Source organism: Eleutherodactylus coqui, chromosome 5 (genome assembly GCF_035609145.1).
Source record: "Eleutherodactylus coqui strain aEleCoq1 chromosome 5, aEleCoq1.hap1, whole genome shotgun sequence".
Taxonomy (NCBI): Eukaryota; Metazoa; Chordata; class Amphibia; order Anura; family Eleutherodactylidae; genus Eleutherodactylus; species Eleutherodactylus coqui.
In genome coordinates, this window is record NC_089841.1 from 111146444 (window position 1) to 111290622 (window position 144179).

Consider the following 144179-nt stretch of genomic DNA (forward strand, 5'->3'; position numbering starts at 1 on the left):
AAAATAAAAATAGTTGGTATTACTATTAGTAGTTCAGCAGGGGTGCGTCGCTCAGGAGCCCTGTCAATCAGCTGATGGGAAGCTGCTAGGGATGGCTGAAACTGTCAAAATACTATTCATAGTGCTGTAGTGCAGTTTGATATTGCAGTTCTCTTCCACTGAAGTGAATGGGACCAGCTAAAATACCAAACTGGGCCACTGTGAGGTGTGGAGGAGGAGGAAAAGAGGCTCACACAGGGTGGAGGCATGTTGAACAAAGCAATGAGCCTGACTACTCCATCCATGTCATCATGGGGAAACAGAACAAAAACGGAGAACCAGGATGAGATCTCATCGCCACTCAATTGGAGAGGAAAAAGCGGAATTACCTGTGGCAAAACATTTTTGCAGTCACGGACACGGTATAGAGCAGATGAGAGTTATTATACTTCAAGTCACACCGTCGCAGACGAATTTGGGAGTATAAGTTTATTGCCATGTTTGACACCCTCAAGAATGGAATGAACCTCAGCCAGGGTTTCTTGCATAAGTGGGGAATATGAAAGGTCTGAAGGAGGTCAAGACAGATGTCCTCTTCCCAACCATTTTTTGTTTTTCTCATAAGAATTCAGAAATTGACTGTAAGAATGTTCCCTTCCAATAGGTGGTGCTGTTGAGGTAGTATTTCTATCTTCTTATGTGTGCATTAGTGATAAGAGGCATCATAAAACTGTTGCATTCCTCAGCTTAGTGAACTGATTTAGTGTTTATCTCTCTGCTCAGACTGTCTTGTGTTTTTTTAAGTCTCAAATTTCTGTGTGTGGACATTTATTTAGATCCAGAGCAATGTATTCCCCTCCCCTCTGCATCTGTATGTTATAATTATGTGCCATCCAAACTAGTTTCATTCAATAGCCTGACGAAGGGGGCGAGACATCCCCGAAAGCTTGCTGTAACATCATGTATTTTTGTTAACCATTACAAGGTATCATATCTACAAGATTATTCGGTTTCTCTCACTGAGAACAATCACACTTTATCCATGTCATCTGCACCTCAATTACATCTCCAGAATCTGCTGTTTTGTTACTGTGAATACATCACAAATGCTTATTGTTGCCTTGATTCATTCCCATCTTGATTAAGGCAGCTCACTACTAATCAGTCTTCACTTCAATAAACGCTCTACTCTCCAATAGAGATAAGCAAACCAAACCTGTAGAGCCCGATTCAGGTCAAATTTTGCTAAAAATTCAGTTGGCAAGTTCCTGAAACACAGGCAGTTAGTTTCTGTCAAAGCGAAACGAAGTACATAAAAGACCCTTAAACAAATACTGAACACTTTCTAAGAGCACTGAAACATTGGTGGTGGTAGTTCTTCAATGGATAAAGGAGAAGGAGAAGCAGGAGGAAGAAGGAAAAGGAGCTTGCTGGATCAGTAGCTGGCACTGTTGCTTGCAGTTCTGGAGTTTTAGGTTCAAATCTCACTAATGGCAACATCTGTATGAAGTTTGTATCTTTTTTGTGTTTCTATTTGTTGTTTTTCTTGTTCCCAGAGATGGAAGAAGAATGAACAAGCATGCTTGCTCAGTTGTTGCCTTGCAGCACTAGAGTTCTAGATTCATATCTGAGCAAGGGCAATATTTGCATGGAGTTTTTCAAAAAACATGCAGTTGTTGTTCTTGATGAAATGTGAATCTAGGACCCCAGCACTGAAAGATATTAGTGCAAACCACTGAGCCACATCCATTAAAGGATCATTATCACCATTCAGTACTAGTTTTAAGGATTTTTTTGAACTTCCGCTTTGGTTCAAACTAATTCGGACAGAACCAAACCTTTTGACGAAATTCGCTGAACCAAACTTTTCAAAAGTTCTTTCATTTCTACTCTGTAATCATTGTAACTCATTGTTTTGTTCAACATACCTCCACCCTGTGTGAGCCTCTTTTCCTCCTCCTCCACAACCCTCTCCTCTCCATAGACTTCTATGACCAGCATGAGTCATCATTACCCTTCTCCATTTATTGTTCTCTGTCTTGTTATCTCTGTTACTAGAGAAGGGCATCACTTGACAAAACACAGTGGTCGGCAAATTAGAAGAAAGGAAGACCCCTAGTAACTTTAGGCCTAATGCACATGGCGTATTTGCACTGCGGAATCTGGAGCTCCGGATACTGCAGCAAATACAGCCCGTAGGACATGCATTGAAAAATGCATTTCCATGCCCACAAGTGGAAATCAACTGCGATATTCCGCTTGCGGAGTGGAAATCGCAGCATGTCCTACTTCAGTGTGAGCCTTGAATGGCTGCATCAGCGCAGAGTGAAGGTGCCAGACAGGTAAGCCGGAGGTCACTGCAGGGGCACAGGGTTGCATCCCACTGCTAGGATCCCGCAGTCGTAATCCGACCTGGCCATCTGCATTCGGCCTTAGGCCTTAGTCAGACGGGCGTTTTTAGCCGCGATTTGCGCATGCGCATGCGCCCGGCGATTTTAAAAAACCATTGCTTTGCAATGGTATCGGACACATGAGCGCTTTTTATGCGCTCGTCCGATAAATTATAGAACAGAAATCGCAGATCGCACCTATCTGCGATCTGCGATTCCTGTTCTCTTCTCTATATGCGCTCAATGGGGCCGGCGGCAGCAGCGCCGGCCCCATTGAGAACATATAGAAGACAAATCATTCTTCTCTGCCACAGCTGTAACAGCTGTGACAGAGAGGAACGATGTTTGCCCATTGAATTCAATGGAGCCGGCAATACAGCCGCTCCATTGAAAGCAATGGGCTGCCGGCGTGCGCGGGGTGAGTTGTCGGGAAGGGCTTAAATATATAAGCCCTTCCCTGCAATTCATCCTAAAATGTGTTAAAATAAAAAAAAATTGTATACTCACGTTTCCGCTGCAGCCGGAGTCCAGCCGCGGCCGCTGTCAGTTCTCCTGAACTGCTTCTCGGCACTATTCAGCCGGCGGGGCTTTAAAATCCCCGCCTGCTGAATGATCTGAATTCATGAATGGGTGAGTGACTGCTGCCTCTCAGCGCTGAGCCAATCAGGGGCAGGTCTGACTCACATCCATTCATGAATGGGTGTGAGTGAGACATGGCTCTGATTGGCTCAGCGCTGAGCCAATCAGGGGGCAGGTCTGACTCACACCCCCTTCACACCCACTGCAGGACGGTCGTGCGGAGCTCCGGCTGCCGGGAGAAGGTGAGTATATATATATTTTTTATTTTTACATATTTTAGGATGAATTGCAGGGAAGGGCTTATATATTTAAGCCCTTCCCGACAATTCATCCCGGGCTCGCCCGCAGCGCATTGCTTTAAATGGAGCCGGCTCTATTGCCATCTCCATTGAATGCAATGCGCTGGACAGTTCCGGCCCGTTTCTAATGAAACGCGGCTAGGAGCAGATTTTCGGGCGATTTGCGGGCGACTTGCGCGCACCGGTCACGCGATTTGCGGATGCGCATCCGTCATTCGATCAACAAATCGCGTGAAAAAACGCCCGTGTGACTAAGGCCTCTGAGGGAATTTTTAGCATAAAAATTTCATTTTAGATAAAGTGCTTTTCACTTTTGCTAGTTATCACTTTGGCTATCATATAAGCATAAGCTTATTTGAAAAGGCTCAGACCATTTAAATCACCCCAAAGATGCTAGTTTGCAACAAAGATTCTGATTTTAGGCAAGTGAATTTTTTGAGGCATATAGTGATCTTTTGACAGTCTAACATTTAAACGTGAAATCCCAGTCAGAGCTCAAATGTATATTTCCCTGTTGATCAGATGCAACCTAGAAGAAAGGGGGCAGATTTACTAAGGCAAATGCACCAGAATTTTGACTTCTAATGTGCCAAAAAACTAAGGCAAATGTTGTACACCGCATTTACTTTCTGTTTTAGAATGTTTTCACACACAATCTGTTTTTGTGGCAGATTTAATGGCAGTTTTTGATGCATTTTTTGAGAAAAAGATACAAGTGAAACCAACAGGAAAGTGAAGTATAAGTCCTTTCTTTATATATCCCATATCCTTTGAATCCACTTCTGGCTTTGGCTAAAAAACTACCTCAAAAATTGCCTCAAAAGTGTCTAAAAACTGGGTGAGGCTCTGTCAAGTTGCAAAATGCATCAGATTCATTAATGGTGTGCGCCAGTTCTTTGGCACAAAATAGTGGTGTCACAGGGCGCTGGCCGTGTCAGAGGATTGGTTCCCCACACAGGTACTTGCTCAGTTTCATTTCAATGCTGGATGTCGGTCAGGATACTTCTCTGCCAGATAGGGGACTGATTTATCAGCAGGGAGAGGATATCAGCAGTAGTGTTTATATATTTATTTTGACTCCTCCTCATAGAGGACGCCGGTTATACTCTCAGTCTTGTGTTACTTCTGTTTCAGTCAGTGGTTCTGGATCCAGGCTTGTGTCTAAGTTCAGATAAGTCTGTCTGGTGATTTGTTTTATCTGGGGCATTGTAGCATCTTTTTCCTGTACTTTTGTGGTATAGTTTATTGCATAAAATCAAGCTTTTGCCATAGTCCCTGCCACCATCTAGGAAAAGTCAAGATCACCTGAGGTTTCAGACATAAGGCCACCCTCATCAGGGTGATTTTTCCCCCTTTAGGCATCATCCTCTTGCATTAGGTTAGGGTTAGATTCCCCCTGGTCCCCCATTTTTATGTTTCCCTATAAAATATTTTGTATTGTCCACATTGGTACTTACAGTTATTTGTCCACTGGGGGTCAGAAACACTATCTTTTTGCCTTAGGGAGAGCAACTATAAACTAGGTGAGGAGACTCAAATGGCCATGCACACTCCTCTGGGTAATATGCAAATAAGGGAGATGGAATAAATCCTCCACAGTGCCACCTATTGAAAGGCAGCATTCCTTCAAGCCAAAGTCAGACTTTTTATATAAGCCTTAACACTGATGAAGGGCAAAAACCCTGAAACAGCTGTATGTACATGGAGTCTGGCTTTGCTTGTAATTCCCGGTCATTGTAACAAGGCTTGTATAAAAAGTCTGACTTTGGCTTGAAGGAATGCTGCCTTTCACTAGGTGGCACTGTGGGGGATTTATTCCATCTCCCTTATTTGTCCATTGGGAACACATTAATTGCATCCGGATCGGATGTAGGGATATCTTTGCTATGTCCAGCTCAGGTATAACAAGTGGTTTAAAATAAACCACCAAGAGGTAACGTAAAGAAGTGAAAATAATCTAACTTTCACCAAGATGCACCAACTCTATCAACTCTAACAGTATGTGTCTCAGTGATAAATTTAGCACGCCCTTAGCCTAATTCCTTTTAGTTTTAGGCTAATGTTATTTAAGGAATTATTAATTCATACGCCCCAAAGTGTCTAGAAGAAATTTTGGTGTCTCTCACATGCCAGAATACGCTTTTTTAAAGTTTTTATCTAATAGTAAGGAAAAAATCCAGTGGCAAGTGATTTCATAATTTGCATTTTAAAGACAGCTAGAGGTTACAATTACACACCATGGTAATTACATAACATGGAGATCCAGTTCCATCAAAGCTGAGGGATGTGGAAATGAAAGCATTATAAATTTAACTTGCTAGGAAAAATCCTTCAGATCATCAATTCCGCCATTAACTACTTCCGTGCTGAAACACTTATTCTTTTAGAACACATCACTTGAGTTTTTGTGTTTTTGTCATTGTATTTCCTTTATTAATTCTGAGTGGGTATGTACTACATTCTACTTTCTGTAATGTCTAAGTGCTGAATACAAGTACATAGGAGACACTGCATATATCCATCTATATTTGGATGTGTTAGGCCTTAGTCAGACGGGCATTTTTTGCCGCGATTTGCGCATGCGCATGCGTCCGGCGATTTTATAAAACCATTGCTTTGCAATGGTATTGGACACATGAGCGCTTTTTATGCGCTCGTCCGATAAATTATAGAACAGAAATCGCAGATCGCACCTATCTGCGATCTGCGATTCCTGTTCTCTTCTCTATATGCGCTCAATGGGGCCGGCGGCAGCAGCGCCGACCCCATTGAGAACATATAGAAGACAAATCATTCTTCTCTGCCACAGCGGTAACAGCTGTGGCAGAGAAGAACGATGTTTGCCCATTGAATTCAATGGAGCCGGCAATACAGCCGCCTCCATTGAAAGCAATGGGCTGCCGGCGAGCGCAGGATGAATTGTCGGGAAGGGCTTAAATATATAAGCCCTTCCCTGCAATTCATCCAGAAAAGTGTTAAAATAAAAAATATATACATACTCACCTGCTCCCGGCAGCCGGAGTTCCGTGCGGCCGTACTGCAGTGGGTGTGAAGGGGGTGTGAGTCAGACCTGTCCCCTGATTGGCTCAGCGCTGAGCCAATCAGGGGGCAGGTCTGACTCACACCCCCTTCACACCCACTGCAGGCCGGCCGCACGGAACTCCGGCTGCCGGGAGCAGGTGAGTATGTATATATTCTTTATTTTAACACTTTTCTGGATGCATTGCAGGGAAGGCCTTATATATTTAAGCCCTTCCCGACAATTCATCCCACACTCGCCCGCAGCGCATTGCTTTCGATGGAGCGGGCTGTATTGCCGCTCCATTGAATGCAATGCGCTGTACAGCTCCGGCCCGTTTCTAATGAAACGCGGCTAGGAGCAGTTTTTCGGGCAATTTTCGGGCACCGGTCACGCGATTTGCGGATGCGCATCCGTCATGCGATCCGCAAATCGCGCAAAAAAACGTCCATCTGACTAAGGCCTTAAAAGTTGGTTCCCTTGAGCTGATGTCAGGAAATACGATTAAGGCCAGTTTCAGATGAGCATATTATCATAGTCCACAATACGGATCCATCATTTAGATGCATTACAGATGATAATACAAGCGTAAGTAGAGATGAGCGAATGTGCTCATTTACGACAATTAGTCAATCGAGCATCGCTTTTTTAGAATAACTGCCTACTCGGGCGAAAAGTTTCGGGGGGCGCCGGAGGGTGGGGGGTGGCAGGGAGGAGCAGGGGGTAGCAGGGGGGAACACAGGGGAGCTCTCTCTCTTTCTCCCCCACTCCCCACCACAACCCCCGCTCACCCCCGGCGCCCCCCCCCCTCTCCGAATCTTTTCGACCGATTAGGCAGTTACTCAAAAAAAGCGATGCTCGATCGAGTAATTGCTTCAGTATTTGATCTGTATTTGCCTCCGTATTTACTGTCATTGGTTTTATCTTCAACAGGGCCAATACTGAACCACATTTGCCTAATAGAAAATAAAACCAATACGAAGGCAAAAACAGAAAAATAAGTCATGCTGCGTGTTTAAAAAACGGTCATGTGAATAGATACATATATTTACATTAACTCCTTATGACGGTCCGCAAAACAGACCAAATATGGAGTTAAAATACACTTGTCTAATGCTATATTAGAAAGTTATAGCCAAAGTAACATATAATATCTTTTTACCAAGTCCCTTCTAATGGAAAGGGAAAACAAAAGAAAAATTTCCAAAAGATTTCTAAAAAAAAATATCTGGAATTAGCACTTCAATACAATATAAAATGATACACACCCTGCTTTCATTCTTTTAATGCTACTTGATGACCAAGATTTCTTTGATCAATTAACTTCATCTTGCTGTCAAATACAAGCAATTAAGATTTATATCAAATTTTCACCGAGTCTAACCCCCTGTGCACATTTCTATAATTATAACAGCTGAAGTGCTATTCAGCATTCTTCACTCATGTCTGGATATCAGCCGAGAAAATGTGTTGCACTCATAATAATTGCTACTCCTGCTGCTTCTCCATTGAGACCTATTTATACTTTATTAAATATGAATTTGAGTCTAATTTATTTGCAAAAGGTTATTAGTCTATGAAGATGATATAAAATCGTTTGTGTACCTGAGTAAGTAATCTAATATCCAAGAAGTTTCCTCTATGCACATGCATGTTTATGGACATATGCGGTATTAGTTTAACATATAGTAAGTGTAGATGACAAGGCGTAAGTGATTGAGCATACAGCTATGGCTGCATTCACAGCGGTATAATGATAAAGTATTTCTAAAAGTTCCTATAACTGTTGGACAAACTATCGTTCATCTGCCAGCTGTTTCCACCCATTTCCCCATACATAGGAGGGGTGGCTTGGCCGAACGTTAACGTTTTTAGGAAGTTAAACAACAGTCAAACAGCTCTGGTGCTGGATTATCTCCTGAGGAACAAAAGGGTCATGCATTGAATTTCAACATTCCAGATCCTTCTTTTCTCCCAACATCATCTATAGAAACAGAGATAGGAAGGGTAGGTCAAGCCAAAGAAACCCAGCGCTCCAGGTGGTAAAACAATATTATTAACTATAAATAGTTAAAAATGTAAAAAGTTTTTTAAATCTTCTCCAAGACCTCATTTAGGTCATGGGGGATTAAGGGTTTTAGATGGAAGATATAAAACATTTCTTTCGCTTTGAGTCGTGCAAACTAGCCTTGGGGGATTTTCTCAATTGGAGTGATCTTCATTCCAGACGAGTCTGAATTATGATGTGAAAGAAAGTGTTTAAAAACACTATTTCAGATGTCCATGTTTGTAATTTAAATCTATGTTGATTTGCTCTGATGCGCAAACTATTGGTTGTTCGACCAATGTATTTCAAGTCACATGGGCATTTAATGAAATATATTATTTTTTTAGATCCACAATTTAAAAATTATTTTATACTTAAAGGGGTGTTTTCAAATCCTGAGTTAATTGTCTCAGTTTATGGCAGGTGTTTTCGCAACACTTGCACCCACTCTTTCTACATCTATAGGCACCTTGAATAGAAGGTCCCAACTTGTTAGTAGCGGTAAGAATGCCCCTCCTTCGTGGACATGAGGGGGCCAGGATGCTTTTCAGAGTCTTATTTCTTCTAAATATAATATTCAGATTGTTTGGGAGTAGTTCTGACGAGATGGGATCACCTTTAAATATATTCCAATGATCTTTAATAATACTCTTGAAGTCATTTTGTCTCGAGTTATAATGAGTTACAAAATCTAGTTTGGGATTTTTTTGAGTTTTCATTTTTTTCTTCTTCGTCATTGCGTATGCGTCTCCCTTCTAGTTCTGCTCTTTTATACGACGACTGGATGAGATTTTCAGGATACCTTTTTGCTCTAAATCTATTGATTAGGATATCAGATTGTTCTTTGAAGACTTGTGTTAAAGAGCAATTAAGCCTAATTCATTTGAATTGACCAAAGGGCACATTCATTTTCCACTTCTTCACGTGGCAACTATAGAAATCGAGGAAGCTATTAGAATCCACTGGTTTAAAATGCGTTTTCGTTTGGATAGTATGATCCTTTATGTACAATTGTAGATGTCATCTATTAAGCGTTTATAAAATTTTATATGTGGGTAATTCAGCTGTACTTCAAATGCCCCCATATATAGGTTGGCATAACAGGGGGGAAATAGAAAGAAAGTTGAGTAACCCTATACATATTATCAGCAAGTTCAGACAACTAAACTCTAATGTCTATGGGGACCTTAAGTGTATCAACAGTGATTCCAGAACAATATCAAACAGGGATTGTGAACTCTATTAGAAGAACACATTTGCTGTTTACTCATACAAGTCGCAGACTTCAAGTTTGGATTTCAGAAAGGAAGATTTAATGGACTTAGAAAGAGGGTAGGAAGGATTCAATGGATGACTGTTCTTAAGGACAGAAATGTCCAAGAAGGTTGGGAAATGTTGCAAAATGAGATTTGCAAAGCACCATCGTTAAAAATCCCTAAAAGAAAGACGAATGGGAAGCATTTAAAAAGACCAGGATGGATGAACACAGAACTTGCAGACATGTTAAAAAGGAAGAAAAATATGTTCATCAAATGTGGGACATATCTAAAGAAGAGTATAATGCAGTCTACAGAAACTGTAGGGCAAGTGTCAGAATAGCTAAAGCTGATAATCAATTGTAAGGCTTGCAAGAGAGGCTGAAAGTAATATGTCAAAAGAAAATTTTAAATTCCTATTTTGTATCTATTTGCTCTCAGAAAGTAAATGCAACATCAACTGATCTTTCCTGTGCTATTGGCAAAAGAAGATAATGCAGGCTATCTATAAGCAGTAAGATGGGAAGGGAACACTTAGCTAGCTTAAATGAATTTAAAGGGGTTGTCCTGCGGCAAAATTGTAAATTTTTTCTCTGCCCAGTCCCCCTCCTAAAGCAAACATGATAATCTACCCGTGGAAAGCGATTTTAAAAAGAGTTTCTACTCACCGTTAGATCGTTTCATGAAGTTATAAAAATTCTTCTTCCAAGATGGCAGCCGTCATTTCCCAAGGTGCACCGCTGGTCTTCTCCCATGGTGCACTGCGGGTCTTCTCCCATGGTGCACCGTGGATGTTCTTCTCCAGTCTGAGCTCCACTGCCGATTACAGCCACCTCATTGGCTGATTGGCACCATGTCACGGGGGCGGAGCTACGCAGTGATGCTGAGAAGGGGGAGGAGCCAGGATGCAGCTCATGAGCAAGGACCTTCCAGAAGGGGATTCCTGTCTGCGCAAGTGCAACTGTTTCGGCGACCAGAGAAGCAGTTTGCTCGTCGCCATGGAGACGGGGACGCCAGCACCAGGAGGGGGTAAGTGTATAACTTCTGTATGGACAATATTTAATGCACGATGTATATTACAAAGTGCATTAATATGGCCATACAGAAGTGCATAACCCCACTTGCTTTCACGGGACAACCCCTTTAAGCCTCCAGGTCCAGATGAATTACATCCTAGGATACTGAAGGAAGCAGCGGAGGTAATTGCTGAACCACTCGCTGTAATCTTTGAAAATTCATGGAGAACAGGAGAAGTCCCAGAAGATTGGAGAAGGACAAATGTTTTTCCTTATCTTCAAAAAAGGGAAGAAGGTGGATCCAGAAAACTACAGGCCTGTCTACGGTCTAATACTGATATTGAAAGATGAAACAGAGCTCTTCCAACATGTTTCACCACCTAAGTGGCATCTTCATGGGAATATAGGAGCTATGCTTAGGTTGTAAAACATGTTGGAGGAGCTCTATTTCATTTTTTAATATCAGGCATTGCTATCCCATGCTATTAACTCTTTGGGGCATTGCTATTACTCAGAATATAGCTAGACAGTAATGCAGCTTCCCTCCTTGTTAAATGCTGGTGGATGGTGTGGCAGGTTTTGACGATTAGATCATTTAGTCAGATGCTATAGACAGCGTTCTGGAGGCTTCCCTGTACCTCCAGCTAGGAGAATTTATTTGTTGTTGTTGGTCTCTATAGGGATCATGCGCCCTGTTTATTACTTTTTGACCATCTGATCATCCTCTCCAGTACTGACCTGCTGAATAATAAATGCAAATATAACTGTATCCATAGACTGACAGCTATATTAATATGGGATAACATTGAGAATGTGAATAGCAATAAACCACAATATAATATATATATATATATATATATATATATATATATGTGTATATATATATATATATATATATATATATATATATATATATATATATGTCTGCAGCATATACTTTTAAATATTTTCGTTTCCATGTGCAATCTTTGTATAATTCAATAAAAGTTATATTCTAAAGCGATCCAATTCCTGGTCATTGCTTATGCAAGAGCGTTTTTGATTTTGAGTATAATAGGACAGGATTGGATTCTGAGCCTATTTTTCCTTTTTTTTTTTTTGTCTTTTTGAGTTACCAAGATGGTGAGCGGTCTTCAAACCTATGAAGAACAGTTAAAGAATCTAGGAATTTTTGCTTGCCAGAAAGAAAGGTAAGAGGAGGTAGCTTAATAGCTGTCTACAAATATCTGTATCACGGCTTATCGGTCATGACAACATCGTGGCATGGTGGCCTCAGCACAAGTAAAGACGTTGCCTTTTTAAGCAGGTCAAGGGATAATGCACAATGTGCAGAGTCTGCTGTTGCTGTCTATCTTTACTGCATGGATGCATGCTGGATTAGTCATGCCTGGGAGTAGGGTGGAGGTGTGGTTTTCTATTCACTGCCAGTTTTCAGGTACAGAGTGGGTATATATTCTCACCCCTCCTGGTGATCAGTGCTGCTTATTTCATTCCATGATAGAGTCCTTGGATCTTGGAGCTCTTCTGTGTTGGGTGTATTGCGACTTGCAGATAAGTTGCTGCGGGTTAATTTTCAGTTGTTTTCCTGTTCATTTCTGTTTTTGCTTTGCTGTTCAGTTCATCTCTGCAGGGGCCTCTACAGGGACAGTCAGGGCCAAGGATGAAATCTGTAGGGCCGTCTCTATTGAGACGAATACTCCACTTCTAGGCAGGGACCATTCACCTTCTCTGCTAGGAAACGGCCAGGCTTCCTTCTCCCTGGAGTGGTGTTACCGTTCAACATAGCGTGGTGTGCGGCTATTTCTAACAGTGTGTACGTGCTCTATCGCCATGCTGAGTGTTATACGCTGGTGACGCACGGGTTTTACATCTGGGCTACGTATTTCAGTTGTGGTACACATTGTTCCGCAGTGCATAAATCTATCTACTACTGTAGTTGTTAACATCACCCTGCATCCGTGCTGAGCATGGTGCTTGTGAGCCGCATGAACGTGACAATCTGAAGGGCTGTCAGTGCAGAGGGATCAGCCCTATTCTCATTTGCAAAAGGAAAGTCTAGAAGCAATGGGAGGAAACAGAAAGGGAGGAGACAGAGATTAGATATTAGAAAAAACAATGACAGTGAGAGTAATGAATGAGTGAAACAGGTTGTCATGGGAGGTGGTGAGTTCTCCTTCAATGGAAGTGTTCAAACAGAGGCTGGATAGTCTAGAGTGATTTAGTGAATCCTGCACTGAGCAGGGGGTTGGACCTGATGACCCTACAGGTCGCTTCCAACTCTACCATTCTATGGTAATTGGTTCCAAAACCACAAAAATATCAACTAACCAAAAGTAATACAAAATGAAGATGAAAGAAAATTAAGCAGATAACCAATGCAGATAAAGCGAGTCCTTAGATACAGTATAAGGGTACTGCTACATGGGCAAATAGTCACCCGAATAATCACTCAAATAAGCGATTATGGGTGACTGTTAGTGAGAAGCCACTCAAAAGTTGCTAGTTCTGTTTCAGCTTGCAGAAACAGCATGACTAGTGAGCGACTTCTCGTTCAGTATATACAGGCAGTTATTCATCTATAAATGACTGCCTGTTTGCAGTGAAGGCAGGCAGGAGACCGGAGGAGATCTCTAGTTTTCTCTGTCCCCATTCACTAAATGAGGCCCGACAGTCATCCCATCTCAAAGAACCCTAACAGTAGCAGGAGCTGCTGGAGTATATAAACCACTTTCTATGTAGAGGAAGGAGCTTTTCAGGGTCCAGTACAATACACACAATGTACCAGAAAAATAAAATGGAACAAACTCAACCTGCACATGTAGATAACAACATAGAACATATAGTACTGCATGGTACTGTAGAAAGGTGCTGCAAGACAACCAATCAGTGCATGCGCTTCAGCAATGCAGGGGTTTTACCAGTCAAATATCTACGCTGATTGGTTGAAATTTCTTGAAAAGTGCACATGCCACAGGACCGGACTGTCTGTAATATTGTATAGTGAATCTGATTTTAAGTTACATTGGCCTCGACAAGATAATTGTTTGTTGAAAACATTGTATTCTTATCCTTAGGCCATTGTATTTTGAGGAATCGCTGTACCTCTATGGAAAGCCTTGTTATGGCCATATTATGGCAAAATAGAGCTTTAATATGGCCATGTCCTTAATCCCTTAAGCCCCATTTACACGCAAAGATTATCAGACAAAATTCACTCAAATGATGTCTTTTGAGTGATAATCGGTGCGTGTAAATGCTACCATAGTTTCATCCAGCCATCATGCACTAATGTATATTGCTATCTCAGCCTTGATTGGCAGAGACCAAAGCATCCCTTTAACCCTACATCCAAACACTGTACATATTTGACCGCCAGGTCTTCAAACTAATTTGGCATCCATTCATATATTGAGTATAGATGATAGTTGATTTATTGCTCCACAATTCAAGGATCGTGTGATCACTGCCTCCTAAAGTCCCAGTCACCCTTACTTCCTCAATCATTCCCTCCCTGTTGGTAAAAACACCTCCTTCCCTTTTATTAAGTCTGTTTCTTATAAATAAGTTGTATCCTTCAAGCCATGTATCCCAAACATGTGTATCATATCACCAAATCTTTGTGATGCCTATGATATCATTTCTCTTCCTGTGTTAGGAGCTCTAATTCTCCTTGTTTGCTTCCCATGCTCTATGAATCTGTATAGAAACATTTTAGTTTGTGATCGGTGTCTCTTACTTACGGTATTTACTTTCCATCAGATTTTTTTCTTTCCACTTCTAAGGCCTTGGTCAGATGAGCATTTTTTCCACTTATGAATAGGCGCGCAAAAAGATCACTTCTAAAGGAACTAATGGGTTCCTATGGAAGTGTTCACATGAACGATTTTTAGACGTGCAAAATACTCGCACTTGCCAAAGATAGGACATGCAAGTGAAACTCGCATCAAAGGTCCGTGGTGCGCACAAAGATAGAACCTGTCCTATCTTTGGAGAGTGCTTTCCATAGACTCCTATGGGAGATGGAAAACACGCACCACGCGCCTCCAATTGTGTAAACGGGCTACTTTAAATAGCTGGAATTCACCCATTCACGCAATCTTTTCTACATGCGTGGCACGGTCTTTTTGCCACCTATCCATGCCCGGAAAAAAACGCTCATCTGACTGAGGCCTAATAACAAGGTTCTCAATTGTATCCATTAGCTGTATATTTTTGCCTGGCCTTTCACCTCCCTTCTCATATTGTTCTAGTTTAAAGCTTTCCTAATGAGTGTAGCAAGGCGCCTGCCAAATATGTGCTTTCCTTTTTTACCCGTTTTCCATAGTTATGGTTCCAACATACAATATTTTCAACATCCAATGGCCATCCCTGAACTTGTATGCTGATTGTGCACTGTACATAAGACCCCTACTATATCTTCGTATACATCAGATTTCATACAGAAGCATGTAGAGGCTTTTCCCTGTCGGAATTAGTATGAATTTGTGATTTTAAAAGACATGGCTTTTTCATTGGATCATTTTATTAGAGGTCTTCTCACCTGGAAGCATTGCCATATAGGGTCTATAATATATTTCATATAAGGTTGATTGCTGAATATCAGTGAGTGCTTGAGATAGGGAATTAATTTGTAAGTCTAGTATGTTGTTTTTAACAAAAGTGAAGACTTGAATGTGTGGAAGAGTGAAAAGATATACATTCCCTTTGTCTAGATTTTAGATTTATGTAAAGCAATTGCTCTAAATAATTAAACTGCTGATTTCCATGACCTTATTGATATCTAGTGATGTAGGGCAGGTTTCCAGCTATGTCTTACTGTAAAAACATAAGTCAGGTCTACTGAGCTTCTGACACACATAAGTAAAGATAACACTGATGTGTCTGAACTGACAGATTCTTGTGGTATGCTGTGAGCTTGAAAAATGTTTGTTCTAGTGATTTTGTTCCCATGAGTTCCCGTGAGAGCGCCCTATGAAAGCCCTCTACCACTACAAACGCTGCCTCACAATGCCATTCTTTTATGCTGACAGTCTTATGTGTCTAGAAGGAGTTAAAGCTGAAGAGCACTACTCATACAATGTAATTTCTATGTGCGTTTCTGCCACATATCAAGCAATGAACTGTAGGCATAATTAATAGGTAGCAAAAGCTAAATGAATATTTTTCAATTTGAAATTATACAGCCATGGAAAAATATTTAGTAAGATTGAAAAAAAAAATAACTCCATTTAGTTCAACCTATAATCTTGCAGTCCTGATCTAGGGGAAAGCGATACAATCCCTATGATGCAGTTGTCAGTTTTCTTCAACATGCGCACGAATGATATTTCCATCCAATTTCCAATGGAAGTAACTCTCACCCATTTGAATGGGTTTATGCACATGGGCGTTTTTTTACTCAGACATGTCCTGTTTAGAGTTGAGCGAACGTACTCTTCCAAGCTTGATGCTCGTTCGAGTATTAGCATACTCGATGGTGCTCGCTACTCGAGCAAGCATCACGCCGTGCGACCCCGCCCCAGTTTTGGCCCATCCCCGCTGCTGACGTGTCAGATTTGACCCCTCCCTGCTGCGACGCTGCGCACGTCAACGGTAGTTTGGGGCTGGCTTGGCGGAGGGGAGAGAGAGAAAGAGAGAGAGAGAGAAAAAAAAAAGCTCGGCAACCGGCGGGCCCTATACAAAAATGTTCGAGCCTCCCATTGAAGTCAGTGGGGCTCTTTACTCGAATAGAGCTCTCAAATTTTACAAAAAGCTCGACTCAAATAACGCGGACCCGAGCATTTGGGTGCTCGCTCATCTCTAGTCCTGTCCTTGTCCGATTTCCGGATGAGAATAGCACACCAATGTACTGTGTTTAGCACAATGGACAGCACATGGATGGGATGTCCAATTGCTATCCAATGCGAGCTGCACCTGAAAATCTCGGGCACAACTTTTTAATTGCCCGTGTGCATGGACCCAAAAGAAAAAAAATTGTCCCCAATGTCCGCATGCCTTCTCTTATATGTGAATTAAACCTTTGCTCATTTCGCTATTTTAGGCAATCACATCTCACTTTGTGGTGTCAAAAAAGATTCAAGTCTTATGAATACCACTTCACAGAGGCAGTAAGGTCCCCAGTTACTTAATCAAGCTTACTTTTAGGACCCAAAAATATAAATTCATAAAAATTAACTTTTAATAAATATTGCTTAAAAACCTTATGGACACACAAACAAAAAAAAAAAAAATCCACTATCCGGTAGGGAATGTGAAATTGTATCATACAGTAACACTTCAAGGTCAGTATCGATCCTGGACGTTTTCTTTATTATGTAAGCAAGTGGGGTTAAGCACTTCTGTATGGCCATATTAATGCACTTTGTAATATACATCGTGCATTAAATCAGGAGGCTGGAATCGGCACACGTGACGGGGCGGAGCTACGCGATGGCGCGTGGAAGGGGGCAGAGCCAGAACGCTGCTGCTGCCAGGCAGACCCGAAGGCAGAAGACCCTTCTGCGCAAGAGCGTCTAATCGGGCGATTAGACGCTGAAGTTAGACGGAGCCATGGAGACGGGGACGCCAGCGCAGGGAAGGTAAGTGAATAACTTCTGTATGGCTCATATTTAATGCACGATGTATATTACAAAGTGCATTAATATGGCCATACAGAAGTGCTTAACCCCACTTGCTTTCGCGAGACAACCCCTTTAAGGAGTAGTTACATTCTGGGCTCATTCACACTGGCGTATGCAGTTTTGGTCCGTGAAATACGCAGCATTTTCAAGGACTGAAACTGTGCATAATCACTGCGTATTTGGACCTTCTTGCGGTAGATTTCTTCTGCCTTGTAAATAGGCAGTGAATATGAATGTATCATGCATATTCACTGTAGATTTATGTAATCCCACTGACTTTAGTAGTCTATTTCAGTCTGCAATACGGATCAAAACAGGACATGCTACAATTTTTTTCACATGGAGAAAGTTCTGAAGAAACAGATATATGCTATAGTTAATACCATTCGTGGATGTTCACTTCACATTAGCCACAAAGTCTAGGACATTAGCAAGTTGTAGAGGTGAGCAAATCTGTAAAAAACTGTCGTGCCATCAATTTACCAATGGGACACTTTCTATTACGGAGCTGTGTTTCTTGCGTATAAAACAATAGCGGCTGAGATATACATCTTCTTTCAGCCTTCATTGTCATATATGTTGCAAATACTGCTCAGCAATAGCTAAATGCTCAATTTTTATTCATTTGCTAATTTCAAGTGACAACAATATATTACATTGTGGCTGAATGTTACCAAATAAGTGGGATAGATGTGCCTGGAAGTTTACCGGTGTGTTTTCTGTTTCACGTCTCCCAAATTTAATTACTAGACATTGTAAAACTTGTAGAGCTACTAGCCTGTCATGATGTTGCACTGTTGACATGAGAATTAAGAAAGTCTAACAAGGCTAAAATGTTTCAATATAAACAGGGTTAGATGCCAATTAATTTTGTTGATTGGGCTGAGGAGATGTTTTGCAGAAAAGGGATTTGTATAGCAAGTGAATTTGAAGCAAGCCCAGGGATTAGAAGCACCTAGTGTTATCAATATGCAAATTGAGTCCCATTTGCTTTCCAATGAGAAGTTTAAGACGCCAAGAGAATATTACATTAAATTTGACACTTTATTAACAAAATGCATGAATTATTTCAATTTAAAATCCGAATAAATGATAGTTAGGCTTTAAAACCAGCTGCACCTCTTCTTCCCCATGTCCCTGCTCACGGCAGATCCTGGTTAATTACTAAGGAAAACCGTTGCTCATCCAAGATGGACCAGTTAAAACATTAGCATGAAAGATCATTGGGAAAAACCTGGGGAGTTGTTAGTTTCCTGACCTCAATTTAGCCATGATTAATTTGTAAATATGCCCAGAGGTCTAAAGACATAGGTGGTCTAAGGGACAATATTTTTTTCACTAAGTTGTACTAATTTACAGACCACCCTACACCTAAAATACTCCGGTGAATTTCCACGTTGTACAACATGAATATTTGTCTATCTGAGACCCGGTGCTTACCCTTGTAGCTATAGGTCTGGGGAATGCTTTGTCCCAGCAGGAGTAGATGCGATATCAGGTTTTTTCCTCTAGCCTGAATGGAGACTAGGGATCCTTTTAGATGAGACTATTCTCGTTTGAACAAGCAGATGACGTCTTCGGTAGGTCGTTTGCTCTCGTCCAGCCTGTATAGATAAGAGACATATCGTTGGTTCATTCAAACGAGTATCATTCAATATACTTCTGCCTTTCACTTTAAGCGAATCTGAAAGACTGAAATAGTGCTGTTTAAACTGAATGATAAGTGAACAAGCCAACAATGGTTTGACTGCCTGCCTAAAATGAACAATGAGCGAAAAGCAAACAACTCTCATTCATTGTTCAGTCATTGGCTCACCTTCAGATTTAACGGTATTGTTCACTTTCGCTTGTCGAATAATGATTCCATCTAAAAAGCACCTTAAATGAAAATGGACTACTAACTGAAGAGGTTTGCAGGCTTTTTTTTATTGCTGACCTATCGTTAGGATTACCTTTGATCCAATAGCTGGCACCCCAACTCATATTGATGACCTATCCTTAGCATAAATCATCAACTGAAAAAAGTTGGAAAACTCCTTTAGGTGTTATCACCCGGCACACATATGTTCTTCATTGTAACCGTGTGTTTGCCTTCATCCCAGTTAACCAAAGCGACTGATCAATATGAACTTTGGATATTAATTTCTATCACCTGCTATTGTAAATACATTAAAAAAAAAACGCAAAACATCCTATGGAAAGCTAGTAAAGCATTGTAATATCTGCCATAAATACAGAATTTCAATGCACAATTACAGTTACATAGGTTGAAAAACGAAAAGGTGCATAAACGTCAACAACCTTTTCTGATCCATCATACATCATTATTTGCTAGATTACATGTAACCCTCAATGCCATTAGTTATTGGCTATAAATCCAGCCTTTTTTAAGTCAGTACATTCCATAGTTTAACTACTCTAACTATACAGAACTCTTACCTATATAGAGGTCTACGTTAGAGGCGTAACTTGAAACTTCTGGACCCCAATTCAAAACCTGTAACAGGGCCCCCAACTATAATGCTTAATTCGTAGCACTGGGCTCCCTATATGGAGAAGAGAGGCCTTATGGGCCCCCTAAGGCTTCTGGGCCTGGGTGCAACTGCATCCCCTATAGTTACGCCAGTGGTCAAAGTTGTATATCGTCTGTAAGGAATGTCTTCTAGTCCTTTGTAAATTCCCTGAAAAAATAAATCCTGTGCCAGTTCTTTGTATTGTCCACACATCATTCTATACATATAAATAAGACCAGCTCTAAGGCATCTTTTGTCAAGCTGAATAAGCACAATTTTTCTAGCCTCTCGTTATAAGGGAGACCTCTCATGCTATTTAATAATCTAGTCACCTGCCATTGAACCCTCTCCAGATCTCCTATATCATGTTTAGAATGTGGAGTCCAAAACTGAATTCCAGCTCTACAAGTGGTCTTGCAAGGAATTTATAAAGGGGTAATATTACATTAAACCCTATTGCTGAGGTGGCAGGTCTCATACACATGACTGCATTATGGAACTTTCTAGTATGGCTCTGTAATAAAGGGCCTCTAATCCACAATACTATACCTATGTGGGCATATTGTATATGGAGTTTGTGAAAATAAAATTTATGATATGCCGTTGTGGATGTATGCTGTATTATAGGGGTATATCTATGGAAGAACTATTCAACACATGGAGTACCTGTGGGTGCATAATAAACTCTAACCTTTGAGACCCCCATCAATCCCAAGAATGGGAGTCCCATGTCCCCCTCTTCTCCGCATTGCTGGTTTACCACACCCACCTGCATAGTAACTGAATAGCCAAGTGCAAGTGCTCAGCTATCTTTGCCACCTCAGTGAAGATGATAGGAACAGAAAAATATGACATAGAGGTTGAATGCTGCATTTCCGAATCCCCTGTGTTACTTTTTACAACACATGCAACCATGTCATAAAGAATGGACAGGGTTTCAGAGATGTTTTGTATTGTTTTATGACTACAGCAGAGTCATCAGCTGCATGTACTTAGGGTTGGAGGAGACTAGTGCATCGATATGAATAAAACTGTCATAATATCTTTTTAGATCGCTATCCCAAATGAAGGATTATAATTTGCTTAATAAAATCACATATACTATATGCACCTATACTATACAGGAATACACATGTGAATGTATCTAGGGATGTGTAATGTGAAATGCATGGTTCCAATCAAAATCTGTAGCAGAAAGCAATTCATCATGCTGCCCGTGAAGCCTAACAACTTTATTAAGTCAATATTATGGAATGTCAAAAGTGTATTATGGTGCTATTTGATATGTTGAACCTGTTTTGTTAGAGGGGTTCTGAATGAATATTTAATCTCTCCTTACAGGTTCTCTTTAATTTCATATAATAGCAGTCATATTTCTCCAGTATTCTGCCTATTAACATTGCAGTCACAGTTTAAATGTTACTTGACCTCCAATATGAAATAATTTTACCATTAACAATTGCTAATTTAAATTGTAGCCTGCCATTATAGGGCTGTGATTGGGTTTTATTGAACATTTTAATGTTTAATTAATAGAATTAATAATTTGTCAGCTTTTTTTCTTGATTTTTAAATGTAGACCAAAAGTTTTCAAAAGTAGTTCAAAGTTTTGGGTTTTTTGTGTCCCTATGCAGACTGAATTGGGAGCTCAAATATTTTTGACATGCGAGTTGATGATTTAGTTCCTGGTCAGATATGCTAGTCACACAAATGAATGTGATCAATTGGTTGATAATTTGGGCTTCTGGTTTTCTGTAGGATTTTCAAAATCTCCCCTTTATTTTCATCTCTGCCTCTTCTTTGTCTCATATTAAAGCTGGCCTATCTTGGATTAGTTGGAAAATGGCCATTATTATTTTCACTGTTGGTAGATCCTCCAAATGCCTTGGTCTGTATAATATCTCTTGTGCTTCAAATCGAATAAAATGTGATTGCTATCAGTGGGAGAAACAAAGTAATCTTGTAGATATGATACCTTTCCATGGCTAACAAAAATACATGATGTTATAGCGTGCTTTTGAACCTACTCAGGGTTCTTCCTCGGGCTTAAATGGATTGGATCTGAAGAGGTATCTACAGCCAGGCCATCACATACAACCAAATCTGCTCTAACCCAACAGACAGAAACATTTACACAATCTCAAAAATACATTTTTAAATCAGGGCTACCATCCCACCTCAATTGATGACCAAATCACCAGCACCACCAGGATGCCCAGAAATCAACTATTCCAATACACAGAGAAGGAAGAAAACGGTTGTGTACCTCTAGTAGCGAGCTACAATTCACAGCTAGAGGTACTAAGGAAAACTGCAAAGAAACTCCATCATACCCTACACAGGGATGACCATCTGAAAACTATATTCCCGGACCCTTCGCTTCTGTGTTACAGGCAATCTCCAAATTTGAGGAACTTTATAAACAGGAGTGCATTGCCCTCTGACACACAAAAAGGAACTATTCCTGTAATTTAAGGACCTGCAAGACCTGCTCACATGTACTGATCACGGACAGGATACAAATCCCGAACACACAGCAGGACTATAAGATCCCGGGGACATTCACATGTTCCACATCTGATGTTGTGTACCTGATCATGTGCAGTAAATGTTTTGTTGGGAGCGTTATGTTGGAGAAACAGGACAAAAACCTAGAGAAAGGATGAAGTCTCACTGACACACATTTAAAAAAAGAAAGACAGAATTGCCTGTGGCTGAGCATTTTTCTAGCCACAGACACACATAGAACATATGGAAGTTACGATATTAAAAGGCTATTTCAAATCTTCACATCATAGAAGAATTTGGAAGTACAAGTTTATAACTACCCTTGATACTCTCAAGAATGAAATGAACCTTGGAGGGGGCTTCTGGCATCAGTGGAGAATAGGAGAAATTTGGAGCAGAGCTAGCACGCTGGCCTGTTGACCCCCTAACACCATATATATATATATATATATATATATATATATATATATATATATATATATATATATATATATATATATATATATATATATATGCCTCTTCGGAACTATTTCATTATTCCTGAGGAAGAACCCTGAGTAGGTTTGAAAGCGCACTATCATGTATTTTTGTTAGCCATTTAAAGGGATCATATCTACAAGATTATTTAGTTTCTTATACTGAGAACAATTACAGTTTGCTCTACTGGCTAACACAGTACTAACCTTTTTTTGTTTTAAATGGAATATTGATAGTAAAAGATAGATTCCTTGTATGACTTGCGGAATTTTACCACGGATTTCCGCTGCGGAAAACAAATCGCAGCATGTTCTATTTCCTGCAGATTTACGCCGTGGGAGGTCTCTATTAACATAGCATTAATAGAGACTGCGGAAAAATGTGCATTTTCCTTGCGATTGCCAGCGGCCGCGTTTTGTTTACAACCACGGAACTCCCGCGGCGGAACTCCCGCGGCGGAACTCCCGCGGCGGAACTCCCGCGGCGGAACTCCCGCGGCGGAAATCCGCGACGGCCGTGGGCGTGAGCCCTTAAAAAGACAGACAAACTGGAACATGTTCAAAGGAGATGGTGAGCGGTCTGCAAACCATGTGGTAGGAGGAAAGGTTAAAGGATCTGGAAATATTTATCTTGCCAAAGAGAAGGCCGAGAGGAGATTTAATAGCCATCTACAAATATCTAAAGGGCTTTCACAGTGCAGAGGGATCAGCCCTATTCTCATTTGCACAAGGAAAGACTAGAAGCAATGGGGTGAAACTGAAAGGGAGGAGACACTGATTAGATATTAGAAAAAAACTTTCTGACAGTGAGGGTTATCAATGAGTGGAACAGGTTACCACAGGAGGTGGTGATTTCTCCTTCAATGGAAGTGTTCAAACAAAGATTGGACAGATATCTGTCTGGGATGATTTAGTGAGTCCTGCATTGAGCAAGAGGATGGACCCAATGACCCTGGAGGCCCCTTTCAACTCTGTAATTCTATGATTCTAAGACATTTACTGAATATTCACTGAAAGCCAAAATATTGTTAACCCAATTTTGTGCAACACCATGCTTTATACATCGACTCTCAGTCCAACCAAACTGGCAGCAACAAAATAGTCACAGGCCTCCTCTATGTATTTTATAAAAAAATTGGCAACTTTTTTTCTCAATAGTCCTGATAAAAACATGTGGGGCTCTAACGATAGTGTTGCGTATTTTCATTGATACTGGCAGCTGCTGGGATTCCATATCCTGCTTCCTTCTGACATGTCGCCTGGAAGCTCATTAGCTACACACACTTAGCATACAACAAACATACAATGTGCAGGAGCTTTGCACATCCCTGACAGAATTTCAGCACACAAGACATACACGGCAGCCATTACTAAAATGTACACTTCATGCCACTTAATTCTGGTTAATCAGGCAGCCCATACTTCACGGAACCAAGCATTGGAACTCATCGATATTACACAGAAGCCCAGTCAGTTGTATTGCTATCTGCACTTTATGACAATATGACTCACTATTGGACCTTAATTTAATCATATACCAGTTGCCTTGCTGTGCCATGACAAGCAAAATAACCATATAACAGTATATCATCCAAATAAATACATATGCAAGAAATTTATTTCACATAACTCACTTTAACCCCTAAGCGGGGTATTCCAGACATTTACTATTGCTGACCTATCCTCAGAATAAGTCATGAAGAGTTGATTGTTGCGGGTCTGCCACTCAGGATCCCTGCCAATCAGCTGATCATCCAGCCTGCTGTTAGTGCAGTGGGGCTGGTTATCCGGTAATGAAATAAAAAGCTTCAGTCTCAATAATATTAAATACAGATGAACATATTCACAACCTCATTAAGACCTGGGATTAAGGCCGCCTGCAGACGGGCGAATTTGCATTGCGCAATCTATAGTGGGCATCCGCCTCCAGATTCCGCAGCAAATACTGCATATAACATGCTATTGAAAATTGCTTTTTTCTCAACAAGAGAAGAAATCAATTGCAATCTTGCGCTTGTGGAGTAAAAATCGCAGCATCTTGTATTTTTGCGCAGAAGGCTTTCATTAAAGACAATGAAAGCCGTCCGGTGCATGGCCCTTCCACAATGACATTGCGAGAGGGTCATGGATTCTGCGTCATCACTAGGCGATAACACTGAAAAAGCAGAGGTCTTTAAAAAAAATCTGGACTGCTCATTTCCAACAGCTCGCTGTGCGGACCATCCGCAGTACAGAGAAGATTTCAGAAAGGCAAGTATGCATGGATGTTGGCTGGGCACAGGGTCGCATTCCGCATGCGGAGTCCAACCCGCCCCTGTGCAGCCGGCGTAAAGATGGAGTCAATATATGGAGAAATGGAGATCAATATATCTCATAGCTCAATGCAGGATTAGGAGAGGAAATAAATGCAAAGAATTCCTCCCTCTCCGCCGCCAGCAGAAAACACCTCAACTAGGTATATTTTTATAGCACACACACAGGTCAAATATGGTTAAATAACGATGTTTCTAGAGTATCTATTATACATGTCTACTGCTTGCAATAACTGGGCTCCAGCCAAGAATACAACTCTGAAGACCACATTCTCCGAGAAAACACACTAAGGCCACATGTAGACAAGCGTATTGTAACTCTGTATTCGGTCCATGTTTTGCGGACCATATTACAGAGCTAATATAAATTCATGTATTTCTTCACATTGTCGTATTTTTCAGTCATTTTTAAAAAATGCAGCATGACCAATTTTTTTACGTTTCTACCTTCATATTGGTTTCCTTTTCAATTGGGCAATTACGGATCAATATTTGTCCAGTAGAAAATATGACCAATGTAAATATGGATGAAAATACAGATCAGATACTGATGAACTACTGATGACAGTGGGAGTCTGGGGGGGGGGGGGCAAATCCCGTTGATCTACTATTAATTGGCTCAATAGTCTACAACTGGACAACCACTTTAACAGTTATTGTTAATAGAGATGAGCGAGCGTACTCGGAAAAGCACTACTCGCTCGAGTAATTTGCTTTATCCGAGTATCGCTGTGCTCGTCCCTGAAGATTCGGGTGCCGGCACGGAGCGGGGAGCTGCAGGGGAGAGCGGGGAGGAACGGAGGGGACATCTTTCTCTCCCTCTCTCCCGCCCGCTCTCCCCTGCTCCCCGCTGCGACTCACCTGTCAGCCGCAGCGGCACCCGAATCTTTAGGGACGAGCACAGCGATACTCGGATAAAGCAAATTACTCGAGCGAGTAGTGCTTTTCCAAGTACGCTCGCTCATCTCTAATTGTTAACTCTTTGATCACTATATAATCTAGTCTTAATAAGCAAGCATAGACATCCTATATAGAGCATCATATAAAATCCATAAGGATGCTTCCAATTTGGAATCCAGCTTTCATTTAGTTTATTGTAATATTAACTTTTGTTTCTGATGTCAAAAAAAGTCTGTTAAACTAAAAAAAAAAAGAAGCAGTGGCTGCATTAAGCAGAACACCATCAACAACCTTCTCCATGCCAGAAGCATTCGTACTAAAGCTTTGAACTTCTGTCATTATTATTTTATGCGCAGCGCCTCTTTGTGCTGTGAATATGATGGGAGAGGGACAGAATAAACTCCGAGGATTTTATTATCAAAGCTAATGTCCTGCTTTACTGATTACTGCAGAGCTGTATTTCATAAATGAAAGCGCTGAGTAAATTACCAACTCATGTTAATACATAGTGCAAGAAGGGATTTCTAAATCCTCCTTAATGAGAAGAACATATTCAATTGTGTGTCTTGAGCCCATCAATTCCAGGTCTGCTTAAGAAAGGCAGCCAGCCTATTATGTCCAGTAGCACTTGCTAATTTAACAGTGGGATCATTAGGAGGATAAATAAAACAAGGACTGTCTTCCCTCAGCAATGAAAATAGTTTTGTTCAACTGGAAGATTAGTATCGCCAATCAGTTTTTTTGACATTGCGTTTTGTATCTGAGAACACAGCAGCATTTGCATAGATGAACTCAGGCTTGCAGTCCGGCACATATCTGATGAGTTTTACACTAGTTGGTACAGCAATTATTGAGATAGATTGAGGGTGCGATGTTATGAGACACATTCTGTTTATGGAATAGGAAAGTTTAGGGAGATGTCCTCTTTAGACTATTGCTTTTTATTAGGGCTCCTTCACGCAGGCATATTTGCACATACAAAATTTGCGTAATACTCAGAAAAAAGAAACCATTGATTTCACATTTCCTTTTGTTTTGCGTCTGCAAGAATAGAACATGCTCTATTTTCTTGCGTAAAGGTCCTCATAGAAGTCTACTGGAAGTGCGCAAATGTACGCTCAATGCACATGCAAATGAGCAATAGTAAAAGGTAAAGTCCCCTGGTGCATGCACTGAGTCATTAATGACTCCTTGGGTGACGTCACATTGTGACGTTTTCTTGGCAGACTGTTTTTGCTGGGTGGTTTGCCATTGCCTTCCTCAGTCATCTTTTATCCCTCAGCAAGCTGGGTACTCATTTTACCGACCTCGGAAGGATGGAAGGCTGAGTCAACCATAAGCTGGCTACCTGAACCAGCGGGGACTAGCCTTGCAACCTTTATGTCGTGAGCAAGAGCTTAGGACTGCATTTCTGCTGCCTTAACCCTTTCCAATCCAATTTGTATCCTGGTTTTTCTAGGGGGCTTACTCTTTTTCTGCCGTTATACAATGGCGCTATATGCTGGCTAAAGCCAGTACTGCATGAGGTGACACATTGGATAGGCGCCGACAGCAGAGAGGCTGGCAATATACAGTAAGAGAACCCCGACAGACGTCTTCCAACATCAGAGCTGTACAGCCTTAAATCATAATGTCTTCAGACGTCAGACAGGGGATTGGAAAGGGTTAACACCCTGCGCCACATGGGGCAAATGGGCAATACATGCTTAATTCAGCTAGAAAAACACATCTGGACCTCATTAGGCTAAATAGCCATTTAAATCGTGATGTGTTCACCCGCCATGTGAAAATTAACATGCCCTGCATGCACAAAAAATATATAAAAATGCGCCGATATGCGGACAAATCAACTTCGCTCATAGGGCAAATACGCTGGACTGATGTGAAGAAACCCTTAGAAGGATATCCTGATGAATAGCTGATCACAGGTTATTCTGCTACTAAGACCTCTGTTAATTCTGTGGGAACCAGGAAACAAATGTTTCAATTGTAGCGCCACAATAGAGTTGCATAATACATGTGCGAAAAAAGAAAGCAGGTTGAGTGGCCAAGTAGAAATCAATGGGCTTTTAGCACCGCGTATTACGCTTGTGAAAAATATGTGTGTAATACGCAGGTGATATACACCAGTGTGAGTGAGTACTTCAGTCCTTCCAGATTTGCACAAAAAACACGCTGCAGAATACGTGTGACCGGGCAAAATTTCATATGTGCAGCACATGAAACTTTGCCGATTCACTTCTCCAAGCGCAGCTGCTCCACAAAGAGAGAAGAAGCCCTGCAGGGCTTTGGGATTTCCCCAGAGCAGGGAGAGATGGAGCGGGGCTGTGGGGAAACCCCCATAGCAGAAGAGAGAGGGTTTTCCCCATAGTGCAGAGAAAAGGGGTGGGGCTAGCCCTGCTCCCTCCTCCCACGCTCAAGCCCTGTAACCACACTCAGAAGCACCCTTAAAATGTCCTGCTGTAAATAGCGGGTATCCATAGAAGTCAATGGTAACTCCTGCTGGCGCGCCCACAGCTAGTCCATGTCCTATCTTTTTTAGGTGCACGCTGTTTTGCGTTGCAAATTCCTCGCATATGTACACTTCTCTAGGAACCCATTGGTTCTTTTAGAAGCGTTCATTTGCCACGGAGCTAAAAGACGCTTGTCTTACGGCTCCCTAAGTCTTCCTTTACACAGGTTTTTTTTGTAGCAGTCTGGCTCTAAAATGTTAGGGAAGCCCGGGGTATTAATACTTTGTGTGATAGACTGAGATGTGGCAGAACAGCCCTCGCCATCTAATAGTATGGGCATAACTAATACGTTGTAAGTAGAGATGAGCGAACGTGTTCTTCCGAGCTTGATATTCGTGCGAATATTAGGGTGTTCGGGATGTTCGTTATTCGTAACGAACACCATGCGGTGTTCGTGTTACTTTCACTTCCTTCCCTGAGACGTTAGCGCGCTTTTCTGGCCAATTGAAAGACAGGGAAGGCATTACAACTTCCCCCTGTGTTGTTCCAGCCCTATACCACCCCCCTGCTGTGAGTGGCTGGGGTGATCAGGTGTCCGCCGAATATAAAAGTCGGCCCCTCCCGCGGCTCGCCTCAGATGCCGTGTGAGTTAGATGAGGGACAGTGCTGTTTGTACCGGAGCTGCTGTAGGGAAAGAATTGGTAGTTAGTGTAGGCTTCAAGACCCCCCAAAGGTCCTTATTAGGGCCACTGATAGCTGTGTGTTGGCTGCTGTTAGCAGTGGCAATTTTTTTTTCCTCAAAATCGGCTCTGCAGAGCGTTGCACCCGGCATTAGGGACAGAAGTGCTGCATAGGCAGGGAGAGTGTTAGGAGTGAGTGTAGCCTTCAAGAACCTCAACGGTCCTTTCTAGGGCCATATTTATCCGTGTGCAGTACTGTCCAGGCTGCTGTTAGCTGTGCTGCATTTTTTTTTGCTTCTCAAAATCGCCTCTGCAGAGCATTCCACCCTCCATTGATACTGCAGGGAAAGAATTGTATAGGCAGGGCCACAACACAGTTATTATTCATTGAATATACGCAGTGCTGCCTTTTGCTTGTAAAACAAGTGAAAATAATTCTATTTGTCCTGCCTCTGTCCGTCCTAAGGGCGGTGGACACGTGTCGGCTGCGTGTGCAACCTGTAAAAATCAGACGCACCCAGCTACGTTTTACTCCTGGCTTCGCCATTTGCTTTCCTTAATTGGGAAAAAAAATACCTGCTCTGCCACAGTTAATAACTCTGCTACCCTCACGTTCTGTGACACATTAGCAGGAAAACAGCACAGTTATTAAACTTCTCATGTTCATAGAATATACGCAGTGCTGCCTTTTGGTGCAAAAAAACGGAAAATAATTCTATTTGTCCTGCCTCTGTCCGTCCTAAGGGCGGTGGACACGTGTCGGCTGCGTGTGCAACCTGTAAAAATCAGACGCACCCAGCTACGTTTTACTCCTGGCTTCGCCATTTGCTTTCCTTAATTGGGAAAAAAAATACCTGCTCTGCCACAGTTAATAACTCTGCTACCCTCACGTTCTGTGACACATTAGCAGGAAAACAGCACAGTTATTAAACTTCTCATGTTCATAGAATATACGCAGTGCTGCCTTTTGGTGCAAAAAAACGGAAAATAATTCTATTTGTCCTGCCTCTGTCCGTCCTAAGGGCGGTGAACACGTGTCGGCTGCGTGTGCAACCTGTAAAAATCAGACGCACCCAGCTACGTTTTACTCCTGGCTTCGCCATTTGCTTTCCTTAATTGGGAAAAAAAAATACCTGCTCTGCCACAGTTAATAACTCTGCTACCCTCACGTTCTGTGACACATTAGCAGGAAAACAGCACAGTTATTAAACTTCTCATGTTCATAGAATATACGCAGTGCTGCCTTTTGGTGCAAAAAAACGGAAAATAATTCTATTTGTCCTGCCTCTGTCCGTCCTAAGGGCGGTGGACACGTGTCGGCTGCGTGTGCAACCTGTAAAAATCAGACGCACCCAGCTACGCTTTACTCCTGGCTTCGCCATTTGCTTTCCTTAATTGGGAAAAAAAATACCTGCTCTGCCACAGTTAATAACTCTGCTACCCTCACGTTCTGTGACACATTAGCAGGAAAACAGCACAGTTATTAAACTTAGATTATTCATTCACTAGAGGCAGTGGGGCCTTTCGTTTTCAAAAAAGGGAAAAAATTATATTTGGCCTGCAGTCTTGTGCCAATTTATTAGCTGCCTGTGAAATCAAATCACTGGTAATACAGCATGCTGAGGGGTAGGGGTAGGCCTAGAGGACGTGGACGCGGCCGAGGACGCGGAGGGCCAAGTCAGGGTGTGGGCACAGGCCAAGCTCCTGATCCAGGTGTGTCGCAGCCGACTGCTGCGCGATTAGGAGAGAGGCACGTTTCTGGTGTCCCCACATTCATCGCCCAATTAATGGGTCCACGCGGGAGACGGTTATTAGAAAATGAGCAGTGTGAGCAGGTCCTGTCCTGGATGGCAGAAAGTGCTTCGAGCAACCTATCGTCAACACGCAGTTCTGCGCCGTCCACTGCTGCCAATCCGAATCCTCTGTCTGCTGCTCCTCCTTCCTCCCAGCCTCCTCACTCCACTACAATAACACCTGCTCAGGAGCGGGAAGACTCCCAGGAACTGTTCTCGGGCCCCTGCTTAGATTGGGCAGCAGTGGTTCCTCTCCCACCAGATGAGTTTATCGTCACTGATGCCCAACCATTCGAAAGTTCCCGGGGTCCGGGGGAAGAGGCTGGGGACTTCCGCCAACTGTCTCAACAACTTTCTGTGGGTGAGGAGGACGATGACGATCAGACACAGTTGTCTTGCAGTGAGGTAGTAGTAAGGGCAGTAAGTCCGAGGGAGCAGCGCACAGAGGATTCGGAGAAAGAGCAGCAGGACGATGAGGTGACTGACCCCACCTGGTGTGCAACGCTTACTCAGGAGGACAGGTCTTCAGAGGGGGAGTCAAGGGCATCAGCAAAGCAGGTTGCAAGAGGCAGTGCGGTGGCCAGGGGTAGAGGCAGGGCCAGACCGAATAATCCACCAAGTGTTTCCCAAAGCGCCCCCTCGCGCCATGCCACCCTGCAGAGGCCGAGGTGCTCTAAGGTCTGGCAGTTTTTCACAGAGACGCCTGACGACCGACGAACAGTGGTGTGCAACCTTTGTCGCGCAAAGCTCAGCCGGGGAGCCAACACCAACAGCCTCACCACCACCACCATGCGCAGACATATGATGGCCAAGCACCCCGCAAGGTGGGACGAAGGCCGTTCAGCGCCTCCGGTTTGCACCCCTGCCTCTCCCCCTGTGCCCCAACCTGCCACTGAGATGCAACACCCCTCTCAGGACACAGGCACTACCGTCTCCTGGCCTGCACCCACACCCTCACCTCCGCTGTCCTCGGCCCCATCCAGCAGTGTAGTTCAGCGCACTGTCCAGCCGTCGCTTGCGCAACTGTTGGAGCGCAAGCGCAAGTACGCCGCCACGCACCCGCACGCTCAAACGTTAACCGTCCGCATAGCAAAATTCATCAGCCTTCAGATGCTGCCGTATAGGGTTGTGGAAACGGAGTCCTTCAAAAGTATCATGGAGGCGGCGGCCCCGCGCTACTCAGTTCCCAGTCGCCACTACTTTTCCCAATGTGCCGTCCCAGCCCTGCACGACCACGTCTCCCGCAACATTGTACGCGCCCTCACCAACGCGGTTACTGCCACGGTCCACTTAACTACGGACACGTGGACAAGCACAGGCGGGCAGGCCACTACATCTCCCTGACGGCACATTGGGTGAATTTAGTGGAGGCTGGGACAGAGTCAGAGCCTGGGACCGCTCATGTCCTACCCACCCCCAGAATTGCGGGCCCCAGCTCGGTGGTGGTATCTGCGGAGGTGTATGCTTCCTCCACTAAAGCACCCTCCTCCTCCTCCTCCTCTGTCTCGCAATCAAGATGTGTTAGCAGCAGCATGTCGCCAGCAGTCGGTGTCGCGCGGTGTGGCAGCACAGCGGTGGGCAAGCGTCAGCAGGCCGTGCTGAAACTACTCAGCTTAGGCGATAAGAGGCACACGGCCCACGAACTGCTGCAGGGTCTGACACAGCAGACCGACCGCTGGCTTGCGCCGCTGAGCCTCCAACCGGGCATGGTCGTGTGTGACAACGGCCGTAACCTGGTGGCGGCTCTGCAGCTCGGCAGCCTCACGCACGTGCCATGCCTGGCCCACGTCTTTAATTTGGTGGTTCAGCGCTTTCTGAAAAGCTACCCACGCTTGTCAGACCTGCTCGTAAAGGCGCGCCGGCTCTGCGCACATTTTAGCAAGTCCCACACGGACGCTGCCACCCTGCGCACCCTGCAACATCACTTTAAGCTGCCAGTGCACCGACTGCTGTGCGACGTGCCCACACGGTGGAACTCTACGCTCCACATGTTGGCCAGGCTCTATGAACAACGTAGAGCTATAGTCGAATACCAACTCCAACATGGGCGGCGCAGTGGGAGTCAGCCTCCTCAATTCCTTTCAGAAGAGTGGGCCTGGTTGGCAGACATCTGCCATGTCCTTGGTAATTTTGAGGAGTCTACCCAGGTGGTGAGCGGCGATGCTACAATCATTAGCGTCACCATTCCTCAGCTATGCATCTTGAGAAATTCCCTGCAAACCATAAAGGCAGCTGCTTTGCGCTCGGAAACGGGGGCGGGGGAAGACAGTATGCCGCTGGATAGTCAGGGCACCCTCCTGTCTATTTCTCAGCGCGTACAGGAGGAGGAGGAGGAGCATGAGGAGGATGAGGAGGAGGGGGAAGAGACAGCTTGGCCCACTGCTGAGGGTACAGATTCCCAGCCGACAGCGCTAGTGGCAGAAGGCGCAGTACCGAGGGCAAGGTAGCAGGGGATGTGCGTAGATCGAGCAGCATGTACATCCCAGGCAGTGCAACAGTCTTTAAGGGCCTGGCCAGCTTTATGGCTCCCCACCAAGACTGTGTCACCGCTCCCCAGTCACGGCTGAGTCGGCGGGAGCACTGTAAAAGGATGGTGAGGGAGTACGTAGCGGATCGCACGACCATCCTTGGTGACGCCTCTGCCCCCTACAACTACTGGGTGTCGAAGCTGGACACGTGGCCTGAACTAGCGCTGTATGCCCTGGAGGTGCTTGCTTGTCCTGCGGCTAGCGTCTTGTCGGAGAGGGTGTTTAGTGCGGCTGGGGGAATCATCACAGATAAGCGTAGCCGCTTGTCAACCGACAGTGCCGACAGGCTAACACTCATCAAGATGAACAAAGGCTGGATTTCCCCAGACTTCTGTTCTCCACCAGCGGACAGCAGCGATACGTAAGCAATACGTAGGCTGCACCCGCGGATGGAAGCTACGTTCTCTCTCACCATCCAAAACGGGGACATTTCTGCTTCATCAATCTGTGTCTAATATTCCTCCTCCTCCTCCTGCTCCTCCTCCTGAAACCTCACGTAATCACGCTGAACGGGCAATTTTTCTTAGGGCCACAAGGCTCACTCAAATAATTTTTCTGAACAATTTTTATAAGTTTCAATGCGCTTAAAAGCGTTGGAACTTTAACTTGAACCAATTTTTCGTTACACTGGGCTGCCTCCAGGCCTAGTTACCACTTAAGCCACATTAACCAAAGCGATTAATGGGTTTCACCTGCCCTCTTGGCTGGCCATGGCCAATTTTTGGGATGTACATTAGTACTGTTGATACAGCAATTTTTGTGGGCCCTCGCCTACAGTGTAATCAAATTAATTTTTAGCCCACCTGCATTACAGCTGACGTTACCTCAGCTGTGTTGGGCAATGCAATGGGATATTTTTATGTACCGCCGGTGGGTTCCAGGGAGCCACCCATGCTGTAGGTGCACACGGAGTTTTTACTACATCTGTAGACTTATAAAGAACCCCAGTCAGACTGGGGCATGCAGTGTGGGCCGAAGCCCACCTGCATTAAGCACGACATTACTACCTCAGCTGTGTTGGGCAATGCAATGGGATATTTCTATGTACCGCCGGTGGCTTCCTGGCACCCACCCATGCTGTGGGTCGACAGGGACTTCACAATAGGGAGTTGTACCTGCCTGTGTCTATGAATTAAAAAGCCCGGTCTGACTGGGGCATGCAGACACCTTGACAGAATGAATAGTGTGTGGCACATAGGTTCCCCATTGCTATGCCCACGTGTGCAGCTCCTGATGGCGGTGGCACAGGATTCTATTTCTCATTGCTTCTGTACAGCATTGTGGGCTATCGCTCCGCCACTTTTAAAGAGGGTCGCTGCCTAGCCGTGCCAACCTCTGCAGTGTGTGCCTGCGGTCCCTCGTCATGGCAGACGCAATTCTAAATAGACATGAGCGTGGTGTGGCATGAGGGCAGCTGAAGGCTGCCCAGGGACACTTTGGTGTGCGCTGTGGGGGGAGGGGGGGCGGTTGGGCAGCATGTAACCCAGGAGAAGTGTCAGTGGAGTGTCATGCAGGCAGTGATTGTGCTTTGTTGGAGGTAGTGTGGTGCTTAGCAAAGGTATGCCATGCTAATGAGGGCTTTTCAGAAGTAAAAGTTGTTGGGAGGGGGGGGGGGCCCACTCTTGCCGGTATTGTGGCTTAATAGTGGGACCTGTGAACTTGAGATGCAGCCCAACATGTAGCCCCTCGCCTGCCCTATCCGTTGCTGTGTCGTTCCCATCACTTTCTTGAATTGCCCAGATTTTCACACATGAAAACCTTAGCGAGCATCGGCGAAATACAAAAATGCTCTGGTCGCCCATTGACTTCAATGGGGTTCGTTGTTCGAAACGAACCCTCGAACACCGCGGGAAGTTCGTTCCGAATAACGAACACCCGAACATTTTGGTGTTCGCTCATCTCTAGTTGTAAGCATGATTGGTGCACTACATGTAACTATGTGTCTGGCACATTATCAAACCCTTGTCAATGGTGCAATATAATATCAAGCAGGAACCTCTGTCATGAATATGGAAGACATATGAGTGGTTGTTCATCAGTATTTTGCATCGATTATAGCCTTTTCTGCTGGAAGTGTTTGTACCTGCCCATGTACCTTTGTATCAGTATGTATGGCCCTTTTCTGTGCTTTTTGAGTAGATTTGATACCATGTTCTGTGATTTGACATTTAGTGCCAGGATTTATTTCCCATTCTACACTGAGAAAGAAGCAAAAATGGAATGCGAACATTGCAATGTTGCCAGATGTTACATCTATATGCATCAGTAAAATGTGGGACTTCACTTTAATGCAGCTTATACCTTTTCTAATTACACCTCTTCCTGATGCAGCTGTACAGCAAATGCCAGGTGTCTGGAGCAGCTCTGGAGATGAGCCCACTAAATACATGACAGGAGTCAGCCATCTTTAACAGCTGACTCCGCTTGTAACAACTCTGGTTGGTTATAGTATTGCATTATACTGCATAAGTGAACAAACTATTGCAAATTCAAGTCCCCTATACTAAAGAGAAATGTAAAAATAAGTTTAATTAACTATTAGAAAAAAATAAAAAGGTGTAAAAGTTAAAAAAAACACTCTTTTCACAGTCATCACCTCAAAAAAATTCAAAAATAAAAAGTTGGCATTACTGCCTATGTAAAAGTCCAGTTTAGTAAAATATCGCTACCACTATCAGAAAAAGCAATACACAATTCCAAAATTGTGATTTTTTTTTTGGTTACCCCGACTTTATCAAAAAGTCCTATGTACTCCAAAATGGTATAAATAAAAATACAGGTCACCTCGAAGAAAATCAAGCCCTCACGCAACCCTATTGATGGAAAAATAAAAAAGTTATGGAGGTCAAAAGATGGTGACAGAAAACATTTCTTATAAATAAATTTTATTTTTACTATGCTATGACTGTTTAAAAGCAACCCCTCCCCCTCCAGAAAAATGGTAAAAAAAAAATCGCATTTTTTTTCCATTTCTCCGCACTTAGAAATTGTTAAAAGTTTTCCAATACTCACACTGCCAAAAACAAGCCCTAATGTAGCTAGGTCGTGGGAAAAATAAAAAAAAGTTATGATTTTTTGAAAGTATGGAGGAAGAAACGAAAACTCAAAAACAAAAAAAAGGGTTGCAGCAGGGATAGAGTTAATGACATCAGTTGTGTTTGATTACTGATGTGTTGTGTTCACATAACAATGATATGGATCTCTACAACTTATACGAACCTGCCAGCTCATTTTGGTTGGAATAGTGTTGGTTTTGTGATGATTTTCTCATTACTGACAATGTGCCATGAGTTCTGTATTGCATTCTATTCATATTAGGAACATAATTTATCACACTACCTGGGAAATGACAGCTGTATGTTTACAGAATGTCAATATTTCCATTGGCAATAGTCTGCCTCTAAATCACGCTGTCAAGAGCTTATAAAAACACTATTTGATGTAATGAATCTGTTCTGTTGGGGTCCTGAACTTCAGGGAAGTCTGTCACTACAGCTGTTTTTGTATAGGTTGAAACACATTGAAATAATATGAAGATTCTAAAGCTCAACTTAGAATACTTTTGTTGAAAATTACCGTACTTTTTACTTTATAAGACGCACCGGATGATAAGACGCACTCAGGTTTTAGAGGAGGCAGATAGAAAAAAATATTTTCAACTCCCCCAGACCAGGCAATTAGGGGGGTATTACAGGAGGAATAAAGAGCAGTAGTACCGCCTCAGAATAAAGTATATACCACTTGTCAACCTGCCATTCAGGATCCAAGGGCAGCTGAGAGTAAATGTAATGGTGATCTTATTGAATCTGCTGTGATACCTTTAAATTTGTCATAATCTGTGCGCAATGGTATGTCCCATTGCTTCATATAAATTGAATTGACTATTTGTACTATATGTATTTTCCTCATCACCTCCCCCAAATAGTTTTCTCCCTGTCTCATCTTAGTGTTTCTGGACACAGTTTGTTTTTGTAAGAGGGCAATAAAGCGCCCCCCCCCCCCATCTTGTTCATTAGCCATCTAAAGGTGGGGTCAGCTGGTTGACTAGTGAAATGTAACAAGCCACTCCCAGCTGAAGTCCTGTAGCCAGAACTTTAAAGTCAGTTCTATCCTCATGCCTCACCAGAGGCTGCCTCACCTGATGTCTCCAGCACTAAGTGTCTTATGCTGTCGAATGATGCAGTTATACAGCGCAGTTCGACAGAGCAGGAGACAGGTAACATGCACAACTGTCCAAAGCCTGGAGGAAAATACTCTCCTCTTTGCACTAATCTCTTACTCTCCTAATACTAATACTAATACTCTCCTCTTTGCACGGAATATGTTGGTGCTATACAAATAAAGTTTATTATTATATTATTATTAATCTCCTTCACTATCCTTTTTTCAAACATAAACACTTTCTTCCAACGCCCAGCCCCAACACCCTCCATCCACATCAGCCCCTCCCTCCTCTCCTCACCTATGTATGGCTTCCATGCACTGTTCAACTTCCTAAGACGCCTTCAACCCCCCAATACTGCAAAGAAACACCTCAGACACCCACACAAATCCCCTAGCCATGTGCTCACCCTTGCTACCCTGCTACTCCTAGCTGCAGGAGACATCTCCCCCAACCCAGGCCCACCCCGTACTGTTCTCTGCCAAAATGCCCCCCCTGCCCCATTCAAATGCGCCCTATGGAGCTCCCAATCTGCGTGTAACAAACTCCCAACTATCCATGACCTTTTCACCAGTAAACACTTGAACTTGCTCTCCCTCATGGAAACCTGGATACAGCAGTCCGATTCTACCTCCCCCGCTGCATTGTCCTATGATGGCCTGCAGTTCTCCCACACCCCCAGATCGGATGACAGACGCGGCGGAGGAGTAGGCATCATCCTCTCCCCAAACTGTACTTTCCAGGTCATTCCCTCAGCTCCCTCGCTTACCTTCCACTCCTTCGAAGTCCACACCCTGCGACTCTTCCGCCCACTGCCTCTGCGTGTCGCAGTTATTTACCGCCCCCTAGGTCCTACGCGCCTGTTCCTAGACCACTTTGCTGCCTGGCTCCCTCACTTCCTATCCTGTGAAATCCCAACCCTCATCCTTGGTGATTTCAACATCCCTACTAACGACTCTAGCTCCTCATCTGCCTCCCGGCTTTTAACACTTACCTCCTCCCTTGGCTTATCGCTAATCTCTGACTCCTCCACTCATAGAGATGGTAACACTCTCGATTTAGTTTTCCTCCGTCTCTGCTCTGCTTCTCACTTTACTAACTCCCCACTTCCACTCTCAGATCACAACCTTCTCTCTTTCTCAATCAGACACCCTAACATCTCTCCTGACCCTCCTATCTATCGCACCTCTAGGAACCTCCAGTCTGTCCGCACTAAACAGTTTGCTGAAACTATTCAGTCCTCCCTATCTCCTATCTCTCGCCTCCCCTGCCCTAACCTGGCAGCCGAATAATACCACACCACCCTCAGCCGTGCCCTGGATGAAGTGGCACCACCCGTGACGCGAGCCGTCAAACGCAGACCACGGCAACCCTGGCTCACGTCCCAAACGCGCTTCATCCGACGGTGCTCTAGGTGCGCCGAGCGGCTGTGGAGAAAGTCAAAGCTGCCGGTAGACTTCCTCCACTTCAAATTCATGCTTAAAACGTATAACCTAGCCCTTCACCATGCCAAACAAGTTTATTTCACCTCCCTTGTCTCCTCACTATCCCACAACCCCAAACAACTCTTTGAGACCTTTCACTCCCTCCTCAGCCCCAAGGAACAGGCCCTTGTGACAGATCTGACTGCTGGAGAACTAGCTGCCTATTTCAAAGAAAAAATCGACCACATTCGAGAAGAAATCTCTGAAAGCTGCATGGTTAGCCCTGATCCCAGTTTCATCAGCACTGCACCCAGCACCTACTCACTATCTACGCTAGAACCAACGACAGAGGAAGAAGTCTCAAGGCTCCTTTCCGCTGCCCGCCCCACCACCTGCGCTAGCGACCCTCTCCCCTCTCACCTCCTTCGCTCCCTTTCCCCAGCTCTCATTACTCACCTCACTACAATCTGTAACCTCTCCCTAACCTCTGGCACTTTTCCCTCCTCATTCAAACACTCCATTATATCCCCTCTGCTTAAAAAACCAACCCTGGACCCGACTAATGCTGCCAACTACCGACCCGTCTCAAACCTCCCCTTTATCTCCAAATTACTGGAACGCCTGGTCTACTCCTGTCTTACTCGCTTTCTCTCTGACAACTCACTCCTCGACCCCCTCCAGTCTGGTTTCCGCTCTCTACACTCGACCGAAACTGCCCTTAAAAAGTAACAAATGACCTGATGACTGCAAAGTCGAGAGGTGATTACTCCCTACTAATCCTCCTTGACCTGTCTGCTGCATTTGACACTGTCGACCATAATCTCCTTCTCACTATGCTCCACTCTATTGGTCTAAAGGATACTGCTCTCTCCTGGTTCTCTTCCTACCTCTCTGACCGCTCTTTCAGTGTTTCCTTTGCTGGTTCTATCTCTGCTCCACTTCCTCTCGCTGTCGGGGTACCCCAGGGCTCGGTCCTTGGTCCCCTTCTTTTCTCTATCTATACTGCCCCAATTGGACAAACTATCCACAAATTTGGCCTCCAATACCATCTCTATGCTGATGACACCCAACTATACACCTCCTCTCGTGAGATCTCTGGACCATTCCTCCAAAATATCACCGACTGTCTGTCCGCTGTCTCTAACACTATGTCCTCCCTTTTTCTCAAACTAAACCTCTCTAAAACTGACCTCTTTGTCTTTCCACCTTCTAACCGATCTCACCTCAATATCTTCATTCCAGTGTCTGGCACCATCATAACCCCCAGACGGCATGCCCGATGCCTTGGGGTCACACTGGACTCTGACCTCTCCTTTGCCCCCCATATCCAATCTCTGGCCCAAACATGCCACATGCACCTCAGAAATATTGCTAAAATACGTCCGTTCCTAACCACGGACACGCTAAAGACGCTCGTGGTTGCCCTCATCCACTCCCGGCTTGACTACTGCAACTCGCTACTCATTGGCCTCCCCCGCACTAGACTCGCTCCACTCCAATCCATACTAAATGCAGCAGCTAGACTCATTTTTCTATCCAGTCGTTATTCAGACGCCCCTGCACTATGCCAGTCGCTGCATTGGCTGCCCATCCACTGCAGAACTAAATTTAAACTCCTCTACCTCACTCACAAAGCTCTGCATGGCGCTGCACCACCATACATCGCCTCCCTACTGTCAGTAAACCAGCCAGCCCGCTCGCTCCGATCGGCTAACACCCTCAGACTAAACACCCCTGTAATACGAACCTCTCATGCTCGCCTACAGTACTTCACCAGAGCAGCACCCATCCTCTGGAATGCTCTACCCCAAGGCATCCGGACAATTCCCGATGCACGAAATTTCAGACGTGCCTTAAAACGCACCTCTTCATGGAAGCATACCAAATCTCCTGACCTAGTCCCCTGCCCCTCCCTATGGTGCCCCACCCTGTTTGCCTTCTGATAAATGATCTGTATATATAAAATTTCCTATTGCCTGTGTTCCCCAACCCCTGCACCTCCTGTACCACCCCCAACCCGTTTGTGTCTAACCCATTGTATTGGCATTTATCCATGCCTGAAAGCGCTGCGGAATAAGTTGGCGCTATACAAATAAAGATTATTATTATATTATTATTATTACTTGTCACCCAGCTTTCCAGGAGCCCCGCAAGCCATGCCTGACTAGTTATAGCAATGTATGTGCTATACATGCTTGCATTATGCAGCTGGCATTCAGGATCCTGGAAGAGCTGAGTGACAATGTAATGATCATTCCATTAGTTATTACCCAGCTTTCCAGGAGCACTGCATGGCATATTCATTATGGTGAGGTATGGGGGTATACATTTGTGCACAACTCCCCCCTCCCTTCACCTCACCCAAGATGTGAGAGCCCGCTATACCTACAGGCGGAGGTGGGGGGTGGGAGCAGCAGTTCCCTCTCACTAATCAGCTGTACGGGCACTGGGCACTGCTATGGAGTGGACCTGCATTTATTATCAGTGTCAGCTCCATAGCACGAGCCGCTGGACAGTAGAACAGCTCCCTACTGCTCCCCCAGCCCTGAGCTATCAGCTGTTGTGCGGCCTCTCTGCTCTCCTGCTTATGTGAATAGCCAGCAGCTCTGTGAGAAGGATTTACGATCCTTTTCAGCTGCCGGTCAGGTCAAATTTCAGCACATTTGCTGTATAGGACGCACTAACTCCCCCCCCCCCCACACACACACACACTTTGGAGGGAAAAAAGGGCGTCTTATAGAGCGAAAAATAAAGCATGTTTTGGAAATACTTTTGTTTTGGGGGCTTATGTTGATGTTACCGTACATTACTCTTCATTGCGCTGGTCTGGGAACTGACCAAGAAATCAACTAAATGGAGATACCGTGAAACCTCTTTGAGACAACCACCCCAAAATGCATCAACGAAGATGCCCATTATGTGTAATACAGGGTGTTGTCAAAAAGACTCATCCAGCACTACATCTCAATGCTGGTGTCCTATATTGAAATAACAATAGCATAATTGAATAGGAAGCCATGGATGTGCTACATGTTGGTATGGCACATGGGCCCAGGAACATAGAGTTTAATTTTGTGTTGTGGCCCTTGTAAGAGCTAGTAAAACGCAACTGCAAAGTTGAGGAGTAGCATGTGAGACGCAGAAATCAGCTTTCCATATCTCTCTAAATCCTGTGACTGCAGTAAGAAGATTGTAGTCAAAGTGGCCTCCTTCTGCTACGATACTGGCATGGAGTCGCCATTGGACCTTTGTTCATTTTAGGGACTCTCCATGTGGAGGTTTACCTGAATCTCCTGAAGACGACAGTGGATGACTTCAGGACTTTCACAGCAGAAGGAGGGGTGTAATGAGAATGATATCCGCTCAATACCTGATGTTATATGAAATCTGCAGGGGACCCAGATACCCCCGTGCAGTCCCTTGATGCCTTCATGTAAGGTGCAGGATTTATATGGTATACAGTAATATTGAAATTACAGTTCTTAGGCTGCTCTCACACATGAGCTTTTTACCCCTCTTACAGCAGAGTTCAAGGCTCCCATTGATTTCAATAGGACCTCGCAGACATGCGTTTGATCACAGCGCTGAATGGCGCTTTCCAGCGCTGCGATTTTCGAGAGCTCTCCACTCTATTTTTTGGCATTTAGTGCACCTCATCACCCATCACAATGATGGGGTGCACTAAAACACTCTCACGGCCGCAGGTTCGAAGACGAAAGTAAAATCGCGGCGCTTTGCTGCATCCATCTCAATTCACCACCCAGCCCACGCCCTCTGCTCTGCTAACGAAATCAGACTAAGTGCCCCTCTAATTCGAACCTCTCATTCCCGCCTCTAAGACTTCTCCAGAGCAGCACCGGTCCTCTGGAACGTGCTACCAAAAGCTATCCAGGCAATCACTGACACACTAAACTTCAGGTTTGCTCTAAAAATGCACCTCTTCAGTGAGGCATACCACATCCCCTAAACCAAAACGCTCTGTACTCTGCTTGATAACATGCTCCATCATACCAACTGCAATCCCTGCTAGCCGTAATCAACCAGCAATTGCAGTCATACCGATTCTGGCCTGACCATTGTCTGTGTGTATAGCATCCTTTACTCTCCACCTCACCATACCGTGCACATCTCCACCCCTTTGCCTTCTGTATCACCCCATTACTTGTAGTATGTAAGCTCATTGGAGCAGGACTCTCACCCCTACTGTTTCCATCAATTGATTACTTCATGTAACCGCGGTCTTGTTTTATTTCCTTGTCTTGTAAGCACTGTGGAATATATTGTCGCTATATAAATAACAATTATATGTGAGAGTGGCCTTACTGTCTCATGCAGGACACACTGCAGAGCCTTTCCATACAACCTCTAAAGTCTCTAAAATATTTATGTCAAGTCTTTTAGGTACACCACCATCTTCTAGAGTAAAGAATCCACATTAAGTTCTGCAGCATATTCAGGGTTCCAGGTGCAAAGATTGTTTGAGAACCACTGACCTGAATGCCATTTCCTCATCCAGTAGGTTCATCTACTCATCTGCAGTGGTATTGAAAAAAAAGGATCCTGGATAATACAAGCTAACAAAGTATTTTAAAACTTACTAAAGAAAAGCAAAATAGCACAATTATAGCATTTTAATCCCTTACGGACCAGGCTGTTTTGTACCTAAAGGAGCGGACACTTTTTACAAAATTTTACCTATGTGGTGGTTTAAATGCCCTATTGTTTTTCGTTCAGCAAATTACTTTTGCTGCTTTTTTTCCATGACATATAGGGCTATTTTTTATATTTCTTTTCACTTCTTTTTTTGTCCGTTTTTAAGTTTTATTGAGGGGGGAAAAAGCTAAATATGATTTTTTAACATTTAGGCCTTAGTCACATGGGCGTTTTTTCCAGCGATTTGCGGATCGCATGACGGATGCGCATCCGCAAATCGCGTGACCGGGGCCGAAAAATCGCCCGAAAAAACTGCTCCTAGCCGCGTTTCAATAGAAACGGGCCGGAGCAGTTCAGCTCTGTCCGGCTCCATTGAAAGCAATGGGCTGCGGGCGATCTCATGATGAATTTTCGGGAAGGGCTTAAAAATATAAGCCCTTCCCTGAAATTCATCTAGAAATGTGTAAAAACAAAAAAATATATATATACTCACCTGGTCCCGGCAGACGGAGTTCAGCCGCGGCCGGCCGGCAGTTCTCCTCAACTGCTCTGAGTAGTATTCAGCAGCCAGGGATTTAAAATCCCCGCCTGCTGAATGAGCTGCCTCTGATTGGTCACAGCCTCACCAACCAGAGGCAGCTCTCACTTACCCATTCATGAATTCATGAATGGGTGAGTGAGTGCTGCCTCTGATTGGCTCAGCGCAGGGACCAATCAGGGCAGCTCTCAGCTGTCATTCAGCTGGGCAAACATCAATCTTCTCTGCCACAGCTGTTACAGCTGTGGCAGAGGAGAATGATTTGTCTACTATATGTTCTCAATGGGGTCGGTGCTGCTGCCGCCGGCCTCATTGAGCGCATATAGAGAAGAGAACAGGAATCGCAGATGCAGATAGGTGCGATCTGCGATTTCTGTTCTATAATTTATCGGACGAGCACATAAAAAGCGCTCATGTGTCCGATACCATTGCAAAGCAATGGTTCTATAAAATCGCCGGACGCATGTGCATGCGCAAATCGCGCGAAAAAACGCCCGTCTGACTGAGGCCTTATAGTTAAAACAAAAAAAAATTAGTATATGTATGGTAAAATAAAGTATGGGAATCGGTCCCTTATTTTGTTTTGAACGTTTTTATATATAATTTTGTAAAGGCTGTAGGCCTAAAAAGATGGCCTAAAAAGACTCCATGATGTCTCTTTTGCTTGTCTGTTATAATATATAGCTACACATATATATTTGTATGCTTTTCAACTTTCACCTAGAAATATACTAGATTTCACCTTGACTAATCCAGCTGGAGATACTAATTGGACCACCACAAAGTTTCCTGTACTGTGTTCTTATCTTAAGATATTTCTTGCCAAAACTTACTAACGAGCTTTACAGGATGTATCTCAAGACTAACATCTTCAACGAGACGGACAATTGATAAGCAACTGATGTATTAAGAAACCGCTATTTATTGTATTTTTAATTGTATTTAGCATAAAGCCACTCGCTTTGTAAAATCTTTTAAAAAATGCATAATAAGCAAGAATGCATTACACATAGCATCATGGTCTGTGTGTGCCTGCATCCTCCTGACCGGTCAGTTACTGCTATAATTTGGAGCCCGACAGCATATCAGGAAACTGTTGAATCTCCCTAACAATATGTATAGTTTTGGATTACAATAGACAAAATAGACACCAGACTCCTTATTCACTTGCAAAGATTTTACAGTATTCACGTCAAAATTCAGACAAATTCGAAGGTGTAATCACTCATGTGCTCAATAAAATGTCCATGATTCCATGAAAGTTGTAGAAGAGGCATAGAGCATGCCACTTGCAACAATGGTAGCAACGTTTCGGGCTTATGCATAATGTGCACCTAAATAAATATATCATATGATCACATGGCACCATATCATCTGTTAAAAACATAGGGAACATCATATCAAAAGTGGAAACCTCATCTCTCCTATAATTACTGCTCATAAAAGATTTTAGAAAACTATGCAAGGCTCTGGCTGTGTTTCAAAGAAAAACATTAAAGCTACACACCTCATTTAACCCTTTAGAGTATAAAGTTTCTACGGTATGAATCCAGAAAACTTCTTTTAGAAGGAGTCATTCCTCTTCAATTCACCATCTAATCCATCAACTTCTGCCAATACATCCACTTTAAATCAAAAACTTAATGACGCTCTTCCCAAAACTGTCTAGCTACACTAGCTTCGTAAATCTTTTTTTGCTGGTGTTCCTTATCCTATATTTGTTGTCCCATCATTTTTTTGCCATATAATTTAATTGTAAATCAGTGTTCAGACACAACCTTACAGCACGGGAGGTTTGTTCAACATTCACTTTGCCACATGGAAAGGCACTAAGATAATTTGAGAATCACTGACCCGGATGCCATTTCTGCATCCAGTAACCCCAGTGAGGGGGAACAAGACCAGCAGCTAATCAGAGAGAGATTGAGATAGAATAGAGATAGCTGTGTAGTATTGAGTGGGTGTGGTTACGCTACACAACCTCTGAAGAAAGAGGAGTGAGCAGGGGTTGCTGAGCTTATGTGTATTCATGAGAGAGACTAGCTGATCAGTTCTGGGAACACCCCCAAGCTAGAAACAGGCATGTAGGAGAGCTTGCAAACCAAGTATGAGGCTTTCTAAATGCATGCAAAAGAAAAATGGAAGAAACAGATAAGTGCATCATTTTTTTAACGCAGGCACTTAATAAGACATGTGTATTGATTTTTCAAGAGCAAGGGTTTCCATAGCTTTTAAGGTGGTCAAATAACTCCAACCAATTAATAAACTAGTGAATGTGACTGTGATTGTGGCATAGGATTAAAGGTCCAAGCTCCACTTGCCCAGAATATCAAGGCTATTTGCCCCTGTTTCAGTAACCATGGCTTACATTACCCTCGTCACGTCCGTGCCACTCACAAGCACCACGCTCAGCACGGACGCAAGGTGATGATTACCACTATAGTAGCTGAAAGACTATTGCACTGAAGAACAGTGCGCACTACAACTGAAGTATGTATCCCAGCTGTAAGGCCCATGCGACACCAGAGGACAACACTCTGCACGGTGACAGGGAATGTACACATGGTAGAAAATAACCGCACACCACAATATGCGGGATGGTAGCACCACTCCAGGAGAGAGGAGGCCTCGCCCTAAACTAGCAGGGAGATGACGGGTCCCTGCCTAAAGCAGGGTCATCGCCTCGATAAAGGCGGCCCCACGGTCTTCTTTCTGGGCCCTAATAGTGCCTATAGGAACCCCTGGAGAGATCAACCGACACCACAAAGTAAACAATAATAATGGAAACCAAAATACAACTGATAATGAGCAAATAGCACTTATCTGAACATGTGGCAATTCACCCAGCCTAGAGGAACACCAGACACCAGCCTTTCCTCTAGAAAACTGAATAAGTAGCACTTAACACCAGAAGGGGTGAGAATATATAGCCCCTCTGCACCTGAAAACTGGCAGAGTGAATAGGAAACCACACCTCCACCCTACTCCCAGACATGGCTAATGCAGCATGCATCCATGCAGCAAAGGCAGACACTGCACATTGTGCATTAACCCTTGACTTGCTTAACAAGGCAAAAGGTCTTTGCCTGTGTTGAAACCACCATGCCACGACATTGTCGCAACCGACATACACACACACAAACACATCCACACACACACACATGTCCACTAGTACAATAGCCCCTGTGGCAGTCAGGGCTCATAATATTGCTGCAACTTCAAGGTACTACTTCCCCACAGTGGCAATATATGTGAAGCCATAGTCTGACATACAGTACCTTACATGGTACTGTAGTCAGCAATTAGATATCAGCACTGTGTGTGTGTGTGTGTGTGTGTGTGTGACTGTTCCTGTCTGAAGTCAGGAACAAGAACACAGGAGAATTCCCCCCCCCCCCCATCATTGCTTAATATAAACCCAATGGCCATTGCTGAATGGTGGCTTAAAATACTGTCATTATTACATTTATTTTTCATTGCTCAAATACTGGTCTGCCATAGATGTGAGCTTCAGTCCTTGATTCCTCACTGTATGAGGAAAATGAAGTTGGTTATCACTTTTTAGCTCCCATCACTCCTGCAATGCAATTTAAATAAATGACTAAATAAAAAACTAAATATCTAAATAAATACATTAATTATTCTAATTCATTCATTCATTCATTTGTGGTTCAGAGCATTTAGAATTTAGCAGGCTTTGTGATTAGACTCTGCAAGCCTATTGTGTTCTAATTATTATTTTGTTTCATTTCTGCCTCTATGACATCAGCTGTATTCTGGGGTTTTGATGATGATATTAAAGATTGTCCCATGGGGAGCTTTAGACTACTTCTGTCATTGACAAGAAGAATAGGGCTCAGATGGATCTTAGCAAACAAAGTGTATTATGTAAACCTTAGCTAACAAATCATGCATTGATAGCATGAATCTGGCCGCATCAGCGGACAACGAAAAGTCAAATATAGCCAGAAGGAAACACAGGTAATGACTTTCAGTCAATCCTTGGAAATTAAGACCATATGATTAAAAGATGTGGAAGAATAATGACCTTTGGGGATCAGTGAAGAGGCATATAAATATGTATAGAAGTAGATGAACATAGCAATGCTAGCAAATGCATGACATCTGAAGATAATGAGGTATAAAATACAAAACAGAGAAACACCTTTCTTTTTAAAGAGGAATAAAATTAAAAACCAAGGACAATCCTCCTCATGCCATCGTATTTTCCACTTATCTTGATCTGTTATAGCAGCAAAATGACAACATCTAAGAGTTACCATCACAATGTCAACTAGCTTATCACAGTCTTTCATGGCATTCAAAGCAATCCTCCAGTTGTGGGACAAAATTAAATCCTGGGACCGGAGAGGCAGAGGGTTATTTTACCTGCAGTTGTTGTTCTCTGCGGTCCCTCTGATCTACCAGTTTTGTGTCGTGTTTTCAGCCATACAAGATGGCCGATGCAATCTTCAGACTACCTAATCTCGATAGGGCATTGCTAGCGTTAGACTACCAATGCGCTATACCTGCTCTCTGAGTGGCCAGAGAGCTCCGTATGTGAGCAGCAGTGGCCAATCAGACAGCAGTGCATAGTAGGTAGTTAGAAACTTGCTGCAGCTATCTAGGACAGCCAAAATCGGGGTCCGAAACCAGTGGAACAGAGGAGTGGCAGAGAAGAAGAACTGCAGGTGATATGCCTCCTCTCCCTCTTGCCTAAGAACAGAAACTGTAAAGGTCATTTTAACCCTTTCGTATCCAATTAGTATCCTGGTTTTCCTAGGGGGCTTACTCTTTTTCTGCTGTAATACAACAGCGCTATATGCTGGCTAAAGCCAGTACTGCATGAGGTGACACGTTGGATAGGCTCCGACAGCAGAGAGGCTGGCAATATACAGTAAGAGAACCCCGACAGATGTCTTCCACAATCAGTGCTGTACAGCCTTAAATCATAATGTCTTTAGATGTCAGACAGTGGATTGGAAAGGGTTAATTTTGTCCTCTCACCTTCCTAGTCCCTCTCAGTATTTCCTATTGCTGTTGTGATGTTTCACAGCAGTCCTGACATTCTTTTATAAACCAAGCAGATGAATACTGCTAATGTCCCTTCCAAAATAAGCTGCTACCATTCATTGTGGAGTCAATTTTAAAATAATTTTGGTAAAAATACTCTTCCTGATGCATTTATGCATTTTCAAATGTGAGATAAAAAAAAAAAATCTTTATTTTTTTTATAGCGCCAACTTATTCTGCAGCGCTTTCCAAAAATATGTTGCTGACAGAACCTTGAAATCCAGCATGCCCGATTCTTCTTTCTTCCAACATCTGCTGTCGGAGGGGACTCAGATGAACAAGTTGATTTCAGCTGGATCAATCAAAAAGCTTATGTCTATGGGCACCCCTTGACTCTCTCCCCAGGAGCTGGCATAGCTCTGCACCCTAAATTACACCAGTTTCTTACATAAATGATCCCAGTTCGTATAAGTGCCCTGATGAATGGAGGTCAGAAAATCTAAGGTGCTACGATCTGTGGTGCAACAGCTACAAAGGGGTGATGAGTTGCAAGAGAGGGGGTCGGCGCTGTGTCAATAACTGCAAGAGGATGATCATCTGAATTTCGCAAAAGACTTATGGCCGAGGAATATTCCCGGTTTTGGATTGGCGAAGCCGGGCAAAGCCAGTACCACCTCATTAAAAGCTGATTGGTGAACACAACAATAAGACACTTAACAGTTAGTCAGCAGCCCTGCTGCAAGTTGGTGGGGAGGGCATAACAAGCCACCTGAAACTGTGAACTTATCAAGGAAGCGCGTCGAAGCCGAGGATAGACCTTAGGTAAATTGATGTGAACCACATTGCGGTCTTGTAAGTAGAGACGCAGCCCCTACGGGGTGAAATAGGTCTAGGCTACAGGTAATATAAACATGCCTATCAGGTGACTTTTTGCTGCCTGGTTCAAGAAGATGTGTAAAGGCGATAATGTTTTACAAAACTATGGCATTTTTAATGTAATGTGTAAGTACAAGTGCCCTCCTTTGGATGGGGAATTAGCCAATCATTGCTTTTGTTCAATAAAGCTGTTTTTTTTTGAAAAAAATGTCTGCCTCTACCTCCATCCATTATTGCCATGCCATAAGACACTACCCATGTGCTTCAGAATACACAGAGAGCACATAGTCCAAAAATACGGCTGAGTGCCTTTGGCCTAACAATGATATCTAGCTGTAAGGGTCTGGTGTGGGTTCAGAGCCTTTCTGTTGTAACCCGAACGGTCAGATAGCGTAGTCAGAGGAAAGCCAGAGGTTGGTAATGGGTAATATCTGTTGCTGTACAAAGGAGCAGGCTCATAGCGTAGTCAGAGGAAAACCAGGGGTTGGTAACGGGTAAATATCAATTTGCAGTATGGAGGAGCAGGCAGGAAGTGAAGCTTGACCATTCACTGGGAGCACAAGAGTTCCCAGGTTCGAGTCCTGACACTAGCAGTCTTAGAGTCTGTCATATTGCCATTGTGGAGCAAGGATATACTTTTCACTGTTACGTAAATGTGTATAAAACCTTCATCTTGTTGCTTGGGATGAATTTAAAATGAAGAGTAAATGTAAGAATACATAACAGGATCGACTTCTATTGGTGAAGATGTTATGATGTAATTGTATTTTTTAACAGACTGCGCTGCTGCAAGGAAACATTTCCATTTTGATATCACAGATTTTTGCGCATTTGAATAAGAACAAAGGAAGGCACAAATGACAGCGGAGGTGTATAATAGCACTGCTATAAGGTGGGAGAAATGGAAAATAACGTATAATTACTGTGTTGTAATGATAGTTATAAGAAATTGTGAAGTTATTTTGTACTGAAACAGACGTCATTTTTTGTTATATACTGTAAGAAAATATTTTTATTTTATAAGGGCTCATTCACACAAGCATATATATACGCCATGTATGTATACATGCTTTTTTGCGTGCGTAATTCCTGTGAATAGAACCCATTGATTTCAATGGGTTCATTCATATTTGCATTTTTTTGCGGGTTATTTCAGTTACGTAAAAAGAATCACAAAATGTCCTATCTTTGTGTTTATTTACACACTGAAATATGAGCAGTTGGAGAACCTTTTAATAGGCCAAGGCTGATTGTTCTCAGTAGGAGAAACCAAGTAGTCTTGTAGATATGATACCTTTTAATGGCTATCAAAAATATATGATGTTATTCGGACCCCTCATGATCCTTTCGGACCTCTCATGATCCTTCCTCAGGCATAATGAAACAGATCTCGATGGGGCATACATAAATATAACTGTGCACACATGAAAAGGCACAGACATAGCAAGACTAATTTGCACTTAAAACAATACCTGACAAGATGAGCATAGAAGTAAATACTTAATTAGTCCCCTAGTAAGGAATGTGACAGTTTTATCATCTTTACATTGGTGCTAGGAGATGACAGGCCTGTGTGTTATCTCTCCTTCAGACCTGCAAATAAAGAAAATGAAACAATACCTTTGCAGCGCCAACTATTGGATGGCAGTGTTCCTTCAAATCAATGTACAATTTCTTACCAAGCCTGTAAAATCATGATTGGGAATAGCAACTCTTCTGAGTTCTCTCCTTGGGGAGAGACAAAGTCATCCCCCAACCCACTCACCCCCCAGGTGTCTCCACAACCCCTTCCCGGGTGTTCTCCTTAAGGACACCCCTCTTTGTATGGAATAGCGCAGAAGACTGCATTATGTCATATACATTGCACTGAGCAGGGGGTTGGACCCGATGACCATGGAGGTCCCTTCCAACTCTAACATTCTATGACACAAAAATGTATATAAAAATGTATACTGATATATAGTTGCCTGAATGGGGTGAATGGGGCCAATGGATATCTTTAACACATGAACTCAGAGCTTTTAAGCTGACCATACTATAGATACAGTAAGTGTTAGTGTAGCCAACCAGCCTTGCATTGGAAACTGCATGTGTGATAGGGATAGAAGGATATTGAGAATAGTGTTTGAACTGAGGGAAGAAGTGACAAGGGGTATTTAACCCCTACCTTGGACACTAAAGTTAGTCTTTAATCTAGTTTTAAAATTCACAATTCTAACAAATATATTGAACAAACCCTGTTGATATATGATAAACATTCTCATGTGTTTTTTTCCCATGGCTAATGCCTTATGCTGGCCATACGGCCAAACCAGCTGATTTCGGCAGAATCTGTAAATGATCTAATGTGTATGGGAATCTGCCGACTTTCTCCCTAAGGCGGATGTCACAGGAAAGCATGATCGAGTATGTTGGATTTCCCCATGTCCAAAGTTTCATCTAGTTGAAGATAAGCCGCTGCCAGAAGGGTTTGGAAGTTGTTTGTTACATGCTCCCTATTGAGAAATAACATCCATGCTCAGCCTATCATACGTGTTTTAGCTGTAGTTTGGAGAAATACAGTAACTATTGTCCTAGGAATATATTCATCCTTCTTACTACCTTAGGCATAAGTCTTGTTGCCCTAAGAATGAACCAAGGAGCTACAATATAATGATTATGTGTGGTGCAGTATGATCTATTTATTTTTACTCAGGAATGACAAAGGCTAAAGTCTAATAAGCAAGAACTGAATTCACAAATCCTTTGCATCCTTCATTTAAATGGAACTAGTCATTAGTTACATTTTTTCCACATCTACATTTTATGCCTCATAAACTATACACAGGTGCAAGAACAAGTAAGTGAACCTTTTGAAATGTCTTAGATTTCTGCATAGAAGGCTAAAGACTTGGGTGTACATAAATTTATAGTTAGACAAGTGACCTACAAATGGAGAAAATTCAGGACTGTTGTTAGGAGTGGATGTCCTGTTAAGAGCTCGTCAAGAGCACAGTGGGCAAACCTGAAAGTGGTGAGAAATAAGACAAGGGAAATAGCAAAAGTCCTACAACAGACTCTAAAACAGCAAAAACCTCTGTTCATGTGTCCACTACTAGGAAAACACTAAACAAGAATGGTGTTCATGAAAGGACACCAAAAAGGGAGCTGCTGCTGTCCAAATAACATTATAGCCAGGGGCGTAACTATAGGGGGATGCAGAGGATGCGGTCGCACCCTGACACAAGAGCCTTGGGGGACCCATAAGGCCTCTCTTCTCCATAGAGAGAGACCAGTACTATGAATAAAGCATTATAGTTGGGGTCCTGTTACAGATTTTGCATTGGGGCCAGAAGCTTTAACTTATACCTCTGATTCCAGCCCTGTTTCAAGTTTGCTCAAGATCACCAGGATGTTCTATAATGCTTCAGGGGAAATGTCCTATGGACAGATCAGACAAAAGTGGAACTTTTTAGCACAAATGCACAAAGTAATGGCTGGAAGAAAAGAACACTGCACATTAACACTAACACCAAAACCTCATCACAACTGTGAAGCATGGTAGAGGGAGCCTCGTGGTTTGGGGCTGCTCTGCTGCCTCAGGGCCTGGGTGCTTTGCAATCATTGAGGGAACAATGAATTCTAAGGTAAGTCAAAATATTTTACAGAATGTATAGGCAGAAGTCCTCAAACTCAAGCCAAAGAGATGATGGGTGATGCAACAAAGACTAGAAGCAATGGGATGAAACTGAAAGGGAGGAGACACAGATTAGAGATTACAAAAAACTTTCTGACAGTGAGGCTGGACACCCACTGGCAATATTTTCTTTCTTGCGCTGCCAGAGCAAGTGAAAACACTCGCGTCGCAGCGCAAGAAAGACGCCGGAATGAGACCGGGATATCGCCAGTCTTTGCAATGGGGCCAACGGCAGCAGCGCTAGCCCATTGAAAAGATATGGAGAATACCGCAGATTTCTGTCTCAGCTGTCACAGGGAACGGGGAAGGGCTTAAAATATAAGTGGTAAAAAAAGTAAAAAGAAAGGTACTCACCTATCCGCTGCTCACACACATCCTCCGGCTGGCTCCCTAACACTGCTATCCAGCACTTTCAGCAGGCGGGGATTTAAAAATCTCTGCCTCCTGAAAGGGCTGTGCTGATTGGCTGAGCGCTCAGCCAATTACAGATAGTGCTTAGCTATTCATTCATGAATAGCACTGTCTTAGCTATTCATGAATGAATAGCTAAACATTATCTGTAATTGGCTGAGCGCTCAGCCAATAGCTAAGCACTGAAAGTGCTGGATAGCAGTGTCGGGGAGCCAGCTGGAGGACGCGTGTGAGCGGCGGATAGGTGAATACTTTTTTTTTTTTACTTTTTTTACCACTTATTGATGATTTTCAGGGAAGGGCTTATATTTCAAGCCCTTCCCCGAAAATCATACTGCAGGGTTTGCCAAAAACCACTGCTTTCAATGTGACTGCTGGGATGAAGGAATCCTCTGCCACAGCTGTGACAGCTGTGACAGCTGTGGCAGAAGTCTGCGGTATTCTCCATATCTTTTCAATGGGGCTAGTGCTGCTGGCCCCATTGAAAAGACTGGCGATATCCCGGCATCATCCTGGTTTGTTTTTCGCACTACAAGGCAAGATTTTTCACTTGCTCTCGCAGCGCAGTGGGGGAAAAAACGCCAGTGGGTGTCCGCCCTGAGGGTGATGAATGAGTGGAACAGGTTACCATGGGAGGTAGTGAGTTTTCCTTCAATGGAAGTCTTTAAACAAAGGCTGGACAAATATCTGTCTGGGATGATTTAGTGAATCCTGCATTAAGCGGGGGTTGGACCCAATGACTCTAGAGGTCCCTTCCAACTCTCCCATTTTATGATTTTATTAAATCAACTAAAGAATGGTTGAAAAAGAAGATTTGAGATTTGAAATGGCCAAATCAGAGTTCTGACCTTAACCATATGGAGATGTTGTTGCATCAAGTAAAGAGGATTGTGCATGCAAGACATCCCAGAAATACTGTTGAACTTAACCACATTTGCAGGGAGAAATGCTCAAAATTGCTTGTGCAACTCTAACAACCCCAATTTCCAAAAAGTTGGGATGCTGTGTAAAATATAAACAAATGTGAAGAAAAAAAGACGGCAATGATTTGGAAATCTCACATAGCCATATTTTTTTCACAATAGAACATAGAACACGTATCAAAAGGTGAAAGTCAGACATTTTTCCATTTCATTTTTTTAAAAAATTACATCATTTAGAAATTTATGGCAGCAACACATCTCAAAAAAGTTGGAACTGAAGTAGTATTTGCAGCTACTGGAAACATTTGGTGGAGGCGATTACTGCTAAAGTAGAATCCACAGGTTATTAAATCCAAGGGTTCACTTACTTTTTCTCCCTGCACTGTGTATATTTAGTCAATGTGCTCAATAGAAGACATGTATAGTGCAACTGTTTGTGTGTTACTGTTATTAGCTTAGTTAGATTGTGTTTGTCTATAATTGTGCTTTATATAACAAACAGACTACATTTTTATTTGTAATCAATGCAGAAATCCAGGCAGTTCCAAAGGATTCACTTAATTTTTTCACCTATCTTACATCATGTGTAAAAGCACACTGAGCATTATCTAACTGTAGTGCATTTACATGATATAGCCTTTTTTCTATGACTCTCATATATTATATATGTAGTAATGAGCTTTATTGTGACCGGCTTGAATAATAAGTGACAGTTCAGGGCTGAATGTTCTTGCATGGTTTGTATGTGTAATCTGCTTGCAAAACAATAGTTGGGAATGTATTCTGTTTTGAAGCATGGTCCATCCTTTGTCTGTCTGGAAATGATACAGAGGGGTGAGTGTTACAGACATCCCTGGCTTCTGTCTGTATCTTTTTTTGTGCCACCCATGCCAAAATGCCACACCAGACAGTCTTTACTTCATGCTGCTAAGTGTGTCACAGTTTGCAGTGACAAGAACCTTCATTTTCTTCTTCCAGCTGAGAAATAAAACACACACACACAAAGAAGGAGAGACCAAGGCAGGCAAAGCAATGCAAACACTTCCAAGTCCCAGATGAAGGCAGCAGCAACCCGACTTGTCTCTTCTGTGCCTCAGCACCCCACAACAGCTGGGCATCACACATAAAGTCCTCTTCTGTCACCTGCCTGGTAAGTGATCTGAATGCTCCTACTTTATTCTCTGCTCGTTTGTCCAGATGTAGATTATTATGGTGTCTTAGGTGGTGGGAACAGATACATGTGTTTATTCTTCTTTACTTCATACACTTGCCATTGCACATAAATACATAGAAACTGTACAAGTGTCAGTCATGCTGTACAGGGTTTCACTGGGTATGAAAAATGACCTAAAATCTATTACTTCAGCTTGGCACATGGACTTACCAGGTAGCCTGTGTTCAAATATTGAACACACAAATATCCCAAGTACATATAGCCTGTGTCATTATATGAACTGTGAACTGGGCTAGGCTTGCAATGTTGAAGTTTTTGGAGTTGCATCCTACAGCAAGGTACAGACTAATTCATATATAGGAGATACAACTGTGTGTACATATTGCAACGGACTTATAAATATCTCTTGTGTATTTTCATTGATGTGATGAAATTCATCAGAAATGTATCACATTTCTTAAAATGTATGTTTTTCTTTTTTTTTTTCTTATTATACCAAAATTCTGTAAAAGTTTCTAAAGAGAAATAGTTTTTAAAAAGTGATCGAATGTTAAACTGAAATTGGTGTGTACTGTATAGTTTGACAGAAGATATTGAAGTTTTGGTACTGTGACAAGTAAAGATCACAAAGGCCAAAAAGCATCTGGTCCTTTTAGTAATTGACCTTACATTACTTCACCTTGAAAAGACATTATTGACTTGAGTATTCTCACTGTAAAGCTTCCCTGAGTGCTCGGCTAATGGGGGAGCTAAAAGTGTTTTAGGACTGGAGGCTGCGTGCAGTTTAGCAACTTACCTAAGGCAATAATAGGCTTAGAACACTTTGGATCTGAACTCAAGATGCAACATCCAAATCCTTAGCAAACTGCTATTATTGTGATTATTTATTAATGATCTGTCAAGATCCTTGGCAGTGATCATTCTATAAACCGGATGCTCCTGATGTGAGAGCTAATAATCAGGATGCTGGCCCAGGGAGCTTACAATCTTCTCTGGGGTATCATTGTTTAAGGAAAAAAAGGCTTAGCATCTCACGAATATCCCCGATGATGTTTTTCAGTTTGGAATGACTCGTTGAATCCCAGCATCCAACAATATTATGTGAGTATTGCTTAATGTTCCGTGTGTTTATCCACCTGTTACTATTGCTCCTGTCTGCTTGATTTGTTTAACCCTTCAATTTCACTTTTTCTCACCTCTGCTTTGCATTCCTGCTCCATGTTCTTCCTTTTTCTTTATCTAATTTTCCTCCAATGTATGGTTCCTTTTTTTTTGTCTTTCACTCCTTCCTCTACATATCTTCTCCCACCTTCCTGGTCTTTACCTCCCTATTGTCTGTTCCTCCTGTCTCCTTCACCTCCACCCTGTTACCCATGCCTCCCTCTATCTTTTCTCTACGCTTTGTCTTCTCCACGTTTCTCTCGCTTTCTTTGTATCCAACTCTCCAGTATATCTCTCTTCTTATGATCAATGATATTGATTTCTTGTAGCAGAATAACCAGCAACATGTGAAAAGTTAATAGATTACAGATTTCTCTGGAAAGATTTCTTAGGTCCGGTCATATATACTGTATATCTCTATGGGATGACCTTCCTTTGAGTAGAAGAAAGTCTTGATTCTTCGCACATGGCTTCCGGAAAAAGGGAGAATTTATCCCCTTTAAAATCCATTAATGCATCTTGCATGTGTTTGAGCACATCCCAGCTGTATATGACTTTTGCTGTGTTCCCGACAGTCCCTAGGCAAAACTAAGGAAATGTGATGCGGCCACAAGATCATTGTTTTAACAGTATCTGCCAAATGACACACTCTAAAGATGTGTTGAACCAATAAAGGAAAATAGAAAAATATTAACATAGCTCGAGGTCACAGAAGCTTATTGCTCGAACATGGATAGAGTTAATCAGTTAGAAAATTGTAAAATGGTGTTTTTTTAAAGAATGTGCCCAGAGTGTCACAAAGAGCGATAGTGTAATTGCATTGTAAAAACTGTGTAATCTTGAAGTATAGCTATGAAAATTAATATTTTCTAACAGGACTATAAATGCATAATAATCATAAATATTCAAATGCAAGTACACTGAATTATTGCCAGACTTTCTTCCCCAGCTGCGCTCAAGCTGATTTGCTGCTTGTTACGATTCCAGATCTTATAACTCAACACTGCCCTCTGTTGTTTCTAGACTGAACTAACATATATATTGGTTATGAAAGACTAGATCAGCGCTCAGTTCAGACTTATCTGTTTGCACAATGTTCAACTAATGAATAAGATAGGTAAATGATAGAAAATGCAAGAGAAAGCCACGCTGTAAAATATAAAATGGGGACAAAATCTCTAGGTTGGTAGAAACTGCATCACAAGTTGCCAGCAATGGAGAAGATTTACTAATACTTGCTATGGGCTTATTCACATGCCAGTATTTTTTATCAGTATTCTGTAGGCCAAAACCAGGAGAGGGTCATACAGAGAGAAAGTATAATGGAAAGATTTGCATTTCTTCCATATTTTGGACCCGCTCCTGGTTTTGTCTTACAAAAAACTGATAAAAAATACTGACGTGTGAATAAGCCCTAATAGTTAGGCAGTGCATACCTATGTCACCTTTAGATGGGGCGATTGTTGCCTGCATTCATTTTTAGCCCACCTAAAAACCATGTCCGTCGGCCTATATAAACAGGCAGTCTTTCATCTACGGACAACTGCCTGTTTGCAGTGAATAGAGACAGGCAGCTGAAATAGAGCACTAGCCCTCTCTGATAGTCTGTGGGATAGCCTTTGGGCGCTTGTGCGCCTAACAGTCATCTCATGTAAAAGTAGCTTTAGACTAGAAAGTCTAAAAATGTGCCGCATTTATCACAGTAAGTCATGCTGGAATATAAATCCGGCACATCTTTAAATACCTTTTTGCTTAAAGGACCTTTTACACGGCCCAATAATTAGGCAAAAAAATGTTCCTGACCATTGAACCGATCACTTGATGACCAAGGAAACGTTTATTCGTTGGGTAATTGCATCACTACTGTGACACAAAAACAAATCAATACTATCAACAACACCACAATGAAACTTTGTGGGGATGAACAACTGTATGGACGCCCATTCATTCCCTAACTGAGTCTGAGTTGGCCTGTATAAAGGCCCAGTAGAGGAGCAACAATCTCGTTGTTCGACTGCTAGTATGAATTGTTCTGTGTAACAGGACTCTAACTTTATACCACCTATTTGATGGATTAGTTTATACTGGTGTTTATACCTAAATTTTGGGACATTTTTTATGAAAGCTGTTGCATTTAGGCCATGCCCTATTTACCATAAATCCACACCCCCCTTCTAATCAAGCCATGCCCCCTTTGCAGACACAGCAAACAAAGTGTTTAAAACACATCATAAATGTGGTGCAAAGCATGCAAACCAGTTTTTGGTGCAATTTGCATAAAAAAATAGTGCATTTTCAATAGCAGATCTGCCCCATATCTTATAATTCATCAAATCACAACATTTAACCACAATTATGCTGCTTTTATATATTGGCCCACATGGAGTTTTTCCAACTATATTTTCAAGATTTAACCATTTTAGCCATAGCAAAACTTTATTCTTGGCTTTGCCATGCATTGGTCATAGTGCGCGCCATTACAGCCCTATGTGGATATTCTCTAGAAGCTGTGCAAGTAGTGCATGAATACTGACCAGGTGTACTTTTTCATCAAGTCGAATGCCGAGTACCCTAGGCAAGACTATTGATGCATTACTAGCTCACATAGGCAATCTCTACGACTTCCAATATGCCCTTCCAGTTGCTTTAATTGTATGCAGCAACAATCCCCTCTTCCTTTGAAGTTTGCTATCACTTTTAAACATAAGGAGAACTCGATTTCTGCTATTCATTCACAATTTTAATTAATTTTTAATTATTTAGATGTAGAAATCATTGCGCTTTACTGTTAACGAAGTCTTTGAAGCCACATAAACATATGTAAGGAAAATATTTAGAATCAACCAATGTTTAGTTCTACAAACGAAAAAGGCAAGCAAAAAAAAAGAGAAGAAAAAATATATCCCCCCAAGATGTAGGATGTGCTTCGCTAGCTTGAGTAAGACCATACAGAGAGTTAACAGATTTAGCAATGTGAAGATGGTGTGGGGGAAGGGTATTGGCAATGTGTAGTGAAGTGCCAGAGCCCATTCATGTAGATTAGATGGCACTTCACACTTGCTGATAAGAAAACCCTCTCATCTGTCTTCACCCTCCTTTCATATGACTTGTGATGTATTGTAATGTATTATTTACAGGGCATTTCCATATGCAGCCGCCTATACCTGAACTTGAAGCTTACAAAGAAAGACCCTAATAGTTAGCAGCAGTGTCTTGTGAGCCCCCCTCCCCCTCACATACAAGTTGTCACTACATTCCTCTCCCTTTGGCTTCAACTAAAACTGTGAAGTAATTAGGTGAAGACAGGCGGCAGATAATAGGGGCTAAGGAAGGGATATATGAAAGTGCCGAGTAAGCACAAGTGACATTCAGCTGCTCTTTATATGATGTGAGTAAAATAATTGTATCACATCCGATGATATTCCGGGTTTCCTTCTATGTAGTTTAAATGCAAATGTGCTCCAATAGAAAACATGCAGTTGTTAAAATCCCCATAACCATAAAAAATTATGGCCCCTTTGGAAAACTCCTTACTACATGCCCGATTCCTATTAGGCAGAGAGGGGAGCATTACAAAGAGCGCTGAATGCTCTATATTACTTGGCCTCCATGTTTTTTCTATGCCTTAACCATACATAGAGTAGCAGGTTACCCCACAACTGAGATCAAATTAAGGCCCTCACCCCCATCCTGGGACAGGAGCACCCGGAGCTTGGGCATTCCTTCTTTTCTGCCATGTCTTGTAGCAGAATGGTGGCGTAACCCTTGGGGCATACCATACTTGGTTCGTTCAAACTGAATGATTCATTCACAAAACAAAAGTGAATGATAATTGTTTAATTTAAACGTGAGCCAACGACTGATCGATGAACGAGAATCGTGAGGTGCACTTTCGGCGTTCAGCTTCCGCCGGCATAAGAGTCAGCGCCGGCTCGTTGACTTATCGGGCAATTTAAACATTGATCTTTCAGTATATCACATAGGAATGTAAAACACAGAGCAAACAGTGAGCGAGAACTACACGATCCTCAACAAGAATTGTGCAGTCTAAACAAACTGATGATGACGCCAGCAGCTCGTTCACTCGGGCAAACGAGAACTATGAAATTCTCATTCTGTTTAAAGGGGCGATTAGCCTTGTTTGCTAACCTTACAGTAAGGTTGTCTGTCCACGGGCGAGGTGTCATTGCGAGATCCGCGGCAAATCGTACTGGGAGCTCGCCCGACACGCTTTCTGTAGAGTAACTATGGAAAGTGCAGCCTAATGCTCACGAGTGGAAAATCATAGTGATTTTCCGCTCACATGATTAAAATCGTGGCATGCCGCGATTCTCCGCGGTGAGCCTATCATTAATATAGGCTCATCGCTGAGACCTTTTAGTGCCCCCCCTCCTCCCCCGCGGCGGAATAAATAAACTTGCCTCAGCGCAACATAGTTGCACAGTGACTGAGGTTGGTTTGTGCGCAAATTGGCACGTAGTTCTGTACTTTTTTTGCACATGCGGGGCTTGTTCATATGACAATCCTCCGCCCTGATTTAAAAGGCTATTTAGCCTAACGAGGTCCAGGTGTGTGCTTTTCTTGATGGGTTTGTGCAGTGTTTCACGCATCCTCTTGCATATTGCCCACACATTTGCGTACCTCCTATAGACTCCTATGGGGACCTTTACTGTGCAAATATGCAGAAAGATAGACAGGTACTATTTTTTTGCACAAAACCGAAATGCACCCAGAAAAACGTTAATGAGAACGAATCCATTGACATCAGTGAGTTCTATTCCCTGCATATTGCGCACAATCTGTGATGCAAATGTGTCCATGTGAAGCCACCCTAAGACTAACCTGGGCTTTGACTCTCTGCCCCAGAATTGGGATCAGTGATACAGATGGTTTCTAGTCACCATTTATAACATAAAGTAATAATCAGCCTATTCTGTACATAACCTTCTTTTTAGCATAAAAGCAGATTATAAACTACAAAATGTTATACTATAAGGTATATGCCATATTCAGCTATTGGGAGTATTCTGGCGCTTAAGAGAGTCTCATGTGATGAACACGGGCGTATCGCTCGCTAAAGCTATGACAGCAAGATAATCTATTTCTAATTTATCATTTTTAGATACCAAATCTCAGGGCAATTATTCTTCTGCTCATGTCCATTATAAGGTTATTACAGCGGGTTTACGAGGGATGACCTCTAAACCCTAATAGTGTTGACACAGCTATTAAATGGATAGTAGAATAATGATATGAAATTCTGAACATTTGTCACAAAGCTCCTTTCAAAGTAGCAATAAAAGAGAAATGAAATTGTACTCTGCAGCATATTGGATTTTATGTTAATCAAACGTAATATAGAATACGTTGTAATATACTGCAATAAAATATAATATAAAAGTACATTAACATTGTGATTGTGTGCAAATAAACGCTGCACCGCCAGAAATCAGATGTTATGGGACTAGCAAAATTAAAGCAGTTCACCCTTTCTAGCATGATAAGCTAGCTACAGATAATTCAGCCAACATTTCCTTTCCTTGATATGGAGAGGATATCAAGGTTGGATTCTTTGCGATCTGCAACCTATGGTTGTGCGGCAACATGCAAATTTGTTATGCAACCCTATGCACTTTAAAGTAAGTGTAAGGTCACAGGGCTACACAGCGATTTTGGTTTGTGCAATGCCTGTCCTAGCCAAAAGTCGATGTGCAGCCCTAGCCTAAAGGGCTTCATACACAAGTCAATAATAGGGGGCAGGCAGTTGGGAATTGCCAATAGTTTGTCAACTGCATGAGCCCACAAATGAGAAAATGCTTGCTAAGGATGCGATTACATATTTTATGTGGCATCAATAATCATTTGTTGTCAGCAGCTCATCACTCTGTGCAAACAGTGATGTGCTGCCAACAATAATGAACTGTATGTGCCCGAACAATCGCACTAAGGATCATTCGAATACGTAGAGTAGTAGTGCTCATTGCTCCGTATAGATAGAGCTGAAATACCCCAACTGAGTTGCAAAAATGTTGATCAGCGCTTGTTCCTGGCAGTAAATCCACTGGTATAAAAGGCACTTAATGGGGTTCTCCAAACTTTTACTATTAATGGCCTTTCCTCAGGATAGGATATCAAATGTTGATCGTGGGGGGAATCCACCACTTGGGATCTCCACCAATCAGCCGATCGGCTGGCCTGCTGTCAGTTCAATTAAGCTAGACATCTTCATCAGGGTCAGAGCTAGAAGTGTAAAAACCGGCGTTGCTTCCATTGAAATCAATGAAAGCGAAGCCACATTATATTTCCAGCTCCGCTTTGGGTTTAGAGCTAGAAGTGTAATAAGTGGCTTCACTCCCATTGATTTCACTGGGTGTAAAGTCGGTTATTACATTTCCAGCTCTAACCCCTATGATGGCATTTGGCTCTGCTGCTCTGACATCCCAACCTGTGGATCCCTCCTGATCAACTACTGGTGACCCATCTTAAGCATATGTCATCAATAGTAAAAGCCCAGAAAAACCCTTTAAGTCAGAATGAAGCTACCATGGCTGAGAGCGATACATTACCCATGGATCGGTAAATGCATGGCTGCTTGTTAGCATCTCTCTGGCCATTGCAGTGTAAAATCTGTAACAGGACACCACCTATCATGTGTTATATGTAAAACTGATGTCTTATTGTGTGGCAAAAAGACCATAGGGCTATATTAGGCACCAGGGTCCAGTGTGACTGGTAACTCTGCATATCCTTTCATATTTCTTTAGACCCAGTGGTTAGCACTGTTGCCTTGCAGTGGCGGGGTCCTAGGTTCAAATCCCAATCAAGGTCAGATTCAGACCTAGAACTCCAAGATAGGAAGACACAGTGCTAAGCCAACACACCTGTCCTTTCTGCACAAAGCAAAAAGACAAAACTTTTTATTGCTAAAAATCGGATTAGGACGATCTGATCCAATTAAGCAAAAAAATCAGCCTGATTTTATCACCCAGCTGATCACAACGAGCAACACTACTCAGCATCTATGATGGAGCCAAACAAGAGAAAAACCATAGTGCTCGGGTGAACCTAGTCTTACACAGGTTAAAACACCAAGACATATGACAAATGCAAACATATTTTCCCTACTTTATAAGGTGTATAATAGTAAAATCATGTTTGTTTCAAGATGGACAAAAGTAATTCAAATACAAAAACAGAAATTACAATGGCCAGCATTCGGGTCTAACAGGGTGCAGCATTATTTTTTACCTTAATGTGAAAATATTTTTCTTGGTCAGTAAACATGTATTTGGCAAAGAGAATATTAGTCTCTACTTGAGCGCATTAAAAGGAAAAGGACGCATTGTAGGTGGCAGTTGTCAACACATTCCTCCAGCAGCCGTGAATGGGGACTATTATGAGAAGTCTGGCCAGAAGAAAAAAAGTGAGCACATAGCTGAGTTCACATAGTTTACTAGTGGCTTCCTCTTGGATGCTGGATAGCATGGAGAAGCATTACTCTCAGATAGCTGCACTATGCCAGAAAGTTGTCAGAGTAAAATTAGATGAAGGACCACCCATAAATACTGGTGTTCACACTCCACCACCCCCAGGCACTACAGAAACAACCATCCGCCCAACGTTTCCTGTGTATTATGTTAATTCTGCCTTTTCTTGTTTACAGGAACATCCTGAACTGTAACATCTTTCAATATAACAATACATTATATCTTCTTTCATATAAAGTTATTCTCTGAAACACAGCACAGTCAAGCTCTAACTTTCTGATATGCACTCTTTACATTTCTACCCCCAACCTTGAATTGTAGGGAAGGGGTTATGGTCTCAGGAGAGCTGTTAGGTCCTCTTTAAACTAAACGTGTCATCAAATATAAGCCCTATAAACTAAGTTATGATGCTTATAGTTTAGGTGATGTCAAATCCAGGAAGTCTCCTTTCATACTCCCCATTCCTACAGTGTCCCCCCCCCCCCCCCCCCCCCCCCCAAAGTGCGCACACCAGCTTGGCTCTTTTCAGAAGGCCGTGCATGCACATCCATTTCTGTAGGTGTGCATACATGAAACAGGATCGGTGGCAGGCTGGATAGGTAGGGATGGTAATGGGGCAATAGGGGGCTGGGACAGGGATATAGCTGCAGCCAGAGGCGTAACTTGAAGCTTCTGGGCCCCAATGCAAAATCTGTAACAGGGAACCGAAATATAATTTTTTTTCCAAGTACTGGGCTCCCTATATGGAGAGGAGAGGCCTTATGGGCCCCCTAAGGCTCCTGGGCCCCGTGCATCCGCATCCCCTATAGTTACGCCGCTGGCTGCAGCTGCTCCGAGGGAAGCATCCTCCTTCCAGGCACCACTGCAATAGGGAACATAGAGAGCTGAAGTACGTGACCGCACGGGGACAGGCCACATGGCGCAGTCTTTTAATGCTTCAATTAAACCAACTTTGTCTATTTGGCAAACCGACCTTACAGCAGAGTCAGTTTGGCAGTCTATTAGGGGGTCAGAGGTGTGTCCCTTTAGTAGGCGCAGTGTAGTGACAAACAACCTTTCGTTTTCCAGCATAGCTGAGACAAAGTATGAACAATTACTTTTTTTCTCTCACCCTTTCTTTTCTCCCTCAGTGTAGCTGATTTGTTTGGTTCATCTGCCTTGCAGCATCCTTATTAACCCTGCGCCCTTAATAATTTTGGCATAGCTCTTGGGTGCAGGAACATCCAACGTATCTCAACCATCTTACTCCCTTTTACTTCTGGTCTGAATGTAGCCTACAATTCCCGCTATCTATCTAGAGTTCTGATCTCATGAGAGAAACACGGCCACCAAAAGCGTCACTCCTCCTCTACTCGCCGTCTCTTAAAGAGATAGCAAACAATATCACCATTGCGATTATTACCAAAAAGAAATATAATATTAAACAGGAACAAATGCCACAGACACCAAATCCAACATGCCCCCCTTACATGCGCAGCCTTCTGAATAGAGTTAAAGGGGTTGTCCGGCGGCAGCAAGTGGGGTTATATACTTCTGTATGGCCATATTAATGCACTTTGTAATATACATCGTGCATTAAATATGAGCCATACAGAAGTTATTCACTTACCTGCTCCGTTGCTAGCCTCCCCGTCGCCATGGTGCTGTCTAATTTCAGCGTCTAATCGCCCGATTAGACGCGCTTGCGCAGTCCGGTCTTCTCCCTGGTGAATGGGGCCGCTCGTGCCGGAGAGCTGGTCCTCGTAGCTCCGCCCCGTCACGTGTGCCGATTCCAGCCAATCAGGAGGCTGGAATCGGCAATGGACCGCACAGAGCCCACGGTGCACCATGGGAGAAGACCCACCTTGCATCGTGGGTGAAGATCCCGGCGGCCATCTTGCTAAGGTAAGGAAGAAGTCGCCGCAGCGAGGGGATTCGGGTAAGTACTAAACGTTTGTTTTTTTTAAACACATGCATTGGGTTTGTCTCGCGCCGAACGGGGGGCCTATTGAAAAAAAACAAAAAACGTTTCGGCGCGGGACAACCCCTTTAAGCTTGCTGTACATGTGCAGACTTCTCTAGGGGACAACTCAAGAATGAGGGGACCAGGTGAATATGAAGAAGACGCTCCCCAGACTCCACAACACCTAAACTATAAGCACCATAACTGCGACAGTAACAAGAAAGCATCCTCTATGGTTACAGGAAAGAAGGTTCCATCACCAACACAGAAGGGGGTTCTTTACTGTAAGAGCAGTGAGACTGTGGAACTCTCTGACTGAGGACGTGGTGATGGCAAAATTGATAGAGGGGTTTAAGAGGGGACTAGATGTCTTTTTAGAGCGCTATGATATTACAGGATATAGACATTAAATAACCAATAAGGGTTGTTGATCCGGGTCTTACAGTCAGGTAGGCACTTTCATTGATCCAGGGATTATTCTGACTGCCATTATGGAGTCGGGAAGGAATTTTTTTCCCCCAAATGGGCTAATTGGCTTCTGCTTCATTGAGGGTTTTTTGTCTTCCTCTGGATCAACAAGGGGGGTGGAAGCAGGCTGAACTAGATGGACATTGCCTTCTTTCGGCCTAACATACTACCGTATGTTAAACTATGTTAGTTTATGGTACTTACAGTTGATGACAGGTTCCCTTTCATGGGATATCCAGCTGTGATAACCCCTATTCATCTGGCTGATCCCCCAATGATATCCTGATATTAGAGAAATTGGTGGGCTAATGTTCCTGTTTAATGAAGCACCCAAGAAGAAAAGGGAGGTCTTCCGCGCTTCAACCAACAGGTTTTTGAAAGTAATCACTCCTTGGTTTAGTGTCAAAGTACCCAAGGTTTAATGATAATATCCAAAAATGGAATAATGTTAAAATACAAATAGCGAATGCTATCGCCAAATGATGCAAACAATGCGTTTCGGTGTTTAACAATCTAACGCCTTTTTCAAGCTGACATATAATCTAAAACCAGTTCTATATATAGTTATATAACTTGCCTTGTGAGGTGGATTGCAGAGAGGTATGGCGCTGAACGCCCATCTTTAAACACCAGACGCCGCTCTGATGATTAGATGACGTCGGTATACTACTCACCGCTAGTTTTAGATCTACGCGCATGCGTGATTTCCGTGGAGCGCAAGTAATTTTCTACTTCTGGGCTTTTGCCAACCACTGCCAACCAATCTCACACAGATAGCAATAAAGTTGTCCTTGTTAGGGATGGAAATACAGAGCAATTGAGGATGGATATACGCATCCCGGCTATATGTTAATAGATCAATTTATTTATTTTTTGCTTTTGTTTAATGAAGCAAAACACAGTGCCCATTAAAAAGTGCCAGGCCCTTCCTATCCAGGCATGGTGCAGCGGGCAGGATTGATTCTTAACTTTCTTCTATCTACGGAGAGACTTCCCTTTCCCATATTGGAACGATAAGGAGAACATTTACATGTGCACATAACTCTGTTTTGAGTATTTGGGTTGCACTGTCTAAACCCATCCTGATCGTACGCTCAGCTCCACACTGATAATACTCATCGCTCGGTAGTACCCACAGTACCAGCCCCATACACAACTGATCCACAATGCTATACTGCCCTCTTCTCTGCCACAAGAGACAGATCTTCCCCTAATATGATGAACCTTTCCATTTGCAACCAAATCAGTGGGAAGAGGGCAGACACAGACTCATATTAACCACTGCAAGTGCGACTTCTTCCATGGAAAATCATTTCCAAGGAGCTGATTTCCAAACATCAATAATGTTCATGAAGTTGATGACAGCTTTAATAACTATTGCATCTATGAGTAATGGGATAGAGGGAGGTGAAGTGCTCAGCGCCTGCCGTGCTACAAGGAGAGCTCACTCCAAAGCCCCCATTCACACAGACACATTTTGGTTAGTATTTTGCATCAGTTTCTGTAAACCAAAAGCAGAAATGGAAACACAAGCTAAGGGCTTATTCAGATGAGCGTATGCGTAAATACTTTCGCATGAGTGAAGTTAGGAGATGGCAAGAAGCAAGCTGATACGTCTGTGCTAGCAGATCGATTTTTTTTATTGAAATGCTGGTTCACACGCTGGCGTGTTACACCCGTCCCCTGGAATAGAATGGCCATTTATTAGGGCCGGCTGTCTTCTTTTCCCTACGTTGTATGCAGGGTGACTTCCTCCCCTTCCTTTTTTTCAGCTGCCATAGAAGTCTATGGCAGATTTCTGTGTAACACAGACAAAGATAGAGCAGGTCCTATCTTTTCACGCACAAACGGTTTGTGCTGAAAAAACATGTTTGTCTGAACAAATCTATTGAAATTGAAAGTATCACTGGGTCGCGTTAAACGGCAAGTTTTTCACGAGTGGATATGCCTTCACAAATGCGTTCCTCTGAATCTGCCCTGAGAAGCGTAGAATTTGAAAACTGTGCCAGTCTTCTGTGCTTGGGTTGTACTCCTGTTTTTGGATTACAAGTACTGATGCAAAATACTGATCTAAATACTGATGTGAATGAGGCCGACGACTGTTTTCACACAAGTCTAGTATAAATCAAATGTTGGTGCCCGGAGGCGTAACTTAAAGCTCCTGGGCCCCAATGCAAAACCTGGAACGGGGCCCCCAGCTATAATGCTTTATTCATAGTACTGGGCTTCCTATATGGAGAAGAGAGGCCTTATGGGCCCCCCAAGGCTCCTGGGCCCGGGTGCAACCGCATCCCCTGCATCCTCTATAGTTACGCCCCTGTTGGTGCCCATATAAAAGCCACAAACCCTGGTTGAAATGACTCAAACATACAGGATCACAGATCGCCGTGATGCTGCTAGTTTGGACACTGGACCTGCAGTAGAGACAAGAGTTGCAGAATGGGCATAATGCAGCAATATTAAAGGGGTTGTCCAGTTGTAAACTACTGATGGCCTGTGTACACATAGGCCATTAATAATAGATTATTAGGGGGTCTGCCGCCAGGAATAACCTGCCGATCAGCTGTTTATCCGGTCAGTGCAAAATGTGTATGTGTCAGCAATAGAACCAGGAGGAGGAGGAATGTCATGTTTTATTATGCATTTTAATGATTGGTGCTGTATATTATAATGTCTACTATGACCATCAATGATGTATTATTATTAGTCTATTGCTATATTAATACTAATACTTTTTATTATATAATGTAGCTTATTATCAGTGCTGCATTATCAATGCTGTATATTACAACCAGTGCTATATTTCTATTTCAATGTTATCAGTGCTGTATATTATAACTTATGTTAAGATAAGTGCTATATATTATCATGTACATGTCAGCCGCTGTGTGCTATGCTGTATTAGTGTATTATTATCAGTACTGTATATTATAACCAGTGGTATAATACTGTATTACTATCAGTTCTGCATGTTATAACATACAGGTATATTATATTCATTAGCGCTATATATTATAACCAATGCTGTACATTATAAGGAGAGTACAGTGTGAGTAGTCGCGGTGTGCAGTGCTGTATTATTCAGCGCTGTACATTATAACCAGTGCACAGTGTGACAGTCTCTGTGTGCAGTATATTATAAGCAGCCTGTAGATTATAAACAGTGTACAGTGTGACAGTCTCTGTGTGCTGCAGATTATAAACAGTGCAAAGTGACAGTCTCTGTATACAGTATATTATAAGCAGCCTGTAGATTAAAGCCAGTGCACAGTGTGACAGTATCAGTGTGCATTATATTATAAGCAGCGCTGTACATTATAAGCAGCGCACAGTGTGACAGTCTCTGTGTGCAGGATATTATATGCAGCCTGTAGATTATAAACAGTGTACAATGTGACAGTCTCAGTGTGCTGTAGATTGAAAACAGCCTGTACATTATAAGCAGAGCACAGTGTGACAGTCTCCTTGTGCTGTACATTATAAGCAGGCTGTATATTATAAGCAGTCCATAGTGTGACAGTCTCCTTGTGCTGTACATTATAAGCAGAGCACAGTGTGACAGTCTCCTTGTGCTGTACATTATAAGCAGTCCATAGTGTGACAGTCTCCTTGTGCTGTACATTATAAGCAGTCCATAGTGTGACAGTCTCCTTGTGCTGTACATTATAAGCAGAGCACAGTGTGACAGTCTCCTTGTGCTGTACATTATAAGCAGTCCATAGTGTGACAGTCTCCTTGTGCTGTACATTATAAGCAGTCCATAGTGTGACAGTCTCCTTGTGCTGTACATTATAAGCAGAGCACAGTGTGACAGTCTCCATGTGCTGTACATTATAAGCAGTCCATAGTGTGACAGTGGCAGTGTGCAGTCCATCATAAGCAGGCTGTACATTATAAGCAGAGCACAGTGTGACAGTCTCCATGTGCTGTACATTATAAGCAGTCCATAGTGTGACAGTGGCAGTGTGCAGTCCATTATAAGCAGGCTGTACATTATAAGCAGAGCACAGTGTGACAGTCTCCATGTGCTGTACATTATAAGCAGTCCATAGTGTGACAGTGGCAGTCCATTATAAGCAGGCTGTACATTATAAGCAGAGCACAGTGTGACAGTCTCCATGTGCTGTACATTATAAGCAGTCCATAGTGTGACAGTGGCAGTCCATTATAAGCAGGCTGTACATTATAAGCAGTGCACAGTGTGACAGTCTCTGTATGCAGTCCATTATAAGCAGGCTGTACATTATAAGCAGTGCACAGTGTACCGATCTCCCCCCGGCCCCCGGCTATCCCCCGCCCAGCGCTGGGAGTGACTGCGGCTGTGAGCAGGGAGGGAGCGGGCGGTGTGCGGAGACGCCCCGTGCTCAGCCTCCTCCTCCCCGTCCTGCTCGCAGTGTGGCCGGCTCCCGGGATCTGCGCCCCGTCCTGCCCCGTGTGCTCCGTGTAACTCTCATCCTCTCCGCTCTCTCTTTGTTTGTGTCTCCTGGAAACTTTCCCGCGATCGTCCAGGAAGAGGAGGAAGCGGCTGATCCCCGGCGTCCTCACCCCGGAGCGCTGCCGTCCCGCCGCTGTGCCCCCGAGCCCGGCTCCGCGACCTGGATGGATGGGTATGGGGAGAAGGGCCGCTCTCTCCTGCCCCGGGGCTGACCGCCGCCGCACCCTGGGGCCCCTGCACCTCCTGCTGCTGCTGGCCCTCTGGGGGGACACAGGTAAGGACGAGATGTAGTGCTAACCAAGTGTCCTGCTGACTGCCAGTGTGTGCCAACATGACTGGGTACAGTTAATCCTAAGAGCTAGTGTCCATGGTGCTGCCGCATGCCAACAGTCATCCCCTTAGCAGAACGATGTCCATGTTACAGGGACTGGTCCTGGCAATAGTGAATGTCCGAATTGTAATTACGTCCCTGGTACTAGAACTGGATCGTGCTAGGGACGAGCCCTCCTAACAGTTATGTCCATGGAACTGGATGATACTTTGCGATAATGTATTATATGCGTGGTGCCAATGTGATTGGACGATACTATTAATGATCCCTTGTAACAGTAATATGGCCAGGATACTGGAACCAGATACCACTTTGCAGAAATTAGTTATATGCATGGTGGCCAACACTATTAATGATCCCTTGTAACAGTAAATATGGCCATGGTACCAGGGCCATGCCCTCACCACAACTTGTGCTGCCAAAACAATCAGACCCGACTAATAATGGCATACTGTAATTGCTGTGTTTTGGTACCAAACCGATCACCTAGATCTGCACCGAGCACAATATTTCCTTTGTGTGCCTGAAAAATGACCAGATCCGACTGGTGGAAATGTGTAAATCGTTAGAATGTTTTTATAAACTTCTTATTGATGCTGCTGGTGACCCAGTAATCGATTCTCCTGGTACTGAAATGTAGAACCTGCTGGTTGTGGAGGATGTAGTGCCAGTTATGTTAAGATCTGTCATAGGACTTAATGTCAAACAGTTGTGGGTCCACAGAGTGAAGATTGGATTGTTTCAAGTTTTGGAAAAGTTGTAAGGTGAAGGATATAGGGGCAGCTGGGGGTTATTATATGGGATTAACCATAGAATAGCTGGTGGGGGGTTACATACATACAGTGGTCAGAAGACCGATGACTGTATAATAATGAGGATGGTCCCTGAGTTTCCCTTCCAGACTGTCATGACAATCTCTGACAGCCCAGGCTGATTCTTCAGGGATGAAGGCTCCTTGACTAGATGAGGACCATCACTTCTCCAGGAGTCATATCCTGCTGCTTACGCCAGGCCTCAATTGACCACTTCCCCTTTTATCCTAATTATTTATTGATGAAACGCCAACATGCTCAACATTCTGAGGTTCTATACAAAGTGGCGTGCATTAAACGTCACCCTATTCAAGGCTGGGACCACCAGCATTGTACCCAGATCACTGTATAAGGTTTTGTAGTGTTTGATTAGAACGTCTGTTGTCATAAGAGTGGCTGATTGCCTGACAGCGGAGAGAGTAGGGACATATCATTTAAAATTATTTTAGCATTAAGGCCTGTTTCAGACAAGCGGATCCGTATTACGGACGGACGTGTTACAGATGTCATTACCATCAGTGTTTGCCTCCGTATTGTTTTTATTCTACTGGACAAATTCTAATCCATATTTGCCCAATAGAAAATAATAGCAATATGGAAGCAGAAGTGCAAAAAATAGGTCATGCTGCATTTAGAAAACAAAAAAACCCCAAAAAGCCATGACAAATACAGCCATTTGAATAGGTATATAGATTTATATTAGCTCCGTATTACAAATACACAACCAAAAGACTGGCTTAAGTGTGAATATAGGTGGTCAGGGTCAGGAATGGACAATAAAGGGCAGAAACAGTTGACTCCAGTCCAGGAGCCAGTTTGACTTTTTGGTGGTTTGGCACTGAAGAATGGATGCCATCTGGCACTTAGTGGGTCCTCCAGCCCTGCCATTGATGCAAAGATTTGGCCATGACTATGAGAAGACCATCCTGATAGTAGCATTGTTCTACCTTGAAACCAAATACTTGCATATATGTGTGTGAGAACATTATTGTATCCATTGTAGTGCAACTTATTGGTCTATTGCAACCTTGCATTGCTCTAAATGACAAATGTTTAGGGATTGGATGTGACCAAGAGTCCTGTTCTAAGACGAAAAAAATCCTGGCATAGATCTGAAAATTGCTTTTGTTGCTACTGACAATCTTTGTTATTGGTCAGATCAGACAAGATAGCTGACCAGATAGCAGTATGAAGTCCTAATAACAAAGCTGTAACTGTAGAGAATACAATACTGTGCAAACGTTTTAGGCAGGTGTGAAAAAGTCCACAAAGTAAGAAGGCTTTTAAAAAAGACCTGTTTTAATAGTGATTTTGTCAATTAACAAAATGCAAAGTGAACGAACAACAGAGAAATATAAATCAAGCCAATATTTGGCATGACCACCGTTTGTCTTCAAGACAGCAACAAACTTGCACACAGTTTTTGAAGAAACTTAGCAGGAAGGTTCTATACATTTGGAGAACTAACCACAGATCTCCTGTGGATGTAGGCTTGCTCGGATTCTTCTGTCTCTTCTTGTAATCCCTGACAGACTGGATGATGCTGAGATCAGGGGTCTGTAGGGGCCATACATATAACCACTTCCAGGACTCCTTGTTCTTCATGTTGAAGATAGCTCTTAATAACATTGGCTGTATGTTTAGAAGATGTCTTCTATTTTTGAAAAAAAAAACATCTTGCTTTGACATTTTTCCACACCTGCCTAAAACCTGCACAGTACTGTCTTTTGTGGTGAATGTATGGGATTTACTGTATGTCAAGTAAGTGGCATTTGGATGACATGGAAGTGTCCATTGTGTGTGAAGCTTCGACAGCCCAGCTTGTCAGTTCTGTGCAAACATAAGGACAATGACATGTCACTTTAAAAAGTGCATCACATTACTATGTGAAGAAGAATGCCAAAGGTGTCAGTGGTTTGCCAGTGGCATTGTTATTTTTCTTAAACGTGGCAGCTTTTGTAAGGACCATTTTAAGGAGTGCAGTGCAATGATACATAGGCCCCTTTGGGGCTTCAGTACGGTCTCTTCCCTTTTTGCAATAAATTAGGCATGCACATGACTATTGTGATGTCAGAACATCTATGTCCTTTGTATTGCACATTGGAAGAGGTGTGAAAGTCTGCTCCCTCTGACTGGCACAGCTGGTAAATAGTCCCCAATGAGTTTTGGACTATGAAGCATCTGTGATTTCCCCAAGGTGGCATTGCATCAAGAGTTCAGGGTGATGGTGCCTGAAAAACCTTGTTTAATGATCTTGTTTCAAGGATGTTATGTTTGTGTGTACCATGTCTTTTATTTCTTTGTATGTGTGTACAGTGTTGATTGTATTTGTTTGTGTTTATTAATCATGTGTTGTATATATTTTGTTTGTTTAATCTCATCATGTTTATTATGTTTACCTGCCACTGGGCAATAACATATGTTATATAATAACTAACTGAAGTTTTATGTTGAACTACATTTTAGGGCCCTTCCATGCTGTCATCCCCAAACTGCTAAAAACATAACTCTTAATAGACCCATAGACTATAGTGGGTTAAATATAATCAAACACTGCATACGTTTAACAATGTTTAGCAAGGCATATGTTTCTGTGCATATTTTTTGTGGGATTGAAAACGTAGCCTACTACACTTTTCTGTCTCGCACAAAAAAAAGTATGTTTTTTTGGCCTTGCAGTCAATGCAAGACATATGGAAATGTATGGAAGAACGTTTCCATACAAAGAAAAGAAAAAAGCGTTGAACTTTTAAACTTGACCAAGAAAACAAAGTTTACAGTGAAAAACGTATACCACACATATGATTTAAAAATGTAAAGATATGCCTCAAAATGCACATGTTTTTATGTTTCTTGCATATGTGAAACCGACACAAAATTGCCAGTGTGGAAGGGCCCTAACTTGTTACATAGAAACACTTTCAGACTTGTGATAGCGATTTCCACTTCAGCCTGTCTGTCTATACATGTCAGTTTGTACTGCTACTCCCTACATGGCTGCAGTGCTTAGATCCATTCACCCCGATCTCTTATGATCCAGACTGAAATCTTTTATCTTTATTCCCTTGTAAGGTATGTGCACTTCCTTGCAGGCATGTAAGAGTTAAGTCATCCTTGTTAGGTATATGGTGTGTAATGATCCAGATGTCTCCCCCACCCCCCAATTCCTTTCCCGGTGTTTGCTGAGAGTCGGGCTGAGATCAGGTTTCCAGCTCCTACAAGGAGAAAGGGGAGCCTTGTGCTGATTCTGCTCTGAATGGGAGTCGGAAAAATTAACCCCTGCAAACCTTGTGCTCTGATGCCCACTTATCAACCGCTAGTTATGTATTCGTTCAGAGCACTATAGGTAAGCTTGGGTCCCGTAGGCACTGCTGCCACTCTTGCTGTTTATTCCTAAGCTTTGTGAAGCTAATTATGGCTATAATTGTAACAATTGATGTATGCAATGATATGTGGTTTGCAGGAGCCATTCACAAGGAGCAGATTGGATTACATCCCCAAGCTTACTTCCTCCCCTCTGGCAGTGAATGGTTAAGTTGGGGTTGCTCCGGAGAGGTTAGAATTGCATACTGGAGTTTTTGAGACATGCAGGGTCCACATATGTGATTTGACCTTTGCATAACGTCCTAATATTTGTGGCTTGTGACTAATTTGAACAGTTTGTATGGGGCTGGATGGCTGAGAGGTGCTTTTGTTCAAGATCATTACCTTGAATAATTCCTGCAGCGATTAGCCGGGGAAAGGTTGAGGCAGGCTAATCTAAATCTGATCAACAAAGCCTGATTATCTATTAAATGTTTACATCTGGATTTCTATCAGCAAGTTATTAAGTAACCACATTGGTAGCTTAGAGAGTAATAGTTTGTGACGATCAATCTGTAGATAGCATTATTGTTTTTGTTGTAGTGACGGTATGAGATAATACCAAAGGATTCTGTTCCTCTTATTATATGATATCTAACATTATTTGTGTACCTAATGTTATTTCTAAAACGGAGCGCCAAGCCATACATATTAGATCAAAGTTCTCCGAACCTGCAATCTTATGTGTATGGGGGCAGCCTGGCAGTGGACAACTATCTGATGTGTATAGCTGCTTTAAAGGAGTTTTCCATTTTTTGACCATCCCTTTTTGTTTGAGCGACTCATAGCACATGTCATGAATATGTTGTAATCTCTGGGAGAACCTGATAGTGAGGGTTCAATCTCCATGCATTGCCGCCATAGGAGAAATTAAACTTTACATGGTGCCTGTTGCACTTAAAAAGGATGTCCTGTTGTAAACTAATCATGGCCTTTCCTCAGGATAGGCCACCAACCGTAGATTGGCAGTGGTTTGTTGCCTGGGATCCCCCACAATCAGTAGTTTTCTGGACAGGTGTGTTCATGCAGTGAACTAATTTATGCAGGAAGCAGACAGCTCTGTTCCCACTGCAGTGGGCAGACTTGGTATTGCAGGCCATTCACTTCATGTCCAATCCGCGGATCGGACAGCTTCCATTGACTTCAATGGACGTCGTCTGTACAGAATCCGAACTGAAATGGAGCATGCTGCGATTTGTCTTCCGCATGCAGAATCTGTAAAACAAATCCACATGTGTAAATTGAAGTGCGGATGCCCATGCTTCCCTATCGGCGGCTTGATCTGTGGATCTTCCACGTGGTTGCCGCAAATCAAACCCCCCCCCCTTGGACATTGGGCCTTAGGACAGCTAATAAAGATTAATCTAATAAGAAATCTGCTGCTTTGCTCACAGCACTCATTTAATGCTTACAACATAAAGATAATTGTACATAGCAAGTTAGATAAATATAAGCTCAGGAGAGGCAAAGCTTGTGCACACATTGACTACACATCTGTGAATACAAGAGTCTGTAAAGTCAGCCCTTCCACCACAGCTAAGGAAACCTCTTAACGCCCAAGTGCTAGGGAAGCTGAATACCTAATAACAAGCAGTGGATTGCATAGGGATTGCGCTTCAGCCTCGATTTACAGTGGTAAAACAAAAAAAAGTATTAGAAGATTGATAAGACACACACAAAGGCTATTAATTGAGCATAAGTTGTCTGAAACGTTTGGTACGTTTTAAGGTAAAGGGGTGTGTGTGTGTGTGTGTGTGTGTGTGTGTGTGTGTGTGTGTGTGTGTGTGTTAGATCTCAATATTTCATTTTTCATTCTCTTTTCCTTTTCATATATACATTAACATGCGCCATAAATATTTCTCCTTAGAACAGCCACTTCCTTTTGACTCTGTTTAGTTTTTGCATTATTTATGGCTAACTTCCTTTGAATTGCGGACCACAGCAGAATATTTTTCTGTTGTTAAGGCCTGGTACCTTGGCAGTAACTGACTTCTGCGTCCCATCCATCATTTGTGTAGTTCTGCATGTATAAGCCTTGATGAGTATCTCTGAATACCAGTGTTAGAAAGTATATATGAGTTCGTGTCGGTGTAAAACAGCTGTAGGAAATGTCTATGATCTTTCTATAAAAGGTATGCGTTTTTGTCTAAATATCCGTGCATGCATGTATCTAGAGATGAGCGAGTATACTCAGTAAAGGCAATTGCTCGAGCAAGCATTGCCTTTATCGAGTACCTGCCCGCTCGAGATGAAACGTTCGGGTGCCGGCGCGGGGGAGCGGTGAGTAGCGGCTGTCAGCATGAGGGAGCGGGGGGGGAGAGAAGGAGAGAGAGATCTCCCCTCCATTCCTCCCCGCTCTCCCCCGCAGCTCCCTGCCCGCCGCCGGCACCCGAACGTTTCATCTCGAGCGGGCAGGTACTCGATAAAGGCAATGCTCGCTCGAGCAATTGCCTTTACCAAGTATACTCGCTCATCTCTACATGAATCTCTTTAAATTAGTGATATTATGCAGATAAAGGAGATCTGGTTGATCATGTCATTTTGTCAAACCTTTGAAGTAAAGAGTCTTTGTGTCGCTACAAAGTCATGCGCAAAAAAAAAAAAGAATACATCACCTTTCTGGTGCGGTCAACTCCCCAAGTGTCTCCTCTGAAGCTCCGGCAGACTTGCTTGAAGTGTTCTGTCATCACTTTCTGAATTGGAGGTTCAAATTCCCTGCCTCCAGGAAGCGCTGACTGTGACTGGTCCTTGAGCGCCATGACTCAGCCAATCAAAGCCACTGCTCGATGAACCAATCACAGCCATTCAATGCAATAAGCAATGGCTGTGTTTGGTTCATTGAGCACTGGCTCTGATTGGCTGAGCTGCGGCACTTGAAAACTAATCACAGCCAGCGCTTCCTGGAGGCGGGGAATTCGAACCCTTGACCAGGAAGCGCTGGGGACCTGCAGGGAAGATGCGGCGGAGTGAACAGCAGCTGTTAGATTATGGGTTTTGTTTGTTTTTTCCGTAGTCAAGGCTTATTTTAGGGCTTTTATAATACGATTTCCTACTGTAAAAGTTGCATTGCACCGCACAAAACCCACGTTTTTGTGTGATGCGATGCAACAGAAAGGAAGGCTCCATGGGGAAACATGGGCTACAAAACATTGCAAATCACGGTAATATTTAGCAACCCGCAATTTTTTTTTTCCTTGCAGTGTTGCAGGCTACAAAACATTGCTAATGTAAAGAAACCCATTGGAAATCATGGACTTCACATATATGCAATTTGCAGCAGTGTCGCATGGCAAGAAAATCACACGATTTTAGTTGTCCGCATGAAACCCGCCTAATCTTTAGCTGGTGAGATTGTTCCTGCAAATAATACCATGGCTCTTCTATATCTTAAAGGGAACCTGTCATCAACTTGGAGCTGGTGGAACCCGTGTCATGTAGGGTGGTTATTTTATTAAAGCTAGAGTTGAGTGAACATACTCTGCCGAGCTTGATACTTGTTCGAGTATTAGCATACTTGATAGTGCTCGTTACTCGAATGAGCATCACGCCGTGTTCGACTCCGCCCCAGTTTTTGGCTCCTTCCCGCTGCGACGTGCCTGTTTTGGCCCCTCTCCACCGCAACGTGCCATTGGCAATTTTTTTTAGGCAGAGAGAGAGAGAGCTGTTCCCTATATGACACTGGTTTCAGCAGCTCTAAACTGTTGACTGTAGATCCTGCTCTGTTGTGGGTATCATAGATCCCTATACTTCTGTAAGTTTGGTTCAGTAGGCCGGCAGGGAGGAAGGGGGATCCAGTCTTACTTCCATAATATAGAAAGCCAAACACAAGTATAATACACATGTCTGAATAAGGATTTCGTATTCAATCTCTATGAATGGGCATGTGAAAGCATTGTATCCAGAGGCATAACTTGAATCCCCAAAGTCTCAGACAACCCCTTTAAGTCCCTGTACCAGTTTTTTCTAGACATGCCAACATTTTCTGCCACTTTTGTGTTAGGGATGGTTTCTAACACTTCTTCCAAAGTCAGTCCCTACATTGTTTTAAGCCTAACTCAAATTCATCAGCAGGGCATGTACTCTGAAAATCTCCCTTTAATGCGTTTTCCACAAATGTTTCTTTGTGAATATGTAAACGATATGGTATAGTATTACATTATTTTAGCTGTAATCTAACATTAAACATAACTACTAATACCGTAACACTGTAAAGAGAAGTGCATGCCACACATCCCCTTCCAGGCATACTATCCCGATACTGATTAATATAGATAAAATAATGGAATTACTGCTCAGCACTCGGCCATTTAGAAGCTCTTTGTGTTAGGTAATGCGCGGTGTTTATTTCACATTCACCACGTTGTCACTCAGGAGATGCCCAACAAACAAACCATTAATCTCATCTTGTATGGCCAAAATGCACATTTAAAAGCAGAATTCCATTAGTAGGAGCAATCTATCCCAGGAATCATGAGATCGTATGATGTGCTGTATAACACCAGACCCTTCAGGAAGATTGATGCTCGACACATCCAGATAAGACAAAATCGCCATTCTACCTCCGGCAAGTAAGAAGCGGTAGCATGCATTTTATGCGAAGTATGATAGAATTGGCTTGGCTCTCAGTGCATAAGTGTCTGCATGTGGGCACAGAAATGCATGGCATCTTACAGGGCTCCTACGGTTTATCGATGGGGCTCCTATAATGGAGCATGTGTGACACTGGTCTTAACAGGCACCATTAGGGCTTTATGCAGAGTAGGAAATCAAGAAAGACTGCTTGTATTCTAGAAGTCACTTTGAGGACTGTGCGGGAGAATTACTAAGACTGGTGCTAAATACGGTGCTATGGAAGGTATTTGCATTGCGGAATCCGGAGGTGGATACCCGCTCCGGATTCTGCAATGCAAGTCTGGTCGTGTGCAGCCAGCCCAATAGAGTCCATTCAAAAGTGGCAAGAGAAGCACAGAATAAAACTTGTAAAAGTGGTGTGCACCGTAATAGCGTAATGCTTTTAAAGGGGTTTTCCCACTAAATACATTACACTGGATAGATGGTAATTGTATGGTCACTGGGGGTTTGACCACTGTTACCCCTCAGGGATCACTAAAATGGCACAGCGCAAATCTTTCTATAGAATGGAGAGGGGGTGCGTAGGTGTGTTTGCTGCTCTATTCACTTCTGTGGGGCTTCTCTATAGGCAGTAACTCAAGCAGTGGTGCAAATACTCTAAATGCTTTTAAATGGATAACCCCTTAAACCCTCCCCCCTATATCCTCAATTAGGGCTCATTCACATGGGCGTATGCATATTTCAGTTGTGCAAATAGGCAACAGAAATACGTATATTCTGCGTATTCCCTTTATTTGTGCTTGTACTTGAGGGTGCAAAAATAAAAAAATGCAAGAATATCCACATTGTGGGGTCTGCTTGGTTCTGTCAAAAAATTGATTCTTTTGGCCAGGGGTTGCATAACTGTGAACTAGCCCTAAGTATATGGGGGTGAGGCTGTGGACAGCAGGGGGTGCTGTGAGTAAAAGAAAAATGTTGGAAAACTCCTTGTTTGGTGTTTACTGCTGTGCAAAATGGTCATACCCATTTGATTGACACAAAGGCCCCATACAGGAAGTAGCAGGTTTGTTATTTTGCTACAATGGGAGTAATTGTTTGTGTAACACTTGTTGCCATCCTAGTAAAATGTCCCTGTATATAAATGGGCCATTCTGTCGATTGTCTCCATTATAAATAATTGGGTTGCCTGTCTAATTGGGATATAATTGTAAGGTGTAAACACAGCCTAGGCCTCGAAAGAGTATTTTATTGCAGAGTTGGATTTTAAGATGCCTTCTTTCCTAGTAGCAATGAGGGAAAGGGGGGGGGGGGGGGCAAAAAAAACCCAAACTGGAACTGTAAATCAATGCGGAGCATTACCTACGTGTAATCTTATCCAAATGCCAGGTAGAGTCTTCTGATTTCAACAAAGCAATGCATGCATTTCCTGAATGAAGATTGAATGGAGCGTAGGCTGCTTACTCATACACTTCATGGCTGTTCTTGGCTGGCTCCCCGAACTTGTTTTACTAAGCATTGCTCTGGCATTCTGTCAAGTGTTTTTTTTTTTTCCCTTCCTATTAGGCACCCTGTCTAACCAAAGTGTGTGCTGTCATTATAAATTTATGAATAATGGATATTTCTGGGTGTAGGCAGAACAGGATGTTCAGAGAGCAATGAGGTAAAACCTTCTTGCAGGAATTAGTAGGGTCTTCATATAGAATTTGTTCTCATACCTTGCCTGGCTGTCCTTAACTTATCCCATCTGGGCTGTATGTTTGATATATTTGAGAAAGAAAGAAAGAAAGAAAAGTATTCTGTAAAACAAGTTAAATGGACACTGCAGGAGAAGTGATTATGCCTGAGGGGACAGTACATGACTTACCTTTAGGCACTGCACTAGGCATAAGCCTGTCTATCAGTTTCCCTCTGTTTGATAGGCATGTCTCTACATTTATTGACTGTTCTGTTTTACGGATGCCTTAAAAAATTCAATTAACAGAATAAGTTTGTCCCTTTGTGTTTACCAGGGCTTTGGAGTCAGTAAGCCAAACCTACGACTCCTTTATTTTCCCAGACTCCGACTCCCGACTCTTTCATACTTGGCTCATAATTTTTTTAAGTGCTAAACTTACTGTATTGAAATGGTAACATTACACTTTTTATCACTATTATGAACATATGGTCTGTAGAGGAGGAGCTTCGCTACTGAGCATGTGCACGTACTGTGTTTCCCCGAAAATAAGGCCTACCCCGGTAAGAAGTCATAGCTACACTACATGAAGAAAAAAAACAAACAATACTCCCCTAAGAGGTGGCGTTCGGATCCCTCACGCTGGGCTGTGGCGCTCCAGCAGTCTTCCGTATAGTCCTCAGCACTGAAAGAGCATTGTCTTCCTGGTAACTGGGCTTGAATACCCTGCCTCCAGCAAGAGATTACTGTGATTGAATCACAAACGCTGTTGCTCAGTCAGTCAGAGCTGGCGCAATGAACCAATCACAGCCATTCAGTGACTGACATCATTGAATGGCTGTGATTGGTTCATCGAGCTCCGGCTTTGATTGGCGGAACCATGGTGCCCGTGATCCAATCACAGCAATCTCTTACTGGAGGCGAGGGTATTCAAGCCCAGTTACTAAAAAGAGAATGCTCTCTCAGCGCTGAGGACTACATGGTAGACTGCCAGAGCACCACAGCCCAGCGAGGGACTTGAACGCCGCCTGCTAGGTGAGTATTAAGACACTCCCATGAAAATAAGACACTGTGCCACTTTTGGGGCAAAAATTAATATGACAATGTCTTATTTTCGGGGAAACATGGTAGTGCAGCTCAGGTGCATCTCAACTTGAAGCATTGAAGAAGCAGCAAAGGGCTCTTTCACACTGCCTCAAGGCGCAACTACGCTTGCGGCATGGAGTGCAGTTGCACCTGAATGAAGGGAATCCCTTCCCCTTTGCCAGCAGTTAAAACTCGACGGCAGAGCGGGAAAGATGGACAGGTCCTAGCTTTTTCCGGCCATGCAAATCATGGCTGGGAAAAGAGGTGGTGAATACGAAACCACTGAAATCCCATAGAGAGGGTTTCGTTTTGCGCCATTATACGGCTGATATCACGGCCATGTAAGGGAGCAAAACTCCGTTCATCTGAATCCGCCCTCAGTGTGCATTTAGACAAAACAATATTCAAAAAAATCATTAGACCATTCGAATTTGAATGATAATCTTTCTATGTAAATTTCAGCAAATAAGCTGTGTAATGTACTTTGCACCACATTTATGATGTGTTTTAGACACTTAGTGACATTCTTTAAATATGTATGAGAAAGGGGCCTGGATTCTTAGAAAAGGCAGCATGGCTTGAATGTGATAGAAATTTGCAACAAAATTTTGGTACAGTTTTTGGCATAAGCTACACCAACTGATAGGTAGTATAAGGTTAGACTAGGCGGTCGAAAGATTCACCAGATTTTAGCATTCAGCAGAGTCCCTATGATAAATCTTAAAGACTATACTATGTACGTTTCACTGTCTATTAGACAGGATTCTTAAATTTGCCCAGTAAGTACGGCCTCCTTTATCTAGAGATTTGACAGTTTACAGGACATTGATTTATAAGGTAGCCTCCTATAGGTGATATTAGAGAATTCTCTTCCTTCATGAAGGAGCGCTACGTTACCTACCGTTTATAAGAAAATGCTTACATACCAATTCCATAATATGTTCTTGTTAACAGAACGGCTCTTTCCACAAGAGGGAACAGTATTTGGAAATTCATACAGCAGATCTGGAAAAACAGAGTAGCACAGTGGCCAACCGTCTCTAAATTCATGGACAGTTTGTAAAATTGGTGCCCATGAAAAAAGTGGAAGGGTCTGATTTACATTTTTTTTGTAATTGGGGATGTTTGTAAATATTATTGCAATCATCATAATTTTACAGTTCCTAATAAATACTGCTGATGACTTCATACCAGTATTTCAGGTGTAAAGTTTACTAGTAAACTTAATGATTTATTAAAGATTTTCAGTTTTTCTATTAAAAAAAGGCAGCTGTTTTTTTTATTTATAGGTTCTCTAGAAAAAAAATGAAAATGGACCCTGATCACATTTATGTTTTTCCTTTGTTTGGTTCCGTCATAGGAGCTGCACAACAAAAATGACAGAATTGCCAAATCCAGCACTTCACTGACAGAGGGCACCCAACGGACCCTATTGACTACAATGCAGTCTGTTTGGCTTCTGTTCACCTTTACTCAGCACTTTGATAGATGGGAAATACTTTTGGATCTATGTACACATTTCCATGTATTCACTATACATATACAGTAGAGATACTATGAGCCCCTGTAACTACTGTCCCCAAGATCAGAAATTAGACTCTTATGGTGTATTCATATGGCAGAATCCGACCTGGATTTTTCCACATGCAATTCTGCCTCTGAAACCACAGCAGAAATCCACACCTGAGCTATGGATTTTTGCCATGGCCATCCAAATGTTTGGCTGTGGATTTAGCCCTTTTCAATGGGCGGATTCGCATGCAGATTTTCCAACGGGGAATCTGTGCCAAGAAGTGATGCTAATTCTTTTTTTTCTGTATGGGATATAAAATGCATATGCGGAAAAAATCCATCGACTACCACGTGGATTTCCATTGAAAGCAATGGGACACGGATTGCCACGGAATCTGCATGGATTCTGCATCCAATCATGGTCTATATATCTTCGACAACTGTTGCCAACAGTTGTTTCCTATGCCAAGCATTTGTTTAGGGAGGTAAGTTGCAACCATACAACTCTGGCTTATCTCCTGGGTAACAAAAGGATCGACTATTAAAATTCAACGCCCCAATCTTCCTTTCGCCCAATATAATCTATGGGTCCTTTTACACAGGATGATTGTCGGGAATTTAAGCGCCCAACAGTTGCCCCAGCGATTATCGCTCTTGTGCTCTCACACAGGAGCAATGATCGCTCACTGACTGCAGGCTTAGCCGATTGGAGATCTCTACCGCCTGCCTGCCTCCATTCACAGTAAACAGGCAGTCATTCATAGATGGCTGATCATCATTTGATTTTTATGCTTGCAGTGAATGATAAGCAAATTAATTCTCCTTCACCATTCGGTCGTTGGAGGTGTCTACACTGGAAGATCCAGTGAGAATGTGAACGATAATCATGCAGTGTAAAAGGACCTCATCTGGGTGGGGGGGATTGAGCATCTTCCATACTTATTAGAGAGTCGTACGGTCTTGCCATAATCGGCAGGTCAGGACAACTAAAGACTAATATGCATGGGAGCCTTTGGTTTTTAGGTTTGAGGCATAAAAGTATCTTGAAGGCGGACTGCAGACCTCTGGATGCATGTTAGACATGTAACAAATTAAAAGGAATGCAGGGCTTTCAGACTCTGGATTAAAAGTGTGTTGCTGCGCATTGCCAGGACTGGAAATGCAGACTACAAATACACTGAAGTTCACCGTGACCTTATTTTACTCATGACAAATATTCCTTCAAGTATTCATTGTTTGAGCAATGTGGAATTTGTGCCTTTTTTACGTCTCGGATTTCTGCAAAGGCTCTGAATGTGACAAGAACGGAGCGCTAGTTTTCAGTTGAGGACCTGTTGGAGGCAAATTGTGCAGCTCTCCCAGCGGTCCAATTTTCCAGTGAAGGAAACCCTCATTTAATCAGGGGAGGCCGGCTATGTGGCCCGGTCTGTTTATTTGGATTTTTTGTGACCTTTTGAAGAAGTGACAGGCTACAAATGTATCTTGTCTGATTGCGGCATACATTGTTTTTCTTCCAAGGCGTCTTCTGAGAGGCAGAGCAGGCTTGAAATTTGATTTGCTCCTGGCAGGAGAACCAGATTGTTCTGTCTGTGAGAAGTGTAGCTAGAATTTTCGTTTGCATAGTCTGAAATTTGATATTCAATTTTTTTTTTCTTCCTCTGTATGTACATGGATCGGAATATTAGCTTACCACCTGTGTTTTCCTGGCGGGGTTTCCCAGGCTGTAAAGTAACATCAGGGTGGTCAAACCTAATAGCCACAAAGAATGTATGTTTAGTAGCATTCTTCTTTTCCAACGGTTAGTCTGGCTTTTCTGCTGTACCATGGTCTGATTTACAGATCTCATCAGATGGGATCATAGTGTTTCGGTAGTGATTATTAGGGGTATATGGATAATTTTGCCTTTGCGTAGAAGCTGAGTTAATATATAGAGTTTGTCTGAGATCTGCAATGCACTGGTCATTAATCTAATGTGTGAATGGATACATAAATTCTCATCAAGTCTTGTACATGTGCTGCGAACCTCTGTATAAGTGTAGAGAGATGTGAATAAGTCCTCTGTAGTATAGGCCTGGTGACCCTCGGTAAGACCCAGCTCAGACAGCCGTAATTCATGAGACACGCATACTGGCTACGTGCCGCCCCCATCATCATGTACTATTTTGGCGTGTATGTGCACATAAGATAGAACATGCTGCGATTTTTCTTGCACTCTGTTTTCACGTAATCTGCGTGAGCAGCAACATGGCTGCCTATGGGAGATTGGTACAGCATATTCCAGGTGCAAAACTCACGTGAAGAATACGCTATCCAACATGCTTGTATTAGACAGCCCTAAAGGAGTTATATGAATATGGCTTATTTTGTCTAGAAATGAAATAGATTTTGGTTGAATGAGTGTTAGGTCCCTCAGAATTTAGGTTCCTGTCATCTGAACAGCTATTTAAAGCCGTTCCTCCTAATGATATCGCATGCATGCTCGGCTTATGCGTGTATTTTTAATGGAGAAATGGTGTTGGATGTCAGATTATCTCGTGGTAGAACAAAGGATCGAGCATGTTGATTGGCTGAGGTTGTTGCCGATACCTGCCAAAATTGTGTAAGCTGGTGTAAAAAAACCTTATGTTTAAGGGCTTATTTAGATGGCCATATTTTTGATTTGTGTGCTGTCCGTGTATTTCGCAAGATGGCACAATGACCCATTATAGCCTATGAGGCTGTTCACATAAGCACTTTTCACATGGACTGATAGTCCAGATGAAAAGCATAGCATGTCCTATTGTTATCTGTATCATGGGCAACAATAGGACATGCAATGTCTGCTGCCCATAGAGATCGTACAACTCAAACATGGCTGTCAGTTTGCTGTCTAGTGCATGTTGCTCCTAAGATTCCAGGGTTCAACATGCATATGGCTATGTGAATCTGGCCCAAGGTTGGCTTTACATGGGAGCACTATTGTCTGGATAGTCACTCGAAATAGTCACTAAACCGTATGAAAGACTGTTTGTGTGCTTTTACTCAGCGATTGTTGCTCACTTGCTACATTTCACGATTTCTGAACGAACTGTTGGAGCATTTGCATGGGCCAAAATATTGTTTGTCAACTAGTTACGGGGTGTAAGATTCCTTGACTTCCATGTATTTGAAATGTCAACTACTCCCCAAAACACTCAATGGTTGAGTCCACTGTATGTACATAAATATGTATTGGTATTCTTCAAGTGAATACGCTGCTGTTAGAGCCCCCAGCACTGAGCCTTCCATTAAAGGCAAAACCAACGAGAGATCATAGTGAGTGGTCTTTTGAAGACCAGCAACAACTGTTCACTCGAGGATCACTCACACGTATTTGTGTGTGTTCAGGAATGAATGTTACTTAAAGACAAAATGTTGGGAAAAAAAAAAGTTGTGCGCCAATCATTTGGCGTTCGGTGTGAGGCGCCCACAAAACAAGCATATACCTTCGTAAAAGTTGTTAGGTAATTGTTGTCTCTCAACGATTAGCTGTTTACACTAGACTAGAAATGACCAGCAACTATTTTTAGGTGATCTGAAGCAAAGCGACTAGAGAATGCATTCTTGCTCATAACCTGGTTGGTGGCCATGTTTACATAGGACAGCTGTTGCTTACATTTGCTCTATCAAGCGACTATTTGGATGATAGTTGTCCAATGTAAGGCCAACCTAAACATTCTTCAATGCAAATCTGGTTATGATGTTCAGGAAGTAAACATCGCGATTTGCATTTCAATAAAATGTGTTATCTGCTCTTTATAAGAACAATATCCAAGGTCCATGGCCATAGCATGGCTGACCTAGAATATGGCATGGGGTTTCGTTCTGTAGCTTAGCTTCTCATGAAGTAAGTTTGACCAGTGTATCACCAGCCTCCATTGAATAACATTGCGCATGGCGTGGGAAAGTTGTACATGTGCAATTTTATTTAGTGGAGTTGATGATGTACGGTTCTTGTCGTGCTCTTGTCCATCAGCAGCCATGTTGATGACCAGAGCGCCATAGGGATAGAAGAGACTATGCTACCATAATGGCGGAGGACATCAGTGCTGTACCAGCACATTTGAGAAGATTCTGATCGTGTCCAACCTTTTAAAGATATGATTCTATACAAGGAAAGACTAGAAGCAATGAGATGAAACTGAAAGGGAGGAGACACCAATTAGATATTAGAAAAAACTTTCCGACAGTGAGGGTGATCAATAAGTGGAACAGGTTACCACGGGAGGTGGTGAGTTCTCCTTCAATGGAAGTTTTCAAACAAAGGCTGGACAGACATCTGTCTGGGATGATTTAGTGATCCTGCATTGAGCAGGGGGTTGGACCCGATGACCCTGGAGGTCCCTTCCAACTCTACTATTCTATGATTCTGTATGGCTATCAATGGTCTTGTGATTAAGACTGTCAACACCCAGTCATGTTGAAATCATTCAGTTGTAACTCCCTGAAACTTGCTGGGAAACGAGCAGTTTTCACAGCTACGAATTTGCCCCATGCTTTGCTATATGCAAGTTCCCCATTACATTGTTGAAAAAAAACTATGCTTGATTATTATCATTAAGATATATTTTATTCCATCATTTGAAATCTAAGTTTATAATGTTTTCTTCTCTTTCTTTCTCTAACAGGTTGCAGTCAGCAGCAAACACAATGTCGCATTCAGAAATGCACAACAGACTTTGTATCTCTAACATCGCATCTGAATTCAGGGAGCGATGGTTTTGATTCCGAGTTTTGTAAAGCATTGCGGGCTTATGATGGCTGCACACAGAGGACTTCTAAAGCTTGTCGTGGAAACTTAGTATATCATTCTGCTGTGCTTGGGATCAGCGATCTTATGACTCAACGAAACTGCTCGAAGGATGGGCCTACATCTTCTACAAACCCAGAACTTTCAAATGACCATTGTAGCTTCCACAGCAAGGTGACCGCAAGAGAACCCGGGGCAGGAGAGAAGCCTCAGCCCAATTACCTCTTTTGTGGCTTGTTTGGAGATCCACATCTCAGAACTTTTAAAGATCATTTTCAGACTTGCAAGGTGGAAGGAGCTTGGCCACTAATAGACAACAGCTATTTGTCAGTTCAAGTGACCAATGTGCCTGTAGTCCCTGGATCCAGCGCTACAGCTACTAACAAGGTAACTGGATAACAAGCTGTGACATGCTTTGTGGGAGGTCAGATGTATCGGAAATCAGTGCTAGAACTTTCTTTGGTTGTTTTTTATTTTACAATTAACAGTTACTTAATATATTACCAACTGTGAAGTGAAGCATCAGTTACTCATAGTGCAAGCTTCCATTTTTGTAGGCTAAATTCTTAAAAATGCTGTCCACTTTTGCACTAGAGAAGTTTTTATGTCCTGGTAACTTGAAGGTCTAAATACAAAATGGCTGCCTACAAGTAAGTCAAGGTTTTCTAGGAAACAGGAAAGTCTAAATTGTGTAGCCTTGCCTCATATTGTGACTATAAATGGCAAATTGAAATCCATTTTATCTATATTAAATCTGTTCAGTTTGAAATTTATGTATAGATCTATATGCCATCACCTCAGGTTAATGGGTAGAATGGAAGATCTAGAAGAAATCACTACATACCTCTGTCTCGTCTTAAAAAAGCTAATAAACTTTATGCCCCATATAAAGAATATAGATTTGTGACCTTTACACACTGCAAGGCCTTACTTTTGGTATTTATGCCCATCAATAATATTATTGTAGCTTATGGTTCTTTCAGATTGGCCGAGTTGTCGACACCGCTTTTTTAAATTTTTCTTCACGTGGGACAAGAATTGGCTTATGGAGATGAATGATTGTAATTCTGATCATTCATACCCATTGGCTGGCTGTACGTTTCCCAAGTTCACACAGGAAGATGTACAGCTGATCAGTTCCATCAAGCAGAAAAATGCTTTCTGAATAATAAGCTCGTTCATTGCCTCATCATTGGTCCTTGTACACGGCCTAATTGTCAGATGAACAAGCATTTGGAGGAATGCCTCGGGAATCAGTCTATGTTAAAAGACCATTCTACCTAATTTTGCAGCTCCTAAACGGCATGGTGATCTCTAAAACTTTGGTTTTACCAGAGGGGCTTTTACCATGATCGTGTTTTAAAGGGGTTTTATAATTAGGAAAAAAAAAATATTTACCTATTCCTCTCCTGTCAGTCTTCTTCAAGCATCTTCTCCTCACCGATCTTCTCCTGGCTCTTCCAGTCCCCCGGATCACGTCACCTCCAACAGGCTGGATCCTCTTCCTGTTTCAGAGCGTCCATTAGCTGCAGTTCACTTTCTGCAGGGCAGTGAATGCTACAAGTGACATAGCGTTTGCTGCCTAGTAGGAAATGCCGAATCCTCAGCAGCCTGCTTTAGCATGCATGCGCGATATCTCGCCGCTAGTGTTTTATATAGTATATGAAACACTAGCGGCAAAATATCGAGCATGCACAGTGGCGCTTAATCAGGCTGCCAAAGGATTCGGCATTCTCTGCTAGGCAGTGAACGTTATGTCACCAGTGACGTAACCTACATTGCCCTGCAGGAAGCAGGATGCTGGCAATGTACACTTCGTCAAAGGAAGAATAGGATCCGACCGGCTTGCGATGAGGTGACCCAGGAGACTGGAGGAGCCAGGAGAAGATTGGGGAGGTGAAGATCTGGTAAGAAGCCTGACAGGGGAGGAATAGGGAAGTATAGAATTTTCTTTTTTTTTTTTTTTATGACCGAACCCCTTTAATGACACATATGAGAGAATGCTTGGTGGTTTCCATAACAACTATATCTTTAATTTTTATATGGGTCGGAAGGGGTACAGTTACTTCTTGTGGAGACCTCCAAATAGACATGAGGAAACTTATAAGGACATGCAATGCTCCTCTGGGAAACTTGGTATGCAAATGAGGGATGATGCAATGTCTCTACAGCCCCACCTACATTAACAAAACATCGCTATGCATGGCTGTCGCTACACCAGTGTCTTGGAGATAGTTAGGGATCCCAATTGTTGGATCCCTAGTGATCAGGGATTTGACTTGTAAACTTTTGTCAGTTGTCGACCTTTAGTGCCATCACTGGCTACCTGGCTCCTGAAATTCATCCTAATCACATAAAACACTATGATTGGAAAAAAAGCACCTTTTTATGGTGAAAGACTGATTATTTTTCAGAGATCTTTAAATGGGTTCTCTACATTTAAATAAGAAGCAGTGATTACAGACTGTAGGATATAATGTCAAACGTGAATCCTACCTAAACTATATAGATCACATGTGTCAAACACAAGGCCCGCGGGCCGAATCCGGCCCGCTGCCTTGTGTTATGTGGCCCGCGGCGTGCCGAGTAGTGATTACCAGCTGGGGTGCCGCAGCTCCCCGCTGGTAATCACACTGACAGCGCTGGTCCCTTCTCCCCTGAGTCCCCTGCTCTTCAGTTCCGCAGGAGAGGACTCAGGGAGGAAGCGTGCCGTGCTGCTCACTGATGTCAGTGCACACCCGGACGCATATGAACTTTTTCCACAAGACTTCTGCACTTGTCAGCAATTCCAGCAATCTGATTGGGGAATCAGCCAACCCAGAGAACCAAACAACCAATCAGGTTGCTGGAATTGCTCAATAGTGCAGACGTCTTGTGGGAAAAGTTCATATGCCACCCGGGCTCAGCACGATCCGAGGGGGAACGGTGCTGACAGCAAGGTGGAGGAGGTAAGCATATGGCTGGGGAAGGGGGAAGTTAATATTGCTGCTGGGGGGTGAGGGTTAATATTGTTGTTGCTGGGAGAAGGTTAATAATGCTGATTGCTGCCGGGGCTGAGGGAGTTAATATTGCTGGTGTGTTGGGGGGGGGGGGGGGGGTTTAAATTGTTGCTGGCAGGGGGTTAATATTGCTGCGGGGGTCGGGTGGGGTGGTAATATTGCTGGTGGGGGTTAATATTGCTGCTGGGAGGGGGTTAATATTGTTGCTGGCAGGGGGTTAATATTGTTGCCGGGTTGGGAAGGGGAGGAGGGGGGGGGGGGGGGTGTTAATATTGCTGCTGGGTGGGTGGGGGTTAATACTGTTGCTGGGAGGGGGTTAATATTGGTGCAGGGGGGAGGGGTTAATACTGCTGGTGGGGGTTAATGTTGCTGTGTGGGGGGGTTAATATTGTTGCTGGGAGTGGGTAATATTGCTGCTGGGAGGGGATAATATTACTGTAGGGGTCGCTATTACTACTGGGGCCACTGTGGGGATCGCTATTACTAACTGGTCTACTGTGGGGGTCAATATTTTTACTAGAGCAACTATGAGAGTCACTATTATTACTGCGACCACTATAGGGGTCACTATTTTTACTGAGGCCACTATCAGAGTCACTATTACTACTGCGACCACTATGGGGGTCACTATTAGGGCTCGTTCACACGGGCGTAATTGCATTTCGGTCGCACAAATACGCTACGTATTTGCACAATCGAAAATCGCTTATGCCTGCGTATTTGGGCACGCAGAAAAGAACGCAGATGGGCCCCTGAGATGGTGCGCAAATATGCATTGAATACATAGGCTTCCTGCGCATTCACCACGTATTTGCACGGCCCATTCACTTCAATGGCCTATCGGGGTGCGTAGTTTGAAACAAAATAGGTCATGCTGTGTGAGAATATACATCATGTGAATGAAATCATTGACATCAATGGCTTCTGTTCTCTGCATATTATGTACACAAATACGGCGGTGTGAACGAGCCCTTACTGTACTGTCTTACAATCGGCCCTTTGAAGTTCACCAAAAACCTGATGTGGCCCCCGGTGAAAATGAGTTTGACACCCCTGATATAGATGGTGTAACTTAGAGTGTTGTTACTTGTGGTCCATGTCCCTGCCCAAATTTCCATTCACCTATGCAAATGAGGCAGATAGGAGTCCAAGGTATATCCGAGTCCCGTCTCTACCTGTAATGCGATTGCTTTTCTACCATTTCATATATGTACTGTATATTCTCTCCATGATTAACCATCATCAGGTTTTCAGTAAGCTTTCTATTCAGAATACTGCCATCATGATGGTTCTCTACCCGAGAAACATTATAGCTGCCTTATCTGAACTGATCCTTTCAGACATTGTGCAATATGGTTCCCATGTGCAAGACCTGCTATAATTCACTTACATGTAGAAATGCAGTCTTACGTATTTCAGTAGGATCTTCTAAGTGCATTAAAGGTTTTTTAATTTTGGAAAAGCAAACGTACAGAGAAACGTAAGGTTGTGGGTTTCCTGGTGAAGCTTGGACCGGTGGGGCCCTGACGGCGGTGCACAGATTGTGCCAGGATGTATAAAACTTAGAGTCTGGTAGCAGCAGAAGAGAGAAGAGCCTGTAAATGACTGCTCTCCTGTGAGTGCAGTGCAGGGGGGAGGAGAGCTGCTAAAGGGAACAGCCATTAATGAATAACCTGCTCTGTTACAGTGTGTCTCATAGTATGTGCTCCTGTATATTGGTTACTAGGAAAGAGCTTTGTCACATATAACATCATTATATGTAGAAATTCTGGCGTCATGAACACTCATTGTCAAGAAAAATCCCTCCCCTAGTAGAAGTTGTCAGAATGTAATGAAGCTTTCCATATGTGATGGTAATGTTGATATAAGTAAGTGATAAAATATCAGAGCAAAAGGAGAATTTATTGCAGAAAACTGAACACTTGCAACGAGGCTCCTGTACCCTGTTGGGCCGCCTCTAGCTTGGATACAAGATGTTATACCGGTGGGCATGGAGGCTCTAGTACCCTGTTGTACCGCCTCTAGCTTGGATACAAGATGTTATACAGGTGGGCATGGAGGCTCTAGTACCCTGTTGGGCCGCCTCTAGCTTGGATACAAGATGTGATACGGGCGGGCATGGAGGCTCTAGTACGCTGTTGGGCCGTTTCTAGCTTGGATACAAGATGTGAAACGGGGGGGGGGGGGGCATGGAGGCTCTAGTACCCGGTTGTACCGCCTCTAGCTTGGATACATGATGTGATACGGGTGGGCATGGAGGCTCTAGTACCCTGTCTGGCCGCCTCTTGTTTGGATACAACATGTGATACGGTCAGGCATGGAAGCGCTAGTACCCTGTCAGGCCGCCTCTAGCTTGGATGCAAAATGTGATACGGGTGGGCACGGAGGCTCTAGTACCCTGTTGTACCACCTCTAGCTTGGATACAAGATGTGATGCAGGGAACATGGAAGCTCTAGTATATTATTGGGCTGCCTGTAGCTTTGATGAAACATGTGATACGGGTGAGCATGGAGGTCCTAGTACCCTGTTGGGCTGCCTCTAGTTTGGATGTAAGATGTGATACGGGCGGACATGGAGGCTTATAGGTTCTGTATGGTATCCTGCAGCATATTGATCCATATTTACTGTAACTGAGCCTCTAAATTGTACAAACTCGAAGTTGGCTTTTTCAGATATCCCCGTATATGTTCTTTTAGTGATAAACTAGGCAGGCAGCAGAAGCATGGCAATGTTGTGGATGAATTCCTGTGACCACCTTGTGTGTGCGGTCGAGCATTATCCTGCTGGAAAATACCTCTTGAAGCCGCCATGAGAGGAACACGTGGCTGTAGGATGTCCAGAACATATCACTGATCGTCATTGTCCCCCGTACTACTACTATAGGTGAATGTTGTATGCGATTGCCCCCCAGACCATCACATCAGCAGGGGGCACTATGGCGCTCCACAGCAAAGGCAGGATTGAGGCGTTCACCCCGAGGTCTCCAGACATGAACACGGCCGTTGTTGGTGCCTAAAGTAAACCTGGACTCCTTGCTGAAGACAACCCAGTTGCACTTCGTAGCAGTCCCGTTTCGCCCTTCATGACACCACTGCAGACAGTGGGTGGTTGTCAAAGACAGTACACGGAATGGATGCCGTGAGACCAAATGTCCTTCGTCCAAGTACCTGGTAATGGTTCCAACAGGGGCCTGTAACGATGGTGCCACCTGTTTCTGGATGGCAGACAGCGAAACAGTTGGAGTTGTAGAACCACTTTTAGGCCTCATGTCCACTAGCTAAATGGAACTGCGGATTCTGTAGCGGATTTTGCCCATAGGGAATCATTGGCCATCCGCGGTTCATTAAATTGATTTTTGCACCCGCGGATGGTATTTTAAAAGAATTGCGTTTTTCACACGCGTGAGAAAAAACGCGGCATGCTCCATTTTGCCACGGATCAGCAACATTGCTATCACATTGATAGCAATGTGTGCATGCAAAAAAAATACCATTTATAGCAAATCCGCGCGGAATCCGCCGCGGAAATCTGTGGCAGATTCTGCGCGGATTGTATTTTTCAAGTGGACATGAGGCCTTAGGGCCTCAGCTGATAAGACCGTTCATCTAATCATGCCACAACTCTAAACATTTCATATTTGCCTGAGATGTAACTGCATGCCGAGTTTGGCAGCAAACCGACAACTCCTTCTAGGTGCTTGATTTTTTTTTTCTTTTGACTAAGGGTGTACTTTATATAATGAATGCTTCACATTGGGGTTAATACACATGGTAGAGCTCTGTTAACGGAGTCTATACAGCAGTTAGTAGAACCCATATGTTGTCTCAGTATGGAGTCCTACAGCATCCATCAGATTCTGTACATATGGACTCTGAAGAAACATATTTTTTTTCTTGTTGGGTTGACTTTTAATTGGGTAAAAAAAAAAAATCTGTTTACTTTGATGTGAAATTAGAGATACTGTATGCAGTAGAGACTTCATAGACCTGTAATGGCTCTGTGCAACTTAGAGCTGTAAGACTGCCATGTGCATAAGCCCATTTTATTATCGTTATGACAGTGGCGATGTCTATAGATGACTTTGGATGTTACATACTATGTAACCAGCGCCAACCTTAGGTTAGATGGCACCCTGTGCAGAATGTTTTTTTGGTGCTACCTATCATAAAAAAACTACATATATATTGCGCTAATAGAGAGTCTGCCTGCGTTCTATTTAAGCATAAAGCAGCAGAACATGGCAACATTTCCACACCAGTACAGCTTGGTAAATAAATACAGCACCAGAACCAAGCTCATAACATAAATACAGCATCAGAACAAAGCTAATATAAATCCTGAGCACCAGAACAGAGTCCATAACACACACAGCACATAACCGCACCAAAACCAACTTTGGTGCCTAGGTACAATACCAGAACCAAGCTCATAACACAAATACAGTAGCAGAACTGAACAATTGTGTTTCGGAGGCACTGATGAACTGACACCTTAAAACATCACAAGGGCCAGGAAAAAGATGATTTCTGTAGCTCCACAAGTCTCTGCCACAGGCCTTATGATCATCTGAAGAGGCGGACCTAAGGGGGGGGGAGATCGCCCCTTTTCTCTATCCACTTGGTGCCCCCCTACAAGCTGGTGGCTGGTGCCCTGTTTAACTGCACAGGTCACACACAGCTAATTCTGGCCATGCATGTTAGGGCTCCTGTCCACGGGCGATAGTGCATTGCGTTACTCGTGATGATAATCCGTCGGCGAGTAACGCAGTGCGCGCTTTCGATAGCGTTGCTCTGGAAAGCTCTGCCCCCTGTCCACGAGCGGAGCTCAAATTGCGACATGCCTATCTGCCAGATAGGCTCACCGCTGAGACCTCTCAGTGCTCCCCTCTCGACCCCGCGACGGAATATCGCTGGCGATATTCCATCACAACCGCGGACAGGGGGCCTTACTTATTGTGGGCAACCTATCCTTAGAGCTATTTGCTGTTGCTTGAAGTTTTCTACCCAGGATCGTGTTGTGTGGCAATGAAAGGGTTACTGTCTGCGGCAGCTAATAAACATGTGTTTTCTTCAAGCCCTTCTGCGTAGAGTCTGAATGCAGCATTCATGCTCCGTGGGCAGGCAGCCCTTGCAAGGTGTGTGTCGTATGTAAACTCTGCGGCATCTATTGCTTGGCTGACATTTACATTGTGTTCAGCAAACAGGCGTGTTGTTGCGACGGGCTTTGTAACATGTTTCGATTTGTGCGCAGTTGTGTATCTTAGTGCGGTTTATAACAAGTGTTTCACAGTGTCTACCTGCTTGATATGACTCACTCGGTTACATCATCTTTATACTTTGTTGACCTCCCCGTGGGCCGCGATGATGATGATACCTTTTATTTACTAAGACAGGTTTATATAAAGTAATTATCATGCGGTAAAACTATGCATGATGAACAATTAAACTTGTGCGTACGGAAATATTTAATTTTAAACTGTCTTTAAAGTGGAGCAGTCGCCTCTCCTGACATGTCTGCTTCAGAAAATAATTGTATCCTTTGTGAAATGGCAATTCTGCAGCATCTTTCCTTCTGTTGTGCCGTTCCTCTGTTATTCTTCCTGGAAAAATTGGACAATGTAAAACTATGTAGTGACACCTCCCAACTGGTACCAATCAGTGCGAACGTGAACAGACTATGTAGAGACACAGCCCCACTGAGTTAGTTTAATCATAAATATTCAGGAGGAACTACAGAGCAACAACGCCATGCAGAGTTATTGGAAAATAAGCTGTAGGATTATTCCATAGAGACTGCAAGTATTTACTAAAATAGACCTGTCCGGTATGGTGACCTTGAGAATACAGGGAACATGACCCGTTCCGCCTCATCTCTGGCCGGCACATTCGGGTTTCGAGATTTGGCTTGGTTTGATACAAAAAGAATGCCACCTGGTGTTTTGTCCTTTCCATAACCCCCATAGGAGCAAATGGGAGTTATATAAACTAAATAAGGCCCCCTGCACACGGGCGGAAATTCCGTTGCCGGATTTCCCACCCCCCACCCCACCCGTGCTGGCTCGCATAGGATTGCATTAGATAATGCAATCCTAAGCACACAGCCGCGATTTGTCCGCGTGATAAAACGTGCGGAAAGCAAATCGCGGCATGTTCTATTTCTGTGCGGATCTCGCAGAGGCCTGCACAGAAACGTCACTAGGGACGGGCCAGCTCTGCCCTTCTCATTTACCGGCTGGGCGGCAGCCGGCACATAGCGCAGAGTGAAGACACCGGGAGCGGGTGAGCCGCAGGGCTGTGCAGGGGCACGGGTCCGCATCCTGCTGCGAGAATTCTCGCAGCTGGATCCAGTCTGGCCGTCTGCAGGTGGCCTAAGGGTGCCTTCACATTTGCTATCGCGATGTCGCTGCGTTTTTGTTAACGCAAATGTCAATAGGACTTTCTAATGTTAAAAAAAAATGTATTGCTCTGCGATTTATTTATTTATTTTTTATTTTTTTTGGTGTGGTGCGTTTTTAACATTAGAAAGTCCCATTGACATTCGCGTTAAAAAATGCAGCGAGATCGCAAGTGTGAAGGCACCCTAAGCAACTCTGCTTTCGTAACTTCATGTCTCTGAGTTTCTCTCACTCTTTCCCTCCTCCCACCACCTGTTCTCTCTTTAGACATCTATGGACAGCATGTTATTTCTGTGATCTGTCTGCTCTTTTAGTAGAGACCAACTTAACATGACAGCAGAATAAAATGGTGACTCTAGGTGTCCAGCCCTTTTTAATTAAATAGTGCCGTTTTTGTACCTAACATTTACTCTAAAGTAACTCGCACATTTGCTATTTGTTACCTTGGTTATCATTTAACACAAGTTGACTAAAAGCTAGAAGACCATTTAGTTCCTACAAGATGCTGTCCTTTCTGCCCAATTCCCATCCTTTCTAAGGGCTCCTGTCCAATCTCAGGTGGTCAGAATGAGATCTTATGATGCCTGAGAAGGACTCCAGGAAGTTTGAGATAGAAAGGAATAATTAATTGTGGTAATACTAGCCAACTTGTATATACTGGAGCGCTAGATACATAATGGATGAAGAAATATTTTACGGGAGTGGATCTTTAAATTATGTATAATACAAATTACAACCTAGTGGAAGTTTTAAAGGGGATGTCAGGACTTTATAAAGAGTTTTTATTGTTCATATGTTGTAGCAATGTTACCTGCCGCAGTTCGGTCTCTAGGACACGGGCAGAGCTTTATATTGAAGCATGTCCATACATGCCGCAGCCAGTTTTGTGATGGGACTTTTGTCACCTTTGAACTAGGCTTTGTTCAGATCTGTGCTGTAGCATTCACTTATGACGGAAGCCACAATGTTGTGACCGACTCTGAACATAATGCACTTCAAAAGTGCCTCATGGACCCCATTGACTTATGCTGGGGACCGCCGGTGTCTGTTTTACCATAACAAACCAGCTCTGAATACTGAGTTGTTGTTTTATATCAAATGTGACGGAATCTGTGATGGCGGCTACTAGCAGATGGGAACTCAACGTTAATTCCTTAATGACTTGTCACTTTATGAAAGTGCTTTTATACAGAACTACTTATTCGGATTCCTGCAGCGAGAATCTGAAACTTATCGTTCAGTGTAAATGTATGCACCGACTGAAGAGGAACTAGAAGTTGTTCAGTTTTCTGTATGCAGAAAGACAAGCAAGAAATGAATGCCATATCGTTCCGTGTAAACACGCAATCATTCACTTATGAATGACTGACTGTGAATGAAGGCGGTTCAGAGAGATGCCCGTCCCGCTCCGCCTCCAGTCAGTCTGTGGTGCTCGTCCCTATGTAAAAGCACAGGAACGAGTATCTGTGGGATGAGCTGCCGGGCATCTGCAGCCCAACAGATTGTTCCGTGTAAAAGCACTCTTACATGATCCGCAGGAGTTGGCTGGACTTCATGTTGTCACCTTTGCAAAAGAAAGCTGCTGTAACAAATTAGAAAAATACCATCATCTAAAATTCTAAACTCTGGCTATCGCTTTCACTTCTGATTTACGAATTTATGGTGGTCTTTTTTTTTTTTTTTTTTTTTTTCCTTTACCAAAGAATTCCTTTTATGACATACGTACTGTATATGCTATGAAAGTTGGACTAGCTTGATGTAATTTCCTGATCACCCTTTCTTTTAATCAGTGGAAGATACTTAAACTGCCTAGTGAGATAACTATATCATCACTGTGGAACATGCACCTTCACTTTCTAGAGTAGTTGGTGTGCCAGTGGTAAGACCACCACCAATTTGACTTCTATGGCCATACACTATAGTTATTTGTTAGAAAACGCCTTGGCTATGAGAGGAAATACTTTTTTAGATATCAATCAACCTCACTTGGGTGGTATGCTAGACAGCATGGACACCTCTATGTAATAAGTTGTGTCTGATCGTAGTATCCCATTCTGATTTACCATACTCTATGGTTGTATGCTTCCAACCATAACTGAGGGCTACAAGCGGGCAGAGCCTTGTGGGAGAGATGCAAGGCCACTAAAATTGGGTTCTCCAGAGTACTTGGTGGGACAGAAATGGGTAACTTTGACCTATTAATGCTGGTTGACCAGAAGGGTCATATAAATGTCAGTAAGCAGTGGAAAGAAGTGTAAGAGGCTAGAACTCTGGTCCAACCCAAGGGCAATGAGATTAGCTAAGCAAGGATATTGGTATTACAGTATGAATGAGCACTTTATTTAAAGCCAGCAGGTAACTCCTCTTCACCGGACAGCTAGACAAAATATTTGGCTGAGAATTATTCCATCATAGTCGAAAGGTCTAAAATATTCCTAACCAGTGATAGCCAGCGAGACGCCACCACTGACTACAATCAATGCATCCCACTGGCCACTGCTGGATTATTTTTGACACTTGGACTATGGTGAACTAATTCTCAGCCAAGTACTTTGTCCAGCTGTCTGATGAAGGCTCATGCCTCGAAACTCATTGCCTACTGGTTTTCTCTAAGTGTTTATATTCTACTTCCGAAATCCTTTTTCATCTTAACTCACAACCAATGGATTGTCTCAGAGTTCTAGCCTCTCACTACTTTCCACTGATCATATAACTGAGGATTGAAAAACAGGATAGTGATTACCCACATATCATCTAGATTCTGTTACTGAATGCCACCAACAGCACGCCCCGGACGTGAAAATGCGTGTGCAACAATTACACTGTTCATCTACATCTTGTGTTCTCCTTTTGTTTTCTAAGCGCAAGAGCAGCCTGTAAAATAACGTAATTAACTTTTTCTGATGAAAGCCAGTCCCCTCTGGTGGAAAGTCAGAAACGTAATTAGAATATTGGAATCTATTGATCTTATGTCTGAACGTAATTTATAGTCGTTTTGCAATTAAACATATTATCTAACATCACCTTCTTGCTGGGTAAGTTGCAAAACAAAATGCCTTTCATTACTCATTGGATGAAAGAGCAACGTTGTCCAAAACAAGAGCGGAGTGTTTCACGTTCCACCAGTGATCCCAGGCAAGATCCAAGATTTAAGCTGCCAGTTTTGTCATCCTATGGATCGGAGAATGAGCCTAAAACATGTCCTTCTGCATACATCAATGTAGCCTGTCACTGTAGATGGAAGATATCTGTATACTATGTCGGAAAGGATGTAAGAGCTCATCCACAAAGCATTGCCACATGTACAAACCCTGTATGGTGGCACCTTAAATCCCTGCAGGTCCTTACTGTGGGCCCACAGGCATTCTGTGTTCTCCTATGATGACTTTTATGAGGCACGGTTTGCCTCCCTAGATGCACTGCTGTATAAGTGTGAGCTGTAGGTAACATATTTATTATATAACCCATGGAACTCCAAAGGAAAGCTTGAGATGTCTCTTGCTTACACCACTTGTTTTTTCCCCAATGACATGTATGAAGCTTTGTGACGTCTGTAAAGTATAAGACATTACTCAATGCCCTTAGCTTACCCAAGACGGTGCAGTGCCTACCCAGCAACCATTGTTTCCTTCTATACCAAATTATGGTTCTCGGGCCATGCTTGACATAGCAAGCAAGTCACTTGGTCTGAACAGGTGAGCGCTCCGGACTGCACAGCCTCCTGTTTCTGGCACAATAAGTAGATTTTATGAAATGTAATTATAATGTTCCACAACCAGTTTGCAGTATGCCAAAAGAGCTTTCCAAGAGCCAGCCTGATCCTGACATCATGTCTTCTCTGCTGTCTATCTGCTTTATCGTGAAAGCTAAGGAATCTAATATAACATGCAGGTATGCATAGTATTTTAATAGTGTTATGCAGTATTACATCCCCCTTGCTGCTTCTGCTCTACTACTCTTTTACCTCTGTGGTACAGTGCATGCAATTGTGGACATTTTTTAACATTTCTTTCTTTAATAAATAGTTATAACATGCTAATAAAAGTTAGTTACATTTTTTTTTACAATTCTAATACCGTAGATCTTTACTATTTTATAATAGATCACCAACACATTCTGCTGCAGTTTTGGAGAACTAAAAAAAAAAGTAAAATGGCAAATAAAATACTCAAAACAAATCAACCAACAGTGCGATAAAAGGAGGAAGATTACTGTTCATAAGAGCTTACAATCTAAATATAATGGGTGGTGAAATCACAGTGGGTAGATGGTTCTAATTCTTTCCTGAGGACCGTATCCTTGTATTGTAGTCCAAGAGGACTATTTAAAATGATCCTTTAGTCAGCTCAGAATTGATATGCAAGTCAGTACAGTGATGATTACCTGCTGTTTACTTTCCACAGTGCTTGTTCTTTGGTTGCTTTCTAGCTCAGCTCTATTTCAGCAGAGCTGTGGTCTGTGATTAGAATTGCAGTGCCTAATCTGAAGTAGTCTGGAACACACCCTGTCTAAAAATTGGTTCAGGCTGTAGAGGAAGCAGGGGTGTGTCTCCCTGAACCAATGATGAGATGGGGTGTGTCACAGACTTTCAGATTAGGCACTGTAGCTACACTATAGTCACTGATCACGGCTCTGTTCTAATGGAGATCAGCTAAAAAGCAGCCAGAAGCAAGTACTAAGGAAAACTAAAAAAACGGTAATAATCCCCCATAGGTACTGACTTGCGTATTGATTTTAAGCTTCTGACTGGAGGGTCCCTTTTATTAAATCTGCAACAACCAACCAGCCACCCAGCCAGTATTTGAGCCAACACAGATATAAATTTTAACAAGGGCAGAAAGTTAAATGCATTTAACAAGTAGTTTTTCAGTAAAACCCTGTTCTACATGCATAACTAACATATACTTGCCTCTCTCCACTGTGTCCCATGTCACTGCTCGGTACCTGCTCTTTTAACAGGCTGCAGTACCACCCAGTTTATGGGATGTCACAGGTGCTGCAGCCAATGACAGAGCTCAGTGATCAAGCACTAAGCTCTTTTATTGGCTGGGGCAGCTTGTAAACGTGACGTCAGGAGAAACTCGAAGCAGTGGCATGGGACACAGCAGGGATAGGTGAGTGTATGCCTATTATATTATAACATGTGGGAAGGGTTTTACTCAAAAGATACAACTCGGGCAACCCCTTTAAAGGTCTCTTCACAGATGAGCGTAAATTGCTGTGGGCATGTAGCAAGTATGCACTGACGTGTACTCTCTGCGTGCCAATAATCCCCATACACTATCTTGACATGTATGCTTACATTATATGCACCAAGATTGCAGCAAATTTTTTATTTATTTATTTTTTCTGCATGCGCATTTCTTGAGGCACAGTTAAAGTCTAAGTGGTGCTCCGTATTGCGTGTGCTGAAGCTGTGCGCTTAATACGCATTAACCATGCGCTTATGTGAGAGTAAGGCTAAGGACGAATGGAGCGATATCTACAACCTGACATGGTTGTATGTGGGCCCTGGACTGTAGTTGCAGTCAAAATAAAGCTATTTGGCATAGGCCTACTGAATGATAAGATTTCAAAAGACGCTTAAAATTAGGAAGATTAGGAGTAAGTTTAATGGTCCTGGGCAGCGAGTTCCACAGCATAGGTGCAGCACAGGAGAAGATGCAGTAAGGGAGGATTCCTGATAGGTTAATGGATAAGCAAAGTGACACAAATGGGTTGGTAGATGTAGCCTACGGTGGACAATGGCTCCTGGTATAGTTCTTTAGGATGATGTTTTTTTATTCCTGTACTTGTATAATGTATGCACGGTTTTAATGTATAGTAATAATTAGAGGTGCCCTAGATTTACTGGCATACATCACGCTCATTATAGAATTACACAGTTTTGTTACCAGATGCGTTCTCTCTCTGTAAATAACATAATGCTATTTACCAACCCAGAGGACTCCATAGAAATCATTTAATGGTAACCAAGTTTTAATAGCAATTAAACTCTCATCAAACCAAATGACTTATATAAACCACATGACACAGTTTGAAGCTCATTTGCAAATTATATTGGCTCTAAATGGCGAGTTGTATTCCGTTCCCAGGTTCCCGGCACATGTACACTGTTAAGAATTTATAGCTCATACACAGAAGTTTTAATTGAGCACCCTAAAGATTTCATTTACCAGATGGACGCGAGATACTGGCTGCTTCCGACAGCGGCTCTGCCGTGCAAAGCAAGCCATTTGCAGATTTCTCTTTGAAAACGCACTATGTACATATATATTTCTGGAAGGGGTGATTGCATTACATGGCATACTAATGGTAACATACGAACAGATGTCTTGCTTTAATGATTCTAATTGAAGAAAATGAGCTTTTCTAATCATCCTTGGATACAGCAGTTCTTTTACTTTACAGCTGGCTTCCTAACCCTGTTGTGATGTGTAAGTAATTACAGAGAAAAGACATTCATTGGAACTTGTTGATCACTTATCCAGTATTGTGATTATGGCCAGATGGAGAAGACCTCTTGATATAGAATGGCTGGGACAGCATGTCTACACTTTTTTGTTGGAGGATCTGCATGCTCGGTCATTCAAGGAAGGATGAGATATGTGATCTTCCAGATTTTATGCATGTCTGCCAATTATAGAGGACTTTCATCCAAAGTTAAATTGACCTTGTATTAATAAATCAGATATCAGAGCAATAGACAATGTTCGCTAACTTAATTTCAGATATATCGACCGTTTTCGGTTTAACTGTAGTGGACTTTTTTTGCAAAGGGGGTGAAATGTGACATTATATTGGTTGTCTCTTTAGAATTGGTTTTACCATTTTGTTTCTGAGAAGCTATCATTTTGTCATTAATAGAGCAGGCTGACACAATAACACTTGATCTTCCATTTCTGAGAGGCGAAGTCTAAAATGACAACCAACATGGCCGTACTTCCTGTTACAACTTTTGCAAAAATGCCTACCACAGCAAAATAGAAAATTGCTCATAGCACAAGATTGCGCAAGAATCATGGAACGAACCACTGTACTCCCAGAATCCACCCTACAGAGTATGGACTATATTGGGCCTGCTTATCTGTCCGGGTGTTCTTTTTTTCTGTACAGCGGATTTGTGCGGAAGCACTGGCTGGCGCACATGCGCAGTACATTTTTATTTTTTCAAACTACTACTTTCCTGCGGAATCCACGGCCCATCCGCAGTGTCAGCCACAGAGGGGACGTGGATTGGACCACTTACATTGATTTCAGACGTCCGTGTGGGAGCCGCACACACATGCTTTAATTCAGGTACGGACGCCCATGTTTCCCTATGGGCAGCTTGAACTGTGGATTCCGCTATTCAAATCCACCCATTGGCATTGGCCCCTAGGCTAGGCTTACATGGGCTTGTACGATTTAGAACTACTACAATAATTCCCTTTCATGTCCCTGTAGTTAGAATTATTGCTATTTGCCATGATTTTTCTCTCCATAGGGAAACCTTGGTGATGCATGCAATTTGTGGCAATCTAGAAATTTTACAGCTTTCTGCAGGCATCATTTTGGAGTCCTAAGCTTACAGTAAATGTCCACCCTTTAACACCAGTTTTCTTTATCTAGTTTCAAAATTCTTTGCTAATTCATTTCTTAATATAATTTTTTAGTGGTTGGAGCTTTTGTTTTTCTGATTTAGTGCTTCAAAAGCCGTGCATAAACCTAGATTTAACCCCTTAACGCTCCATAACGTACAGTTATGTTATGGAGGTTCATGGTTTGTGGGTTGGGCGTTCAGGGGTCGATCCTGCTGCACACAATGTGGGTGTCGGCTGTTGCTTACAGCTGCACTCAGCACTGCCGCTGATTGCGCCTGGTAACCCTTTATGTGCAGCCATCAATTCTAACACTGGACCCGTTGAATGAGATTGTAGGTGCAGTGTGATTGCAGTGGCAACCAAGAGCCTTCTAAAAGCCCCTGGGCCTGCAATTGCAGATTGCCTATGCAGCCATGCCTGTGGCGTTACTTGATTGCCTGTCAGATTGCAGTATAATGTAATGCTATGTTGTTACATCATATTTCAGGAGCCATTAAATCATTGCAAGTTCATGTTTCTCATGGGGCTTAAAATAAAAAAAAGTAACAAATCGGTTTATAATTAATACAAGTATTTAAAAAAAACCATTTGCCATATTAAGAATTAAAAACTCTAAATAAAAAAAAAAGTATTTGGTATCGCTGAATCCATAATAGTCCGATCGATCAAAGTAAGGGCTAATGCTCACAGCCAGATTTCCGTCGCGTTTCACCGCAGCTATTAGGTTCTATTGAACCTAATGGCTCAATGTACACGCTGCAGAATTCCACCGTGGAATTCTGCAGCGTGAAATTACCCGTGGCATGTCCTATTTGCCACGGGAATACGCGCGGACTGCTTCCGTTGTTAATGGAAGCTGCCCGTCATGCTATAATTCTATTGTAGCACAGTGGAAGTATAGCCTGAATATGTGCCTCGCCCAACGCCGGCTGCGTCATAGGCTGTACTGCACATGCGCGCCAGCGCGTCATGCGGGTGTTACGCAGCGGATGCGGAGGGGAGTATGGGGTCTTTGAGAGGGCGCCATGACTGACTCCACTGCGGTATTCAGCTTGGGAGCCCGTCACGGCCGTCGGCATGAGCCCTAACACATTTATCTCTCATGGTGAACTTTGTCAGAAAGAAAGCACACTATTAGAATTGCACTTTTTTGGTCACTCACCCCCCTTCTCCAAAAAAAATGTAGGTTCCATGTAACCGTATCACACAGACTGTGAAATTGACTAGAAACTGAACACATAACCCCAAGTAGATTGGAGTTGGTTAGAATTGAAATCCCAGGACCATCTCAGAAGGAATAACCAACCAAGGTAACACTAGCTCACGTATATATATTGGGTGGATAGCTGCTTAATGAATGAAAAAGAAAAGTCACCGGAGTGGCTCTTTGCAGAGGTTCTCCAGGCAAAATAGTAAATGGTAAACTGCTTACTAGGTATAAAAAGGCATTCTCGCCTGCCCCGATTTCACACCATTCCCTTTCTTTTAATGCCCTGTTCCCAGACTTTACTTAGACCTTCTCTAGTGATGGTATCCCGACACAGGGACTTGTGACCTCTTCAGCCTATTACTGTCTGTATGGGACTCGGGATCAGTGCAGAGAGCTGTACAGTTCTGCAGTTTATTCCTCTTGTAATATGGTCCTACATAGTAGAAGCAGACCTGACTCTATCCTTCTGTTTCACTTCTCCTCACTTAAGTGCTCTCACATTGCAGCCTGTTTTCATCAGGACTCGAGAACTTTATGTAAACTTTTCCATCATGTTTTGTGCCAAGTTTAAAATTAAACTTTCTCCCACTCTGCTCCCCACAATCCCAGCATTTTATGTGCATTTATTTAGTTTCACTAGCATGTGTAATACATAAGTCTCTTAGCTGTGCAGGGATAACAATAACAATTGTGTGAAACTGACAAGTCGGAGAGATTAACAAAATGTTTTCTTATTGTGTTGTCGTAATCTGCATCCTTCCAAAAACACTGTTCCCCCTGTGGAGTGTTACTGGAGTCATCGGTTCTTTCCATGGAGAGTAGAACGGATTTCATTTGACTTGCAGTGACGTTAGTTGACCCGTTTTGTTTTTTTTTTCCTTAGTTTTCAAAATTTTCCATAAATATGTTGTGTTTCTAATAATGACAAAATGAAGAAAGGCTTGTGTGACTTGGCTAGGCTGAGAAACTTCAGATCTACAAAAAGTTTATTAATGGAATTGTAAGAATTTGCAGCTCCTTTTTTCCTGGTAATTTAGTTGCTATATTAGGGCATTTGCCATCAAGGTTGACAGTGAGTTCTAGGGCCTGAAACATTACTCTGTTTTGTACCTTGATGTTACTGTTTTCACAGCTGGTTAGACGCCAAGGAGCAAATTGTTTAAAAATGGATGAGTGCTGCAGCTCGTCCGGGAAAGAAACTTAACATAAGCATCGATGTTTTAAATACACAGCAATTCTATTTATTAATAATAAATGACGGTGGGAGGGCGCAAATGTGCCAAATACCTGAACATTTGTCTAATGAGCACAAGGACACTATAGGGGTCATGCATGAGAGCATCACTGTCGGGATTGTACAAAAGAAAGCGAATCTTTTTAGACTGTTTAAGACTATATAACGCATCAGAGTTATTTAATGGAACACCGCCTTACGGTGTTCAGTCGGAATGACGTTTTTTTTTTGCGAACAGGACCAGTAAGCTTTCGTGAGTCAAATGGAAATCTCTTTGGTCTCCACTTGACTCGTTTTTCATCCCTTTTCCAGCATTTTTGCCGTAAAGAACAGTGCAGTCGATTTTACAGCATTCTATCTAGCAAAAACCATGGAAACCTGGTCACACAGACCAAAGGCCTTTAAGGACCTTTTACAAGGGACGATTGTTGGACACTTGGGCCACCTGACGGTTATCTCGGTGATTATCGTTCAATGACTGGAGGCAGAACATGCCGGAGTTCACTTCTGGCCTCTTGCTTCCATTCACAGTAAACAGGCAGTCTTTCATAGATGAACCTGTTTACACAGGCTGATCGTAGTTTGATTTTTATGCTTTTCTAAGCCGAACATCGAAGGATAAGAAAATGTTTACACTGAACGATTATTATTCATTTTTGCTGAATCCAGTGATTACCTGAACTATAATCGTTCCATGTTCTAGGCTCATTTCGAATAATGAAAGCCTACCGCTCCATCCAGCATTCTGTGAATTGCACTTTCAGCCATTCAGATGAAACCCTTGGACAGAAGACCTGGGCACACAATGAAACACAGGGTGAACCCAACCTTATAGTGTTTGTGCACTTTTGCAACAGTTTTTTACCATTTTTATCAATGCATTTTCTAATATAAACAAAAAATAGCTGTTTTTCTTTTATAGAGTCTATGCAGACCAATTTGTCTCTACGGCTACAGACTACAAAGATACCTCACATAGTCTAATCCTGCAGTCATGTGGTGGTCTTCTTGGTATTAAATAAATCTTGGTATTTGTATAGCACCAACTTATTCCACAGCGCTTTCAGGTAATTATTACTTATTACCCCCCCCCCCACCACCACCACCACCACCAAGTTGGGTTCTCCTTTTACCGACTTTGGAAGGATGGAAGGCTGAGTCAACCTTGAGCCGGCCACCTGAATCGTGCAGGGATTGAGCTTGCAACCTTCAGGTCGTAGGCGAGAGCTTACGCTCTGCGCCACACGAGGCTCAACTTCCTCTTCCCATACATTTTAAATGTAGCTCGGCTGTACATGCTGATCTAATGTATATAGGGGAGCGCCAATAGATGTCAGGGAGGGAAAGAGGGATTGGGCATGTTGAATTTCAATGTGCCCCATCCTTTTTGTTTTTTAATGCAGATGAGCTCCTCCCAGAGTTGTCTGGCAGCTGTTTAATCCCCTCTTCCCATTGAGAATACATATACATTCGGCCTAAACAAATGGGGAATAAGCAGCTGCCAGATACCTCTGCCTCAGTAATTTGGGCTTGACTATTGTGCCTGCAGACAGGTTAAATCATGTGCCCTAGAAACTACAGTAAGGTTATTGAATATTGTCTGCAGTGTTCAGATCTGCATCTGCTTGCTGTGGTGTAACAGGAAACTGGCAGATAGCTTCCATCAGGCAGCTCCCAGAGGAAATGACGGGATATGTTCATCCATTAACTTAAATAGAAATGACTTAAAAATGTAAGGTGCCAGTGGTTATTATTTTAAGCACATCGGCTTCCTGGCTTCTCAGATTATAAGCGAATATCAGCAATACCTTCACGGGTGATACATTGAGTAGTGTCGCTGAATCTGCAACAATGATCCCACCATAGTGATCTGCAATGTCTATGGGGAGGCTTCTTGTAGGCAGCGGTCAGTAGTTCACATGATTGCAGTAGGAAAGATTGCTACATGCTGTATCTGTTACTGCTGTGCCTGGTTTTGTATAATAGTATTGGTGCTTGTATATATTTATTGCTTTTGTAAGATATTACGCAGCATCATGGAAGTGGATATGGATAAACAATAATAACAGTAATTATTCCCAGATGACTTTGTTAGTGTGTCCTTGGATCACCTATGTAATTGTAGTGAATTTTAACCAGACAATCATGAAATCCACCCTGCTTATGTTCAACAAGTACAGAACCCGTAACAGCTCTCATCCTAGTCCTGCCCCTGCTTCTGGTGTCATTAAATACTAACCTGAAAGGTCCCAATTTGTAACAAATGGAGATAATTACAGGATAATTATACCCAACACATTTATCAAACTGTCGAAACGATTTGCACTCACCAGTACCAAGAAAGTTAAAGGTAATGAATCAACCCTCCGGTTTCGGAACAAAATTCTGTCTTGGGACCGGAGGGGAGAGCCGTAAATTTCTTACAATTGTCCTTCTCTGCTGTCTCTCTGATCCACCGGTTTTAGGTCACATTTTATTTATTTTATTTTTTTTGGGGGGGTTGTTCAAGATGGCTGATGCAATCTTTAGACTATCTAATCCACAGAATTTATTGGTAATATTAGACTACCAATACAGTATACCTGCTCTCTTATTGGCCACCACTGCTCACGTGATCAGTACTGAGCAATCAAAGCAGTGTACAGTTTGCGTAATTTAAAAAAATTGCAGCAGCCGTTTTGGATGGCCAATAATGGGGCTTGAAATGCACAGAAGAACTGCAAGTAATATACCTCTTCCCGTGACTTTGAGGCCAAGACAGAATTTTGGCATTGCATGGTTGTCCTTTCATTTTAATGGGTACAACGAAATTCTATGTTTCCAACAGTCTATGCACTAAGCTTCTCACAGTAAGGTTAAAATCATGGGATCCACGACCACTGGGTCAACTTTAGATTGGCTCATTCAGAATCTAATGTCCGATTATATGGGATGGTTGGCGGGGTGGGGGTTGTTCAGGACAGTTGGTCACAGTGACCAGTAAAAGTCGACTCCTGAACCTTCAGCTCTTATAGGCTTTAACTTTGGAGATTTCTCTAAGATTTCTTTAAGAGGGTTGCAATTTTGTTGATTTCGATGCAGTCATTGTTTATATTTTCCCAACATAACCTCAAAATTAATGGGGTTCTATATGTATTATGGAAATGCATGAACCCTCCCTTCCAGATCTGTTTCTTTATGATGATGTGCTGAAATATTATGCAGAATATATGAAACCATATAACCTCTTTCTGTCTTTTTAAGTCTCCAGCAAGCTGGATGTGCGTTCGAGAAGCCTGATTGTTCCCTATTTGGTTTCTTATAAGAACTAATTTTACCTGATTTATTTAGTATAGAACTCAATGTCCGTGTGACGACGTGTGTCCTGCTGCTCGCAACTAACCTATATTTCAGTAACCGGAATTACACTTGAGAGACTTTTATGAGTCACGGCTGTCAAACAGACAAATTGCTCAGCTTTGTAAGAAGAGTTGATTCTCTAATTTAGTGCGCTAATGTTATGATTGTGGCTTGCCTAAGGTACCTATTAAATGGAGAGACCTGTCATTTGCCTCTCATAATGACTGCTCCTGTAAGATCACTTCACTGTCTCAGGTGTTGAGTAAACCTGAGGGGAATGTTGCAGGTCTCGACTCTTTGGTTGTGGGGACTTTTCTGTCTACCTAGAAAAGCACAAAGTGTGCAGTTCTGTATACAACTGTCAAGGTTGTGTTTGCTGTCTGCTTCCAACTATACGGTAGACTGTAGTCTTGTTCTAGAGGATTTGTGACAAGCAGTTGAGAAAAATGTCTGCGTCTGATCGCCTTAAAAAAACTGTAGACACCATAAGAGTATTTTCTGATTGCTTCATCTAACCATAAATATCCATACAGGACTTGTCTCCCTAGTGCTGATACAGTCCATATACTGTTTCCCTGATAATAAGCCCTTCCCCGATAATAAGCCCTAGCTAGGTTACATGTAAAAAAAAAAAACTTACCTATTAGCCGGCATTCGGGACCCTTGCACTAGGCTGCGGCACTGCTGCAGGCTGCCATGTCCTCCTTCATGCCGATAGAGCAATTCTTCCTGGAAGCGGGGCTTGAATACCCCGCTTTCAGCAAGCTAATGCTCTGATTGGTTAATTCAGCGCCACATCAGCCAATGAAAGCTGGCACTGATGTCATTCAATGAATGGCTGTGATTGGTTTATCTAGCGACAGTTAGCCAATGAGAGCCATCACTCGATTAACCAATCAGAACATTAGCTTGCTGATGGCGGGATATTTAAGGCCAGCTACCAGGAAGAACTGCTCTGTCTGCATGCCAGAGGACACGGAAGCCTGCAGCAGCAACAAATGCTGGCTGCTGGGTAAGTATTATAAGACACTGTGCCTCTTTTAAGGCAAAAATTAATATAAGGCTCTCTTATTTTCGGGGAAACACGGGAAAATTTATGGGTGTAGTAATCCAACTGCAAGGCAGGAGAGCTGATGGGGGTAAATGCCGACAGCAGCGACTCTTCAAGGGGACCCCCCCCCCCCCCCCATCTTTAGGCGTATGCAAATGTGCATGTGCCTCTATGATCTTTCATCTGCCTCCATGATTATTGTATAATGTCATATCTCTAGTCCTTAGAACATTCGTTTATATTTGCATACAATATATTGGTACATTATAAGGCAACCAAGTGATTTCTCTGGTTATGATGTATTGCTTAATGGCCCCCTTTGACGACACTGCAGGGAAATTGAATACTTGGTATGTTCCTTTTTTGTTCACAGCCTGTAATCAAATTATCTTTTGGGGAGCCATTCTAAGAAAAAGGGATTTAAAAAAGTGGAGAGCTCCTTTTAATTACTCAGCAGTTAATTACTGAAAGTGTCAGCTAAAGGGAACCTGCCAGCTCTCTTGACACATCTTTTAGTAAATACTTAGATTCTCCTTAAAGTAACAATTCTGGAACACCTCTTCTTATAACTCTGCGTTGTGTTGATCCTCTGTTATTTCTACTTGAAGTTTATGGATAAATTAACAACCGAGTGTTAAGCCCCTTTTACATGGGAAGACTGTTGAGTACTTATACACAAAAGCGATCATTGCTCAACAACTGCAGATAGTGCAGGCCAGGAATCGATCCGGCCCGCCTGACTCTATTCACAATAAACAGGCCGTCGTTCATAGATTATTGACGGCCGTGGGTCTTTCACTGTATGCGTTCATACAGCACAATTATCGGGTAAGCAATTTGCAGGATAATCGTGCCGTGTAAAGGGGGCTTTACCATTCACCTTATAAAGGGGCGTGTCCCTGCATAGTCTGCAGTTAGCACTCATTGGACAATGTCAAACTGTTGCAACGCTCCTCCAAATGGTAGCAAAAGTTCATAACCGCATTCCAGATGCAAAAGAGTAAAAAGAGGGGGGAAAACGCCTCCTTTTACTTTGTCAATGTATACATTTCTAGGAGGAATAACTGAGGAACAGCACAAGCAAGTTGCAAGAAAAGAAGCGCAAAAAATGGTTATTTACTAAAACAAAGATGTCAGAGTGGACAGTTCCTCTTTAAATGATGAACCACAAGGGGAAAAAAAAATAAAATATATATATATATATATATATATATATATATATATATATATATATATATATATATATATATATATATATATATATATATATATAATTACATTCCTAAACCAAAGGGGTTTTTAGACCTTATAAACACTCTTAAAACCTCTTTTGGAAGTCACCACAATTTGCATTAACAGAAATCTCTCAGATACAATCCTCATGTTTGATATAAAGGGTTTGTCTGGTCACAGGTAAGTGCTGCTTATTTTAACACCAGGAGCATGTTGTCCAGTTTCCTGCTGTGATCCCGGTGTTTGTTGTGACAGATGTCACTGGAAGTCAGGTGACTTTCAGCCAATCAGAGGTTGCAGCGTCACCACTCATTATCCTAGTATAGGCGCTCACATCCTGAGTGCCACGATGTCAGGCATTCGTGAGTGTGATGCCGCAGCGATCACTTGACTTCCAGTGGCATTACCTGTCACAACAAACGCCGGGACCACAGCGGGGCTGCAGCGCAGAATCACGAGGGCAGGAAATGGGTAAGTAGTACTTATTTTAATACAGGGAGCACTAAAGGGGGCATGCTGTCTAGTAACCAGACAACCCTGTTGGTATTTATTTCTGTGGACATAAGTGTAACCAGTTTGACTACTACTTTGTCTTTGTATAGTGCCTTTTTAATTTTACAAACCCTCAGCTCATTTGTCTCTCTTCTGCTTTAGATAACAATTATATTCAAATCTTTCCAAGACTGCACGGATCAGAAAGTGTATCAGGCTGTGACGGACGATCTGCCTGCAGCATTTGTGGACGGTACAACCAGCGGTGGGGAAGGTGACACGAAAACCTTGCGGATTATAGAGAAAGTCAGTGGAAAGCATGTTGAGATGCATGCCAGATACATTGGGACAACTGTTATTGTGCGGCAGCTTGGAAACTACCTAACTCTAGCAATTCGAATGCCGGAGGAATTGGCTATGGCTTATGAGGAAAGCCAAGACTTGCAACTGTGTATGAATGGCTGTCCATCCAGTGAACGCATTGATGAAGGTGGACATCTGCCCCTCCCGGTGACCAGTAACCATTCACCCAGCTTATCACCTGGACAATCGCACTCAACATACACATTGGAAAGTGCCATTGCCAAATGTCTTGAAAAGTTCCAAGTCAGGCACATCTATTTCCATTCTTGTGTTTTCGACTTGCTTACAACCAGTGACGCTAACTTTACAGCAGCAGCTCAGAGTGCTTGGGAGGACGTGAAGGCCTTGCACCCGAAAAAGGATCTTTGGATAATCTTTCCAACGAATGGAAACCTGGGCCGTACCCCTGCTTTGCCTGCTATCATTCTTGGGCTTGTGTGCTTGGTCATTGTCGCTCTTTTGTAGAAGTTTTCTTGTGTATAAAAAGAAAAAAAAAGAAAAAAAAATGTAAAATATATATTGTTATAATATATTGAGCAAGGATAACAGCATATATGTATATACCGTGTATATGAAGGGATGTTTGTCTCGGGATGCCCATGAGATTGTACATATTGTGTTCTTGTTTTTACTTAAGTTGGATGTAGTATTACTTGTTTTATTTTGTTCATTATTTTTTTTTTTTTGGTTTTTTTTTCAGTTGTACAATGTTTTATATGTTCCTTTGCTGGAACCTTTTAGAAAGCACTTTATTTTTTATAAGATATTTATGTGTCTATACAATTGAGATATGATATGTGTGAATACACACATACTAAGCTGTGTTTTATGTATTGTGTTGATACCTAAGAAAGTTTTGTACTGTGTGACTTGGCAGGTTAGACGTAGTTTCCGTGTAATGGCAGTAGGGTTGCCATGGTTTGTCATGGAATTTTTCTAATAGCTCGTTGAATAGAAACCATATGAACAGCTTTCTCTTCGCTTCTAACAAACCACATAAAAGGTTAGTAATGATGATGATTAAACTGCATGACGCTGTGCGCGCAGGTATGTTAGATGCTCCCTACAACAAAACAAATCTAGAGCATTCCGAAAGATGATTGACCCCTCCACTCTGTTTTACAGAGTATGAACAGCCTTATTATAGGCCATAGTCTCAAAATTGGTATAACTCAAATTACCGTATATACCGGCGTATAAGGCGACGGGGCGTATAAGACGACCCCCCAACTGTCACCTTATACGCCGGTATTCAGTGGAGAAAAAAAAAAAATTTTATTACTCACCTCCCACGGCGTTCTGTCGCGCTCCGGCAGGATGTCGCTCGCTCCGGCAGGCTGTCGCTCGCTCCTCGTCCCCGCCGCAGCATAGCTTTCTGAATGTGGGGCTTGAAATCCCCGCTTCCAGAAAGCTAATACACACGCCGGCAGCCATGACATCATTGAATGGCTGTGATTGGCTAAAGCACACGTGGCTTCAGCCAATCACACTATTCAATGACATCATTGAATGGGTGTGATTGCTAACACGTGCGCCTTCAGCCAATCACAGCCATTCAATGATGTCATTGAATAGTGTGATTGGCTGAAGCCACGTGTGCTTTAGCCAATCACAGCCATTCAATGCTGTCATGGCTGCCGGCGTGTGTATTAGCTTTCTGGAAGCGGGGATTTCAAGCCCCGCATTCAGAAAGCTATGCTGCGGCAGGGACGAGGAGCGAGCGACAGCCTGCCGGAGCGAGCGACATCCTGCCGGAGCGCGACAGAACGCCGGGGGAGGTGAGTAATAAAATTATTTTTTTTTACACTTTTTTTTTTTTTTTTTTGTATTACCGGCGCATAAGACGACCCCCGACTGCAGAGCAGATTTTTCGGGGTTCAAAAGTCGTCTTATACGCCGGTATATACGGTATGTAAAAAAAAAAGCATCAGTTGCTACAATATTTATTTTGTAGTTATTTTGTGTCTTTTTTACAGTGAATCCTACTTTTACACTAACTGTCAAAGAAATCAAGCACCTAGGAGTTGTCTGTCAGAATCTAATGAAACGTTCTGTGTGTGATTTTGTAACGTTGATATAGTTAAGTGATTACAATATCAGAGCAAATGGATCAATTATCGCGGAGAGCGGTCACTTGAAGGGAGGCTCTAGTACCCTGTTGTACCACCTCTAGCTTGGATTCAGATACAGGTTCCGTATGATATCTTGTGGCATATCTGGCCACATTTGTTGTAACTGAGCCTCTACATCATAAACGCATAGTGCCACCTGTAATAATAATCTTTATTTGTATAGTGCCAACTTATTCCGCAGCGCTTTACCTGTCTAACAAAACAGTTGAAGCTGCTCCCGTTGGACTATCAGACGATTCTCTCTACTTGTCAGCCAAGGGTGTCCTGAGCCTGGTCGCCTTGTGTACATGCCGTCACCCATTCCAATAATGCGCACCCTCACAAGCTCTACTAACTGGGCAAAATCTCTTTGATTGTGTCGTAGAGGCATCTAATGGTCAACAAGCTCTACACAAGCAGGAAAAAGGAGTCCACTACACACCAGTAGGCTCCTGAAAGCCTTTTTATGTACCAAGGGAACCACTTTTTAGGGCCTCAGATGGTAAGACCGTTCACCTAATTACACCAACGCTAATCATTTGCACATCTGCCTGCAATATTTATCCTCATGGGTGCTTGATTCTTTTTTTTCTACAAAGAGTGTATATGACGCCTAGTGCTTACCATTGTATAACTTACATTCTATTAGAAAAGGGTCATCTGAGATTAGAAAAAAAGATTTTAATTAAAGAAAAACAAAAAACAGTATAATTTGTACAGTACTGTGGAAACGTTTTAGGCAGTTGTGAATAAAATGCTGCAAAGTAAGAATGCTTTCAAAAATAGAAGTGTTAATGATAGTTTATTTTTGTCATTGAATGAACGAGAGAAATATTAATCAAATCAATATTTGGTGTGACTACCTTTTGTCTTCAAAAGCACATCAATTCTTCGAGATACACTTGCACACAGTTTTTGAACTCTGCAAGGAAGTTGTTTCAAACATCTTGGAGAACTAACCATGGATCTTCTGTGGATGTTGGCTTACTCAAATCCTTCTGTCTCTTCGTGTAATCCCAGATGGACTCCATGATGAAATCAAGACTTTAGGGGCCATATCATCACTTCCAGGACTCCTTGGTTTTCCTGTTTCTGAAGATAGTTCTTAATGCAATTTGGCTTTTTGTGTGGGGTTGTTGTCCTGCTGCAGAATAAATTTGAAGCCAATTAGACACCTTCTATTTTTGAAAAAAGTCATACTTTGCACAGTACTATATATGGGCCAAGTCTGGTATTGTATCCAAGCTCTATTCAAGTAAATGAGATTGAGTTGCGATACTAAACACGGCCTTTTAACAAAAGTGGTGGTGGTGCTGGGGAGAAAAGACCCTTTTTTGGTAAATTTTAATCCGATCCCTTTTAATATTGTATCAGATACACATAAATCACTAGTAATGTCAGAACATAAACACAGTACACATTCGGTATTGTCTCCTGCGAATGACAATATATAAGTGGTTTTATTCTTATTTATTACCCTTTTACTATAAATAGTGGTTGACTTAATAATTCTTGGTATGATTCATCTGAGATGGCATCTTTCCCATCCTTTACCCAGAATTACAAACATTTATATTGCTGTTGTGTCCTATTAAGTCATTATTAGAAACTGTTCATTTATACCAAGTCAGGAAGAAAATGTTCATTTTATAAATTGATTCCCTAATTTTGGCTGACCCCCAAATCCTGCTGCCGGAGACAGCTGCCTCAGATTTCCTCATTATAGGGCCACTTCTGCTCAGAAATTATATTATTTTAAGATATTTACACAAAAAAAAACATAATTATTCCTGTGGGTTTTTGGCATTTTAAAAACTGATTTCCCTTATTGCCTTTTTGAGTGTATGACCTATAGAATATATAACTGATCTCATTACAACTACATGCATATTCTGGTACGAACACACTTACAACATTAACTTTGCTGACTTTCCTTGCTTTTCAGAACTGTGAATTAAAACCCAAACCTCTTGTCTATTCTAGCTACCACTGCTTGTGCAAGCAGTAAGCATTTTTACATATTGCGGTTAATATACTGTTATAAACAGTTACTGTTTTCAAGTGGGAGAATCTCAAAAGTTGCACCTAAAAATTAACATTCCTAATATTTGGAAGTCATGGGTGATCTCCATATAATTGGCTGGTTCATGCTGTTTTCATCAAACGATCAAGAACGCAGGATGAACTTGGTTGACTTTCATCAAAGGATCTTCTCCGTAATTGGGTGGAAGCCTTTTTATATTTGTGGTTGGTTTTTGTTCCCATTGGATGTATAAAACACTTTGTTCGTTAAACTAGTGCGATGTCAGGTTAAAGTTTTTATTTTCTTCTATATGGTTTTGTTAGATATGGTAGACAGATCCAACTCTACAAATGTACATTTCTATACACAAGTCGCCAATAACTCATCATCAAAGGTAGATCAAAATCTATAAAATGGAGACAGATTCCACACATGCTTAAGCCTTATCAGGTTTTTGTGCTGTTCTTGTTCCCCTTCCTATGTTAGTCTATTGGAGATGACATCCGTTTCTACTGGAGGTGGACAGTATAGCAGATGCAAAAATCGCATATTATACTATTCTGTAAAGAGTTTAGTACTGTGTTTGCCAGTTGAGCAAACTGTGATTGTTCTCAGAGAAACCAAGTAATCCGTCAAATACTTAACTCTATTTAAACTCACCACCTTCATCCATAAAGCTCTCCATAGCACTGCGCCGCCCTACATTGCCTCCCTCATCTCAATCCACCACCCAGCCCGGGCCCTATGCTCTGCTAACGAAATTAGACTGAGTGCCACATTAATATGAACCTCTCATTTCCACCTCAAAGACTTCTCCAGAGCAGCACCAGTCCTCTGGAACGCGCTACCCAAAACTATCCGCGCAATCCCTGATTCACAAAACTTCAGGCGTGCTCTAAAAACGCACCTCTTCAGGGAGTCATACCATTTACCCTAAACCAAACCCCTCTGTGCTTCCTATCCTAGGGACTGCAACCCCTACTAGCCGCAATCAACCGCCCCCGGCAGTCACACCGATTCAGCCACCTCATGGCTTAATGTCTGACCATTGTTTGTGTATAGCATCCCACACTCTCCAGCACCTTTACCTTTTGTATCACCCCCATTATTTGTAGTATGTAAGCTCATTGGAGCAGGACCCTCACCCCTACGGTCTCCATTAACTGATTACTATGTAACTGTGGTTTTTGTATTTTTGTCTTTCTCTCCCCCTCTCTTTTTGTAAGCGCTGCAGAATGTTTGGCGCTATATAAAAGATGATGATTATTATTATTTATCTTGTAGCTATGATTCATTTTAATGCCTAACAAAAATACATGATATTGCAAGCTTTCAGATCATCTCAGAATCCTGAGAGGATCCGAGGAAGGATTCTGAAAGGATCCGAAAGCTTGCAATAACATCATGTATTTTTGTTAGCCAATGAAAGGTATCCTATCTACAAGATTACTTGATTTCTCTTACTGAGAACAATCCCACTAAACTATTCTGTAGTATCTCGGATGCCCTAATACAATTTAAGGGCATTAAGAGAGCATGTGTTCCCAGCTTCTAAAGAAAGGTATCATGGAGGGGGACAATCAGTCAAAGTCAAGCTGTTTAACATATAGTACATGTCCTCTTATGGCATCATGACTAGGACACTAGCTTTCAGTTATTGGGTGCCTAATAGATCATTTAAGAGATGTTTGGTAAAAGGAAATTTCATTAGATGGCCTATGTGAATTAAGAACCACAGCCGGACTATGCTGCTGAACTGTTACAGTAACTCTACAAGCTGTTGCTGAGAGATTTGTGAAAGTTTCTTCTAAACTTCATTTTGTAATCTCATTATGGAAAAAGAGCAGTGACTGAACGCTCAAACGTGCCCGGAAAACTTTAACTAACTTATACATCTTTCTCTTAGTTTAGCACTTCTTAGATTTTTTTCACTCTTGGCCCAGCTCTGGGAATTGAGAAAATGTTATTTGCACATGTTCTTGAAGGCTGTTGTGGCAAATAGAGCTTTAGATAATGCCAAACATATGGATATTTAGAACTTAGTAAATGCTCTCTGGGGAGAGCTAAAACCTTCTGAGAGGATGTGCTCAAAATGGCTGCCCCCTCTCAAGCTTGGAGAAACCCACAATGTGTCTTTCAGAAACTTTTAGATGTGGTTCAAAGTTATGCCAATAAGTATTTGTTTGTGTAAGAGTGACTGTGCATTGTGTAAATAGTTTAACTTATTACGGTACAAGAATAAAGTTGGTTACCCTAAATCGAAACGTCTTAAGTGTGGTGCTCTAGCGACCTCCTCCGTGCTCTGATTAATCGGTGGTTTCTACAGACAAGGTATGAGATGCCGGTGGGGCGGATGGTTAACAAGTCCAGATAAGTTATTACGCACCTTGCAGATTTGCTGTGACTCACTTCTCAGCAATGTATGGTAATTGGAACCATGTGTGTGCTTGATAATCATGTATCTCATCATTTCTTTGACTATAACTGTGAGTTATGCCTCCCTGGCTTTGGATGTGTTCAGAGCCTCACAGGCGTCGTGCTTCTTCATGCTAAAGTATTTACTTGGCCTTTTCTGGAACTCGGGGGAGCACTGTAGCTGCAGTGCATAAACGAATTCATATCCTCATGTTTGGACCTGTGCTTTAGTTAAATAACTGCTTCAAATAATTGTTCTTAAGAGTTGTACTAGTTCCATGGTAATTTATTGATGCTGCATTTCCTTAAAAGGGAATGTGCAATGAGAAATGCAACCGTTCTTTAGAAATGTTGAAAAATGCTGTGAGGATAATGCATCAAGTAGACTAGAGAACTTTATTCAACTAAGTACTGTTTCCACTACACATTCGATCAATCGTACATCTAATGATTCTCACCACCAACCTGCAAGGCTGAACTGGCAAATAGAGTGACTGGGCTTAAAATGATTAAGGTTAAAAATCTACCCATAAAATATTTATTTCCAAAATGCTCCATTGTCCAGATATTGTCAGCATTTGATTCCTTTGGTTGTTTACTGTTCGCTGTCAGGGAAACGGACCACCTTCTATGGAAAGAAATAGCAGAGTACAATGGTTGTTGGTGCCTGGGTCAAAAGCTATTTGGCATGCAATCCTGAGAGCCGAGGTATCAGATTTAGATAAAAGTACGTAAGCGACGGCCTCTATTGCGTTGCATAGAACAGGTGGTCTCGGGCAACAGGCAGTAAACAATCGGATGACAGAGGAATCAATATCTGGAGAATGGAGCATTTTGGAAATTTTGCAATTTCAAACACCTTGAAATAGGATTTCAGACATGGGACATTTAAAGAGTAACCTCTAAAACTTTTGTAATATATCTAAAGTCATTACACAAAGAGCAAATTATAACAGCCCATAGAAATCTATGGAGGGGTAAGGGGGAGAAGGAAGGATATGCTGCATGAGGGGGACACATACTAGAAGCTGCAGCAACATCTTTGTTTTACTTTATCCTAGTGCTGGTTGAATATTGACACTGCTACATAATATTTTCATTGTTACTGTGGCTTTGAAGAGTATGCCACAGTGAGAGAGCAGGGAGCAACATCTCCTTCTCTCTGTGTGCAGTGTATGGAGGACATCCAGCAACTAGTGTACACCCACTAGCTTAGGGAAAGCTGAGACATCTGCAAGTTTATCAATGCTTTACAATTACTTGCGGCAGCAACCCTTTCCACTGACAAAGTTAAGAGTAGCTTTTCACGAATTACTTCTTTAGTTCAGTTATTTTGTACTTTAGTCACCTAGTAGGTCATGTCAGCCACTGTCCATATGCCCAGTTATGCAGAACAAAATGCTGTTACATACAGAAGCTTTCACCTTGGTGTCCATTACAAAAATAGAAAGCAAGTATTCCATGAACTGTGTACAATATAGGCCTAAGCAGCACCTCTTGCAGCTGGGGGAACCTTGGGAAGAATGCCTTGGACAGTGGAATCAATTATAATTTCAGCATAAGAGCATGGAAAATTAAGTAAAAGGGGTTTTCCAGAACTTTTACTATTGATGACCTATACTTAGGATCTAAATGAAGCTTATCACCAGCAGCACAAAAAAAATCCCTGCCGGGGCAGGATATATCCAAGATGCAGCAGCCACTAGGACATTGACTGTGTCCCATAAACCAGACTGGATAAAGAGAAAGTGGCAGCATCAATTGCACCTGTAATTAGGGATTGACAAAGAGTCAAAGACCTAATTGCAAGTCGAAACGTTGCTGCTATTTTGCTTTATGGGAAAATAAAACCTATGAGGAATTTTTTGCACCAATTGATGCTGGCACTTTCTCTTTATCCACTATACTTAGGATCTGTCATCAATAGTTGGTTTGTGGGGGTCCACTACTCAAGATCTCTGCTGATCAACTGATTCCTGGCACTGCTGTCAATGCAGATAGGGTGGTCAACAGTTTGGTACTACACACAGCTCCCATTTAATTCAATTGAAGCTGTGCCTTCAGTATCAAACCAGATTGCTGCAATATGGACAGCACTGTCTGCTTTAAGTGCTGTCCTTACTGACAGCAGTGCTGGGGATCCCGAGCAGCAGTCTCCCGGTGATTTAACTATTTATGACCTATCTTGAGGATTGCTCAAAAATAGTAAAAGTCCTGGAAAATCCAGTTTTAAGATTCATTGATGGTTGGGGGGGGGGGGGGGGGACGACAAGGACAAAGTCCTGCCCTAGGTGGTTCAGGGATATGGTGGTGGTAAAGGGAACCTGCCACGAACCTCATGCTGTCCGAACAACTTGCATCCACATTAGAAAGTCATATTTTTCTTGGAAGTTAAGTTTCACAGAAAGTATAGTTTAGAAACCAGCTGGTAACTGGGGCAGCTCCCTACCGGCCTCTACCCACCCAGTTGGCTAGGTTAGCAGGCATACTCTATATACAAATAGGGAAAGACTTGTCAATGTAGCTGAGCTGGGTGGGGAGACTCCCAGAAAACTTTCCTCCCTGTTTGTCTCCTTTTTGTAAACTTTTTTTTTTTCTCAAAACATGGGGTGATGGTATTCACAGGGTGGGACAAATTGCATATGTAAATGGTCTGATTAGTTATTATAGGTCCATTTTCTGTCCATGGAACACGTGGACAGCACACAAAGATGAGAAAATTGCCTGTGTGGACAAACCCTCATCCAGGATAAGGGGGGAAAAGCCGTCTTTTCTAGAGAGAGCATGGCTATTGCCCATCGGGTGTGGCTGGAGCTGCAGCTCAGGAACTTTTATTTAAAGGAGTTTTCTGGGACTTTAAGCAATTTTTTTTCCTTCTTTTTTAAGGGCTTAAAATCGATAATTTAATGCTGTCCTCTCCTGAAGGCTTCACATCCAACCCTTTGTCCCCAGAAGAAGCAGCAGGTGGTCACATTCTGTTCATTGTGCACGTGACCGCTCAGTCATTCACAGGCTTAAAGGGGTTGTCCCGCGGCAGCAAGTGGGTCTATACACTTCTGTATGGCCATAATAATGCACTTTGTAATGTACATTGTGCATTAATTATGAGCCATACAGAAGTTATCAAAAGTTATTCACTTACCTGCTCCGTTGCTGGCGTCCTCGTCTCCATGGTTGCCGTCTAATTTTCGCCGTCTAATGGCCAAATTAGACGCGCTTGCGCAGTCCGGGTCTTCTTATCTTCTCAATGGGGCTCCGTGTAGCTCCGCCCCGTCACGTGCCGATTCCAGCCAATCAGGAGGCTGGAATCGGCAATGGACCGCACAGAAGCCCTGCGGTCCACGGAGGGAGAAGATGCCGGCGGCCATCTTCACCGGATAAGTAAGAAGTCACCGGAGCGCAGGGATTCAGGTAAGCGCTGTCCGGTGATCTTTTTTAACCCCTGCATCGGGGTTGTCTCGCGCCGAACTGGGGGGGGGGTTGAAAAAAAAACAAAAACGTTTCGGCGCGGGACAACCCCTTTAAGTTGCCATAGAAGAATCCCTGGGATGAGCGGTCACATGCACAATAAACGCTTCTTCCGGGTTCCGTACAGTGGGCACTGGCCTTGCAGTATCAGACTGAGAACAGCCGGGTAATAAACCCTTTTACTTTTTCTTTTTTTAATGCTTCCTGGAAAACCCCTTTAATGGGGATCAGCTACAACAGCAGATGCGGCCCATAGATAGGAATAGCGCTGTTTCCTGGGGAGAAATTTCCTTGTTTTTTTTTTTCAATCCTGCCCAACCCTTTGCAATGCATTGGCTAAATATTGATGATTACTGTTGTAGTAATACTTTATCCAAAAAAGTATTATGACACCTGTTTTACTGCACCTGAACGTTCCTGCTGCCATTTTTGGATAAAATGTTGTGATTTTTGGAAAATTTGGATCCGGTTCCTGGTTAACGGCTGTGCAGGGAGAGCCTCCCCTTGGATAAGGGTTTGCTGTGGTGCTGCAGGCGCTTATGTGTTGTTGGAGTACTGTTGTAGTAATGACACTCTCCTTCGGCCAAGCACACAACAGGCTTGTTAAACTACAGCATTACCCAATCCTTGTTTCCCCAATAGTTCAATGTTTGATAAATGGGTGTCTATCACCTGGGATACCAACCTATAAGCAGAATAAAGGGTAGCGCAGATATTTCATTTTTTACATACACCGCTGTTCATACTTATTGGCAGCTGTGCCTCATACTGCAGGTCATTCTCATTCCAGTAAATGGAAGTGACCTGCAGTACCATGCACAGCCACACGTATAGATGGAGCTGTGCCTGTGTAAACAAAAGGGGATACTGCTCAAACAAAAACCGCTTTACCAATATTCTGCTAAAATCCTATTTGTTACTAAAAGGGGTTTTCCAGGCAGCGCTGGCTGTTAGTGCTGGGCTACACTGGGGTCAGTGGCCGCTGTGTAGTAGCCGATGCTCATAATTGCAGGCACAGCTCTGATTGAAATCAATAGGAGCTGTGCCTACAATTACAAGCACAGGTTCCATTGATGTCAATTAAAGCTTGCGCCTACAATTACAAGTGACGACCACTACACAGTGTCTGAGCAGCGGCTTCTTTTCTGACCCTGGTGTAGCCCAGCACTGGCATTTGGCCGGCACTTCCGCACACATCTGCAGTACAGAAAAAAGATGACCCGGACAGTGGACATGAGGCCTAAACAGTTCCGATTTTATTTACCTTTTCATACACCCCCATTCGCCCACACCAGCTCCTGTTAGATATGGAGCCCAACACTAGTAGCCTGCCAGGTAGACCTTCCTCACCGCTGGCGGTCAATGCATGACGTCAGGCTTGATTGACACCGAGTGGTGGAGACCGCCCTGCCTGTGTGATTGAGTACTGGGCAGTGTATCTAATGGGAGTCGGTGTCTGTGGATGGGGTATGAAAGGAAGACTGCAGATGGAGTCTTTGGGGTGCGACTATAAACCTACGCAGCCCGCCTCATTGACCCTGGGACGTGATGGATCCTCTTTAAAGTTCAATTTGCTGGGAACAAAAGATGGCGTTTATATTAGTTTTATTTATTCCTTTCAAACTTTTGAAGTTGGGAAAAAAAGTGACTTGCACAAAACTGATGTGGATGTAGAAAGAGAAAAATGCAGACAGGTTTTTTGAAGGGCATAGTGAATCGATTGCAGATGTTTTTTACAAAGGTGGGGGAGGGAGCATGCTGGAAGCGGGCTCAGCTGCTGGATTAGCAGAGGTTGTAACCCTCAGCTTCCCACGACTCTTATTTAAACAGTTTTTTTGTATTTGTGCTTGAGATTCGAATGAAAATTCAAATGATAAATAATTGTTGTGTCATCTTCTCTTTAGGACACGGTGCGTAACGAGAAGCCGCCGCAACTTATCTGTCCATCAGGCAGCATTTTAGGAATTGCCATTTTTATTAGATTTCCAATGCATGCATTTTCCTCACATTTTAAAGAAACATTGCTATTTTAAAAAGTGCACGCTTTTTTATTTTTAAAAATTCTTATTTTTTGCATTGTTTTTTTTAATTTTTTGGGGGTTTTTCAATTCAATAATTTTATGTTTATGCATTATAAATTTATTTCCTGGAGCCAGTCCAAAATGCAACTGCCCTACTTCTCACCCTGTCTTAGCCAAAGGCATCACTCTCCTGCTGCAATGTGCACATGGGGCAGAATTTGCTGCAGAGTGTCTGCAGCGGATATTTGGCAGCAAATTCGCAATGCAAAATCATAAGATGCAACATTTTAGATTTTGGTGTGAAATTCGCACTGCAAATCAGCTACTATAGGTGACATGCTGTGGATCCGAAATCAGGATGGCAAGTTGATTTCCGCAGATTTTGTGCAGATTTTTTTCTACAGTGTGTGGATAAGATTTTGAAAAGCTCATCCACTTAGCTGTTACTGAAAAAGCCGCGAGTGTTTAATTCGGAGAGTCTGGATGGAAAATCCACCCTGTGTGAAAATGGCTTTATAGTTGTCAACTAAGCCAGGAACTTGAGACTCCACACTCGGCTCTGTGTCTATCTACACTCCTTGTTTTGTGTGTCATTTGATCAATGGAGATTGAAATTTGTCATTCTGCCATTAAAGGAAACCTGCCAGGTAATTAGTGATGGCAGCATCAAGTAGGGACAGACATGCTGATTTCAGCAGTCAGTCACTTATGGACTAATGAGCTATTGTTTTCAGAATTTAGATGTTTATCCAACAGAGAAGACTAAGGGCCCATTTACACACAGACAATCTTTCAAACGATTTATTAAAGATTGACAGTTTTAGCTACCGTTTTGCATAAAGTGTTAATGGACACTAATGTTCGTTAACACTTTATTAGCTTTATTTGCCTGTAAAAGGTCCTCTGTGAGCTGTTTGCAGAGCACAGCATGTGGTCTGAGCTCTGCACACAGCTGCATTGTGCTCTCATGGGCTGTCAACAAAATACAATGTAATCTCCAGCACCCGCTGAGAACACAGCATGTGATCCCTGTTATCGTCTCTCCAGCTGAAGGATGGATTTTTAAGCTCACCTTAAAATCATTGTTCAGCCAAAAAGTAAATGGTGTCAGCCTTTACACGCAATGCTGATCGCCCATATGGCATCATTTGAACGGATTTTGAGCGATAATCGTTGCGTGTGAATGGGCCTTTACTCTTATTCATGAGCTACTGTTGACCACACCCACCATGATCGATAATGATTTTCTTGCTATTCAGGCCCATTCACATGGGTGTATTTTTCTGCCTTTTTTTTTTAAAATTGTATTCAGACATGCGATTTTGACATAAATAATTTGGAGCATGTCTAAATTTGGTCTAAAGTCTACAGGTGCCTAAAAAAAAGCTTTGAATACGTATTAGCACTTTATTTTCAATGGGTTGTGACAAAACTGTCATACTTAGGCCGCCTGCACACGAGCGGTCCGGATTCCGCTAGCGGATTTTCACGCGCGTATGGTACCTAAATGTGCTTGCGGATAGGTGCGGATGTGTTGCGGAAAAAAACGCGCAGAAAAACTAGCAGACGCCCCTTATTGTAAACCCAACCCCTAGAGAACTGCCCATTCCTTGGAAAACAGCTTAAAAACCAACACCCATACTCCGTTTTGTCCCTCTTGCTTGTGCGAGCACCATTAAATTATTCTGGCAACATGCTTTCACCCGGTGAGCAGATGTCTTTGTGGGCATGGTTGATCCATATAACTTTTTTCAGGCGCTGCTCCAGCGTGACTTTATTTCAGTCACTGCAAAAAAATTCACAAGAGGAATTCCTTACTACAGATTTTGCATTCTTACATCCTGCATTGGCAAGAAATACTACCTATCTCCCTCTACAAATTTGCCTGTGAAGCTCTGCTGTGTGTTGGGACGCCTCCTACCATGTCTACTTCCTGTAGTCATAGCAACCAGTGACTCCATCCGCAGCTGCACTGCGGATGTACTGCGTGAAAAAATGCACCCATTCACTTGTATTGGAGGCTTCACGCGCAGAATCCGACCCAAATTAGAACAGGTCGCAGATTTTTTCAAGCGCGTGAAAAAACGCGATACAAATCCGTCTGGGGACAACTGCGGATACTCATAGGAGTATATTGGCTGCAGTCTGGGGCAGATAATGTGCCTAAAATAATGCGCTGGAAATTCCGTTCGTGTGCAGGCACCCTTAGTCCTTCATGCATTTTTTTTGCGCATGAACAATGCAGTTAACATGGATGCAACACGGACATAAAAACACATATACGCAACAAATAAGCGCATTGAAAATGGTGCGTTCAGATGAAAATTGTATGCACTCATGTGAATGAGCCCTTACAGTGCATAGCTAGAAAAACTATCAATCATAGTTGGTGGGTGAGGGAAGCAGCGGCTCATGAATAAGTTTAACTTTTCTCTAGCCGTGCTGCTGGATAATCTTGTACTTTTTGGAAAAATTACAGCACATTAACCCAAAAGTGACAGACCACTGAAAAAACGCTAAACTACCTTATACTGCCCTCAGCATGCCCTGCCATACAACAGGGTTCCATTTGGCCACCATCAAACGTGACAAAATTGATGTAGGCCTTCTGCAATGGAATACTCAATGGTAATCTGTGGTGGCCTAATCCACGTTTTCACGCCGAGCCGATATACGGTGTCCTCATCTGCAGCGGGGGGGGGGGGAATGGAAGAGCCAGGAGCAGGAACTGAGCTCCCGCCCCCTCTCCACCCCCTCTCCACCCCCTCTCCACCCCTCTGCACTATTTGCAATGAAAGGAGGCAGGACAGGGGCGGGGCCAAGTGGTGAGAATTAGCCCCGCCTCCCCCATTGCAAATAGTGCAGAGGGGCGGAGAGGGGGCGGGAGCTCAGAGCACTGCTCCTGGCTCTTCCAGGCTCCCCCCCATCTGCAGAGAGAGACGACGTATATTGGCTGGGCGTGAAAACCCAGCCGACATATGTTCGTCTGACTCCAGCCTGAAGGAGATTTCCCTTGCAAAGATGGCCATAAGGTCCTCATGCTCATTAGATCAAAGTTGACCAAACCCACTATCACTGGGATCATGTTATGTAGTGTTTAGCCAACAGCTATTCCTCTTGACACCCCTGCCTAGAGGGGAGTCCTATCAAAATCAACAGTGCAGGTGCTGAATAGGTTACAATTACTGCACAGTCATCAAAGTTGTTTCTTCTGCGGAGCTGAGCACCTGTAAGTCCAACATACCACAAACTTTTTTTTAATAGACTTACAGTTAGGGCCAGAAATATTTGGACAGTGACACAAGTTTTGTTATTTTAGCTGTTTACAAAAACATGTTCAGAAATACAATTATATATATAATATGGGCTGAAAGTGCACACTCCCAGCTGCAATATGAGAGTTTCCACATCCAAATCGGAGAAAGGGTTTAGGAATCATAGCTCTGTAATGCATAGCCTCCTCTTTTTCAAGGGACCAAAAGTAATTGGACAATGGACTCTAAGGGCTGCAATTAACTCAGAAGGCGTCTCCCTCGTTAACCTGTAATCAATTAAGTAGTTAAAAGGTCAGGGGTTGATTCCAGGTGTGTGGTTTTGGATTTGGAAGCTGTTTCTGTGACCAGACAACATGCGGTCAAAGGAACTCTCAATTGAGGTGAAGCAGAACATCCTGAGGCTGAAAAAAAGGAAAAATCCATCAGAGAGATAGCAGACATGCTTGGAGTAGCAAAATCAACAGTCGGGTACATTCTGAGAAAAAAGGAATTCACTGGTGAGCTTGGGAACTCAAAAAGGCCTGGGCGTCCACGGACGACAACGGTGGTGGATGATCGCCGCATACTTTCTTTGGTGAAGAAGAACCCGTTCACAACATCAACTGAAGTCCAGAACACTCTCAGGGAAGTAGGTGTATCTGTCTCTAAGTCAACAGTAAAGAGAAGACTCCATGAAAGTAAATACAAAGGGTTCACATCTAGATGCAAACCATTCATCAATTCCAAAAATAGACAGGCCAGAGTTAAATTTGCCGAAAAACACCTCAAGAAGCCAGCCCAGTTCTGGAAAAGTATTCTATGGACAGATGAGACAAAGATCAACCTGTACCAGAATGATGGGAAGAAAAAAGTTTGGAGAAGAAAGGGAACGGCACATGATCCAAGGCACACTACATCCTCTGTAAAACATGGTGGAGGCAACGTGATGGCATGGGCATGCATGGCTTTCAATGGCACTGGGTCACTTGTGTTTATTGATGACATAACAGCAGACAAGAGTAGCCGGATGAATTCTGAAGTGTACCGGGATATACTTTCAGCCCAGATTTAGCCAAATGCTGCAAAGTTGATCGGACGGCGCTTCACAGTACAGATGGACAATGACCCCAAGCATACAGCCAAAGCTACCCAGGAGTTCATGAGTGCAAAAAAGTGGAACATTCTGCAATGGCCAAGTCAATCACCAGATCTTAACCCAATTGAGCATGCATTTCACTTGCTCAAATCCAGACTTCAGACGGAAAGACCCACAAACAAGCAAGACCTGAAGGCTGCGGCTGTAAAGGCCTGGCAAAGCATTAAGAAGGAGGAAACCCAGCGTTTGGTGATGTCCATGGGTTCCAGACTTAAGGCAGTGATTGCCTCCAAAGGATTCGCAGCAAAATATTGAAAAAAAAATATTTTGTTTGGGTTATGTTTATTTGTCCAATTACTTTTGAGCTCCTAAAATGTGGAGTGTTTGTAAAGAAATGTATACAATTCCTACATTTTCTATCAGATATTTTTGTTCAACCCTTTAAATTAAACGTTACAATCTGCACTTGAATTCTGTTGTAGAGGCTTCATTTCAAATCCAATGCGGTGGCATGCAGAGCCCAACTCGCGAAAATTGTGTTACTGTCCAAATATTTCTGGCCCTAACTGTATTTCTTGACATTTTTGAAATAGACTACAATCTTGTTAATGTTTGTATGCTATCTGTGTGTAAACATTGATTATATCAATATCAACAGTAAAGTTGGTTTGTCAAAGTCCAGAAACTGGTATCTGTGTTGGGAATAAGTAGTACAAGGCTACATTTTATGAGGAAGGAATATGAAAGGGGTTAGGATTGGGATACAGTATTACAGTATATACAGACAGTCATATTTCACAGACAGCTGAATATGCATGTAAGATCCTAATAAAATAAGAACTAATCTGAAATATGGAGAACCGTTGTATCCCTCTAGTTCAGTGTTTCCCAACTCCACTTCTCACGAACCTCCAACAGGTCATGTTTTCAGGATTTCCTCAGTATTGCACAGGTGATGTAATTATTGTCGGTGCCTCAGACATTGCACAGGTGTTCTTACTATAGGAGATCCTGAAAACATGACCTGTTTGGGGTCCATGAGAATTGGAGTTTTGGAAACACTGCTCTAGTTGCTTGCTATGAATAATTTGCTACAATTACAATATGGGAAATAAGATGGCTGTCTGTAATGTGAAGCTCACCCCATGGAAATAAGAGCCATAGCAGGTGACCATGTTATCTAATTTTTTTGTGTATTACCTGTTTAATACAGTCCCAAAAGGGCCATAATGGAGCAGTGCCACCATATATGAATAAGGAAGCCTTCCACCAGGCTGCATTTCCAGCATACATTGGATAAATTGGGTAACTTTTTGCAAGCCGGAATGGCGCGAGGTACCACCTATATAGCAAGGTGGTTGGTGCATTTGTATTCTTAATGACTTCTATTGGAAATTAATTTCCACTAATGACTAGTAAATCTGATTGTAAAGTCTTCTTCCCATCTGGAAACAAGTATATGACCAGGACTAGAGATGAGCGAGCATACTCGTCCGAGCTTGATGCTCGTTCGAGTATTAGGATGCTCGTTACTCGAGACGAGCACCACGCGGTACTCGTCTCGATTAAACAAGCACTGACCATTGAATTCAATGGAGCCGGCAACACAGCCGGCTCCATTGAAAGCAATGGCCTGCCGGCGAGCGCCGGATGAATTGTCGGGAAGGGCTTAAATATATAAGCCCTTCCCTGCAATTCATCCAGAAATGTGTAAAAAAAATATATATATATACGCACCTTGTCCCCGCAGAACGATGTTAGCCCATTGAATTCAATGGAGCCGGCAATACAGCCGGCTCCATTAAAAGCAATGGGCTGCTGGCGATCGCGGGATGAATTGTCGGGAAGGGGTTAAATATATAAGCCCTTCCCTGCAATTCATCCAGAAATGTGTAAAAAAAAAAAAATATATATATACTCACCTGGTCCCGGCAGACGGAGTTCAGCGCGGCCAGCGGCAGTCCTCCTGAACTGCTCTGAACAGCTGTGAGTAGTATTCAGCAGCCGGGGATTTAAAATCCCCGCCTGCTGAATGAGCTGCCTTTAATTGGTCACAGCCTGACCAATCAGAGGCAGATTCCACTCACACACCCATTCATGAATTTATGAATGGGTGTGTGACTGCTGCCTCTGGCTCAGCGGGACCAATCAGATGAGAGGCAGCAGTCACTCACCCATTCATAAATTCATGAATGGGTGTGTGAGTGGAATCTGCCTCTGATTGGTCAGGCTGTGACCAATTAGAGGCAGCTCATTCAGCAGGCGGGGATTTTAAATCCCCGGCTGCTGAATACTACTCACAGCTGTTCAGAGCAGTTCAGGACTGCCGCTGGCCGCGCTGAACTCCGTCTGCCGGGACCAGGTGAGTATATATATATTTTTTATTTTTACACATTTCTGGATGAATTGCAGGGAAGGGCTTATATATTTAACCCCTTCCCGACAATTCATCCCGCGATCGCCGGAATTCAATGGGCTAACACCGTTCTTCTCTGCCCCGGGGACCTGGGAACTTGAGATGCAGCCCAACATGTAGCCCCTCGCCTGCCCTATCCGTTTCTATGTCGTTCCCATCACTTTCTTGAATTTCCCAGGTTTTCACAAATGAAAACCTTAGAGACCATCGGCGATATACAAAAATGCTCGAGTCGCCCATTGACTTCAATGGGGTTCGTTACTCGAATCGAACTCTCGAGCATCACTGAAAGTTCGACTCGAGTAACGAGCACCCGAGCATTTTGGTGCTCGCTCATCTCTAACCAGGACCGATTTTTATCCCAGTGAGTAAACAATGAAAACTCCTAATGAATGATAGCAAGCAGTGATCTTGTGAACCACGAGGAACTGATACCGGAGTTTGATGAGCAATGGATTTCACACTCTTGTTTTCTATATGGATGACATGAATGGGATGTGGACTGGTAAAGCATCCCTTTTAAAGTTTAAGATTTAAGCAATAAAGACAGATGCCACTTAATTACAAGCGTAATGTAAATTCTTGTTAGTCTAAGGTTTCATGATGAACTTTTCCTTTACCAGAGACCACAAAACCTTGTATTTTTTGTTATTAGACCTGCTTTCACAATGCTACTAAGATGCATGTTTTATCAATGGCCACTAACAGAAGAGATGAAGAAAGTCAGCAAGGTCTGCGGAGACCTATAAAATATCTAGTATATTTGCTGAGCAGTAGGGGGGAATGTCTTTTTTTTTTCACCAACAAAGCCTAGAAGTGAAATTCCAGAGTTCTCTAAGGGATAAAATAATGAGGGCCAGCTCTCTACAGAGAAATACTTGTGGAGAACATATTCCAGGAAGGACCGATAGAAGTAAAAAGAAAAGAACTCCAGATATTTGAGGATAATGGATGGAATTGCAGCTGTTTCCACTAAATAAAGAAGGAAATAGAGTATTTCCCACTAAGGATTTTGGAAATTGCAAATACATTGCTCTACTTGGCCTCTATGTTTAGTTTAATTTGTAAATTCTATGGTGCTTGTGCAGTTTTTCAAACTTTTGGTTTTTTTTTAATTTAAAAAGTTACGTTTTCTACTGTTTCATGAACGTCTAAATTGTCCTCTTGGTTGCATGTGCTAGCTCAAAATAAGTGTAATAAGTATATAAACAAATCTTATCCAATCTGAAAACTTATTTACTTGGCCAAACTCAAAGTTTTTAGGATGGAATAACACATATGGTTATTTATGGCAGATTTGTTGCAGGCTTTCAACGCAAAAAAAAGCAATGAATCCAAAATGGAATAAAAGAATGAAGGTAAGTCTAAAACGTTTCTCCTTTTCTCTCCACTTCTGCATTTGACACACAAAACTGTACATGTAATTCCAGCCTTAGGCCAGTTTCACATGAGTGTATAATAAAAGGTTTATAATTAGAGATGAGCGAGCATACTCGCTAAGGACAATTACTCGATCAAGCATTGTCCTTAGTGAGTACCTTCCCGCTCGGAAGAAAAGGTTCGGCTGCTGGCGCGGGTGAGAGGTGAGTTGCGGCAGTGAGCAGGGGGGAGCGGGGGGAAGAGAGGGAGAGAGAGATCTCCCCTCCGTTCCTCCCCGCCGCTCCCTGCCCACCGCCGGCAGCCGAATCTTTGCTCCCGAGTGGGCAGGTACTTGCTAAGGGCAATGCTCGATCGAGCAATTGCCCTTAGCGAGTATGCTCGCTCATCTCTATTTATAATACAGGTCCATAATATGGACGTATGTATTTGCCTCTGTATTAGCTGACATCCGTTTTATTTTTTACAGGCTAAGTATAGATCCGTATCAATAAATGTAAATACGGAGGCAAAAATGGACAAAAGTAGTACATGTTGCATTTTTAAAAACATTGCTGAGAAAAATATGACCATGTAAGTGGACACCCAGATTTATATTAGCTTCATATTATAATCCATAAATCACAGACTGAATACATAGTAAAAATATGCTCGTTTGAAAGCGGCTTTTAGGTATATTCACCCATGACCGTTTTGTCTGAAAATTTGTTCCATAAATGTGGGGTTGTTTCTGCAGTATGTGCATGGATTTCTGCAAGCACCATATAAATCAATAGAATAGTGGCTGAAAGTTTTGCAACAAATCTGCTATGCGAGTCTCCTTCACAAAATGTACCAAACAAACATGGAAAAACATTTCCAACTGCAGGCTGCATGACCAGCTATAGTTTCAGTGCAGTTTTTGTTAAAATTGAAGTCTACAAACGAAAACAGCTAGAGCTTGTTGTGCTTTCGAGAAAAGCATCTAATGAGTTAAAAACGATCCTCAAAGCTTGCCCTGTCCAGTGATTAAAGTGCCTATAGTGGCCTTGTGAGCATCAGAACTGTACCTAGGAGTAATGGAAGAAGATAAGAAATATATTGATAAGACCGAGCTCCTGTGCAGACATATTCTAGTGTCAATAAGACACAAAAGAATGATTAAAAAAGGTGAGCACTAATAGATAGACCGTCACACACCAAATGTCTAGTTGAGCCTTATTCGGATGAGTCACGTTACCGGATCCTTGTCCTCTGGTGATAGGGAAAACATTAGCCGAATGCCCTGGGTATACTCATACCGGGTTGTGGAGATAAATAGAACAATGTAAAAAAAAAAGACCTGCGCTTCTAGGTAAACGTGAAGAGGTCAATGTAGTGGTACGGGAAGAAATCTGCAGTACTTCTGCGAGGAGACTGCTTGTTTAAGGCAGAATTCTTCTATGTCCGAGTTTGCTTGTGATAGCCTTAATTACGCGCCGGTAGTTGGTTTAGACATTCATCAATCCAAAAGCTAGTAGGTCAGGAAGATCCTTCAAGATAGCTCTGCAGCGCGTTCCAGAGGCATAACTACCTCCTTTTTCAAGCAAGTGGGGTGTTTCATTGGGACACTTTTATATACAAAATTTTAAAGATGGCGCTTGCGAACCAGAAATGAAACAATGGTCACATAGAAAATCGTCAGGGAGGCGCTTCTGATGGCTACCTTGGAATATAAGTTAGGTTTTCAAAGTAAATAAGAACATGAAGAAAAAATAAAGAAATGGTTAGGACTCACCCAGTGTTTGGTGAGAACTCCTGTGGAGAAGAGTCTCACCAACACCTCCTTGTCCAGGTCCGCTTATCAGATCTCTATGAGATCTTCCCAATGATGTCAATCGGTTCCCCTGGTGGTTGGAGTCTGCTGCAGGGCTTCTGTGTCCAATAGTAGACTGGACCCACGATGAAGTGATGAGGATTTAAAAAAAAAAATAAAAAATGCTCCTGTGCTGTCTCAAACAATCAACCGGGTTGTGACAAATGCAGTCACAGTTATGTGACTGGTAATTAGCCACATGACCAAAAATGGCCCAGAACTCATCAATAAAGTTTATTTGAAAAATAAAAATGGGAGAAATTTTTCAATAAAGTTTGAAAGAAAAAAAATATACTAATTCTAATCAGGCTGTGTTCCCACATGGCTCTTCTAGTGCATTCCTATGACATTTGCACAGTGCTTTTGATATACATGTTAATCACGCATCGAAAAACTGTCTGAAAACAGTTTGCATTTTACCACAAAACTCCACAAATGTGTCTTTCAGCTGAGTGGCTTGTACGAGTGAAGCACATTCCAACCATGTGCTCCACTTATAGCCACTGACTGGTTGAAAACCGCATTCCAAAAAACACCAGGTTCTCAGACAGTGTCTTGGATGTGCAAACTACGTGCACATAAGAAATGGTGCAGAAATGCCCAACAAGCACCATGTGGTGACGCAGCCAAAATTTTTTAACATCATGAATCTCTGACTGAGAAAGGAAGTCGATAATTAGAGTAGTTGTATTTCATTTAGTAAAACAGGTGAAGTCCATTGCTTGAAGTCATTCTTGCATGGCCGGGTGTCAATCACAATTAACCTATTAGCATTCCAGACATGCAGGGGAACTAATTCTTGTTCTGATTGAAAGAAGTTTTAGCAGTAGAACGTGCAGTGAGTCTTTCTCTGAAGCCTTCTATACAGATTTACTTGCTTCCAGGTAGACTGAACCTGGCAATTTTAATAAATGATAATGCTTGTTCATTTTCGGCTTTTTTACATATTTGTTTTTTGGATTTTTTATGGAAACAAATTACACCATCAAAGAGAAATTCTAGAATGCTTGATACATTTCCAGTTCCATATAACAGAGTGGATGTAGATAAGAAGGTAGATACTCTTGTGCGCTGAGCTGATTTTGCAGGAAGCACACAGCTCCGTACCAAATGCAGTGTCCAGGCTTGGTATTGCAGGCAAAGTGATCATTGCAGTGAAGGGGCATACAGCCTGAAATATTAAAGGGGTTCTGACACAAATAATGTTTTTATGCTTTAGCAGCCATTGTTCCCTGGTGTGCCTAATGGACGCAGGGAACCCAGGGTTTAATGGCTGCTAAAGGATAAAAAGATAATACTTACCTGTTCTTCTGTTGTTGTTGACATCGGGGGGGTCATCTCCCGGCAGGCGCTGTTCCTCCTCTTCTGTCTGCACGAGCCGCGCCGCTCCGGGATCGCACGCATGCGCAGTGGAGAGGTGCCCTCTGATAGGAGTCAGGACGGGCTGCGTCTCCACTGCGCATGCGCAGCACTCCGGAGTTCAGCAGGACGGACGGGCCGCCCACAGCAAGCACTGCTTGTGACGTGCTTGCTGTGGGCGGTCCGTCCGTTCACCTTGGAAGATATTTTGACCGCTCCTGCTCTGCTTTAAAGGCACAGAAGAAGATGCCGGCTGGAGGGGATATGCCTGGCGATCGGGCCAGGCCAGGCAAGGTGAGTACAATTTTTTTTTTTTGATGTCAGAACCCCTTTAAGCCTGGTTCCTGCAGTGGGAACAAAACTATGTGCTTCCTGCAGAAATCAGCTCAGTGCATGCATGTATCAGCCTAGTGAACAGGTGATCAGCAGGGGTTCTGGGCGGCAGAACATGCAATCAGTAGTTTATAAGTGGACAACCCCTTCAATGCCCTCAATATATATGAATTCTATTGCGTTCATTGTTTACCCGTCATTTACCATTAAATCGTGTTCGGATCCTGTGTTCTCCATAGTGATTAATTGCAAGTATTCAGGCAGTACAAGGTTGTTTAGAGTGTCTTAGATCATTAGACAAAGTGAATGAAAACCACATGTAACAGGAATAAGTTATCTCCCCTGAAGATCACGAACATGAGTCATTTGTTAGATTATCATGGCATGGATAATAGTGGTTTATGTCACACTTTTAATGCTCCAAAAAAATGAAGATAAACACAATTGTCTTCCTCTAATAGGTTACCAGGAGGGAGTATGAATAGCACAAGGTATGCAAAATAATACTGTCTGTTACTTATCATCTTCATACTTTTCGCCCGAGTACGGAAGTACTCGAAAATCGCGGCGCTCGGGCGAAAAAGGGGCGTGGCCGAGTAGGTTCGCTCATCTCTAATACTGAAGTCAAGTATCTATAGGACTGATGTTATTAGATGCAGTTGTTGGCATACTTGGCAAGATGTTCATGGAAAATAACAGTGGGGCACCATTAAGTTGGGATGAGTCTACAACATCCCTACTGCAACAGCAGACTGTCAACCCACCTAACAGTCCAAGAGCAAGGAAGGGAACAATCTTCTAGTTGTTGATTTACCATTTTAACCCATGAGTTGTCATTCGGAGAGTGGCCATGTAATATCTGTAGTGTATGGGAAGTTTAAAAATTCTGGCTTGTGGCGCTGCCTCTCCATGCCTAAACTTAAAGGGGAATCCTGGTTGTCAAGCGAATTTTCAAAAATTCCAGTTATGAAAGGTGTTTGCACCATGTTTATGCATAATCGGTATCTATTATCTAAGACACAAGAGTGCATCCCCTTTATTTTTCACAAGACATTACCAAACGCTGCCATTTTCCCACATTTGGTGGGCTTGTGCTCCGGATAAACAATTCTGGGGCCAAATTTATCAATAGATTTCTGAGGGTCCATGCATTAACTCTTTATTTATCATTAGAGATGAGCGAACGTACTCGTCCGAGCTTGATACTCGTTCGAGTATTAGCGTGTTCGAGATGCTCGTTACTCGTAACGAGTACCACACGATGTTCGGGTTACTTTCACTTTCATCTCTGAGACGTTAGCGTGCTTTTCTGGCCAATTGAAAGACAGGGAAGGCATTACAACTTCCCCCTGCGTCGTTCAAGCCCTATACCACCCCCCTGCAGTGAGTGGCTGGCGAGATCAGGTGTCACCCGAGTATAAAAATCGGCCCCTCCCGCGGCTCGCCACAGATGCATTCTGACATAGCTGAGGGAAAGTGCTATTGTGTTGGAGCTGCTATAGGGAGAATGTTAGGAGTTATTGTAGGCTTCAAGAACCCCAACGGTCCTTCTTAGGGCCACATCTAACCGTGTGCAGTACTGTGGAGGCTGCTTTTTGCAGTGCTGCACTTTTTTTTTTTTTTGGTATATCGGCCGTGCAGAGCATTGCGCCCTGCAGTAATACTCCAGGGACAGAAGTGCTTAGGCAGGGAGAGCGTTAGGAGTATTTTAGGCTTCAAGAACCCCAACGGTCCTTCTTAGGGCCACATCTAACCGTGTGCAGTACTGTGGAGGCTGCTTTTTGCAGTGTTGCACTTTTTTTTTTTGGTATATCGGCCGTGCAGAGCATTGCGCCCTGCAGTAATACTCCAGGGACAGAAGTGCTTAGGCAGGGAGAGCGTTAGGAGTATTTTAGGCTTCAAGAACCCCAACGGTCCTTCTTAGGGCCACATCTAACCGTGTGCAGTACTGTGGAGGCTGCTTTTTGCAGTGTTGCACTTTTTTTTTTTGGTATATCGGCCGTGCAGAGCATTGCGCCCTGCAGTAATACTCCAGGGACAGATAAGGGAGATGGAATAAATCCTCCACAGTGCCACCTATTGAAAGGCAGCATTCCTTCGAGTCAAAGTAGGACTTTTTATACAAGTCTTGTTACAATGACTGGGAATCAAAAGCAAGTCCTACTTTGACTCGAAGGAATGCTGCCTTTCAATAGGTGGCACTGTGGAGGATTTATTCCATCTCCCTTATTTGCATATTACCCAGAGGAGCGTGCGTGGCCATTTGAGTCTCCTCACTTAGTTTATAGTATATAGTTGCTCTCCCTAAGGAGAAAAGAGCGTTTCTGACTCCAGGGACAGAAGTGTGGAGGCAGGGACAGAAGACACAGTATTGATTGAATATAGGCAGTGGGCCTTTTCTAAAAAAATTGGGCAAAAAATCTATTTGGCCTGCCTGTCACTGTGCTCAGTGTTCTGGGTCTGTGTGTGCTGGGTGTAGTAGTTCTACAAAATCATACGCAGCCAGCTAAGTGTTACAGCAGGCTTGCGCCAAATTATTTCCTGGCGTTCCGTAAGCGAAGTCAGCCTCCAACCACAGGCCAATAAGCGGCACATTTAATTACAGCGTTCTGTTTCTGCATTACTGGTAATACAGCATGCTGAGGGGTAGGGGTAGGCCTAGAGGACGTGGACGCGGCCGAGGACGCGGAGGCCCAAGTCAGGGTGTGGGCACAGGCCGAGCCAATGCGGTGGCCAGGGGTAGAGGCAGGGCCAGACCGAATAATCCACCAACTGTTTCCCAAAGCGCCCCCTCGCGCCATGCCACCCTGCAGAGGTCAAGGTGCTCTACAGTGTGGCAGTTTTTCACAGAGACGCCTGACGACCGACGAACAGTGGTGTGCAACCTTTGTCGCGCCAAGATCAGCTGGGGAGGCACCACCACCACCACCAGCATGCGCAGGCATATGATGGCCAAGCACCCCACAAGGTGGGACGAAGGCCGTTCACCGCCTCCGGTTTGCACCACTGCCTCTCCCCCTGTGCCCCAACCTGCCACTGACATCCAACCCCCCTCTCAGGGCACAGGCACTACCGTCTCCTGGCCTGCACCCACACCCTCACCTCCGCTGTCCTCGGCCCCATCCAGCAATGTCTCTCAGCGCAGCGTCCAGACGTCGCTAGCGCCACTGTTTGAGTGCGAGCGCAAGTACGCCGCCACGCACCCGCATGCTCAAGCGTTAAACGTGCACATTGCCAAATTGATCAGCCTGGAGATGCTGCCGTATAGGCTTGTGGAAACGGAGGCTTTCAAAAGCATGATGGCGCGGCGGCCCCACGCTACTCGGTTCCCAGTCGCCACTACTTTTCCCAATGTGCCGTCCCAGGCCTGCACGACCACGTCTCCCGCAACATTGTACGCGCCCTCACCAACGCGGTTACTGCCAAGGTCCACTTAACAACCGACACGTGGACAAGCACAGGCGGGCAGGGCCACCATATCTCCCTGACGGCACATTGGGTGAATTTAGTGGAGGCTGGGACAAAGTCAGAGCCTGGGACCGCTCACGTCCTACCCACCCCCCGAATTGCGTGCCCCAGGTCGGTGGTGGTATCTGCGGCGGTGTATGCTTCCTCCACTAAACCACCCTCCTCCTCCTCCTCCTCCTACGCAACCTCTGTCTCGCAATCAAGATGTGTCAGCAGCAGCACGTCGCCAGCAGTCGGTGTCACGCGGCGTGGCAGCACAGCGGTGGGCAAGCGTCAGCAGGCCGTGCTGAAACTACTCAGCTTAGGAGAGAAGAGGCACACGGCCCACGAACTGCTGCAGGGTCTGAGAGAGCAGACCAACCGCTGGCTTGCGCCGCTGAGCCTCCAACCGGGCATGGTCGTGTGTGACAACGGCCGTAACCTGGTGGCGGCTCTGCAGCTCGGCAGTCTCACGCACGTGCCATGCCTGGCCCATGTCTTTAATTTGGTGGTTCAGCGCTTTCTGAAAAGCTACCCACACTTGTCATACCTGCTCGGAAAGGTGCGCCAGCTCTGCGCACATTTCCGCAAGTCCCACACGCACGCTGCCACCCTGCGGACACTGCAACATCGGTTTCATCTGCCACTGCACCGATTGCTGTGTGACGTGCCCACACAGTGGAACTCTACGCTCCACATGTTGGCCAGGCTCTATGAGCAGCGTAGAGCTATTGTGGAATACCAACTCCAACATGGGCAGCGTAGTGGGAGTCAGCCTCCTCACTAATTAACAGAAGAGTGGGCCTGGTTGGCAGACATCTGCCAGGTCCTTGGAAACTTTGAGGAGTCTACCCAGATGGTGAGCGGGGATGCTGCAATCATTAGCGTCACCATTCCTCTGCTATGCATCTTGAGAAGTTCCCTGCAAACCATAAAGGCAGCCGCTTTGCGCTCGGAAACAGAGCGGGGGAAGACAGTATGTCGCTGGATAGTCAGAGCACCCTCCTGTCTATATCTCAGCGCGTTCAGGAGGAGGAGGAGGAGCATGAGGAGGATGAGGAGGAGGGGGAAGAGACAGCTTGGCCCACTGCTGACGGTACCGATGCTGCTTGCCTGTCATCATTTCAGCGTGTATGGCCTGAGGAGGAGGAGGAGGAGGAGGATCCTGAAAGTGATCTTCCTAGTGCGGACAGCCATGTGTTGCGTACAGGTACCCTGGCACACATGGCTGACTTCATGTTAGGATGCCTTTCTCGTGACCCTCGCGTTACACGCATTCTGGCCACTACGGATTACTGG

General features: G+C 43.0%; 1 protein-coding gene across 2 annotated transcripts; it reads left to right on the top strand.

Moving 5' to 3' along the window:
• The first annotated feature begins 56075 nt into the window (after nt 1–56075).
• RGMB (repulsive guidance molecule BMP co-receptor b) lies at nt 56076–116903 on the top strand. 2 transcript variants are annotated; one of them, XM_066603023.1, is made up of 5 exons: nt 56076–56194; nt 57279–57319; nt 71786–71985; nt 89706–90214; nt 115526–116903. In XM_066603023.1, coding segments are annotated over exons 2-5 (1377 nt in total). In that variant the 5' UTR covers nt 56076–56194; nt 57279–57317; the 3' UTR covers nt 116192–116903. The 2 variants fall into 2 exon arrangements, with proteins under 2 accessions (XP_066459120.1, XP_066459121.1); XM_066603024.1 differs by lacking the exons at nt 56076–56194; nt 57279–57319 and having other exon boundaries at nt 71666–71985.
• The last annotated feature ends 27276 nt before the right edge of the window (nt 116904–144179 follow it).

Coding starts and splice junctions, on each gene's coding strand:
- RGMB (XM_066603023.1), top strand. Junction 71,986..89,705: donor GGCCCTCTGGGGGGACACAG/GTAAGGACGAGA, acceptor TTTCTCTAACAG/GTTGCAGTCAGCAGCAAACA. Junction 90,215..115,525: donor GCGCTACAGCTACTAACAAG/GTAACTGGATAA, acceptor CTTCTGCTTTAG/ATAACAATTATATTCAAATC.